At 38.0% G+C, this 144,179-nt stretch overlaps 1 protein-coding gene across 1 annotated transcript; it reads left to right on the forward strand.

The window, feature by feature from the left end:
* The first annotated feature begins 6,505 nt into the window (after positions 1–6,505).
* tshz2 (teashirt zinc finger homeobox 2) lies at positions 6,506–77,780 on the forward strand. Its single transcript, XM_066702753.1, has 2 exons — positions 6,506–7,323; positions 73,907–77,780. Exons 1-2 carry the CDS (start codon positions 7,284–7,286, stop codon positions 76,963–76,965), a joined length of 3,099 nt encoding a protein of 1,032 aa, XP_066558850.1. The 5' UTR covers positions 6,506–7,283; the 3' UTR covers positions 76,966–77,780.
* The last annotated feature ends 66,399 nt before the right edge of the window (positions 77,781–144,179 follow it).

Raw genomic sequence — 144,179 nt, forward strand, 5'->3', positions numbered from 1 at the left:
GGTTCATTGGACATAAACAAAGTGATGCTAGTTTACCTGAGCAACTGTCTCAGTGAGAAGAATTAGGTGACCTGCAGTACTATAGTTTTAGTTCCTATATTGAACCTATGCCTTTAAAATTCTATATGATCCAGAGCATATTTTACTTTTATTTATTCACATTTTCAGTTTAGTTAAATTAATCTGATGATCTAACTGCATTCAGGGGACCTTTTTTGGTACTGTGCATTTATAAGGAAGAAGCAGAAAACTCTATGGCAACCTCTTGATCTTTTTTTTCTTTTTAATTTTGTACTGGATTGCTGGAATTGTTAATAAAACAAGATTTGATTGAAGGATTTATGTGGGATTATTTTACACTCATTCTGCTAGAATTACACTCATACAGCTCTGGAAAAAATGTATCAATTAACATTGATTTCTGAACATGGAGTGGTCTCTTATTTTTTTCCAGAGCTGTATATATAAATGTTTTATGCCATTTTAACATGCGATTAAATATGCAATTAATCAGAAAAAAATTGAGATCAATCACGAAAAAAATATATATATATTGTTTGGCAGCCCTAATAATAATAATCACTAAAGTAGAATAAAGGTGCATTCAGTGAATTCTTTTGTCCAAAATGATGCAAATTTTCTCCAGCAGCAGCATGGATTCTGCAGTGGGCACTTAAGTTCCAGTTAAGCAACAAATACAAATGTTACTGTGTAACAACCGCTTGAAAAATCCTTTGAGATTTTAAAATTATTATAATTATTATTATTACATGGGTAATAATTGGGTCTTGGACCAAGACCAAACCAGAAATTAAGCCAGTTTACAATTTGAAAATGAATGCATGGACTTTAAACCTACATGCTCAAAAAAACAACCCAAATGTGAATCTTGACAAAAGAAGCACAAAAGTGTGTAACGCTACATTTTTTGGAATGCATTCCAGATTCATGATCACCTGTATTACATTTGCATACTTCCTTAGAACCCATACTCCTTTTCCACCATGGCAAACCCACAGCTCTGACATATATCACACTCCCCTAATCAAAACAGTAAGCTATTAAAATTCTCCAGTTTAGCAATTAACCCAAGAGTCATCTTTTACACTGAGCATAACTTTACCTTATGTGAGTTCCAATAGTCCAAATTTGTTTGGCCAGACAAAGTTTGTCCATTCTAATCCTAAATCTGAGTTATTATTTAACTTACATTCCTAGGAGAAGTCCTGCAAGAATTTATGACCTAACAATGACAATCTTGGTCTCCAACTGAGGGCAATCTGTACAGTGAAATTTCCTTTGGGCCAGTTACAAATCACACCTATTCCCTTTCTCTGTTAATGCACGCCTGGATGCTGTGTGGGGGGCATGTGAATACTGTTTTACTGTGTGGGTATCAGTATGTGGGTGTGTATGTTTGCATGTGAATAGTGCTTCTGACAAACTCATCCCACCCCAGGTATTGTAAGAAAACATTAACAAAATCTCCCTCCTCCAGATATAACATCACACAAGAAGTTTCTAAATGGAGGTGAAAAACAATAAGGCAAGACAAAAGCATTCTTTGTCAGCCGAGCCTCCACGATAAAGGTGTTCGAGTCATAACAATATGAACAGTGGAATCCCCTGCCGCTCACAGACCCGCAATCTGGACCATGTGCATTTGGTTACGTGTTTGGGAGTGTGCGTGCATATGTCAATTCTCCAGTGGAACTGTGGTCGGCAAATGCTTCACTTTGAAATCAAGCATGCATAATGAAGTCATTGCATAATTTGGCTTTAGCAATATTGTGCTTCCAAAGAAATAGGTCATATAGTCGTTGTTCTAAAAGGTTGGTTTCATGGTCACTTCTGAGCTGGGGAGAAAAAAAATCATGTCTTATCTTCAAACTTTATTTTGCCCCGCTGTCTTCATGATGCCATGATGTCTGCCTTTACTGTTGTATCTCAATAGTGATGTGTTAAAAACAGGACCCTGTGGCACTTTTATTACAGAAAGATAGCTAGCCTACTGTAACCATCAACTTTTAGGCAATTGTAGGAATGTTGGAGGCACCCAGCCTACAGAAAGAATTAACCTCCTGTTGTTCTGCATAGTGTTTGCTTTTGGATGGTCTAATGAACTGATTGGCTGGCACTGAGAATGCTGGGGATGTCAATTCCCATTTTGACGAACAATCAGCCAGATAGGTACCTGGGAGGGATGCCATCATTTAAGCTCAGACTCATTTACTAGGTTCTTCTGGGCTTGTGGAGTGTTTGAATGTATTGCCTAACAGCTGGAGTATGTGTTTATGGCTGTTGCTTAATTCTGGAAATCCACAGGTGTTGTTTGTTTTGTGGTGCCATATCCCTTAGTTACTTTTTCTGTCAGGTTCCTTAATAACAGAGACTGTAGAATTGCATGTTTTGCTGTTTAATCAAGCACTATGTCTTCGTGCCTTCTTGGACTTTTCTGACAGGTGCATCCCATCACAGTAATAAAACACCTAACATTACAAATGCCATTTTTATATCATTGCAACTGGGCTACAAAGTAATTAAAAAAATAAAAGAAAAAAGAAACAAATGTGGCTCTAGGCAAAAGCCCTGCTAATTTCTCAAAGAAGCCAGGCACAGCATTACAATAAATTCCATGTTAGCACTTATTTTTCTAATCAAGCACTTTGTGACAAATAAGCACACAACTTCTCTGGATGACTGCAAATACAGAATCATTTACTACCAGTGGGTCAAAGCTTAAGGTTTTTGAAGGGGAGCTTCTGGTATATTGCAGAAGTCTTTGAATCTGAATCAGAAGACTACATGTGTCTAATATCCTGAGTAGGAAACGCAAATCCTACATTTGATACTAATGACTTTCTGTGTTGTTTCATCAAATGGGTACTCCAATATTACTGCTATAACTGCAAGTCTTTAAAATTGTAAATTTAAAAATAAATAAATAAAAATATTTTATTGGTTGAACCCTATATATTGCTTTAGACAAAGGAATCAAATAAATTAATACATATTATACATTTTAAAACGTGCAAGGTATTACTGTTCAACTTTGAAGGTATGATGTTTCCAATATCTTTAAAATACCATTGATGAAAATAGAAATCCATTGTCTTCTACTAAAGGATGTTGTCATCTCTGAGTGCAGGGAAACACAATGACACACGCACAAATCAAGACTCCCTCCTTTCTCAGATAACAGGCTTTAAGTAATCTGTCTGGTAATTACTGTTAAAAATCAATCAAATCCTAAAAGAACATTTAGGAAATTTAGATAACAAAAACAATGGCTTATAGTACCTCACAATGTTTTACATAATAAGTTCAAATAATTGAAAAAACATATTTTCATATATACATTTGTACTTAAAACAAGAACAATGTTGATTCTCATATTTACGAATGACCTTCATTAAACAATAAATACTTTGGCCTTGGCCTTAAGAGCAGCTTATTTTCTTTAACCCAAAGGTCAATATTTTGCCACTATGAGCTTCTGCTTTAAACAATATTTGTGTACTGTTATGTGCTGAATATTATGCCACTGAAGCCCCAAATCACTTGCTGCCTTCTAACATCTAATTTCAGCTTTGAATCAAAAATGGTTTTATATTCCCCAGGCCTTAGTTTGTTCACCAGGGGTTCTGCATTTTAATTAGCCTGAATACAAAACAGATTTGTAACAAGTCTGTGTAACTAATAGTTGATCCCTGAAGATACAAACAGGTATATTGTCATGAAGCCATGTTGAAAATGGTTCAGTTTTAAATGTGACAAGTGAAGCAAGTGTAACCGAGACTCAGAAAATATTTACAGCAGGCGCTTCACACTATGTAACAGATTTCAGATTTATTTTTTCCCACACTGTCTGTCACTTTTTCTTTTCCATGCAATATCTCTGATGATATTGTGTCAATGTGAATTCATTTATTATCTAGATAGACATGGCTATGGATTTGGTGATGGTAGTTAACTAGCCTTCCAATATTCTCCCCTCAAGAGCCAATCTAACATGGTTGCAGGTTAAAAAATAGTTAACTCTCCATTTATTCATAAGGCTTTTCAAGGTTTCTTGTCACAGGCAGCTGAACTGGGTGTTTCTAGGGAAGTCAAAAGTGTTGGTTCAGAATGTGCCTGCAAAACCCTCACCACTCCTGTGAGCATCTTAAAAACCCTCTGTTAAATGAGTATATCCTCTGTGATTACTTCCTAAATAAATTTGAGTGTTGTGTGATTGATTTTCTTTATCATTTCCTATGATATCCGCATGTACTGTTAGAAATGAATGCATAAATCTGTGTTTCTTGCTACATTGCACAGTTAACAAGTGTATGACATATTGAGGCTCGTGGCTTTCTCCAAAACACCTCCCCAATGTCTGTACGACTGTGCACTGCATGTGAAGCTCACAGCAGAGAACAAAGGATGTTTGTGCCATTCTAGTGCAGGGTAACATACAAATGACCCCTCGCGCACACACACCCAACTGGAATTGTAGTTTGAGAATGTAAGTGCATGACCAATGGCCTGGTGTAAAGAATGCTAATCAAAGCAGATGTATGGAAAGCGATGCTATGTCAGGACGCTAAGATGGGAATAAGGACGTCTTAACACAAGATTCAAACTATAGAATTGAGAACCTCTGCATAGCACTAGGATAGGACACTGCTGCCATAGACATTGTGCATCACACAAGGCTTGGCCTGAAGCATATAGTCACCCATAGACATGGTATATGTAACAGGATAAGAAATGCTTTGTGAAGCTATGGCACGCTCTGTATATCATGGCTTTTTATCTCATGTAGTTAGATCACTGGTCACTGGCCAGATACAGTATTTCTTGTCCACAAGTTTTCAGATATTTGTGATCTGTTTCTTTTTCTTAATGTAGCATGCAATACAGTGATTAAATCATGTGGTTAATTTGTTATCATAAAGCATGATATGTCAGCCCTGTCCTCACCTCCATGCAGGATTCGCACGCACAATATAGGGCATATCTGGTGACATGTCGGACTTCAACGAGTGAGGCTAGACACAGAAAAAAAAAAAAAAACCTGAAACCTTTTATTTTCCTTACACACTGTACGCATTTATATAAACGCTTGGCCTCGTTCTTCGGTATAAAAAGAGGATGGACACACAAACACAGGGGCGCGCACACACACACACACACACACATTCCTATCAGATGTGGGTTAAGTCAGATTGGATTTCAACACCAACAGTCGGCTACAGCAAGCTGGCAAATGTAATGCAAAGGACCGAGCTTGTGTGGGGCCTGTCAGTGGGAGCGTGTTTTGTACACAGGGTGTTAAAAGCTGTCAGACAGGTATGACTGGGGTGGGTTCCGACCAGTGATTGATAACACAGGTTCAGCTGGAGTTCAGGAGAAGCTTAGGCGCGGTAAATGACTGACAGCCGCACGTCGCAAAAAGAAGAGGCGATATTAGATTATCGGGAAACGGGATGTAATTGGGAGGGCAACAGATCTGGGCGAAGGAGTTACACATGCTTTGGGTGGCGGGGGTGGGTTGGAGGCGTATTCTTTTTGTTTTCTGTTGGTTTTCCTACTTGTCCAATAGGTGGCTTACAAGGTCACCGTGCCATACGTCGCAAAATGCACTGTATTTATGACCAGAAGTAGAGGGAATCTTTCATACAGGATCGGTTTGTTTTTCAAAGACCGTCATCGTCATTTCTGAAGGAAGAACCGGACACACTTGGACATGAACATTTGATTTGCACAGTCCAGCTATAGCTGTTGCATGTGTGCATCCCGTTGCCAGTGGATAGTGCTTTATTCATGGCAGGCCTGCGCAGATCTCTGAATAATGTTCTCCAACACCATCACATGAGTTGCTCCCGAGAGAGTGCCAGCTCGAGTCATGAAAATGAAATATTACACATTTATTACATCAGAGGAGAGCATTGCACCATGCCTTAACTTATAAACTGCAAAGGAATCGTTCTGCTAAATTGATGGATAACTGTTCCTTTTATTCTGTTAGTTTGAAATCAGACCCTCTCGTTATCCTACCAAAAGGTGGAAAAAGCTCCTTACTCTCGGTATTTTTTTATCAACTACTTAAGTTGCAGTTGAAAGCTCAGAGATTATATTTAGGGGTACCCAGTAATTAATCTCTAAAGGTATAGGAAAACACACGTGTCGTTTTTGTGTATATACCAACATGTTAGTACATGCACAACACATCTTAAACTAGCAAGCTTGAGCACATTTTATAGGTGCACCACTTAACGCTTTGGTATTATTAAACTTTGTTTTTTCTTTGTGTTTAGACAGTAATAAGTATAATAACTGATGATAAACACGATATAGCTTAAAGGTTGCATGATTCCCAATGCATGCATACATTCACACACACACACATTTACAAGTTCAAGCTGAGGTCAAGGATAGGGATTCAAATGAAGAGGGGTCTGAATCCAACCGATAGGTGCAGCCCATCTTTAAAATGAGAGTCAATCTGACGTTTCAGACCAGCAATCGGTACTGAACAGACACCAACGGTGGGAGAGCTGCTACAGTGGCCACCTTATATTGTTCATATTATTACTATCAATCGCTATACACGGCCACATTTTCCAGCGTCAGCTTCTGGAGGACGCAGACTTTCTCCAGCGGTGGACTGCCTTTGTAACGCCGCCACGCTCCCCGAGTTAAACGCAACGAAACGCTTCCTATTTCCCTTCCAGACGGGCGAGAGCGCCCCGCATCCGCCAGCCTCCTCCAGCCTCGTCCTCCGGCCGGCCGCTGTCTCTTTAATAAGATCGCGGTTATCTAGTGTAACAAATGTCTCGCTGCCATCATCAAGTCCAGGCGAGGAGGGAGGAGTTTTTAATGTTCAGTTTGTTCTGGGGATCGATGTTTGCTGGCATCGCCTCACCCTGTCTGTGCGGTGTGTGAATGTTATAGTATTACAAGCACTCTGTCCTTTCTATGTATCGCACACACACACACTGAGACTGGCATCTGTCAGCAAGCGCTCTCAGCTCCGCTTAAACAAAACACAATCCGCCATAGATCTGGGGGACATTTCAAAACATATATAACATAACAAACCGCTTTGGTCTGTGATTTGTCACCCCCTCCCCTCTCCCTTTCACCATTTTCTCCAATCATCTCTGATACTGGATTTAAAGAAGAGATCAAGAGTGTGGTGGCGATCCAGAGAGGGGCTCTTTCCTGCTGTATGGACTATCTGAGACCGCAGACGGGTTTCACCTGGGCAGAGTCAGCGTGAACTGCGAAGTGCCAAGATGCCAAGGAGAAAACAGCAAGCCCCGAAACGAGCTGCGGGTAAGGACGGATCCTTTTCTTTTCATCACAATTATGTCTTTCGCTTTAATGCAGGCTCTTCTTCTCGGTGCTGTTGGGGGTTATTTGATGGCTGGTAACTTTGTTCTTTCCTGGAGGAAACAGTGTTGATTTCACGCACTCACAATGGGTCTCCAACGTTTCCAGTTAGGGTATATAATATAACTCCACTGTATTGACAATAATGAGGTGGACTGTGTGTGTGTGTGTGTGTGTGTGTGTAATGAACATAGGGCACTTTCGGCTTCAGGTAAACGGGGTCGGTTATTTATTGTAATATTGCTTTGTTTATATTGCAATCTCTGTTCTGTAATTAACACTACGCCAACCCTCGAATAACCCATAACTTTCCCCGTTTTTAATACTAAGGTTTTTTTCCGTTTTGTTACAAGCCGTTGCCTTTACGTTTTTATCATGTATTTGCGTTACTGCTTTATATAAGTGCAGCACTTAAATAGCAGGTATTAGATTGCATGCCCCCTGCTAGTTTGCTGCTTTACTTTGTTCATACATTCCTACTCGTAATTTACGATCAATGGATGCTAGTCAATTTAGACGTGCCCAAAGTTTACTATGGACGACAGGGCGGACTGTGTGTATCTTCCACCCCACAGCCTTTGAAATTCTTTGCCCAAATCTGTCAAAAAACTTTAAAGTCTTTTAAAACTGTTTAAAGACGTATCTTTTTAATTGAGCTTTCTCGTACTCCAGATAATTAGACTACAATAAGAGGCAAATCATGTTTTCTTAAATTTTTTCTGGTATTTATGTTGTTTTATTACTAGTATTTTCACCGCCTTCTTTATAGATATATTAGTGATTGATCTTTGGGAGCCTGTATACTGTTGTAGTGCACATATATTTTAACTTTTTGACTTGTACATTTGTTATTTGGATGGATAAACATATGTCTCGTACATATACCTGGTTTCTTAGTTGTGGAAGTTTACCTCTCTTTCCTTAACCTCAAGTAGTAGGTCTGGAGACTCAATTTTACTGTTCCTAAGATATTTGAGGGAAGCTATGAGATTTGATATACAACTGGTACACTTAGCCTATACTTGACAAACATTATCGGAAATAATAATAAACTTTGGAATGGAAGTCGAATCTGAAGGCTAGAGAACAAATCAATTTTAGATTACATTCAATTAATAGATAGTTTTAATTGTGGTTCCTGTAAATTTATTTATTTTTATTAAGCTATTTTACATACAAAATGTAAACAAGAATACGGACGTCATAAACACTATTCATTTACTTTTTTAAATGTATCAATTTTCTTTTTTTTTTTTGCATGAAACTGTGACGTGACTTTAAACAAGCCTCTATATTTTGATAATATATTAAACATGGGCGTTTTCCAAGCTGTATTTTTATAGTAAGATGTTCTGGACAGCTTTGGAAATACTGTCGTGATTTCTGATTTCAGAGAAGGTCTGGCATTGAGACATGAAAGTTCATTTTTCTTGCGGCGGAACCACCCACTAAACGCTGTTTTTCCGTTTGATTGCCAGCTTTTGATTTGACATTTGATTGATCACCTGTCACCTGGCGGGCTTTGATCTATTCATTCCTGATACATATCAATAAATCACTCACTATGGTAACCCTTGTGTGCCACTGACGTATTGCCTGCCCTCTGGTTTCCCTTAGCTCAGACATGTACAATTATTGTCTTGTTTTGGTTTTAATGTGGGTGTTTTTTCTTCATTTCCTCTTGAAAAAAAAAAGAGCGGGGGGGGGGGGGGTGTGTGTGTCGGGTGGTGGTGGTAGGATTAATGTTTCAAAAAGAAATCTGAGCCATTCAGTAAGGGATCGTCATCAAAGTCCGCCCCCCCCCCCCCCCCCGCTCTTTTTTTTTTTCTTTACCTAATTATGAACACATAATGACCCCTGGTATTGCAAGGCAAATTATAAAAATATGTTTCCAAGAGAAATATTTATAAACTTATCTATGCAAACGGATGTCTGTCACGCATTTAGATTAAGAATACCCTTGGATGTGGAGCGTAACTCTTGAATTTAATTTTGTAGAGATTTTAAACTAAAATGTTGAAAAACACTCTAAACATTAAACTTACACAAACAATTATCACTACAACAAAGGAAACGATAATTTTCATTTTCATAATGCGCGTGGGGGTTACATAATAATTCTGTTTGATACGGGTTCAAGGGAACCAGTAAATACATTATGATGAAGCTATACATTGCAAAATATAAGGGTAACTTTTTCAACTTTATGGACTGTTGACATCAGTGATATCTGTAGTTATTTTGTGCAGATGTGCAGCAGGATAAGTTAATAAGTATCACATACAGGTCAGGTTTATCATATCTAGTGCCCAGATATAGGCTAGGCAGGAAGGACTAAACAGACTTCCATCAAGTACTTAATGGATAGTGTATAATGCATTATGCATATATATTCACATATGTTAGAATAGAAGTTCATTAAAACAGGGTATGTATGTAGCTTGCACCAATGTTAATGTGAATTTATATACTTACTGTGTTTCTGTTAGACATATATGACAGCACAGATTGAAGCAGATTGATCTTTATAAAAATGTAAAGGGGAAAACTACTGATAGGCCATAGGCTATGTGGCTGATATTAAAAACTTTAAATATCATTGCTTGTTAATATTACACTCACATTTGTATGTATGATCCTTGGTGAATCAGGGCCTGTCTGATTCATTACCAATTGTATCTCATCTCTTTTCTCTTTTCTGTCAATATAATTTACAGTCAAATTCATTTTTGCTATCTCCAAATGTATGAACTTTTATACAGTTCTTGTGTGTCTATTTACATATAATACACACACATGCATACATATATATATATATACACACACACACACACACAACATAACATATATGTACAATTCAGTCTCTAGTTCCACATGTGCGAGTTTATTATGATTTGCAATATGCTAATGCTTTCAAAAACGTGTAGAAGTTTGGAAGTTATTCTCTTATTGCCTAGTAGTACAATTAGGCAGATACTTAAGTTTTTGGATAAGCTTCGTCTGCACAAACATACTGTGCCCAAAATCTGTGTTCTTTACTTTTTTTTGTCGGGGATATGAGGGGGGTATCAATACGATTACATGTAAAGATAACAGATAACCCCATTATGATTACGCTGTCATATCACTAAGCAGATTTATTTGCTCTAAGGCTAAAATCTGTTGTGAAATGATCGCTCTTTATTATTGTGTAGAATTGGTATTCCAGATGGTAGCCTAGGCGTCGTGTGTGCCAATAATTGCAGATCTCATTCCCCCTCAAGAATCGGAGACCCTGATCTAACCGTCCCCACATGCCTTTTCTCTCTCTCTCTCTCTCTCTCTCTCTCTCTCTCTCTCTCTCCTGCTTTTCTTTCACACTTCACTCGACGGATGCCTTCCCAAACAATACACACATAATTATTTGGAGAACTTTTGAGAAGATTCCTTAGCGATCCGTTTACACGCTTTCAACTGGCGTGCCTGTAATCTGGTAAATGTGTCAGCCCTATAGAGAAATAAGCCTTCCAGAAGAGTTTCTTCATTGTTGAGGTAATTGTCTCCTCTTTGACAGGCACATTCATCAGTGGCTTAATGGTCAATCAAAAGTTGGCAGGCAGAGTGTTTTCATTCTTTCCTATCCACTACATTAGGAATACTTAATCAAAATGTCTCCGGGTAATGGCTGTGAAGAGTTCATGACTGACTGATCCGTTGTCTGCGCCGATAGAAAATTAACAGCTCGGTGCTAGAAAGATGTGAGCCCGCAGATAAACAAATTGTGCATTAATATTTCATCTTCAAGACCTGGGATGTGCTATCAGTGGTGGAATATTCCTGGCTGCGTTGTCATTTCTCTTTTTTTATATTCGTGAAGGCTCTTTGCAGCTGTAACTCATTTCGCTTGATGACTTTACTGGGGTTACGGAGAGTGACGACAAATTGATTACCTGGCAGAGCAAGAATGGGGCGCAGAGACGCGGGCTGACAGTCATGTTATAATAATATGTTTAATGATGTGTGGAGGGGGAACAAGGAAAGAAAGGTATTAAAATAAGACCGTTGAAGATGCAAGAAAGAAGTTTTGGAGAGTCAGCGTTCTTAAAGTTGCAGTATCCCTTTTATTAACAGCCAGTGCTCCTGCTGCAAAGCTGGAGCAGGCGGCGCGATGGGGGTAATGATAGTGCATCTGCAACCCTCCAGTAATTATGCAACAGGGGCTGCAATTAATCTTTGTATGTTGGAGACAACCAGCATAAAAGGAAGGTCAGACACGTTCGATTCCTTATCATTGCACAGTTCGAGGTATTAGGAACAGAAAGGAGAAAATGAATACCAAATCCTAGAGCCCAATTTAATTTTGTTGCTCAAGAATAAATACACCTTAGAAACAAATAACAAGAAAATACCCCCCCCCCCCCCCCCCCCATCACAGACACCCTTACAAGACAGATGGATAGGTGGTATGCAGATTTTCATTGTGCAATGCATTTGCCTTCCAACCTAACTCAGCTGCACTTGTGGGATTTGGATAATCAAATTATGACTTTGTTTTCATGGATAGGAAGGAAAAGAGATCACCACCCTGGGTAAAATCTGAAGCATCTCCATTACGGCTCTGTCAGCTTAGCCATTAATACGAAGTTCACGAGGCTGCTGTACAATAAAGGGGCAATTTGGCTGCCACGTAGGGAAGAAATCGCAAGCAGATCTTCATTTATGAGAGAGGAACCCAACATTATTGTGCAAAGCAGGAAGTATTTCTCTAATCAGGTTTGGGATACTTCTGTGCTTCAAACCGTTAGCCCAATTTGCTGTTAACAAGATAAATTGAGGAACAGACAAAGGCAGTAAGTGTTGCAGTGCCAGTAAGTGACTGACAGCAGCTTCTGGGAATTGGCTAGCTGAAAGTCCTCCTAAGTGGTTTGTTCTGGAAACATCTTAGGATCAAGGCAGATGTTGTTTATCCAGTTCAGGTAAAAGGTAGTCCGATACAGTATTGTGAGTAACCGAGAAGCATTCACTATTACTGAGAGAAAATTGGTGGTAAACATATGCTTGGGAAATCAAATCTGTCTTTCCACACACCAAAAAAAAAAAAAGAAGTATAATCATGCAGGTCTTTGAAGCATTGTTTTAAGTTTAAGATGCATGTTCAGCACAGCACTGTCGTCCCCGGTCCCCCCCCCCCCCCCCCGCCCCATAGTGTTTTCATACTAAATATTTATCAGATTTATAATCTCAGCTCAAGGTAGTCATGACGGTCAGCCACACTCTTTTTTTTGTGTTATATTTTGGCAGGTTCCTTATGGCACTGATATTGCACAAAAATGTAAGAGAAGAACATGTTTTATTCAATATCATAATCATTTCTAGGATTATTTATTAATATTCAAGTTGGTAGATTTTCATATCAATAGATTTTCTTATATTAAAAAATGAGTGGCTGTTTTCTGCAATAAATATTTGTTTCTGACCACAATGTTAACATTTTAACCAGTTTCACCTAAGTTACAAGTGCTTCACTACACTAGATACCCCTCATAAAGGCCTAAGAAATGTCTTGCTTCTACTCAAAAAGAAAAAAAGAAATAAGTGTTAAATTTACAGTAGCTTTTCAATCCTCTTCTGCAATCCCCTTTTTCTGCATTTTTCTGAACTTAAAACAATGCCAGGCCACAGTCAGATGTGCATATCTACGGCAGGTTTGCCATAAATTTCCATTTTGATCTTTTAAATGCTGTGTGCAATTCAATCCATTTATATCTAACCTGAGACAACGACCCTCTTGCAAATTATAGGCACTGTACTCTGAACATTTTACAGCTGTGTTTTGGCTGTGACATCCTGTGAGAAGGAGGAAGCTATTTAAGCCTGACCCAGATTGACCCCAAGAAGGTTGAGTTCCTTTGTATACTCGGCCTTGCGCAGATTCAAATCATCATAAACGCAGTCAGTAATAATCTAGATTTAAAAAGGATCTTGTTGCATATTTTACATTCTTAATTTCACTAGAATTTAAAAAAAACTCTTCTTATAAATGAACATAAGTAAAAGATAGTGTGGCGTAAGCATTTCTAGGTTTTGTGTCAGGGTTTGTTTTGTTTTTTTAACTTTTGTTTTTGTTTGCCATTGTGTGTCACAGTTAACACGGTTATACTTGAAAACATTGCTTTCATGGCAAGTAAAGCCGAAAGAAAAAAAAGAAACAAACAAAAAACCCTCCATTATCTGTGAAGATTCTACATTTCCTCTTTGGGCATTATTTTTGTTGTTGTTGGTTTGTTTCGTTTTTTCTTCATTTACCCGGGGACGTCCGTGACAGTTTCTGTACTCTTATAACAGTTAACGCAGCACACGTCACACATCACAATGGTTATATTCTCCAACGCACTCAGTGTTTCTTCTAGGGTTGTACAGGAGGCAGAGGTGGTAAATGGTTTCAAAATCTTTGTTTGTCTGAAAAGCTGACAGGTGTGGCGTGCTGTCTGGGTGATGAGAGCAGAGCGTTTTGTGCCCCCGAGCAACAGCGAAATTCCCAGCTCTCATCCATAAGGGGTGTGAGAGTTATCTGTGCCTACTGCTTCACCCTGCCTTCTCTCTCAGGACTGTGTTTCTAGGTGAACAACTGTTTATTTTTTCTAGTGTGCTGGATGATCTTGTTCCCTGGGTGAAGAAAAAAACTGCTTGCAGCCACTGGTGAATAATGTAGGTCTATAACAGTGACACCTGGCCTCAGTCCTGGAGCTTAAGGTTATTTAATTTAATCAATCTTGTGACTTTTTGGTGCAAATTACAAGGGTTTTAGTCATTGAAGATTTGAGGTTGACTATAAAAACCAAAGCGAGGCAAGAGCTTCAGAGTTTAAGGCTTTTGTGATGACCAGTCATGTCTTATTTGTTTTTGACATATTTAAGCAAGCGGTTGTGGATATAACCGAACGTGCGACTGTTCCACCAGCCTAGATAAGACCAGGTAGGGCTCGCCCCCAGTGGAAAGTACATAGAAGGTATTTTCATCTGGTTCCTGTCAGCCTCTACAGATATAAATGGTGATATGAAACACCTTTTTAGCTTTTTTATGTGGGGTTTGATTACTTAGCTCATTTTCATCTCCATGACTGATTGATTTAATTATGTTTCTTTGTACAACCCAATAGTGTGTAAAAGTACATTTTCCAATTGTGTGAGATAAGATTTTACCTGTGTTAGAATCTCTCTTGTTTTGTTTTTTCAAATAGGAAAAGGCATTTGTACACAATGCACATGGTACAGCATGAACGCAGCACACACCCCAGCTACAGGTTCACAGGCATTCAATTCATTTGTAGATTTCTTCTCAATAGCCAGCCCTTCTAGATTGACCATATGGCTCCAACTTGGGCAAAACAATCTGAGTGGCTTCAAGTTACGACTTGCTTCCAGACCAGTTTCAAAGGCGCTCAATGAATCAGGAGAGCAGTCGTTCACCTTTTGACATTCAAGCAGAGCATCAAAAAAATTACCACAGGCTTAAATTACAGATCACACCCTCATATTGACCCAGATTCACGTAGTAAGTTCCTTGTTGGTGTGAATACAAAATAATCCTGACTGTTTTGCGAAAATAGAGGTGTGGTAGAGTAAGACAGATGTATTTCCCTTTATATGCCTTCATCCGTCAGTATCTTCTTTTAAAGGCAGATTCCTCTCTTCAAAAGGAGATTTATCAATAAGGCATCACTTGGACATCAGAATGTGACATACTGAGTGAATATGAATGCCCTGGGAATGTCACCGTTAATTGAGCATTCATTCTGCCTTTCGGTTTTACTTTGGGTTTTCTGTTTTGTTCCCTGAAGATTAAAAAAAAAAAAAACTAGTTTCCCCTTACTCACATCATGTGCAGGTTTATTCCCCCCAAGTTCCATCTTTTGACAAGATCGCTGATGGAAAGATCTGGAAATGTAGGCTGAGCAACTAGTTTGATTAAAGGTACTCCTTGACAATCATGTGAGGTTCAATTCCCTGTGTAACTCTTGTTCATACAGATTGATTTGTAAAAAACAATTGTCTGTTTTGACCAACCTCAAGTTCTGTTTTTTCACACACACACAAACACACACACAATAAAACTAGCTTGATGGGCTAGCAAACTTAAGACCCACCAAGCAAATGTTTGTATTAAGTCATTTGACCTTATTTGTTCATGTGGGAAGCTTGTAGAGACTCTGATAGTGTCAAGTGGCTTAAGGATAATTAGACAACCTGTCTCAAAGATATCTATCTCATAGTGTAAACCCAGCTCAAGTGTGTTCGGTGGCAGTCTGGCACAGGATGGCTGCCACAATCAAAACCAAAGCTATTAAAACATCACGGCCTGATCTGTTCTGCAGGGCTGTACAGAGCTGGAGAAATGGTCAAACGTCAAGTAGATAGACTGTAATTGTGGTGTATTGTATTAGTTTATTCATAGCTGCATCAAATATATATTATATAGTATCTGAAATTATAAAGAAGTGTATGTATTCCCTTTTTACACATTCAAAGCCCAAATTTCACTAAGGTCCTTGCACAGACTTACAGTATGATATGTGCAATGTATAATGTAAGTAGCGAAGCTTTAAATACTACAGCGGAGGTGGACAACCTGGAAGAACAGCCTACCTGATTGGCTTTCAGTCGGAAATAAATTGGATAGGATTATGATTTATTACATAAATTAAGACCCTGCAATTAAAGCCAAGGAATGGAGTGGGAGAGCCAAGACTTGCTTGTACTAATAGTGTGATCTGTAATAGTTACAAACATAAACTGTTCATTTTTTACCAATATCTTACGAAGCCAAAGTAGGGCATACAGGGTTTGTGTTACATTTAAAATTCAATTAAAATGAAATACAACCTAGGTGGAAAGTACAACTATGAAGAACTAACAGTAGGGCCTATATATTTTGCATTCTAGTGCTAGGTTTAAGCCATTATTTGTTTGCTCCGATGCAGTGCAGGTTTCTAAATCAGTCTTTCAAGGTAGGATACAATCACAATGTGCCAGAAAGAACCTCCATAGTCAATACAGTGATGGAGAACTGGTTTTGTTTTACAGAAAACTAAAAAGTCACTATCAGTGAAGTACGCCCTACATAATCCCAGAAATCCACCCTTCTTCTTTTTGTCTCTGTATCCCTCTCCACCCACAATGCTTCTTTTGAAAAGGTTCATTTACTTAAATAAAAAAATCCAGCTTTTTTTTTTGCTAAGCATCTATCCACTTACTTATGTATGTGTCTATCCATCCAACTTACTATCTGTCAAGTTAAATTCAAATTTACACCCCCCCCCCCCGCCAATCTACCAACATAGTAGTATTAAACATTTACTGTTGATTATTTGTATTTTTATTGCAAAATCTAAGATTCAGTCTTCAGTATTAATTATTTCAATATTATGCACACAGGGTATACAGAATTAAACCTCACGAAGGAGCAGTCTAAGGCACCGTTCAATTTACTGGCTGCCTGCAAGAAAAATGTAATGTGGAGTGTGAAATTAAACCTTTTTATTTCTTCATCATCTATTTTTTTATGTTACAGGCAAAGCCTCTGCAGCAGTGATTTAATTTAGGCCTATGAATTATTTTTGGGAGAAAGAAACAGGCTTTATAAGGGAAAATAAGACACAAAGCATATGGAAATAACATGCTTTTTGTTCAAATATAAAGTATGCATGAAGGAATTTCCTTTGTACCAAGCTTTGGAGCCTTTTTTTTTCTAAAATGCATTTGTCTCTATCATATTTTGCAACGCGTTAATGTAATCCAGTTTTGTTGGCATCTTTTTGCCAATGTTATTATGCTTTAAAAAGTTTGTCAGGAAAGTCTAGTTTATTTATGTATCTATTTTATGTATTTTTTCAGTCCTTGTTAGTTGTGGATGATGTGTTGATTAAATATATATATATATATATATATATATGGGTGTGTGTAATACAAAGCATCTCTGGGGCTAATGTCCGAAGAGCGCCAAGTTCTGAACCTTATGCTTCTGTGTCTCCATTTAACATTAAAGCTGATGGCTTTTTGACAGCTTTATAGCTGACAAGTTCCATGACTAGTCATGCAGTGCAATTACGTATGAGCTAATTTGATGAATCAACTTGATGTTCTGCAGTCCCAGTTGGCCTCACCAGCGTATGCGCTCAATTTTCTCCTGGAGGTCAGAAATAAGCTTTGAAATTTTGCTAATCCCATCACATATGAAGAGTGTGTCTCATGGAATAATGTTTGGACATGCACCCTTGACTAAATCCAGAAATAGAACCGCGGAGGGAAAAAAAAAGGAAAAGAAAAACAAGAGCTCTGACAAGTGCTCTCAATCACTGACAAAATGGGCTGTGAACTGAAGGATGTGTTCTCCAGACCTTCTTGGTTATCGTGCACCCCCCCTTGCTTAGGCTTAACTTGCAAACTAAATACCACATTGCCAGTTTAAAGCCTCTCTCAGCAGAGAGAGATCCCTTCAACAGACACTGGAAAAAGGAGGACATTTTTTAATTGGCAAGTCATATGTTTTATGTTTTTGTCTTGAGGCAGAGCGATATCTGTACATAATCATGTGAATGCTTTTGTATTCTGTCTTTCAGATGCCAGTTCAAGACACACTATCATATAGTTAACTAAACTATTCTGTTCCAGATACATGGCTTTATGCCAAAAATAGAATATTTAACTGTGTGATGAACAGGCTTTACTTGTTTTGGGTCCCATTGGAGCTGCCTTGTTATTTGAATGTAACTAACTAACATATACAAGATTAATTGTTCATAATCAGCTTTAGTATTTCATAGAGGTTATAGATCTGTTTTTTGATACTTTTATTAAACAACGTGAAAGAAAGGTAGGTCCTTTTGTAATCCCAATCGTGACCTTGCACCTTGTTAAAGACTTCTAGTGCTTTTTCTTTTCTGCTCTAGTTTTGTTAAAACCATAGTAATAATTGAAAATATAAACACAATAGACGTTCCTATTATTAATTTAATTTTGCTCTTTCCTTTTGTAGCATACCACGAATATCTGACAGTATGTGCAGCACAGTTTGTTTGAAAATAACAGCTTAATTGAAACTCATTAACAGCCGTGACAGCTCAGGTGCCTTCAATTAATTTAAAAAAGCAGACTAATCGTGGGGTACTACTTGCATCTTGATTAAGGCTACCTAGCCGAGAAGTGCTGATGAATCACGTTGGTTGGGCATCCGATGTACAGTGTGCTTCTTTATTGATCAGGTCCTTACAATTATGATGGCATCAACACATGAAAGATCTGCCATTTCACCAGCAAAGCATCCCTTAACTTTGCATCCCATCACCAAAAACATTTCCTTAACAAATGCCTACCCTTGCCGTTCTTAAAATAACTAAAAGGAATACATGTTCAAACTTCTCACATCATTCTGCAGACTATTACTTTTTTTGGTAGTTTTGATTTGATGCAAAGTGAAAAATCTCAACTTATACCACATCAAATAGATATTTAATAAATAATAGATTGATACAATGCACCGATGAATACATGTGAACAGGCCATTGATTTTAATGTGCAGTCCTCATCATGAAAGACGAAACATAAACAGCTTCATTCTGCAATCTGTGATGTACTTCTTTGCATTTGAAAGTGCCTTTTAGGGTGCTAAACACAATTTCCAATAATGAAAGTGACGTTGAAAGTCATAGAAAAAAATATTGAATGTTCACAGTCTACTGTTTATAGGCAAAATATGGAATATATCAGAGACCCATGTGTAATATAACTATACCAGCTATAGGAGGGAAGGGATTTGAAACACAACCATGCCTGAAATGTTGAAAAGGAAAAGAAAGATTCACAATATTCTGACTACAATTGACTGTACACATTCCAGACCAGCACTGAAGTAAAACATGTCAACAAAATTAAATAAGTCAGATAGTCAGACTGGTATGTTTCTGTACAGTGTTTACATCCTTGAAACACAGGTATCTATTCAACACTTGGGTGCCAATTAGTGTACAGGAAGGCCAAAGTGCCATGGGCCAATAGACAGCAGATACTATAGAGTTTTTGACTTTCCAAAAGATCATGTATTGACTATGCCTAAATTTAAGTGTTGCTCAGATTAAAACATTAACACGTTATATGAATATATAGATATATATGTTTATATAAAAATAATAATAATCAGCAGCAGTCTTTATCAATCCGCTGCTGGAGGAAGGCCTCCCCAAGATGTTTCCACTTAATGTACAGCACACTTTTCCCAGGTGATGCCAGCATGTCTTCATATTTAATCTTCCCATCTTTTGTGTGGCCTTCAATCAATGGGTCAGACACATTGCAAGAAGAACAACTCAAAGATGGACAAAGGAAGCCAGTGAATGGATACCAATAGATGAAAAAAGACCTAGAAGATGTCATAAACTTTGCAGGGGTGACATGGAAAAGAAAATCTGTTGATTGAAGAAAGCGGAAACATCTTGGGGAGCGATATGGAGTGATGATGATGTTATTATACCTATCTACACTCACCTAAAGGATTATTAGGAACACCATACTAATACTGTGTTTGACCCCCTTTCGCCTTCAGAACTGCCTTAATTCTACGTGGCATTGATTCAACAAGGTGCTGAAAGCATTCTTTAGAAATGTTGGCCCATATTGATAGGATAGCATCTTGCAGTTGATGGAGATTTGTGGGATGCACATCCAGGACACGAAGCTCCCGTTCCACCACATCCCAAAGATGCTCTATTGGGTTGAGATCTGGTGACTGTGGGGGCCAGTTTAGTACAGTGAACTCATTGTCATATTCAAGAAACCAATTTGAAATGATTCGACCTTTGTGACATGGTGCATTATCCTGCTGGAAGTAGCCATCAGAGGATGGGTACATGGTGGTCATAAAGGGATGGACATGGTCAGAAACAATGCTCAGGTAGGCCGTGGCATTTAAACGATGCCCAATTGGCACTAAGGGGCCTAAAGTGTGCCAAGAAAACATCCCCCACACCATTACACCACCACCACCAGCCTGCACAGTGGTAACAAGGCATGATGGATCCATGTTCTCATTCTGTTTACGCCAAATTCTGACTCTACCATCTGAATGTCTCAACAGAAATAGAGACTCATCAGACCAGGCAACATTTTTCCAGTCTTCAACTGTCCAATTTTGGTGAGCTTGTGCAAATTGTAGCCTCTTTTTCCTATTTGTAGTGGAGATGAGTGGTACCCGGTGGGGTCTTCTGCTGTTGTAGCCCATCCACCTCAAGGTTGTACGTGTTGTGGCTTCACAAATGCTTTGCTGCATACCTCGGTTGTAACGAGTGGTTATTTCAGTCAAAGTTGCTCTTCTATCAGCTTGAATCAGTCAGCCCATTCTCCTCTGACCTCTAGCATCAACAAGGCATTTTCGCCCACAGGACTGCCGCATACTGGATGTTTTTCCCTTTTCACACCATTCTTTGTAAACCCTAGAAATGGTTGTGTGTGAAAAACCCAGTAACTGAGCAGATTGTGAAATACTCAGACCGGCCCGTCTGGCACCAACAACCATGCCACGCTCAAAATTGCTTAAATCACCTTTCTTTCCCATTCAGACATTCAGTTTGGAGTTCAGGAGATTGTCTTGACCAGGACCACACCCCTAAATGCATTGAAGCAACTGCCATGTGATTGGTTGGTTAGATAATTGCATTCATGAGAAATTGAACAAGTGTTCCTAATAATCCTTTAGGTGAGTGTATATCTATCTATATATATCTATATCTGTATATATAGATATATACACCGATCAGCCATAACATTATGACCACTGACAGGTGAAGTGAATAACACTGATAATCTCATTATCATGGCACCTATCAGTGGGTGGGATATATTAGGCAGCAAGTGAACATTTTGTCCTCAGAGTTGATGTGTTAGAAGCAGGGAAAATGGGCAATAAGGATCTGAGCGACTCTGACAAGGGCCAAATTGTGATGGCTAGACGACTGGGTCAGAGCATCTCCAAAACTGCAGCTCTTGTGGGGTGTTCCCGGTCTGCGGTGGTCAATACCTATCAAAAGTGGTCCAAGGAAGAAAAAGCGGAGAACCGGCGACAGGGTCATGGGCGACCAAGGCTCATTGATGCACGTGGGGAGCGAAGGCTGGCCCGTGTGGTCCGATCCAACAGACGAGCTACTGTAGCTCAAATTGCTGAAAAAGTGAATGCTGGTTCTGATAGAAAGGTGTCAGAACACACAGTGCATCGTGGTTTGTTGCGTATGGGGCTGCATAGCCACAGACCAGTCAGGGTGCCCATGCTGACCCTTGTCCACTGCCAAAAATGCCTACAATGGGCACGTGAGCATCAGAACTGGACCACGGAGCAATGGAGGAAGGTGGCCTGGTCTGATGAATCACGAGTTCAAGGTGTTGAATTGGCCTCCAAAATCCCCAGATCTCAATCCAATCGAGCATCTGTGGGATGTGCTGGACAAACAAGTCCGATCCATGGAGGCCCCACCTCGCAATTTACAGGACTTAAAGGATCTGCTGCTAACATCTTGGTGTCAGATACCACAGCACAGAGGTCTAGTGGAGTCCATGCCTCGACGGGTCAGCGCTGTTTTGGCGGCAAATGGGGGACCTACACGATATTAGGCAGGTGGTCGTAATGTTATGGCTGATGCGTGTATATATATATGTACACACATACACACGTATATAATACACACAAATACATATATATATATATATATATATATATATATATATGTTTGTACACACACACTCACATTACTGATACTCCAGGCTGATTTTTAAAGTGAATGGGTGCATAATGTAGATAGCATGTGCATTGTGCTTTTTACATATTAAATGTGTTTCATTTCTGGAGCAGAATTTGACATTGGCTTTGTAATAGCTGCTAAGTATTGCCTAAGAGACCTGATTTATTTAACAAGTGGAAGGCAGCTGTGAGACTGAGAATTCCTTGTTATTATTCTTTAAATCAGTGTTAATGATTTTTTCGTCATTGATTTTTATGGATGAACATTCAAGGTAAATATTTAGCATGGCTTCTGAAAAGCCTCTGAAAGTGAAGAAAAGGAAGTAACTTATATTGCCCGCTCAATAGCTTAACGATTGTAATTGACTGACATTTTAATTTGGTTGTTTTGGGATCACACATTTAATTACTAGAAGAAGGTAACTGAACTCATAGCACATTAAGACATATTGATATTGCAAAGTTGTTGTTTTGTTTGTTTAATGTGAAATATTGTTTTTTACAATATGAATGCAGTAATTCCAGGAAGCAGCACTATTGTGCCGCAATTCCCATTATTTAATATCCCACATAGCTTTATCTTGTCATCTGTAGCAAAGTGAAAATGTCCAGATCCTTAAAATTACAGGATCTAGATCATGCTTAGCCACCATAAGTATGAATGTCTGTTGAGTTGAAAAGGTGGTTGGCTACGTAAATGTATAAAAACCAGTCAGAAAAGTCAAGTAGCAAATCAAAAGTTATGAAAAACTGCTTGAAACTATTTTCCATGTTTCCATGTATGGATGTGTTGACTGTGTGAATAAGGTGTGGTGTGTCTGTCTGAAATCCTGAAGGAGTGGTCACACTGGACAAAACCAAAATCAGGTTTACACCATTTCTGCAATGTCAGAAAAACAGGCCATGTCTTTTGAAGTAAAGAGGTTTCTACTTTGTCATATTAGTTCAATTTTGTTATCATGCTCAGCTTATGGATATGTAGAGTAAGTTGTATCTAGTGTAAATAATCACACCATAGAATTGGGATAATGGTTGAATGGGATGGGTGCTAATCCTCTTTGTGCAGGTGACATCAGTATGAATTTAATCTACATGAGAAGACTCCTGCTTTGATGAATGACAGGATTTCGAAGCTAGATCTTTTTATTTGCTCCTCTCTCTCTCTGTCTTGCTTGTTTCTTGTTTAAGCAGCTATGATCATTAGACAACCTTAAAGAGAAGCTTGGAGTCTTGGAGGCTGTAAATATTGTTGCTTTAACATAAAAACTTTGTCTCCAATGTTTAGTGAGCCTTTGATTATTAAGCTTCTTAGTAGAAGTAATGTAATTGATAGTTACATTGAAGAGACCTGGTGAACTTTTACCTTGAAAACCACTAATACATATTCCTATTTTCGTGCACAATGTAGCCTAAGGGTAAATACTGTGTTTGAATGGTCAAACAAGTTGAAAAAACTGTAGGAGAATGCATTTATATTTATTTTTGTTTTGCCATTTCTCATTTCTTAGATTATTTAGGGGCAATTTATTATTTTACCTTTTCATGAAATGCTAAGGATACACTGTGTTCTGTTACAAAGTAAAGGGGGAAAAAACAATAATTTGACAGTTGACAATCTACAACAGTATACCAAAGTTATTGGTTAGTATAATCCTAGAGACAACAAAGAAAACAAAACTAGCCTGTTTGTAATTTCAAAACCATTTTCCTGTATTGTGTTTTACTGTCAACGGGGGCGCACTCCACCATTTTGAAAACAAAACAAAAAGAGGATCCATTTCCCAAAAAGATGGATTTACTGCTTTTGATGCCGACGGGATGTGATTTATTACACACAGAAGGGGCTTTTGTACAGGAAGACTCATACTTAATTGTGGCCCAACCGTATCTGGTTGAACCATAATGCAATGCCAAGCCTTCCTGTAAGAATTGACTCGACTTATGAAGGATTCCTGTAATTTACATGTGGGTGTAGTATTATGTCACTGGCTGGATATGAGTGTAAATGTTTTATGACTGACAGGACGTATTAAATTACTGGCATTCTGACACATATAGAAAGAATTAGACAGGCCATTGTTTGGAGACTCTTAAACAGCCTGGGCTTGAGTGGGTGGGGGATTTCATCGTTATTAAACTGCTGTATGAAGATTTTCCACTTGATAAAAGGCACACATGCTTAATTCCTCAATCGTGTTGTTCACTTGATTTACCAGAGTTTACAGTGAGCCACTTTGTAGTCAAGAGATTATGTTGTAGTGAAGGAGTATGCAATGTTATACTATATGCCAGACTTCTGTAAAAACACATTACCGCCACTTTGTGTGAAATACTTTTTTTTCTACCTTCTTCCAAGTTAATCATTGGAATTTAGTACATCAGCTTGCCTTCTAATCTATAAAGGAATCATTAGGCTGTTAAATAATTTCTAAGAGGTATACACAGCACAAGAGGAACAGTAATCGGTTTGGGAGACTTAACTTTTGTGTAGGTTTTAAAAAAATAGCTTTATGATGTATTTTAATGCACTGAGATATTCAAAAATAAATACATACATTATAAAAATCTGGTTGGAATGTCAGAAGTGTGTAAAGCATTATAAGCAGTTTTGCATTTTTGTGTGGGAGATGCATGATTAACCCTTCCCTGCACAGATAAACCAGGAATTTCACAGGATACAATTTAAACCGCATCCCTTCTCTTCCTTTCCTACGTCAACAAGAAGCCATCAACCAAGAAACAACAGTGGGATAGACGGTTTATCAGTTGGGCCGAACATCTGTTTTCCTGTCCGTCTTGCAAGACTTTATATCATGACCTTGAACTTCCTTTCTCAATCTTGAACAGTACCTTTGAAGGGGGGGGGGGGCATTAGCAAGTGGGACTGCCATAGAGGGGTTTCAAGCAGGGGGGGCGCATGAGAACTTCCTTAAGTGGCTGTGTTTGATCTGGGATAAAGCAGCTTCCATCGCAGATCCCCCTCGCTTCGCCGCATAAACAGGCATTAACACGACTGAGCTGAGGAGATGACACGGGGACTGTGTGGGATAACAGCACTAATGCCTCACGTTCCCTGGCCACTGGGACTAATTAGGAGCGAAAGCTTCTTGTCGCAGAACAGAGTCATATCAATCCCATCCCTAATTTGTCTCCAGGAGATGTATGTGGAATGAATGAAGGACCAAAGTAGCCTTCAAACTCAAATGACTCTTTCTGTCTGCTTTTATCTGCAACTTTCTTCCTGCTCATCTAATACCTTTTAAATACATGTTCACGCAGCATTACTTATGTTAATATGGTTTGGGGTTTATTGATGGTGCTCCACTGAAAACAGCCAATAAAAATGTTTGTTAGGAAATTGCTGGCATTAATACAATGTTTTCCTTTTCCCCTCTGTATTTACATTTGTTACTCTTTAAAATATTAGTTCACCTTTCATTCAATTAAGTCATTAAGAGCTTAGACAAAATAGAAACCAAAAGACCCTCTCCCTGTCTCCCTCTCTCTTTCTCTCCCCAGCTCTAGGAGTGAGTATCACTGCTTTAGGGTATTCAAAGTCTAATAAGGATGTGCGGTGCTGCATTCCAGAGCCGCTGTGTGTAAAGTGAAGCAAGTGATGTTCCTGAAATTGATAGCACTTGGCAACAGCACTCACCTCTTCAACAGAGAGTCACTTCCCTCCACTGGCTGTGACAAACTTGACTGTCCAGGGGCCCCTGACGACAAAGGGATCTGCTTCGCTTGTATTCTCTCCCGAAAGGAAATCACTGTAGGGGGGAGGGGAAGAACATGGTAATTAGTGCTATACTGCCTGAAGCCACACCGCCAACAAAGTGGTAACCTGCCATCTAATTCCCAAGCAGCAAGGGCTGTTGAATCATCCCGAAGCTATTCTTAGTCTGGAAGATCAAGATCGAGTGCCATTATATTAAGATTGCCAAACTTATTCAAGCTCATTCCAGCCCTTGATTGTTGTGTAAGGTGTTCTGCCCAGCACCAACATATTAAAATGAGCAGTCTTGTCACAAAGAGCAAAACAGTGACAAAAATCAAATGACACAGCACGAGTGGAAGCAGACATCACATTAGTGTCTCATAGCTCTGTGCTTCAAGTACGAATGGAAAGGGTTTTGGCAATGTCCTTCTTTAAAGGCTTTGTGGTGTATTGAGGTCTGAGTATCAGGAAATTTAAAAGGAAGTCCGATACATGTTAAGTGCATCTTCAAAGGAGTTTTCATCTTGGTGGTCGTGTCCATCTGTGTCCCTTCTCTCTATTTCCCTTAGGCTGATTTTGATTATTAGTATCTCTAAGTAAATGCATACCTATTCAGCCCAGCAAACAGATATTTATGCCAAAAAGAACAAAAGGATAAATCTCTGAGCCGAATATCTTTAAAGCAGAACTGCCTTGTGAATAATATATTTCCTAGTGAAGATTCACATGATTTAATCTGCTAAAACATGCAGAAGTTCACCTGGCATGCAGTCTATAATTAATCAGGTATAACAGAGTTACATGTACAGCTATGATTTATTTTGAATCAGTTTCCATTTATTCTTTGTGAGGTTTGTGTTGCGAGTGACCCAAAAATAAACAGGTTTTTAATTGCAAAACAAAGCACACACTTTCAATATTTATTTTCTTGAATCTTCAAGCTTCAAAAGAAAGCAACTAAGTACATAAATACATCATTCAATACATAGTTAAATCAGTTAAAACAGCTACTGAAACGTAGAAAGTAGGCAGATATAGGTAATGGGACATAAAAAATTATTTTAAAGTAAATTACAATATTTACATTTAACAATTACACATACTTTTGTTATCAGCTGTTTTGGGTTGGGGGGGTGCTCTATCATGCATGGGAGTGAAGCTCAAAGGCGTCCAGCAGAAGCAAAAGTATTTCGTTTTTGTTGTGTTTTTATAAATGTGTATGTTTAAATGTGATGCAGCCCTTTCTTCATATTTAGTAGAAAAGTAGACTTGCCCATTGTTCACTCACTGATCACAAGGCAGTCACCATGGGGCTCTAACACCATATCACTGAAAGTAGTGATAATGAATCACAGAAATGATGCTTTTCACATTCAGAACCACAACTTAATTAAAAAAAAAGGTCAGGAAACATATAAGTATGTGAATACCAATACTTTTTTGCAGAAATTAATTAATTAAGTAAGTAAGTAAGTAAGTAAGTAAGTAAGTAAGTAAGTAAAGCATGTATCCTACCACAGGGTTACTATTTAACATTTCATTGAATTGATGTGTGTGTGTATGTCTTTTGTCTGAATATAATAACTTCAATATGGCTGGGATGGGAACATTTCTACTGTAGAACTGTGAATAAGTCTTTAATGTGCATAATATAAGAAAGCTGAATCAATTTTACCAGTCACAAAATAAGAAGATTCTACTAATAACAGAAACCAAAGGGGTGGGACATTTTTGTGAGCTCTTACCAAATGTACGAGGTAGTCATCAAAACATAAAAGCAAAATCATCTAACGTTTTGCATTTCAGCTCTAATTTAGGAGTCAGGTTTGCTCAGAGGATTCAGAGGGTTTTTAAAGCCCTACTACATTCCTTTAACAGTGATATCCTTGAGGGTACCAAAGTGGGATGGGGGTACTAATATGACATCTCTCTCTGCAGAGCTGACTGACTTGAATGCTTTCTCTCAGTGTGGTGCCTTCTTCAATTCTGGTTAAATTTGATGCATATGGGTATCCCTCAGAATGTGTTTTTTTTTCTTCTTCTTTTTCTGTAAAGCCTTCTAGTCTAAAAAAATGATGGTATAAGAGTTGTGGTATTTTGTAGATATCACCTTTAATCTTTATGGAATAATAATAATAATCATACTGTATTATATTATTTATTTTGTTATACCACCTTCTGACACCTTTGTGTGAAAAGTACTTGATAAAGTTATTATTAATAATTATAATAAAAATAATAATAATAAGAAATATGTTTAACTTTGGAATACACAGTTTACAGTTACTTTTGAATGTTACAAAGGCATCAGCTAACAAAAACAACAACTACAATAATAATAATTATAATAATAATAATAATAATAATAATTGCCATTTTTAGGTTTGTTATCTGTAAAGTAGGCTGTTTTAGGATAATTGAGAAACGTGATAGCAGGTGGAGGAGAATAAAGTACCAACCTTCAGGTTTTGCAATCAGCGCCAGGACACAGAAAACAAAAGATATATAGATTGTTAAACAGGAAAAGACTATAAAAATACATCACAAATGAATATATTCATGGGGTATGCTGTTTGACTCTTGATCCAAGAGCAAATGGAACTCAATAGCTTTACTGTTAAACTTGCAAATCAAGTGACACAGAATGGTTTTACTTTTTCTTTTTTTTTTCGTTCCAATGTTAAATGAAACAACTATTAATCTCCCATGGGGAAGAAAAAAACACCAACAGGGTGAATTTGTGATTTAAGAAAGGCAGTGTTTATATTTGTCACTGGTTGAGTCATTAAGTAGGCCCCAGTGTCTTATTAAGACCAAGGTAAATTGAGCACAGTGTTCTAAGTGAGGTCTAATGAGTGCGTTATGTATTCTTAACATAAGTTATCTTGACTTGTACTCCAATACTCCGCAGTCAAACAATGTGTTTGTCTTTTTAATTGCTAGGGTATTGTTAAAGACCAGTTCACTGTAACACTATGGTCCTTTGTTAAGTCCGTCTCTTGTTGTTGGCCTAATCTCTCAGAATCTCTCAGAATCCTAAATGCACTTCACTTTCTCAGTTTATCAGAATTTGTAGTATTGAGCCTGGGCCTATGAGCTATTAAAAACACAAGTCATTCTTTGTAGATAAAAAATAAATACCTAAATGAATGATTCTGCAGTTATTGATTAGTTGGTCTCCTTTGTGTTGTTGAACAAAACAGGAAAACAGGCAATTATTCAAGAATTGGTAATCGTAGCAGTAGGATTTCAGTTACAACATCTAGCCTATTTTCCAGAAGCAAAGGAGTTACCTTCACAAAGCATTCACCTTTTGAAGTTCAGTGGTTTGCAGACTCTAACACCTGTTAATTATGTTAACAGTCTGACAGTGGAAGGGGGAGTATTACCCGTTGACTTTCAATTAATTAGCTACTGATTTGTTTCTAATAAATCATATTGTGTCAGTCCTAAAACTACCAATGCCTTGCTTCACTTTATTTAGACAAATCAAGAGAGAAACTTGCCTATTGAGATTTTAGGATGCACTCTGCTACATTAGGACAAAAGGGAGATTATTAAATCCAGAACATTTTTCTGAATATATTGCATTTTCAACAGCTTTTTTGATGCGGGTTGTTAGTGATCAGGAGGTGCAAATCCAATTATGGAATGTTAACTGATCACGCGTGTTAGAAATTAAACAGGTTACAATAAACATCTTTAGAGAAACAGTGTAAAAGGTTATTCATTTACAATGGTAATTTATGTACATTTGAAACAAGCATTGCAAAAAAGCAAGTTTTAATGAAAGTATAATAATAATAATAATAATAATAATAATAATAACAATATGAAATAAGTATAATATATGTATAGGTAAAATGAAAAATAGACACCCACAATTGTTTGTCATGTAAGATTCTTATCCATACATCACCAAAATACAACGCTATTACAGAGGCTTGATTGTTCTTCTGTATACTCAACCCACTCCATACATTCAGGGCACAAACAAAAATACATTATTAGTAGTAGTAAATAAAGAATGAATATGAAATACAAATTGAAAAGTCATAATTGCATACGTTTGCACCCTTTGGTGTGGCAAACCTCAATTAATTCAGGTACACAAAATTACCTTAACAACAAACACAATTAGTTGAATGGCCTCTGTCTGTGTGCCAATAATAGTGGTTCTCATGATATCAGAAATAAAACACCTGTCTCTGTGAGGTTCCTTTGTCAGGTTGTGAATTTCAAGCAAAGACTCAACCATGAAGACTAAGGAGCTCTGAAAGCAAGTCAGGGATAAAATCATTGAAAAGCACAGGTCAGGAGAAGGGTACAGAAAGTATTGAAGTCTCTGTATATCCCTGTGAGCACAGTGTACTCAATCATCAAGAAATGGAAGGTGCAATGTACCACCCAGACACTGCCTAGATCAGGCCATCCTTCCAAACTGGTGAGGGATGCCACTGTGAGGCCAAGAACAACTTTAAAGGGCTACAAAGTTCAGGAGAAAATGTGCATCTGTGAACAATATCCAGAACACTTCACAAAACTAGCCTGTAGGCAGGGTGGCAAGAACAAATCCATTACTAATAATAAACCATCTCAAAGCCCTGAGTGGAGCCATGGAGTTTGCAACAAAGTACCTGAAATCCTTCAAAAATATCTCAAAAGTTGATGTGTACAGATGAGAAATGAAATATAAATACGTATATTTTGATACACGAAACTGACTAGTTCAGATCTATTTACTAGCCTATCAGTAGCCTCCCAGCAGTTTAATGGAAAGGTTTGCACAACTCGGTTCATTTGTTTCATTCTGGCTTTCATGAATCATTGCTTCCCTTCTCCCCGGCCTGATCCATCAGTAAGATTCATGGCATTGTCAGAAGGCTGCCAGAGCGCATGTGACAACGGCAACACCTGGAGATTGTCTTGGCACTGCCTCCACACCCAATGCCGACCCCCCTCCCTCTTACTGTGCCCCCATCTTTAATCTGACACAGGCTGGGTTTAGGTAGTGTCCAGAGACATCCTTCACTACTCCCTTACTACTTTTCACTGTGACTGTTTTTTGTTGTTTTATGTTGTAAGTGGTGTGTTCATGCTCCCTGGCTCGTACCATTACTAGCCTGGACGTTGATCGGGGGCACTTGGGTATAACAAAGGGTAGTCACACCTCATATCTACCACAAAGGGACAACCTTAAAAATCAGAGAGGGGAAAAAAAAAACATTTTCGGGTAGGCTGATACTATTATTTATTTTTCAAGTAGTTATTTCACTGTTGGAATTGCAAAATTACTATACTGACACTTAACCTTAACAGTAAAGTAAAAATAATAATATTTAAAAAAGAAAAAAAAAATATGAATGATATCAAAAAGAACAAGAAAAGAGACATGAGTTCAATTAAACTTGTCAGAACATCTACAAATGTACACAGACCAACTCACTATATTAGTAATTTTCTAAGAACAAATCTATCATTTTTCAGTGGCGCACAACTTACAGGAACAGAAGACATTGACCAGCATGTGCGATAGCCATGCTTGGGTGGCACTGTAGTCGACTTGCTACTGGTGGCGTTCTGATTTTATAACTACAACTGCATATATATATATATATATATATATATATATATATATATATATATATATATATATACAATCAACCTTACTTCACATTTAAAATAAAGGAATTAATCTCTGACAATACTGAATTATGCCAAAAATGAGAAGAAAATCTTGGTGGTTTATTAACAAAAAGCTAAAAACAAAGTTAAGTTTATTTAATACATAATGAAAAGTCTTTACATCAAATATTCAATACATTTTTTATGATTGCAGCAAGTGTTTCAGATTCTTCAATAATTCAAATGTTTGTTACTGGGACGGAATGCATTTAGTGGAGGATTTTTATGTTTCCAGTTCCTTTTCGTAGACTGGTTGTCTGTTTTTTTACATGGCAGGAAGTTTCTATTTCCATACGCACTTTAAGCTTTTAAGTATCAATTAGTCCTCCGTTTCATCAAATGTGTTCTCCAGATTTCCACAAAGAAGTGGGTTTTTAATTTTGTCTTTTTTCCTCTCATTAGATTTTTTTTTCTTTTTTTGGCACTATTAAAAAGAACTGCAAGAGAGTACCACAGAGTTAGCGATACTATAATAATGATAACTGTGATTAAATTTTTGAGTGCTGGAAATGTGTTATCTCTCTCTCTTCCTTTCTCTCTTTCTCTCTCTCTCTCTCTCTCTCTCTCTCTCTCTCTCTCTCTCTCTGCCGGAGAAGGAGAAATTGGAAGGTAATAAAAATAATTACCTCGGTGGAATGTCTCACTTTACTCAATAATTACCGATTTGCTTTATATACTTTGATGATATCGTTAAGACCTTACTATGTCCAAACATCAGATATGGTACAATTCCCTCTTGTTTGAGGTGGCCCACCTCTCTGCACCCACATTTGGATCTCTTATCCAGGTGTGGCTGGGATATATTGGCAGCTATAAACACAGTCGACTTCGAGCACTGTCATCATAATCAGTGTGGTTTTCACAGCATGTAGGGCTTTACGATTCAATTTTACTCAGACAGATAATGCTAGATTTTCTCACAGTCATCTACACTGTGGGTATGCTATTTCCAAACACCACACAAAAAATTGTGTTCCCGCCCAAAATCCATGTTGAGTTATATTAAGAAAAGTGAAGGAATACAATCGAATGTACATATCATTGTTTGAATATTAAGCATTTCCTCACAATAAAATGGCTTTAAACATGTAGTGTTCCCTCTAACAACTATTATTATTATTATTATTATTATTATTATTATTATTATTATTATTATTATTATTATTATTATTAATTAAACTCTTTATTTATGTATAAACTTTGGCTTATAAAGGATTGGTACCTCTACCACAGTTTCAATCAGATTCCTTTGTTTGATTCAATTAATTTTGCAGGCATTACAAGTTCTGTAAACACTGGTTCGGTGAAACTCTCTGTAAAACAAAAGCTCAGAAATATGCCAAAACAAACCCCTATTACAAGATTCTGTTATGGTTTCTGCTTAAATGTTAAATGACTTCCACTTCAATGATAAGAGTTGGAAATTGCAGAAACCTTTTAGTTCAGATTGGGTTTCATGGCTACTCTTGTAAAAACACATTAATGACAGAACCAGGATAAAGAACATCCACTAATTTGGGGGTACCTCTCGCCTCATCAGTGGGTCGGGTGAATTGAAACATTTGAATCACTGTTTAAAAACTGAAAAAAGTTCTACAATCAAGAGTATTGTAAAGGAATAGCAACAAATATTTTTCTCTGCAGATCTTGAACTTGTTTACCCTGCTTAAATCTCAGCCTGGGAGATCCCTGTCTTGATTTATTGAAGTTCCCCACAAAAAAATGAGATTTGTGGATAAGGTGATGCATTTGGTTATCCATTTAGTTCTTCATTTTCAGTACAGCAGCTGATTTAATAAGAGCCAAAATAGAATACATTTAACCCTGTATTGTAAAACAGTCTCCCTCATCACACAGAATACATCACATGACAAAAGCTAAAATAAGAACTGCAATGGGAGGTGACAAGCATCTTTATGCAGCAGAGGTGAGATTGTGGTAACAAACATGGTAACGGACAGGATAATCTGATTTTACTGTGTGGCTGTTATTCCTGGAAAAACATTACAGAGATGGTTATGGTTAGGATCACGGTTAGGTCAAGGTTATCTTGTTCCAGCAACAAGTTCCACACAGCAAAATCAGATTGTGAGGAGTCTTCATTTGGGGTTCACATGAACAGAACAAATTGCAACACTTTGGTCTAATCAGATACAGAAACACCTTTTCAGATCCTCCAGATTCACAGCTTCCACCCTTAAAGTACTAAACACAGTTCAAACTGAAAAGTGAATTAAGAAATCGATAAATTACACCCTGGCGAGGGTCTGCTGTGTTGTGTTTGCTGTGTGTCTCCTTGCTGTAGCGTGTGCTGCTGGAACAGCAGAGCAGTGTGGTGGCAGCTGATGAGGCCCGACAGGCATGCGATGTGTGAGGTGTGTGGCCTTTGAGTAATTGACCCGTTTTGATAAACGTTTCTGAATGACACTGGCATAATTCTCCCTAAAAGTTTGAACTGTCATGAGGATGAGCTAACTGTCTCGGGCAAATATATGGGTGCAATTTTCAAAATAGGTTTACAGCAGCGTGAGAGAAAAGTGTGAGATAGCGATATTACAGACTTTATTACCGGGATAGTGTAGCTCTCGTCTGATCTAACACCTTTCAGTCAGAGTGTGTGCCTCTAGACAGGCTTGTTCTGTATTGAGTCTAGATCTAGAAAATTAGCATTATTAAAATGTTCTGCAATTCGCTACACATTCATAATAGCCATGCAAGTATGGCTCCTTATATGTAATCAAGAATAAAAAAACATTTGTACACACTTTTAGGTTTAGGTTGTTTTTGATTCTCCTGTGAAATCTTGGTTGCTCCCAAATTAAATATAACTGTTTTTACACATCTTAAAATTACTTTTAGAAAGTGCTATTTTATACCATGCACAGCCCCTCAAAGAGATCAAATATCTCTGCTGCAGTGAGATGCTGAAATACATATATGAGTTTGTGTTACAATCTAGATTATTCAGAAACTGGTTCAATATAAAATACAAACAAGATTAAAGATCAGGAGTAAAATATCTGTTTTTGAGCTAAGTAACCTGCAGAATAAAGTATTCATCCTGTATATATTGAAGAAAAGATTTCCGAGGGCACATCTGATCGATATTTGTTGATTTAAATGTTTTTTTTATTATTATTGTTTTCCCCTTCCCGTTTCAACTCTCAAAGCAAAAGCCAAAAATATTGTAAATGTTCAGCTTTTTATATATTATTGCTTTGAAATGTTTCAATAAAATCTTTTATAATAAAAAAAGAATGAATAAATACCAAACCAGAATACATGCCCACTGTATAAAACTTCAATACACTGTTCCTGTATATTGCATCCCTTTTAATTGCTAAATTGATTTAGTCCAGGACTGAACAAAAGAGAGACTGTGCATTGAAATTCAGTACTGATGCCACAAAACCTGCCCACTCCCCTTCTTGGCTCCACATGAATACTGCCCTTTAATAGTCGGCTGGTGGTAACTGAAAAAGTTACTTATTTCAGGGGCTGAGGAGTGATGGCATTCGTGACTGGCACCAATCAATCACTCCTTCTATGAGGGAGGCTAATATAGGAGCCTGCGGTTTATTAAGAGGGTAGCAGGGAAAAGATTACTTTTAAGTCAACGCTTCCAAGAACAGCACAGACGACAGGATACGGCACCGTGATTTCAGCAAGCCAGAAAGCAATCAAGGTGTTTACTCAACAGTGTGTGTGATTGTGTGACTTGGGTGTGAATGTTTCCCCTTTCTGTTCACAGCGCTTCAGAAAGAAGGTTATTGATATGTAAGAGTAGTGAAGTCAGATTTCGCCTACTGACCCCTTACCCTGTGAAACGCTGCACCAGCAAGCTGTACCTTTAGGAAAAGAGTTGGACTGTATGAGAAGGTCTTGTCGTGAGGCCAGTTCAGCTGTGGCAAAACACCAAGCCCAAAATCGAGCTTGAACTATCAGTTTGTGTCTAAATATGAAGAGCTTTATGCTATGCACAACACAGACGCTGAAATCAATTCAAGAGGAGCACTTACCAAAACAAATCTGTACTAATTTAATAATTAATTTACAAGACATTTACAAGATATTGAGAACAAAAATAACAGTAAAAGTCATTATCACAATGAAATGCACATAGGAAGATCTGTTTTGCCAATTGTATACCTGCCTCTTATTAAAATATGTTGTAGATAAATATGAAGGAATGATTAGGAACAATGACTTAACAATTTGAACCTATATGCCCATTCATAGTTTACTGTATTTTAATTAAACACATCTAATGATGGCTTCTGTTATCTACAGATTATCTAAGCCTTATAAACATGTAAACAACAAGACGCTTAATTTGCTTTGCAAAGCTGTTCTGTTTCAAACAGACTTTCAATGAAAGTCATTTAGAGCTGCAAATGGCTTAGATGAAAGCTGAGGTCAGTTTGGCTGCTGTTACTGAAAATGTACCAATCCAAAGCCTAACAGTAGCCCCCCCCCCCCATTACTGGCAGCCTGGTTCTCTGTGGTAATGGAATCACGACAGTAGACACATGTACCATGGCACATGGCTTTGAACCGACTCGGCTGCCATAATGCACTTGTGCAACACTTCTCCTGACTCCAGCTCATGGTTTTCTGATGCGTTCCAGTGGGTTTCTGTGACGTGTCTGGTGAGATTTGTTGGTGGATTTGGTCAAATACAGCACAATGCTTCTGCAAAAAGCTTACCACAAGAATATTTTGTGAATAGCAAAACCTTGTGCATGCATGCACACACGAACACACACGCACACACACACATGCACACGCACACGCACGCACACACATGCACACACGGGTATACACACACACACATGCACACACACACACAACAACACACTCTCTAAAGAGGAAGGGGGATTCCTTTAATATGATTATAATGGGTAGAAATATATGTTTCAATATGATAATAGTTACAGTTTCAGGGCTACAAGTAGTTTTAATATTAGTATTAGTGTTAGTAATATTCAAGGAATTCTATCATCATGAGGGCTACTTTCAATACCAGAACACACACCCACACAGAACCACACACACATTTTCTTTCACAATTATAAAGATTTGCATAGGTTTTAAAAATAGAAGTAAAGATATAGATCAGGATTGTTCTCTTACAGTAACATATGCAATTACAGTTACCACTAATTGAAAAATAAGCTCATTAGTCACATCTAGAAATCAATTGCTCATCAGTGAGGGTCTTGGACAATTTTATATTTCACACTTTATCTGTCATATTAGACCTTCGTAATTACCTTTAGTTTCACATAAACTGTCTTACACAAAGATATGAATCAAATAAGATGCAAACCCCACATTTCCTAGATATTTTCCAAAGCAAATTACTGACTTTCCATCCTTGCTGTGTCTTGGCGTGTGTTCTGTTGTGTAACAGGGGACTGCTGGCTGTCTGAAAAGACAGCGTGAAAACATATGGCACCGTAGCTTCTTGCCACTTGGTGCCAATAACCCCTTCCACAACCCCCACCAACAGCACACAGTACTCCGCCCTTGCCAAAAATGCCCAATGCTTAGCTGATTCAAAGATGGTTGCTCTGCTTGAGATACCAAGTGAGATCATATTGAAATCCCAACTGGAAAGCCAGCAGACTGAATTCCTCTTGCAGCTGCACTGTGAATGTGTGCAGAACAAGAACCAGAAGAAGGTGAAAGGGTGAGAGAGAGAGAAAGAGAGAGAGTGTTGAGAAGGTTGTAGATTTAGATTTGGTTACTTTACCTTAGATCTGATCTTACTCATGGATCTAGTGGTCTCAGAATTGGAGCAAAAGTCAATATATAGATAATCTAAAACAAATAGCAAATAAATTTGCATATATACAGTATACACACTGATATACTGATATGAAACGACGTCATCAGATTTAGTTATGAATTTAAATGCCACAGAATCAAGGTGCCGAGCAGAAGGCTTCATGAACCTCATCAAAAGTGTGAATGCCTTCTCCAATCCGGCCTCCCGTTCTGACTCTTTGCATAGATGTACTTGGACAGTGCCGTGCAATTGGCTAACAAAATGTGAAATCTTCCAGTCTGAAGTTGAGTGGCTGCACGGTTTCAAGCTCCCTGTGACGAGTACAATGCGTGAAATCAAGTTAGAAAGGAATGGCCTTCATGTACAGATGATATATATTCACATATAAAATATTACGCTGGAAGCAGAAAGAACCAATTAAGTTGAGGGCTTTATTGAACAGGGACAGATAGACTTCACCTACTGATGCACAGAGGCCTAAGCCTGCTTGATCACAAGGTCCTGTTCTCATGTTAAGCATATATCTGTTTTATGGAGAAATGCAAATGACGCCGCGCATGTTGTCAAGAGGTTAATGAATGAGGGAATTAATTAATTAATGAAAGTAAGTCTGGCTTGCCTTTGAGACGGCAATTGTTCTGCTACACAAACTCACAATGGCTCTCTAAAGTGTGGTTTATCAGACAAATCCTTTAATTTAGCTATATAAAGCGTATGCATTATGCAGGAGAAAAAAAATGAAGTCTGGCAAAGAGTTCATATAGAAAGACAACAGAGCATTTAAAGGAAGGAAAAGTTGGAAGAAGAATGAGTAACAAGGGACCAAAAAATGCAAATCAGATGCGTTTTTGCGCCGTTTTTAATGGCAATGAAACATTACTGGTGCTATTACAAATACCTTTTATTCTGCTTTTTAATACCTTCACCTGCCTGACTAAAGGAACCCCTGGTGGTAGAAGGATCGGCTCTGTTTAAGAGCGACAATTTGAAGCCATTTCCAATTCATTTTTTATTCTGCTATGAGCTCTCGCATGCATTATGCAATTATTATTTCCTTACAAAGATCGAAAAAGATACTGCTTTCATGTACATTTATCAGACTCCTGTGGGTCTAGTTACTAACAATCAAGTCATAAAATACCTACAAATTGCTGAGATGTACTTAATTTCTGATGATATCTGACATGGGCCAATTGCTGAAGGAACCCTTAAAAAGGGCCGCACCCTTTTGCAGCTTGTTCTAAATGCGCGCAGAGGCGTCTTGTCGAGACGGTACAATTAGCCTTAAATCAGCCCTTGTTGAAAAGCGTCTGTAGTAAGGTGGGACCTGTAATGTCTGTGAAGTCTTTTAGAAACACGCAAGTCAATGACTGGATGTAAAGTTGGCGTGGTTACAATACCTGAATTGACACCTCAATTTAACTTGCAACGCAGTGACCAATGCCAAGCAAACGATAAAACGAGAATCCAAATGCAGGAATTACTGTAAGGGTATAATGCACTTATTATATGAATAAACAAGGGCAGGCTAAGTTTAAAATCAGAGAGAGATCTTTCACTCAGTAATGTTAACAAAATCAGGTGTCTGTCACAATGTAAGTGACTGGTCTTGACTGGAATTCTAATGCTGGTATAAAATTTAAAAGGAGTCTAGCTTAATTTGGCTTTGTTGACAACTTGTATTTCAGAGATACTGTAGGAACAGGTTAAACCTTTGAGCAGCAAAAACGTCATGTTTGATTTTTTTATTCATTTAAAATGTATACATAGTAATAATAAAAAAGCTGAAATAAACAAGCTGTAGTAAACATGATCATTTTCTGAACTGAAATGAAGGTATAAATGCATTGCAGAACAGGAGCACAGAAAATAATAATCTTAAATTCATTTTAGAAACATGGATCCGCATTTTTCCATACAATTCCCAATTCTGAGTTACTGCGCTACCATTCCTGCAGTGGTGAAACAATATTCCTCCCTAGACTGCCTCACACAGAAAATAATAAGAAAAAAAATCTATTACATTTTCAGGTACTTAACTAGGATTTTCTTCCCTTTAAATTGCCAGAGATTACACTCAACAAATTAACATTGACATAGCAGATTTGTTATGTATAATATGTAATTTACCAACCTTGACTTGGAGGGGTGTTATACATGCTAACTTGCAATTTGAATGCAAAGTAGAATGTAGTTTAATATTGCAAACATTGTGCTTGTGTAAAACCAACACAAATAATACAATAATATGCTTGTATGTGTGTGTATGTATATATATTACTCTGTAACAGAGTTCAGTTGAATTCTTAACAAAACCTGATTTAAATATAATCAACACTTCCTCTAAACAGTCCTTGGAATACTCAATTCTTCTATAACATTTTCTATACAGATATATAGCAATGGACATGTTTCTGGGCAATTCTATACATATTCTATACATTTATTTATTTATTTATTTTCATTCAGTACATGCACAAAATAGATGATAGATGATCTTGTATTCTGGCATTAGGCACCCCCCAATTTGAGGGGGCCCTGTGAGGCAAGAAAATATATTTACAATATTATTATAGAGTGAACTCATTGCTCCCAGGGTTCAGCAAAAGAACAACCTGTTGTGTCACGTGGCTGCGCTGCTTTATACAAAAAACTGAGCACTGAGTCTGAGAGTCTGTAAGTTAAAAAAATAATATTTGAGAAGGGGGTTATGTTGTTTTGGTAAACTGAATAGCTTATGTAATTGTTTTTAATTATTACTGCCAATATTTAGCTCCCCGAGCAGGGCCGGTTCTCTCGCTGCCTGAGTCCTGTATTTTAAATATAGCGAGGAGCGAGGAGAGGACGCTGATGATGTACCATCATTTTAAAAGTAATCAAGGAGTACACCAAATAATAAAAGAAACGCAACCGTACCGTATAATTCAGACTGCACATTATTATCAGTTCAGTTATCAGGTCAGTTCAGTCCAAAGTCGTATCAACTAAGGTTGATTCTGCAAAAAAAAAAATTGCAGCTCTTGCATATATTGTTTTGTGGTATAATTTTGATCATTAGTTTATTTTTATCTGAAACATATAGCCTATAGGTACACACTCGGTGTTTAAACAAATTTGATTATTTTATGTCATGTTATCATTGGTATCCTGGCGTAAATAGTACAAATTATTACTTAAATTGATTGTTCAAAAATACCGAAGTCTATTTGCTAGTATTCCGATTTTCAGACTTTTCACCAAATATCCTGATTTCTAAAAATGCTAGCTCAACCTACAACTATACACTACATCCACATCTGCACAGATTTAATGCTTTAATTTGACGCGGATTTCTGTCAGCCCCGTCACATCCCTAGTGTAAAGATAAACCCTTGGAAGTTTGTGTAGATGTGTGCAAAGGGAATTGCTCTGTCCTAAAGTGGGAATGGGCCTAGCAGTATCTCACTGAAACCACAGCAACATAATCAAGTGTAAAACCTAACTCTCATTAAAACCTACATCCTCCCCTATAGGGGCCTCTCTGATACTGGTGACGAATAGATGCTGCTCTCTGTATGATTGACTGTCTTCAGCCACGGCTCCAGTGCATCCCTGTTCTCACAGCCGTTCTCAGAGGCCCGTGGCACAGATGTAGCCTGAGGGTTACCCGTCCCGCACGTCTGAACTTTCATGACAGGGCTGCAACCCAACACACAGGCTGTTCCCCGTCTACTCTGGGGTAACCCTCGCTGGCATTAAAACTGAGCACAAGCAAAAAAGACAACCAACAGGTCTTGGTTGCAGCAAGGAAAAACTATGCATTAGGGACAAAACAGGCGACTGAGGGGCAAAGAAGTGATGCAGTTGTTAGTGGTAATGCTGAAAAGCGACGTCAGTGTAATTCTGCTATTTCTGCTAATAAATATGATGTTCTGTTGCAAGTAGTTATACATCTTAACCCAGTGCTGATAGAAATAAATGCCATCTCTATGTAACTCAATTAATATCTGATGATTGTACCAAATCCTCTTCACCATTTCTGAATGCTCATTTGTAAATGTCTAAAATAAAGTGTCCTAAATCTCTCATTCACATGGATATACTCAGAACAGTAGACATAATTGTGTCTGTTTCCATCTTAAAATGGCACATATGTTGTGTTTGGATTCTTTTAGTTTTGTTTGCAGTTTTCTGTTTAATTCACCACTGTAGAAAACCCAACACACACACACACATATACATCCACGGGTGTGTGCGCACACCCTTGAAATAATCTAGATACAGTAATTAGCCTCAGTTGTTTTATTATAATTGGGGGCAAGGGGAGATTGTACACAAAGCATTGTTTTTATATTAATTATTACTAATTGCTTTTAAGTTCCTTGGGCAAACATTTTCCTTAACTGCTTTCTCATATATATTTTTTATTTTCATTTGATTGTCTTTTATCGGTTCTTGTAGTTCATGAGCCGCCAGCTGTTTATACTGTTAGAGAGTGTAAGTCATATGATCATATTTTGGTAAATGGACAAACAAAGTCATAGTTATTCCTCAGTTATTACACAAGTACTAAATATTATAGTGATTAAATGAGAAGTTTAGGCTCGTGGTAATCAAGTTATCTCTGACGAGACATAGCTTTGAAGCTCCATGTTTAACAATACAGACCTGTGCTCACCAAAGCTGAATCAAATGTTTATCTTAACAGAAAGAGCAGTGGATACTTCAACCACTGGACACATTGCGTTTTACATGCAATACAAAATAAACACATGGAAAGGAAATTATTAAAGCATCATAAAGTATCCTCCTCTAAAATGGTCATCAGTCAGTCTGATGACAGGATAAAGCTACTAGCAGGCATAGGAAGTATTGCTAAATTCAGAAATGAAAATTATTGCAGCTTTACCCTTACCTTAAAAGGAAGTCAAATAATGCTATGTCATCCCAACCGTCTATGGTCAATTTTCAGAAAATTGGGCCAACACATACAGAATACAACAACAACATCAACAACAAGATAATTCTGTCAAACTTTTAATGTAACATTACCGTAGAAAAAATGGCTACGTTTGTACATTTTCAGATTCATCAAAGCCATCACACCTCCGATACACATCCTGCAGAAATAAAGGGAGAGGAATGGCAAGGGCTTTGTCGTTTTAAATTGAACTTTTATTACCACAAACCTGACTCATCAGAAGTTTGGAGGAAGAGAAATTGGAATCTGTGTCAAAATATACATTTACAGCAATTGTACAATTGTGCAATTGTGATCTAACAATTTGGAGTAAGAAATTTGGGAGTAGTGGAAAACTCTACCCTGTAGTGCAAAATCTAAGAATCAATCCTCTGGAGCATCACAGGAAGAATTGGTCAAGAACTCCACCAAGAGCATCCTTGAAATCAAGTTGTCAAAGCCTGCCTGCCTTCCCTGCTATCGAACCTTTACATAGCTGAACCCCAATAAACCACACAGGTAGTAAATTCCACATATGTTTCAAATAATTAAGCAAATGGCATTTACACAGACCTAGTTGTGTATTGGCCCTGAGCTGTAGGAACAGGTAGCATTTTATTCTATTTACACACTTCGTGCCTCAAGCCAAAACTCCAGTATTAGATCGTCTTTCTCTCCCTCCTATAATTTCAAACTTTCATTACTCCAACCTTTCTCTGTTCTGTCCTTCCTCAACTGCATATCCTGCTTTTACCCTTTTAGGCAAACAAGCCACACTCACAAATTAAAGTCCTAAGCAATCAAAAATAATCACTAATAAAAACATTCTCTCCGAGGATAAATAATGTAAAGTTAATTTATCTGCTGCGCCTTTTTATGGTTTGATTGTAAAATGATCAACATCTTTCTTTTAACTTCATTTACAGAGAGGGGGATGATAACTTTGAAAAAGCTTTAATTTTGGGGTTTAATTTTTGGGTCAGTGCATTCTCCATTCCCATCTTATAGCCAAGTCATGACAGTGTCCAGGTCAGTTCTATTTGGCAAGAAAGGAAAGAAGAAAAAAAAGGATATTTCCTGTTCTTGTGAATCATATATCAGCAGAATTCCCCTCTGTGCTGTTTGGCAATGACAGAATGACGGGTGTCATTTATCATGCGGACTCAAAGAGGTTGTGGGAAAAGGGATTGGAATTCTTTTGGAGGTGTGTAGAAGCCCCTGAGCACCAAATCATTAAACGGGGGTTTTCCGAAGGGGATAGGAGTAACTATTATTGCACTTGCTTACATTGTATTCTGTTACTGGAGTTATTTAACTTAAGATGGCAACTGACAAATGCTTAGGAGTGATGCGAAGCAAGTTCTACTATTCAGCCTTAAAGATGCATTAAGTTCTAAAGGTTATTTATTCCTTTTCATTTTTTTTAATTTCCTGAAAAAATTTAACCAAAGGAGTTTGACATACAGACTTGCCCTCCCACCCCCTTTCTTCCTCTCTAACTCACTCCAGAATTACCAATAAATATAAGCAGAATATATATTACTTAACATCTGCAGGACTGATTCAACTATTCATTGTCTTATTGTGGTGATGAGGGAGGCAGGGGGCGTATACAAAATTACTTACCACAGCGGTTTCGTAAAGGTTAACGATTTATTTTTTTGTTGTCGTTTTTTTTTTTTGTTCCTTTTTATTCGTAGGTCTTATCGGGGCAGTTTTAGGAGACTCCTCCAGCCTGCTTCAGGAAGTGGGGAGCTATTCATAAAGTGTTACCGTGGGGAGCATGATTAAATCTGAAATAGGATTGCGTATTGTGGTGACTGTAGTTCACCTGCATCAGTGTTAGATCTCATAACGGTAACAGCATGAGACCTTTATGTTAACAAAATATTCAATCAGTCTGGAGAGTTTGGAGATGCAGTTTAATACTCTTTAAAAACTGTATCAAAAGAAAGCAAGGCAAAAGAGTCAGTGTACTATATTTATCAACAGAAAAAAAGGTCAGGTAAAATGGCTTGGTCTACAATCTCTTACCAAATGGTAACTGCATTGCCAGAACACACTAGCTAGCCTTTTTTTTTAACAATCATCAAAATACATAATGACTGAAAACAACCTAGTTTATCATCCACCACATCTCAATCCTGGGTTAATTACTGTGCACTCCCGAACCCCCAGCCCCTAGACTGTTTTTTCCTTCACCAAAGACATCAAAAACAAACCCAGATAGTGTTGAGATACATGCCATGACATGCTGTGTGTTATGTCTGAGGCTTGGATGACTAAATGGTTTCTGGGAGAGATTAAGCGTCTCTTGTGTGTCCCACAGCTCCTCCAATGATCCCATCTAATCTTGGGGGAAGATCGTTTGCTCAGAGAGCTCCGAGAAAGGACGAGGTTAGATGTCTCTCATTCAAGCACAGGCTAGGCCAAGTTGTGGTCTGTAGCCATTACTGTAATGTTTTTTTTCATCATTAAGTGTCAAAACCAGGCCAGAGGGATTTTTATTTTCTTTTCAGTACTTTTAGCTGCTGATCATTAGCTAAGCATACATGGGTGACGTAGATGTTTCATTGCTTAGACATTCTTAGCTTGGACCAAGAGTGTGGGTAATTATATACTGAAAAATGACAAATTTCCTTCAACACCAGAGAAGCTTCAGCATATGTCATACTCAGAAATGTTTCTAATGCTCTCTACTCTCAATCCATAATCTTTGTTTAAGAAATCAATTTGAAAAGTTTGTTTTCTATATTAAAAAGGTCATGTTTATAATGTGCTTCCTGCAGTCTTGTTTGGGGAGATTTAGCATATGTTCAGACTTTTCCTGTGTATATCATCTGTATATTATTTGGGTTTTGGGAAGGATTGTTGAGGGTCTAGTCATGTAGCTAGTCCTGGAAAAGGGGTTGTTACCAGACCCCGTCTCTGTGTCACTGAACCTTGTGTTCCGTTTGGATGTGAAATCAAATTGAGGTCCCCGTTGTAAAAGACTTGGAGGCAGCAGTTTTTTCATGCCCTCATCTCTGTAAAACAACTGGAAACAAACAAACAAACAAACAAACAAACAAACAAACAAAGCAATCTGTGAGTTAACACACATCAGAGAAAAAAAAGTGAACAAATGTACAACAGGGATAAGACTAATCAGGAGAACATGCAGCGTGCATGAGTTAAGATGTGCATTTCACCTTTAATCTCTGTAACATTACGCTTGCAGCCAGAGACTTCATAAATGAATACAGGTGTCTGTAAATTTTATAATGGGGAGCCACACTTAGTTTGCAGCAATAATGAATCTGGTAAGTGTGTGACTAATGTAACAGCACCCCCCCTCCTTAAAATTAGCACTTTGGTTGACATCATTGTTTTATTATCTAATCCGTGTGTTTTTAATTGCAATTATGGTCTCCTTATGAGTCCCCAGAGAGGGTATGATTGCAATTAAAAACATAATTTAAATGTTAATTAATTATATTCGTTTTTACTAAACTGGGAATATTGAATTTATTGTATTCATCTGCTGAGCCCCCATTCTAACCGTCAGAAGATTGCTTTAATTTAGTGGCGCGGTTTCGTCAAGTGCCGTTCCCGTAATGCTTTGAGATTTGATGATCTTTAGGGTATGAACTCCTCAGATTTCATTAGCTGCATTCATAATTAGGGGATGTTGTGACACTATGGTTTTATTTTATGTGCAAGACCGGCATGATTGGACCTAAAGGTTTAGTTCAAGGACGAACTGGCAAATTGGATAGCTTATGTTTTGGGAGTTTACTCCTCATTTTGCATACACACACACACACACGCCCCCTAATGTATTACATTCAAATCCTACTAAACACACACCTGAAATATACAAAAAATATAATTCAAGATATCATTGTTGATGGTGCTTGTTAATATATTATTTATTAAATAGTAACAATTAAATAATAATGAGATAGCTTGAGTGCCTACTTTATTTTGTATTGTTTTCTATGTTCAGTATTAGGCTAATTTTAGAACAACAAGGGATATTATCATTAATGTTACATACATATGCATGTATTTCCACATTTCAGTGAGAAATTACTTCCAGCATTTCAGAAAGTCCAGTCTTTGAGAGCTATTCAGACCTGGCTGGACATGTGTACATTTGATTGATTTCCACTGAGGCATGTTACACTGACATTTTGTTGAGATATCAATATCAGTATACTAATCAATATCAGCATTCAGGTACACACTCACGTCTTCCACACCGCTGGCTGGTGGCCTGTTTGACTCCCACAGTAGGGCACGGGTCTCTCTCTCTCTCTCTCTCTCTCTCTCTCTCTCTCTCTCTCTCTCTCTCTCTCTCTCTCTCTCTCTCTCTCCCTCTCTCTCAGTCTGAAAATTGGAAATGCTATTGTGGCGTGTTCCTTTTGTAAAGCAACATCAACAGACCTGACATTATCATTGTTGGTCCCAAACTGCAGAACACATGGTACACAGGTATGTGGATTTGGAGTCAGAGCACACATTAGCACACAGGAGGAGGTACGTTGTTCAGCTGTTGTTGTTTTTTTTGCAGTGCTAAGTGTTGAAACTTTTGAGTGGAAATCTATGCCCATAAAAGTGGAGTTAATTGGCAGCTGCATTCCTAAAATGGTTATGCTGCAGTTAGAAAACCCATAAGGTGCATTGTGACATACCCCAGTTTTAGGGTTCTAGCTACATTACATTTTGTGTATTGAATACTTATCAACATTAATAATGCCACATGCAACTCAATGTAGAATATTAAGATTCTGAGATAAAAAATGACCTCTGCTGTTAGCACCCAATAAAATGATACTTTGCAAATCATACTGCACACAAAACATTCCCACAAAATGAAATGAATCAATCATGTAACTGCTTGGGGGGTTAGATTACCATTTCTAAAAAGAAAGACCACCTTTTTTGTTTTTTTCCCCAAGGCTGCAGTGCGAGGACACAAAATTAGTTTACAGTTACCGAAAGAAAACTTAAAACCGAGAAAAGCAACCACTGAATCTGCGAATTTCTATTTCTGCGATAGAACCACGTAAAACATTTTTCGGTACGTTTTGAATTACAAGAAATGTCAATAATCTGAATGGAACAGGATATTGTACAGAAAACCAAACACTTTTCCAAACAAAAAAAAACAGCAAAAGAAAAAAAAGAAAAAACAGTTGAAGCCGATAGTTACTAAAATCCCCTTGTGATTAAAAAGTAACAACAACAAAAACAGGTTAAATTGATCAAAAAATGATGAAAGAAAAGAGGACGTTACAATCAAACCCACATTGTTTTCCAGCTTAGATCCAATATTCCTTCCCCAGCCTAGTTAAGATTGGCGGCCTGTTTTATGAAGAACTTTGTGATGGTTTTCTGCTATACACCTTTATCAAAGAGGAGTGCTTATTACATTTTGTTCTCTCATTTTACTTTATTGTATTGTCCTCTTGGAAGATGGGATTGTAGATTATTATTTTATTAAGCAGGGTTTTATAAGAAACAACAACCCAAATACGTGTTGTTTGCAGTGATTGATGACTCAACCTTTCTTTGCTGAGGCAGTCTCTTTGTTCCAATTGTAATCTTCCACCATATGGCTTTCCTCAATGCACTTAAATGCATGTGGTGTGGCATAAGTGAAATTAATGAGTTTGTATCCCTTTTTTGTGTGTGTGTTTTAAGAGGGAACCTAGGATGGAATGGGAAAGCGGGTCAGGCCACTGTCTAATCCAAACAACTCAAACATGAGAAGGCACACGGCTGTAATTGAAAGCTCGACCCATTCGGGGAAGGTATACTATAATTTTTGTCAAAATTCCAGCCGCCTGTGTTTATCTGCACTGTGGGAGGATGACAATTACTTAAAGACATATTTTTGAAAAACAGGCTGTTCTTTGTATGGCCTGTGTACTCTGAGGTCTGCTTCAAGCTTTCTCAGAGATAACCACTGAAATATATATTCCCCTTTTGATATTGGTTAAAAAGTGCAAAAGCACTCTAACACCATTTAGGTCAGATCAAACTACTCCTGCATGTGACATTGGTAATACTTTTGTCAATTAATGTGCCTTTATTTATATTTTTATTTGAGTCTTTATTATATATAAAATTACAGAGAAAGAGGGTCTTTCTGTCCTGACGGTTCTGTTTATATCAGGTGTTACGGTTTCTGCAATTTTCATGATTGCAGATGTTTAAAGGAGCCTTATTCTATTTTCTTGTATGATTTTTACCCATTTTTTCATACCAACTGATGGAAAGACAAACTCCTCTTATTTTCACTAATGAAAGAAAATGTAGAAATTATGTTACTTAATAAAATCAAAGAAAAATACAGTTATTAAGAAGTGTTCAAGTCAGTTAGATGCAGGAGATATCAAAACTGTCTTTTATCTACTTTGCCATTAAGTAACACATTGACAATAACGGGGTTAAAAAAAAACAGGGAAGAATTTGGAGGTTATAATGGGTTTGAAAATGTGCATTGGTACCGAATGGATGTTTCACAGCTGAAGCAACTGAAACAATAAATGCAAACTCTCAAAAGTTTCTCTGCGAGAAGGCCTGCTAATGTAGAAGCAGGGGTGGAAAGCCATTACAGACCTCAATGGGAAAACTAGCTCAAACTGGGCTACAGGGCTCTACATCAGATTACAGGGTTTTAAGAACACACACAAAGAGTCTTGGCAGTTGTCTCATCTGTATTAAGTGCATCCTCTGAAAACACACGGCCTTAAAATCAGACAATATATTACTGTTCGTAATCTGCCATATTAACCAACCTGGGGAATAATTTTCAAATAGCAAAGCCCAACACATGACAACTCATAAGATTTTGATTTAGGATGCTGACTGCCGCATTTCACCAAGAGACTTGACAAACTTAACAGTCCAGGCCTCTGCAATGTACAAAGGCCTCTGAAAGCCTGTGTCGTGCAGTTCAAAACAGGCAATGGAAACCTCCAACAGGAACTTGTATGGCTCTCAAGGTAGGTTGAGAAGTAGAAGAGACATGGAGGTCTCTCTGCCAGTGTTTATTTTATTTCACTTTTTAGTTTTTTCTCTAAAAAGTCATTTTCAGATTCGGTAGAAAACCGCTGCTGGGCACTTTTGCACCAATTGTAATGCTCCCTGTCGATACCTCTCAAGATGGATAGTACTTCAGTGCACTTATTGATTCGGCTCGGCCACAGATATAAGTATCATTTGTCATTTCTTGAATTATTTGGAGTCCTAGTTAAAAGCTGGAGCCAGGGAGATGGTCGTGCCTTGGGAAAGCAGGTTGTCTGGGCTTTGATAAATGACTGCACGGGCTTTGGTTTTACTGCGAGCGGAGGGCCTTTAGCTGCTATTTGCTTTCACCACGGTCCAAGAAAAACAATGCGACGGGTCCAAGGACTGAGCAGGATCATCCTGTCATGTGCGACCCGCTGCGAGCAGGGTGGTCTGAGAGGAGCAGCTGTACAGAGTGGGCTTTCTCACATCCTGCACAGCTCCTGCACTCAGACTGCACCTACTGCATAGTCGCTGGACGCGAGGCGACCTCTCATGTGTGGGATTTGAGAAGGCAGATACTAAAAATGGGATTGCTTTCCACTCCAAGCCGAGATAACTGCACTTTTGAAGATTTAACTTTAAATAAACAACAACAGGAAAAAAATCACACACAGAAACAAAAAACAGAAAGACGATCCCAGTACTTAAACAGATTCTTTAATTATTTAGTGTCTTTGACAACTTGCAAACATGCAAACATGCATACAAACCGTGCAGAATTAACACCAAAGAAACAAAAAGTTCAGAGAGTAAACTAGGATGACAACATGCAAATAATAAACCTTTTATTTTTCCTACTATAGGGTACAATGCAGTTACTTTAAAAAGATAAAAATATATCTTAATTGCCCAGTGCTAATTAAAAGACCTCTTCTGTATTCTTTGTAAAAACGTTACTCTTAAAAACTATGTTTCAGATGTAAGCAAATGGGGAATATTAATGTGGAAATATACCTCACATAAACCAGAAGATCAATAGAAGATTATCTGTTGGGAGTTGTCATGGAAGTTGCATGGGTCCATCATTGTATTTAAATATATTGCCTGCTGTTTAACTAGGGACTGTAGAGCTTAGTTTCCTTTGACCTGATTACACTCACCATGTTCCAAAACACTGTGGCTTGAAATAAGTTATACTGAGTGCCAAACACTTTCACTAGAATATTTACAAAATGTACTCGTGATGTTTCCATGATATAAACTAATTTAACTAAGTTGCATGAAGAAAATGGCCACCTCAATAAAAGTAAACAAAATCCTTGTTTAGTGTGCTGCGTGGATTGTGCAAGCTTCATTTTGAATGATTTATACACGAGCAGACAAACCTGTTTGAAGTCACAGATTGTAAGCTGTGAAGAAATGACAGACCTCAAGAGTTCTCTTAACAAACATTCATCTTCAGACAGACTTGGTGTCATATTTATTATTAATTCAAAATTGGGGCTCTCATAACAGATATGGGATACAACAAGGAATGAGATATCAGTAATTTTAATTCTTTGGTTTTAATTGTGGCGCCTTAAACTTTTCTAGATTATAGTGCATTTATACCTTTAACAAAAAGTTTTACATCTGCATTCTTAGGTTCAAAGTCCAGTAAAGTTGTTGAAAAGCAGTTAAATATGTTTAGAAAGGAGAAAGAGCAGGACTGTTGCAAAGAAGAACAGCTGCTCAAAAGAAAGGAACAACACTTTGGTATCTGATACTTTTTTAAGGTTTCATTTTCTTGTATTTCAGTAAGATTGAAGCCTAAAATAATTCTTCCCTGTGAATAAATTAACACCTTTTAAGGCCCCACAGAGCATTCAACCCTTGTGGCTTAGTGTTTCCCTATTTCCTTAATCATGTTACTGTCTTTTGGGCTATAAGCCAATTGGAAATGTTCATTACTGTATGGATCATCTTTTAAGACCATTTAAGATCACAGTGCCCTGAAGCAAGGAAGCACTGACTGCTTGAAGATAAAGAGACTCAACAGAGGTTATTGACCTTTCTAGTTTATATAATTGAAGTGCAGTACAAAACTGGAAGTGAGACATTAAACACAGTGAAAACTTTAGCACGGGTGGGCGTATCTGTGCTTTGACTGTTTCAGTTTTCTTTCAGTGATATGTATTGCACCTTTGATTTAAAAAAAGGAAATTGTTATATATTTCTGAGATAAAGAAATTAAGTATTAGACAAATTAGACTTTTAATATTGAATATTATTATTAGTAGTAGTAGTATAACTAAAGCCTCCATTTTATCACACAAACTAGTGATATATAACTAGATCTGCCATTTACTGTTTCACATATCCACTGTCAGTACCATTGTTTAGACATTTTAGAGTGCTGCACTGACTAGTATTTTTATGGCATCTGTAAACCCAGGTAAAACCCAGCAAACATTCAGAAATCCCACCAGGAACCCTGATGTCCTGCATTAAGTGCTGTGAAGACCACAGACTGCACCACAACACATCTGCCATAAAACACTGAGCACAAAATGGAACAGATACAAATATCTTTCACTGGCAGCTTAAAATGTTATTAAACTACCCACGATGCTTTTTTAAAGGATCCCAGTTAGAGAACTTGAGGGTAGTTTGTCCCCCACTACCACAACACTTTGTGAAAGGTTAAGGTTAAAGGGGGGTATTTTCTAAGATTCATTGTTTTAAAGTGATATATATCTGTAAAAATAATCTTCATTAGATGTCTTCATGTCTTACACTAAAAACAAATGGAGAAATAGAACAAAACAGAAAAGGACTTTTTACACACATGTAGCGTGGAACAAAACACACAAGACACCTGCATAGTTTGACCAAGGAGCCCTCACTTTAGTCTAATGAAAACTGCAGCCAAAAGTATGACAGAAGCTTTTTAATGTTTATTTGATAAGCAGCTGGGCATTACACCCTGATTTCGTCATGTGTTTGCCCAGCAGTCTGCCAATGCCTCCGGTTTGTTAACCTGCACCAGTCATTAAAAGTTCATGTTTCAGACATCTCTGGAATATCTTCTGCTTGGCAGAACAGCGGCTTTACCTGGCCGTCTTCCTCATCTAAAACAAATGGAGCCGACACACTCTGCTCAACGCTAACTGAAAACACTCTGCTGAGTAATATTAATTGAATACTGCTGATGTCTGACAAATGCGTGTAAACCTCTCTTGTATTTCTTCCTTCCTTCCTTCCTCCCTCCCTCTCTCTCTCACACATTTACTCTTCACATCTTTAATCAAGTTGCTGGGTAGCAGCATGATCACAATAATAACCCTAATCCTATTTAAAAAAAAAAAAAATGAAATTATGACTACCATTCTACTGGAGGGTCTAATGCTAAGTGAATCTTGGTTCACCTGAAATCTTCTGCCATCACAAATAAAACTTCACCCTTATTCAAAATCAGCCTGCAGGATAAAGTAACCAGATAAGGTTGTTCGTGTGAACTACATTTTGTGCTCGTTTTTTTTTTAATTTTTTATTTGTGCATTTATTTTCAGCGGCATCATCCTGTTCTCATGAAGCACGGATCTGACAATTCCGCAGCAGAATCAGAATCATTACTCCTTCTCTTTCCTGTTCCTGCACCGATACCATGCCGTTTCTGGCTGAGCCGTTATGAGGACTACTGCCTGAATTGATATTTTCCCCATTTCCCTGCTAATGACTTTCCTGGAAATATAACAAATAGTGCCGCATGTACGACACACAAGACAGATGTTTGGGATTACTCTCACCTCATTGCTTTATTATGCACACTTAAAGGAGCTCTGCGTTCGAGCAGCTGATGTCTGTGCTCATGCTCCATTTACAAAGAGCTGTCCTTATTTAAATACTGCTTTGTTTTTAAAGGCTGCCTTCAATGCCTGGCGTGCCATCTCTTATATTTCATGCCACATTTGCAGGCTTCATGGTTCAAACAGAGGCCTAGTTTTTGGTACGATGTTATGAAACGTCTAAATGAGCACACCAACATGATTCTATGAACAGAAACAATACTTTATGTTTAGCGCACAGTGGCAGTTGTTGGTTTATCCAAATGCCATAAGGATTACGGTCAATTAATGTGATTTGACCCTTGCATGTGTAAACTAAAAGTAGGCTTCTATTTACTAAGGATATCTTGCCACCCTCCAGAAATACAAACATTGAATGCATGGAAATATTTGTTTCTTGTGAAACTAGGGAAAGAAGTGGTAAGATTTTGATAATTTAGCAGTTTTGAAAATGTAAAAATAAAAAAGGTCAGATACAGTCACTGCTCTGTATTGTCTGCAACCCCAATCGGTGAGGTTTAATCTGAGGTAACTCATTTTGTGAACAGGACGTATTTATGTATTTATTTTTAAAGAAAGACAATAGCAACTTCAAAGCAAGCTGCAAACCTTTATGATTGTAGAAAAGTTGGAACAGTCTCTAGTTTGTAACTCACTGCTGTAGAATGGTAGACTGTGATGGTTTCATACCCTCTGGAAACATGCATCTTCAGTGTTTTTCTGTCAGCTTCCTTCTTTTTTACTCATTGGACTTTCAGAAGTGTCCAGTAGACAAAAGCTTTGACACGCTCAGTGTAGGGTTTAGGGTTTTGATAACTCCCTAAAATGTTCTGGCAGTCCTCCATTAGGTAGGCCTAGATAAGTGCTTATGAGAGGCTGTGAAAAGCAACATATTCTATGGTAAGTGTGTGTAAATGTGTAAATGTGGAAGGCCTATAACAATCTGTAGAAGACACTGGGAATGTCTTGAGACACTGAGGCTTGTTTACATTCTTCGAAGTTTGCTTAGCTTCCAGGAGCTGAAATTTGAAGGATGGTGCTTTCATTATATATAATCCCCCGAGGTATTACGTGTGTTTAAAAATAACATTAAAACAAATAAATTAAAAACAAGCCATTAAAGGCTTTATCAAGTTTGATGAAAGAGGACAGTTTTCTATTTGGTGGGGGGGGGGAATTAAGTTAAGAGTTTGCAAGCCTTCCTAAATCTACCTCCCTCTGTAATGCTATGAATCTTTAAATACAGGTGTGGAGGTTTAAACACAGTATCACTGGGGTATAACAAGCTGTATGTCTTGCCTATATGATAAATCTAGATCTGGCATCATCTGTGTTGAGCTTGCATCTAATCTGCCCCTTTAAGGTGCACTTATAAAAAAAATAAAAAGTTGTGGGCACAGGTTGGGATGCTGCCTCTTTAATTACCATTGATATATCCGTGGCGGGGAGCAGTAAGCGAGAGGAGCCACTGCTCACTTTTTAATTAAGGCTCTGTAGTGTAACTCGTCAATGTACATTATTGGAAGAATGAATGTCAATGCCATTGCTTTTTCTTCCTCTCCTTTATCTCTGTCAATGATTCAAAGACATGATTTATGGTTTGTCTCCGTCTTTCAGGATCATCCATCAAGCGCCCGTTTCACTGCTGAGCCGTGCGTTGTAAATCATCCTGAAAGCCTGTCACTCATTTTCATTAACTGTTCAGCTCCTGGGCCTGGCCTGCCTCCTCAGACCTCTTTTGTGGCAGCTCTCTGTGCCATGTAGGCCACGCTGCACCCCTCCGCTCAACACCCTGGCTGTGTTTAATTACAGCACCCTTTCTTCTGGAATAAGAGTCTGCAGGCCAGACTCTCAATAGGTGCTTTTCTGTTCTCTGTAGACGGCTCTGCAGCATCATACATGTCCTGTCTTAAGTTTTTAGAGCTCACGTTTTCTTAAAGAAAGGGAATCTAGGGGAAAAATTATGTGGGGGCTCTTTTTCCTGTGACAAATTTGAGCTGATCTTTCAGGTTAAAGTTTTATAGAGAGGCATAGATCGGCAGATAGAGATGGATAGATTTTAAAATACACTATCAATCAAATTGAATAATCATATTAACATCTTGTACATTTTACACAAATCCACACAACCCAAACCAAACAAAAAAAACAGCCCTGCCAGCCCCCATCTTCCGCACAACAATAACACCAGCTAAACCTCAGAATACAAAAAACAGTTTCAGATTGATACATAGATAGATAGATGGAAGGACACACAAAGAAAATGTTTCAGATATCTGATAATTATAATTCGTAACTTTAAGACCATAAAATACAAAGCTAATGGCTACCAAAAATGCCATCTGCTATTTTTTATTTGGCGGTACAGAAACTGAGGCATGTTGCAATCACATATTGCCTCCTGCTGCTTTACATTTATGGGAGGACAACTGCAAAATAGACGCAAAGTAATAATGTGCAAAGTCATGATGATGTGTAAAAAGAGTACGAGTGCCATGTTCTCTGCACTTTCTCTCATCAGATTGCGTGGCATGGGAAGTGACTGCCTTTGAGTGCGTCAAACCGACTGGAGGGAATTGATAGCTAGAAGAAAAGCTTTCTTTGTTCATCAGTGAAATTGATAAATAAAAAACAACATTCTTGACAAAGAACAGGGATGTTTTGCATTATGTACAGTGGATAGGAAAATGAAAAACATTTTTTTATAGTTTGTTTTATATATATATATAGTTATTTACTCCTCCATAGAAGTTCACAATATCTGGGGCTGTATACATTAGACAAACATCTCTATTCTAACAGAAGACAAGGTAGGTATTCAAATATACTCCTCCAGTATAAGCTATTCTTCTCAAAAACATGTTTTTAATCATCTCAATATGATCATTACTCTATATATAATTAAAGAAAAAAAACACTTCAAATTCGAAAGGATAATACATTTTGTTCACACGGTGATAGGGAAGTTGTGGAGACTATTTAACAAAGACCAGGCAGGACAGAATTAAAATGAGTTAACATCATGCACAGTATTCATAGAAAAACTGCAAAATCATACTGTTTGTTGTTGTTCTATCCACACTCATGTACCACTAAAATCCTATTTATATTCAGGTTAGTTCAGCATAACACCTGACACCCTCACTTCTGTAATAAACTCATATTTTGCACTTGGGGTCATGTCCCCTTAAACAATGATAGTCAGATATTAGCCCCAGGACATGAATCCAGTTTGTGAGAAGCTACGGAATCTAAGAGATAGCTTCTCCAGAATCAGTGCAAATAAACTATACAACACAACTTAAACCACCCCTTTAGAATCTAACAGTACTTACAAAGGTGCATCTTTAGTCCACTGCATACATTCATATCTGAAAAAGGCCCAGCCAGTTTACGCTAGAATCAGCCAGTGCTGCGTGCTGAGCTAAAACAGATTTATTGGAGTAGACTTTGTCGATTCTTCCTGTTACTTCAAGAACTTGTGTTTGGAAACGGTTTGTTCCTGCAGTCACTGGAAGTTTTTTTTTATTATTTATTATTGTATTGTATTGTATTTTAATGAATATCTGATATTGACTATGAAAAACAAAATATCCACAAACCGTAGAAAGTCTCTATTGGGGAGGGAGTTTCACTCGTTCAGTGCCAACACATATCACAATTTGGGCACCAATTGTTTTCAAAACTGGCTGTCAAACTGACAATACACACTATGCGGATCTATAAGAAGTTTAAGCCTTCCAGAAACAGCGGGTTCTAATCATTTTTTTAGGAGACGTTTGACAACAGCACCCGACAAATTTGCCATTAAAATTAAATTGAATGGGGGAGCTGAGCGTTTCAGACATTTTTCTTCTTTCTTTCTTCTAGCGCTGTAGGTTGGCAGGACTGCTTTCTCTTTATGCTGCCATGAAACAGCCTTTGGTCCCACGGAATCTGACAGTAGCACACTTCTCCTGCAAATTTACTGTGTAGCCTCATTGTATTTAATGAAGGGAAAAAGTGGCAATCTACTATTAATGAACTCGGAATATAAAAAAATGCCTCCTTTGCTGAAAACTGTGCACAAAACTGCTTGTATAAGGAAAGTGGAGGCTGGAGGAGATCCAGAAAATAATCAAAGATCTATAGAGAGAGAGAGACAGTGAGATGCAGATTGTTTTAATAGAACACACAGTCCCCTTCTATTAGATTCATCAGGCGCTGACCTTGATAAAAGTCTATTGTGACAGATGTGACTGAAAATGTGGTGAAAGAGCCATAAAGCATGGGAATGAATGGGTAAATCATGGTACAAGTACAGCACAGTACAACTATATGTATTTTAAGAGTTCTGTGAGTAAATCTCTACATTCAGTACATTGATCTTAAACCAGAAGTTCAATTTTACTGTAATTTCCTATCCACTCCATTGCTGGACGTTTTTCAGTTTGGTTCCTTTATTTCTTAATTAAATTAATCAATTGTCGGTTCAATTAATCTGTGGTTAGTACAAAGACTTGCAATGGGAGTTAATCTCATACAAATACATACATTAAGTTTAGGTTTATGAGCACTTTTTAACAAGCTGTTTTCATTGTTTTATATTGTTTCTTCACAGGATTGAATTGAATAAAGTCTGTTTATAGGGGAATTGGCCGGTCCCCATCCCCCGGCTTTATTTTGGACTTATTTTGCTTATCATCTCCTTTATTCATCCCTGGTCAGGTCTCAGGTTGTGGCATTAAATTCTGCTCATATCAGGAGTTTAATGCAGAAAAATATGTCACTGGTTTTGTTGTTTTTTTCATCGTCATATTACTGTAAGTGTTTGTTTCCAGGAAGCGTTGAAGCCCTTAACTTGACATCCAAACAAGAGTCATACATTCTGCAAGAACTTTAGAAACACGACTGGTAGTTAGCAAACAAACAAGCAGAGGGGTTTTGTTAAGGATGGAGATTTAGACTTTGACAGCATGTCACGTCATCTGCATTAGCCACTGAAGTCTGACAGACATCTGGTGCAAAACTAGAGCATTGTTGTAGCGCAATTCCAGATTCAGGCACTGGCCTTATTTATTTATTAGTCTATTTATTGTGATGCCTGCCAAATGTGCTTTTGTGGGGTTTTAAGCCCAAAGTGTTTCCGTTGGATTTAAATTGGGAATTCCAGCTGGACCAAAACAGACCAAGTATTAAAATAAGGAGCAATTTCCCAGGAAAATGTCTGCCTCCATTTTTTTTGGTCTGAAATGTCTCAACCGCTACACAAGTACAGAGGATTTATTTTGAAAGAAGGTAAAATTGCAGAGCCAGGCTTGTTTTTAATGGTTCATTCTGCACGTTGTTAAAATAAGGAAATAAACAGCTGTAGTAAACTCAACTGCAAGCCCCGTAATGCTGCATGAACTTGTCTTGGAGAAGTGCGAACAAAGCCGCTATCTGTAGAAGCAGTGGTCCTTTAGCTCTAGCCCCGGTTTCCCTTGCCACGCTAACATTCCTGAGTGACATTCAATCAGGGAAATTTGAACTGAAGCAAGATGTTCTTTTATTAGTATGCCTCGTTTGCTTGACTGGTCAGCTCCAATATGTAATGCAGGGTGAGTGGCATACAGTAAGATGATGGGTTCTCCTCTGATAAGGTTGAATGTGGGGTAAACTGCTATTCTGCAGAAACTAACTATCAGACCTTATCATGCTGCACTGGAGAGCCATGTCACCAGCCTTGCAAAAACAAAGATGAATTGACACGGACTTTAGCAGGAAGCACGTTCAGAGGATTTTCGCATAGTGCGGGTTTGTGGGTTATATACGTACAGGGTCGGTCAATACCCATTAAATAAGTACAGTAATTTCAAATAAATCAAACCAAATCTAGGGAGCTCTACTGCAGCACCAGAAAAGAACATTTCACTAAAATATCTAGAGAAACCTAGGAGTTTTTCCACAGAAATTCAGAGGAGACAAGCAGCCATGTCTCTATGGTCAAACAAAAAGGTTTCTCAACCACCCTTGGGTATTATTTTTAATTTTGTATTACTTAAGTTTGTGCCCAGGTATTGTTGGGAAAGGTACCATTTCCACTACCACTGTCTCTGCGCAGTTTAGAGACAGAATAATGTAACCTAAAGTGACACTTTGTATTGTGACAGTTAACAGATACACTGGGTCACTTTCATAGTACTTGCGTCACAATTTCTGCAAATAGAGCTGCTACTTTTAGCTATGTATAAACTATCACACTTGTGCTGAAAAACTTTAGGTTGATATTGCAACTATTTTATGTGTTTTTTATTTTTCCAACTTGAAAAACAGTTCAGGCAATATTGCCATCTGAGAAAAATGAATTTTTGAACGTAATCTATGGATTTTATGACAAAGTTATGGATACAACATGTAGTCAAGTATGTAAGACTATAGAGGAACATTCAAATTGTAGTGTGTACCTGCAATAAACTACATTTCTCACTGCAATAAACTACATTTCTCATCTCTGACAGTTAAGACTGTACTCATTACAGCACACACACACACACACACACACACACACACACACACACACACACACACACACACACACACACACATGTTGAATGTTTTCCTGCTGGGGAATTGCAAGCCCCAGGCAAAATTTTGTTTTGTTCAGTTTGCAATGAAACACTTGACCATTTTCACAGGGAGTGCTTGCATGGAGACATTACACAAGAAAGAGGGAAGGGCTAAGATGTGATCTGAAATCCATGTTTCTATTAGATGAGAGCAGACTCTGTTCTCAACAGATCTGATAATCCTGCAGTGCGTTTTGTGTACTGTTTGCCGACACATTTGTTGAAAGCTAGGGGTGAAAGGTTTGGTGCAGAATCCTTCGAATACTTCGCCAGGCAATCCACATTTTGTGAAGATCCCACACTGGGAAGTTTGTCCCTTTTCAATATTATTTAATTCATCCCCATGGCAATTATCATTTTTTTCCATCTTGGATTTACTACTGTAGTGTATTTTGTAAACAGTATACAGTAGTTAATCTTTACTATGTACAAAGTTATATATTCTACTATTATGTATTTATATTTATCTTATACAATATCTTCACAATTTCTGGAAAACAAACTGACCACATGTCACTACTCCAGGCCTATACGTGATCGTCTGATCCTGTACGTTTGTGAAATCAGTTTTTCACAATACACACTGCTGGCTGCAAGTACAACTTGCCTGGGTACATAGCGTTTGAGTTTTCTGTGACTTTACATCCTTCATAGACAACCTTGTCCCAGTTCAATTTGCATCACATTGAAATAGAAACATCTGATAATCACATTCCTTTTTTAACAATGATGACTCAGCAGATTTCCTTCAGCAATCCTTCAGGCATTAACAGAAGCCCCAGATTTTTGATACTCTTATTGTTTTATGTTGTTCCAACCAAAAGTATCTTTCCCCAAAACCTACTATATACAAGGTAATGTATAGTATATGATATATATAGTATGTTATTAAAAGATTAGTTATTCCTATCATTTTTCAGAGATTGTAAAACAGACGATTTTGTCAATCCCTTTAAACAATAAACACATAATAAAATACAACAAAAGACTATCTTTCAGTTTCAAGTTATAAAGTATTCAGTCTGATATTCCCAAGGGGCAAAATAAGACCTTGGTTGCACAGACATTTTTAAAACCTCATTTGGGTCTTTTAATAAACCAACTTTCAAATGCTTTAAAATATGCTCAGCATCCACTATACTCTGCACCTCCTGCAAAATATAAATATAAAGTTACTTCAATCAGATTTTTTTTTTTAAATCAATATACAACTAAATTCTTATCCTTCTTAGAGGAAGCTGAACAATTAAAAAAACGGAAGCTAAAGGCTCAAAAAGCTCAACAATATTTTGGTAACATAGCCTGCTCTAATTCCATCAGTGAGTAAGAAATTATACTCCTCTCTGCAATACACATCTTTAATTTGCCAGAATTGGTAATGAATGAGTGGGAGGTGGGGGTTGACAGTAGAAATAATTTTGAAGTGGGTGCATGGCACAAAAACTGAAATGAAAAGAAGTTTCATACCAAGTAATATAATTCTGAGAATCTTAATTCTGCTCCGAGAGGTTGGTTAAATATTCTAGTTCCTGTAGGATGTCTGTTGAAGTGCAAATGTTTGCAGGCATACCTTACACTGAGTGATCAGAGTGCAAGGTAAAACTGCAGAATGAAGACGTTGATAATGCTAGTAATTGTATATATGGTGCACATTTCTTTTCTTTTCTTTTTTTTAAGAGCTTTGTATTTGCAGCACTGTAATTGAATATTGTTAAAATGTGCAAGGAGACCCCCAAGGGATGCCCCTGCAGGAAATCTAAAGCCAGGCTACACACGAGACCAGGCAGCGTGTAAGCGAAGGTCTCGAAACAACATTTTCAAAGTGATGACTTAGGAGCTTGAGTACAGATTGCAAGCCTTTCTTGCTGTTCAGTTCCTATTAGGTTTTTGCATGAGTGATGTGTCTCAGAGCAGAAGCTTCTAGCAGGCATCAAAAAAAGAGCAGCATTGTTCCGTGACATCATGAAATCTACTACTGGCGCTTGGCAAAGCACAGCGCTGGGGAAAACGAGAGGAGCGAGATTCACAACAACATAAATCATTAAAGGTTTGGGGGGACGTTGAGTGCCTGATTTTTAAGTTAATAGATCCAAATTAGATGGTGTAGAGACCAGTGCTGGAAAATGGCAATAGAAAATATCCTGAAGCCCAGAAGCATTGTCGGCCCATATTTGCTTTAACACAAGCTGCTGTAATAGTTTAAGTATGATAAAACACAGTATTTGTGGAGGGGGGTGTTATAAATTATCTGCCAATATTAGTCTATTTAATTGGATGTGTAGACTGCTTTATCGTCTACATTATTGGTTACACCAATGTTGTCCTCTTAAACAAAACAAAATATTTTAGACTCTGGCAGGTAATTCATGCTGTCCAAAATACAACACTTTAAAGTGATTTCATACAGGATTTGTTATTAGAATCAGATTTATTCAGTTCATCACCTCCATCTTTCCTCTTCTAATAGGAGAGTGATGATTAAATAACTGTTGACCAGGAGACAAAAATGTCCGTCTTACACTATCAAAATGCTACAAGCAGAACATTGTGTATACATGCAAGAATTAGTACACGGCTGCAGTGTTTTCCATGTTAGCACCTATGAACTAATAACTATAAGTTTCTTAAATAAGTTTTAAGATTATGCCACACATTTTCAACCTCAATACCTACATGTATTTCACAGACTTCAATTCAGATTCTGTACTATATGCCCACATACATAACCGTGCACAACAACAACTGCAATTCTTGCATCGGACACGGGTTACGATCTCACACTGATGTTATCAGTGTGAACCCTGGCACTCCATAGAACTGATTTCTGTTTTTCTAATTTCTCAGAAACAGCTTGTCCGATTTCCAGAAAACGACTTGGGTTTACCAGATATGTGCATCATGTATGACGATAATGTGAACATGGACAATACGTGTGCATTGTGTTAATCAAAGGGAGTTCATTAAGCAGCCTGTTTGTTGCAATTCCTCACTGTGTCTGTGACCACATCTGAATAGTACGATGGCCGTGTGGAACAAGTGGGCAAGCCAACGCTCAATTAGATACAAAAAAGTAACTGAGAACTGTTTTATCCCATTTGTCATGGATACCAATTGAATTTGTTTTTTATTTTGAAATATTCCAGTAGGTTTTCTTACTCGTAACTTACGCAACCTCTATTCACACTTGTATTTATCTTTCGGTGCATATTGGGCCCTTTTTGTTCTTTTTCCCATGGCGACATGTTTCTGTGATTCAATAAAGGATTAATCATAGGTTAGAGGTCTGTGTGAAGAACTGAAGCCAAATTGATGTAATCTTCTGTTATCAAATACTTGAAAGCAGATAAATGGCTTGCAGTATAGAATATGTTAAGGATGGAGCTGAAGTGGTGTAGCTTGACACCTTGTTTGAGATTAAACGACCTCACCTTTGGTGTTGGAGCACATCTAGTGATGAGAGTGTGGAAGGATGTGTTTCTTAAAGATGGCTGAGCTGCTGTCGTGAACTGTTATTCTGTATTTAAGATTATAGTCAGTTTTGTGGATAGATTAATACACTTTGAAGAAAATTCAAAGATACAGAACTGTGGCGTTCAATATATATTTAGTCTCTGCACTGATAAATGGATGTAGAGATAGTGAGACAGATACAGTAATTAGGTAAATTATGAGTGTCTGCATGCAAAGTATGTATACCACTGGTTTTAACAGTTTCAGTATACCACACAACACAGGGGAAATGTTTTATATGAGTTCACAGCAGACTTGGAACATTTTATAAACATTTTATAAGGGCCTAAAGAAAAGGGCCTATTGATGTCATAAAATATTGCCTTTGAAATCAGATGTGTACATGCCTGTAGTAATGACAAAGCCTGAGGAAGTACCCTCCCTTATACCATCACTGCCCTGTACATTTTGTTTACTAATTTTTAGGCAAATACAGAGATTCTAACTTCCAGCTGCAGAGAACTGTAATAACAATTTTATTGCATCCTTCCATCATTCATGGCAATTGATACCAGGTGATGCTAAATTCGGTTTGCTCCAGTGTGTCTTTTTTACCAGTGGGAGAATGAGCAGTCACTGTGTAATTCACTGTAACATTTAAGGGGTTATATTATTTGCTTTATGGGCAGATGAATGTGCCTCAGTTACTACTAGAGATTGAGTTCTGAAGGAATAGTTTGGTGTTTATTTCTGTAGAATTGCATCTCAGTCCATTAAGAAGAGCCAGTCCCAAGTCACCAAAAGTATTTTTGTTTTAAGTCCTACAAGCACTAGCACATCAATTGAAAAGTTAATGACAGTTTAGTCTCTGCTTTTGTTATCGAAACCCATTATCAATAGACCGGATAAAAGGGAGGTGAAGAACACACTAGGCAACTTCTAAAGGCAAATGGCTGGCTTGTGATGTCAACGGAGTATGTGATCGGGGAGGCCTTGAACTTAAAACCCCCCCTGATTAAAAAAAAAAAAAGGTAAGGGGCACTGAGATATTCAAGGAGTTGTTTTGTCTACATTGCAGAGACTGTGACTTGACAATGAGGCACTGCATTAACGAGTGTTGAAGCAAAATGCAATTCCTGCTTGAAAATACTGCCTGACTACACTTCTCATCTCCCGATTACTTTGTATTTATGTGTAAAAGCGAAATCAAGCTCAATCTAGGGGAATATTTGATTAAAATCTAGAATATTTCACATGTGAGTATAAAGGGAAGGCATTTTCTGCATGAATTGGTCCTGTTTAGTGAAGTAAGTAATGTGCTTTTAGTAACATCCCCTTTCATGCATAAAACTGACAGCAGCCCCGGAATTGCTAAATGTTATATTAGGCATAGATGTGAAATTTAAATGAATCTCAAAATGAATCCTTTAAAAAAAACACAAAAACAAATGCTGATTAAATATTGTGTACTGTTCCTACCCACCCACACTGACTGACACAGAGGTCATTTGACCCATGGAGTGTAGGTTTATTTCTGGCTTTAAAAGGAAAAAGAAAAGACAAAAAGGAAAGAAATGGGTGACGTGACCAAATAAACAGCTGGGGGGCGGGGGGGTGACAACTCTCCAGACTTATAATTGAACCTCTTCAGAAGTGTGTATAATTTCTGTTTGAAGTACAACAAGCCAATTAAAGACTTCGGAAAAAAAAAAAGACTGGAGAACAAAATTAGATCTCTGTAGACTATTAAGGCCTCTGAATGTGGAACAAGGGTTGAGATTCCCTAATGTCCATTAGCCTGTGGCAAATGCGGCATTAATTGGACTATTACGGCTTATTTTTAGCTGCAGACAGCATCCCCAACTTCAGGATCCCTTTCTCCTTAACTTGACAGGAAACTACAAAGGGAAGTGTTTACAAAGCTTTTAGATGCCTGGGGCTCATTATTGGCGCGCAGTATTTAAAGTATCTAATTAAGCATTTAAAGTCGAGATCTCAGTGGAGTCTCTTCTGGATTTCTGACGATACCTTCAGCCTGATCTCTTTAATAGCTCGCATCTCAATTCCAAAGCCATTGCGAATATGCAACCTCGAGTGCCACGTGGTTTGCTGCGCTGATCATGTGGTTGTGGCACCGGGATCGATTTAGAAAACCTACACGATTTCAAGCACTATGGTCTTTTTCTCTTGTATTGCAGAAACAGACTGTACAGAAAAGCACCTATTGTGTAGCCCATTATATGTCTGTGGGCACATTTATTAAAGTGTTGCAGCAGTTTAACTTGTATTTTGTCTTGTTTCCCCTTGTAAAGTAAAGATTATGTAAATAAAATCAAGCGCCTCGAAGGAGAAAATGCAGAACTCAGAGGGGGTGGGGGAGATTAAATGTTAACCGAGCTCTGGATTTGAGTCTGTTTGTGCACAGTTTCACAGCTAAAAATCCTGATGTACTGAGCCTTAAATATTTCTGCATAGTGTTGAACGGTTGGCTTTTACCTTAGCAAGGAGGCCGTACTTGCTCCCGCAGTTGTTTTCATTGGCTATTGACCACATGTTTCCAATAAAAAAGCCAAACAGCATTAAAATGTTGATATTCAAGATATCGATCTGAGCAAAACTAAAAAGGCTTCTCAATTCAATATTAAATCAACATTACATCATTACAGAAGCATACACATGCCAGTTTTTGCCAGGCAGTTTAATTTCCAAGGCAGTTTTGCCTCTGACACAGTTCCCATAGCAGAATCACAGAGAGGAATACAGTGATCAGAAGAGCCCCACTGGCAGGGTGTTGCACAGACAGGAAGCTGTAGGTAGCTGCAGTGGTCATCCATCACAGATCTCGGGGAGGGACTGATTCAATACAGCACTGTATGGCTCTCCAGAAACGCTTTGAGGACACAATCAGCCAATAATACAGGGACTGGCTTACTGTCAGCAAGAGCATCCTGTGATTGGGCCATTTATAGCGTCCTGAAACCTACCACCTAAAAGCTTAGCAGCCACCCACTGCTAGAAGTAGTAGTGTTAAGTAAAACAAGTATGCCTGAATTAGATTTAGGTTCAATTCCAGTTGTGTGATTCTGAAACTGTTTTTGGCAGTTTTTAATATCAGTACAAGCCCAAACAAACAGTAAAAAGGGGAAAAAGCATGCTGTCTGGCTGCTTTCTGAATTCGTGTCCTAATAAGCTTCTGTCAGGTGACACGGATGCAACATGCATCTTAAACAAGGTATAAATCCGGAAGATGAAAATGTCACGGAGCAGGTTCATTTTGTGAAGAGGTTTTGATTGCCATGTGCATGTAATTGATTGTTCCAAGGACAGGAGGAAATCTAGAAATGTCATAACAGTCCTGGTTAGCCTGATTCCATTGCCAGGCAATCAATGGGAAGCAAAAAAGATATTGATTTGTGCACTTGAGAACTGTAGCTTGAGACAACAAGAGAGCGAGAGAAGAGTGGCACAGACCTGTCACTGGCACCTATGAATTTTCCCATCTCTGAGACAGATAGAGTTACCTCTTGGATATGCAGAGGCAAGAGAAAATGCAGCTGCTCTCGAACTAACCCCAGGCACCTCTATTTTACATGTCAAATCGATAGCAGGGAAAAAAATGGCAACAAAAAAGAAAACAGAAAAATCTGACTCTTTCTAATATTCACATTGTTGACCTCTCTAACAGCTGGTCGTTACTACTTTTTAAGCTCGAGAGATTAGTTTCCGCTGGAATGAAAATGCAGTCTTCACAGTGTATAAAATGGTACGATTTGAAACTACACGACTAATGACGAAATAACACGATGTAAATAGTCACACCAACAGCTCTTAAATGTATAGGTGATCAAAACAAAGAAGCACAGTGCGACTTCAGCAGGTTTTCTCCAGAGTTTGCATGCAGGCATGTTTTGGAACTGCAGATACAGTTAAAGTTAAAGTTATTTTTAAAGGTATTCATGTCTTTTCCTTTTTATTTCACAACAATACAGAATTTGAATTTCTCTCTCTCTCTTCCCCGCCCCCACCCCCAACAATTGTGCCTGACTGCCCCAAGGGTATCTGTCAACTGACACTTTTACACCCCGCAGAAACTCATCTGAGCATTGTCTTTCTTGAAGATGATTTGAGCCCAGTGGCAATATGACTTTAATTACCTGAAAATACCATAGCAAGGTTTTCAAATTTTGAGACATTCATTAACAGTATATTAATGTGGCAAGGTCTAGGCGCATGCAGGGTATATAATTTGCCCCCCTGCCTGTAGAGGTTTACTATCCTTCTATCTATTCCAGTGAAGGATATACAGCATACAGTATCAGCTAAATGGTGTTTAGAGGAGGTTTTGAAACACTGTTTTGGAGACATGTGATTAAGCAGTTAACCAGTTGCAAATTTACAGACAAAATTAATACTTCTACTACTACTAATCATAATAGTACTGAAACACAGCTACCAAGCATACAAACTTGACTGTAGTGCTACATGCAATCCCTCCAGTGCAGATGTGTGTGCTATTTTGGGGGGTTTCTATGACAGCATGGCAGATGGATACTGGTAGGCCACAGTTGTCTGAATCTACACACCGACCTTTGTATTAGGAGAGAGCAGCTACACCTCCTAAAAGGTGTTTTTTTTGCTACCCTGCTCACGTCCTAACTTTCCATCATTGGGTCAAAGGAATGCCGAATGAAGTGCCAAGTGCAAGGTAGCTGCACTATTGGTTTTGTGATGTACGGAAACTGCCAATTCACATTTTATTAGATCCACATACAGCCTGCGGATACAACTGATTTTCAGTCTCTCTGTTTTGGGCGGCACATACTGGCCCAACTCCCTAGAGGTCAAAGGTGACACTGCTTATTAAAGCGAAGGAAAGGTAGTGATGGTTTCAGCTGGTTGTATCAGGTATGCACGATGTGTGACACGATAAGGTAAAAACCAAAGCCAGTGACAGGATATCAGTTGTAGTATATAAGGTACAAATTGTATTCCCTGTCTTTTTTTTTAATCTCTAAAAACCAGCATATATTTAAGATGCAAAGAAAGTGAAAACTGGAAGCAAGTTAATCAAATACCTCCATGGCAACCATTGCACGATTTATAGGTGTTTTTCTGTTTTTTAAAGAGAATATATTGCATGCATATATATTGGGGCTTTGTGAATTTTCCCCCACTGAGATTATCAAAAGGAGCTAAACTGAGTAATGCATTTGTAAACATGCATTATTGAATATTTGTATGTTCTGAACAGAAAACATAAGATGTGGAAAACAAAATTGGGCCACAAAACATTGTATATTTCTTTATAGAACAAATAATTTAAGAAAGAATTTAGAAAGCATGCTCAGAAAAGCTCGGGATCACTTTGATAAAAACCTGATTTGTAAAAAATTTCCTTGTCATCTACATTTCCCTATTTTTATGTGAAATTCTAGTCCAGATGTGCCAAGAATCAGAGAATCAGAGACTGTTGTAACAGATTAATGTTATAAACACTTCAAGTCGCTGATTTATGATAGACACCCTAGGTTTTCTGACCTTTGCATATCCCTGTCTAAAGATATAAATTTGTAGTGACACAGATTGGAGGCTTTACAAGCTTTTATGACATGCTAAATCTCTGTTTTGGCGTGCCATCCTCCCATTTTGTAAGCCTAGTTAGGTTGAAAGCTGTATGTACCGGACTTTAATAACAAACACAACATTTATTTGTTCAGAAAACCCTGCAGTGTATATTGTGTAACCGGAGGAGGAAGAAGCCGGATTAAAACACACACACACACACACACACACACACACACACACACACACACACTCACAGACACGTGTAACCATTTAAAAAAACCTTTCATCAAGTATCTTGCATCGAACTGCAATTTTTCATTTTTTAGGCTTGATATTTATACAGAAATATGAAGTACATCGGACCACACAAACAGATAACTATTTTTAGCCCACGGACGTCCTCAGCTAAAAATAAAACTGCCACAATACCAATTACCTTTAAATAGTCTAAAGACTTGAGAGTTAGCGCGCCTCAATTTCGGCATTTAAGTTATGGCCATGCCAGCTCAATACTGTATTAAGTTTCCCATTTCACTTTGTATTAAAATTGATCTTGCTGTGCTGCATTTAGCATAAGGTTTCTTCCCTTATTAAGATGTCTCCAAATACATGCATTTGCCTCGTGCTGCACCAAAAGGGCTATATTGTGTGAGCGTGTCATTGTATTTGCATTGTGTTGTAATGCATTGTACTGTATGTTCATCTGCATGTAAGTAGAGTGCCTTACAGGCAGGCTTAAAGTGCCTTCTTCAATTACTGCCACATGCATCTGGTCTTGTACTCAAGATTCATGCTGCTTGGCATAAAATCAAAGCTGGCAAACACAAGTTCTCCATTACAAATACTTTGAGAAGTGTAACTAGTCATGTGGGTATTTGGCATGATCTCTGCCTAGAGGTTAATTGAAGGCTTTGATTTGATTAATTCAGGATACAAGATCCCAGAAGCCAAAGGGCTAAAAGGAGCATTGCTTGCAATTTTTTTATGTAACTTTAAAATAAAAAGGGATGGAAATGTATTTTTAAGTATTTTGAATTTGAATTTTTCAAAGCCAGACAAATTGAAGCAGAAATACCAGTAAAACAGGGCTGACTCAGTTTCAGTCATTTTACTGGGATAATAAGCACCTTCCAAAGCCTTGATGTATAAATGTGCAGTCTATTTTGGACATTTATAGTCTTAAAGGGTAAGGTACTGCGAACACAGCTCTTTTCCAAGTCATACAAACCATTCTGTTTTCCACAACATAAAGTACAAAAACAAAACCTTTCAGTCCCACTTATGAGATTTGTAATTTGACTGTCCTTGCCTTTTTAAGTGGAGTGAATTCCTTTCTCATACTTAAAATAAGTGAAATAAGAGGCAAAGTTTAGGTTTTTTAAGCAAATCTCTTCTTCTTTTCTCCCAAACTACAACTAAGGTCACAGAGATACAGAGGCTACGCCAGTGAAGCTTTTATGCTCAACTCTATTGCCTTTCAGACCCAACTACCCTCTACATTACCTCCTCAGGTGTAAGCAATCACCATCAGTTTCCCTTACCTTGCCCAAAGCAACATGGCTGCCTGAGGCGATTTGTGACAGGTTGAGGGACATTGAAGGCCGTTTCCTGTGACCTTAACTATATCTGCAGCTTGTCAAAACCAAAAATCCCACAATTAATGGAGTAATATATTTTGCGGCTAAAATAAAACATTTAATTGAGGTATAAATATTTATCTGTAATCCGACGTGGCTTGTTTTCCTATCACTGGCTGTTGTTTTAAGTTATCTGTCGTTTACATCCTCAAAAAATATACAGATGATAAAGAAGTAGATGACTGTTATAGTTAGGTCAAAATGATGACTCACTCTTACTAAACAATGAAGCAGGACACAGACAACATCTATCTAATTAACTTTGGGACACCATTTTTAGTTTGGTTAACTAGTTAAATATAATATGTGAGACATATTAACAATAAAGTTAAATAAGCATTTGATAACACAAATTTATAAAGTAACAAAGGTTTTAAATATCATTCTTCTACAACAAGGCTGATATAGATAATTTATTCTTTGAATATATAGGTTCTATACTAACCTTTGAGATTGTTGCATTTGGCTTTTTTCCCACCTCCTTCGAGTTATTTTGACGCAAGGATGCTTGTCACATTATTGTTGGTTTGTGTTCAACGGAAGTCCGTTAAATATTAATGAATGCCAATCCCAATTAATTAATCAAAAGACGTGCCGGCCCGTGTTTGCGCAAGGTAAAGCTTTATTAATACGATCCAATCTATCACCTTGTTACCACAAAGGCTGAAGTCAGCAATTATCGTAAAAATGTAAATGTGACATATGGGTGGACATACATAAGTGTGTACAAGCACCTCCCCCCCCTGAGATATATACCCCTATGGGGGGTTATTATTCATTAGTCTGTCCATGGGAGCAATTTTTACATGGGATTTTCCTTTCATGAATGTATTAAAAATACTGTATTCTCGTATATTATGTAATGTTGTGTTTGTTTTTTACACAAGTGAAGGACTAGGAGACAAAAAGAATAGGATAGCGGTGGGGGTGGGGTACTTTAAATGCACCAGTTTGGTCCAGGTATCTGACAATTTCAAAGTCAATGTTTACAACCTGTCTGGTACGACACAAGCCATCAGATGCACCTTGATGGTGAACTTGTTGCCTCCAGTAACGCACTTCAGCACTGAAGCGCTTCCAAAGACAATAAAACAGCTGGACCTCTGTAGGAGCGAAGCCAGGCGAAAGATGACAATCAATAAAACATGACATGTAGCCAGCAATGCTCTGCAAGTGAAAACCTTATCTGGAGGATGCTGTCTTTCTATATGTATATGCGTCATCAAGTGAGCCCTACTTAGCCCTAATCAGGTTAAAACATTGTCGAATAGCTCTGCTGCACACATGGCAAAATATACGTTCACGTTTTTCTTTTTCAGTTTTTTTCCCCCTGAAACTCTAACGCAGTAATTTGTAATTTGAAGAAAACCTCTCTGTTGTTTTGGTGGAACAAGGTTACCATGCACGCCGCTGCTCTCTGCGCTGCTGCCTCTTATATCCAAGGCAACATGCTCCCTGTGTTTGTTTTAAAACGATGAACCCATTGCTTCTTATTCCATTAGCTGCCAGCCGTTCAGCTCTCGAGTTTCTCCTAAGGTGCTTGTGAAATATTGATAAAATTCTTATTTTGAAGCATTCAAGGCTGTATTTAAGACATCCCACACTGAACAAAGTATGGCTACTGTCTCCACTCTACCCTCTCTTTGGAAAGCAATTCAATAAGTAAATACAATCTATATTAACTAGAATAAATTAATTTCCCAGACACAGCCAGCTGTAATATTTTTATCCATGTATATGTCTATGAATTATGTCTCTGCCTTATACCATTTCTGGTATCTGGTATCTGGTATCTGGTATCTGGTAGCATGAGATCTGAACCCAGTGAAGAAAATGTCCTAACGTGTTTTCTGTGATGTTAGAAAGCCTAAGGAGGACAAATTAGGAGCAAAGGACAAGGAAAGGTCTGACTAAAAGAATATATTTTCCAACTGTTTTACATTATACTAGGTATAAAGTGTTATAATGCTAGTGTTCTAATGCAAGTCAAATCACTTCTAAAGTAAAATATTTTGAGCACAGTAAGAAAACTATTTGCACCAAACCTGTCACGATAATGGGAAGATGATACCTAGATTGTCAATCAAATAATACATTCTTGAATAACTAATTGATTGGTGTAGTACAGTTTCTCTCCTGTGGACTCCCAGGATAAACAGGTGAATCATGAAGAGATAATGCTGTTTATGGCTTTGTCAAGAACAGTATAGCATCATCAATGATTACCTGTAATCGCTTCAAATTGTAGATGATTAACCTCTTTGATCATGAGCTTGGAAAATCTATCAACATTTACCCATTATTGTTAACAATTGCAATTATCAGCTGTACGTAAACATGTCAGAAGTTCAGAAGAGTCCAGACTGAAACAGAAAGGTTCATTCATCTAATTTGATCCAGACTGGAAGTAGATTAAATTAAATAGTGTTAAGAATGATCCAAGTTTTAAATACACTTTTCTGCATTTTGCTGGAAGAACTCAGTTTGGTTACCATCTAAAGTGACACCCTTTTCTTTTTAAACTTTGAGGACCTATAATTTGATCCTGTGAAACAGTAAACTGATCATACTTTATATCTTTTTTTTAAACACAATATATGGATACTCCCCAAACTAACTAACTTAAACACACTGTTTTGTGTCCTCAGCTGAAATATACACTGCTATTTTGTTGTGTGAAATATAAGAAAACAGCCTTTTGGTCACTGGAAGGCTACGAAGATGTTTGTTATCTTAATATTAAGAGATGATCGAAGACACAGATATTATTTATAATATTTATTTTACTGTGCAGGTAAATATGCCATGAATTTTTGAAACTGTCATCTTTAAATGTCTCTAAATTACCTCTGATTTTCTGCTAGTGTCAGGCTGTTTGTAGGGAGCCAGATTTACAATAGGTTTATGTTGTTTATTAATAATGCACCATCAGAAGACTTCAGCTTTTTCAGGGCTGCAGCAGAGACAGTGAATGTATCTGCAGCTGTGATCCAGTTTTTTTGTATTTTATTTTGATTATTGTCGGGATGCCAACATTGAAAATGTACTACTAAATATATTGTCAAACTTACTTTTAAACGTCTTTCTTTTGGTTCAGAAGTACATGCACTTCAGTGTGGGTCATTTGCAATTGTACTTAGCATAACATGAGCAGAATACGTTTGTCTTTCTCACTCCATTTCTAAAACCATGTCTAGATGAAGGAGGGGACTTTTGGCTCAGTGAGTGTCCTGCCGTGAATCAAATGGATTGCAGGATTCTGTCTCATTTACAAGGAGAAGCATTAAGCAAATCGATCTATCGGATGCCTTATGGGCAACCAAGTATGATAGGATTAGCACTGCAGCACAGTGATTTGTTTTAGATTTCAAGAAATTAGGAGATATCTATACATAAAAATATAATTATAAATCTGTACATATCTATTAAAATTTGAATAATTTATATAGACTGTTGCAGAAATTGGTTTGAAATTTCATAACAAATTTAACAGAAGCTTAGAACTGGAAATTGCAAATAAAGTGTTTGGTTTCTTTTCAGCTAATTGATGTTTTCTCCTGTCTTTCAGTGTACGTGCCTGAGGATGACATCAGTCTCAAAGAGCCGACAGCAGGGGAGGAAGAGGAGAATGAAGGTGCGCCAGAGGAAGAGTGCCATGACAAAACCAGCCCAGAGGAGCCAGAGGACAAGGAGGCTGATAATAAAAGCAGCTACAGCTACCAAAACTCTCCAGTCAGCGGCCTCTCCAACCAGGAGGCTGAATTAGAGTCCCGCCTCAGCGATGCCAGTGACAGGCTCTCTGACTTCAAAAGCGTCTCCCCTTCAGAGAGCCAGAAGGACGAAGACAGCCGAAGCTCCAAACTCAAGGATGAGATGCAAAACAGCTTGGAGAAAATGAGAGCCGCTTATGCCAACTTCCTCTCTGATTCCTATTGGACGGGAATTGGTCTGGATCTGAAAGTGGGCAACAACCCTGGCAAGGGCAGTTGCGACAGCACCAATGGAAGCACCAAGAGCGACTTTGACTGGCACCAGGACGCCCTCTCCAAAACTCTCCAGCAAACTCTCTCACCGAAACCTGTTTCCAAGCCCAACCTCTTCAGTTCCGTCCACCTGTACAGGCAAAACAGCAAACCACTGGGGACTGTGTTCACGGGGGCCAGTCGCTTCCGGTGCAGGGAATGCAGTGCGGCCTACGACACTCTCGTGGAACTGACGGTGCACATGAACAAGAGTGGTCATTACCAAGATGACAACCACAGCCGACACAGCAACGCCTCCACTTCCTGCTCCAAGAGCAGGAAAAGGAACTTGCATGATATGGAAGGGAAGGAAGATGCCCAAAAAGTCCTCAAATGCATGTTCTGTGGCCATTCATTCGACTCCCTCCAAGACTTAAGCGTCCACATGATAAAAACTAAGCATTACCAAAAAGTGCCTTTGAAAGAACCCATTCCTGTTATTGCCTCCAAAATAGTCCCTCCAGCAAAGAAGCGGGCTTATGAAGTCCCCAGACCATGCTCCCCAGATTCCACCACCGGCATTCCTGGCTACACTGATTCTCAAAGGGCATCTGGCTTTCAGAATTCCCATAACAATCGCTATGGATATCAGAATGGTGCTAGCTACACCTGGCAGTTTGAGACATGCAAGTCTCAAATTCTCAAGTGCATGGAGTGTGGGAGTTCACACGACACTCTTCAGCAGCTGACCACTCACATGATGGTTACAGGTCACTTTATCAAAGTCACGACATCTGCGTCCAAAAAGGGGAAGCAGTTAGCCCTTGACCCCTTAGCAGTGGAAAAGATGCAGTCATTAACAGAGCCCCCAGCAAGTGAAACTCAGAGTGATGCTGAAGTTTCTAAAGCATCTACAAACAGTGATGCATTAGGAGAGATAGAGTTCCAGAAGGAAAAAGGAGAAGAGTCAACAACAAAGAACAAGGCCACAGAAAAGGACCAGAAAGAAAGCAAACAAGGCACTGAGGATCAAAAGCCAAGTAATGGATCCTTTAAATACCCTTACCTCAGAGAAGAAGACCTTGAACAAGTGTCTGAGGGAGGAGGTGATATACTGAAGTCTTTAGCCAACACAGTGGCCTCCGCTATCAACAAAGCGCAAACTGGTACACCCAGCTGGAGTGCCTATCCCAGCATTCATGCTGCATACCAGCTTTCTGGAGTGATCAAAAACTCCACTCTTCCAGCATCTCAGCCTATTCAGCTGAAGCAGACATTTAACAACAGGCTGAGACCAATCGCCCCTAAAGGGAAGTTTTATCAGTCAGCTGGAGGTATAGAGTCATATTCAGGTCACGTCCACAACATGGACATCAAAAAAGAAAAGAGTAGCCCATCAGATGTCAAGGAAGCTCAAAACGCAAAAGATGACCAAGGTGGACCTGGGGAGAGTGATGGCCAGAATGATTCCTCTCCTTCTTCAAAGCTAGATCTGGACAACAGGAAAGATGCCAGTGATGTGGTCAAGGTGAACGTAACAGATTTCTCAGAAAGAAATAAGAAATCGCCAAGCCCTCCTACCAGCAACGGATGCAACAATACATCAGCTCTTGTCAACGACTCTCCTGAGGTACTCAGTGTCAACCCTCTAAGCGCTCTGCAGTCTGTTTTGAATAATCATTTGGGAAAAGCCAATAAGCCCTCTCACCCAAGACCAGAGGCCACTCTTACAGCAAGTTCTCAAGCCATGTTCTCGAAACTGAGCAGAACCTTGGAGAAACCAGCCTTGGCACTTGTTCCATCCAGAGCCAGCAGTCTTAACAACTCCTTTCTGTTCGAGAATAGCGACCAGCCCATTGACCTGACTAAGTCAAAGAGTAACAAACCAACAGGCTCCTCCCGAGCACAGTCCTGCTCTTCAGTGCCACAGAAACACGCCCTGTCTGACATCGCCGACATGGTCAAGGTTCTTCCAAAAGCCACAACGCCAAAACCCTCAATGCCTTCAAGAATGCCTTCTATAAAACTTGAAACAGACGTGAGACGATTCGAGGATGTGTCAGCAGAGGTGTACTCGGTGCACAAGAGAAAGGGCAGGCAGTCCAACTGGAACCCACAGCATCTCCTCATCTTGCAGGCTCAGTTCGCCTCCAGTCTCTTTCAGACCTCTGAAGGCAAGTACTTGCTGTCAGATCTCGGTCCTCAGGAACGCATGCATATCTCCAAGTTCACAGGACTATCCATGACCACCATTAGCCACTGGCTGGCAAATGTCAAATATCAGCTCCGCAAAACAGGTGGGACCAAATTCTTGAAGAACATGGACACTGGCCATCCAATCTTCTACTGCAACGACTGTGCATCTCAGTTCAGGACACCAGCTGCATTCATCCACCATTTGGAATCCCATCTAGGCTTCCAGATTAAGGACATGAACAGGCTGCCCGTGGAGCAGCAGGCAAAAGTAGAACCAGAACTATCAAAGGCCACAGGGGTGAGGCCGACAGAAGCGCCCCCCATGGAGGAAGATGCAGACTCCAAGTTCAAATGTAAACTGTGCAGTCGGACATTTGCTAGTAACCACGCAGTTAAACTTCACTTAAGTAAAACTCACAGCAAATCACCTGAGAATCATTCACAATATGTTGAAATGGATAGAGAATAGCATTCTCACTAAGTTAAAAAAGTAAACGTTTCTACTACCTGTTTTTCTTTTCTTTACTGTAATTGCTATTATTGCTTTACTATTTCTCAACACAGGTCGGATTTTCCTATCATGTTTCAAGTAGCATTACTTAACACAAGACCACCCCTTTTTTAGAAATTTCTAATAAAAGCCTGATACATATCCACTGGCTGGACTTTCATAAATAAACATTGGTTCAGGGACATGCTACCCAATTTATTATTTTTCTATTTTTTTCTTTCTTTATTGCACCCTTTTTAAACGCATCACCATATATGAAACGTATTACTGCTTGAAACATAATTGCTGATGTTTGCATGCAATAGCATTGGCTACGACTACTATTTATTTGTATGATATGCCAGGTTTTAATTTTATTACTTTTAAGGAAAAAAAAAGGAAAAGATTAATGCATTTATTGTAATTTAAACCCAGTGACCAGACACCTGCATAAATAATCAGATGTTCTAACAGGTAAACTGAGAAACCTGCTGGTACATTTTGAGTTTACGGAAATGTACAGTATATTGCTCTGTAAAATGTTGTGTTGCAATGATAGAACATTAAAATAAAAAAGCACTTTAATTAATGTTTCATCACCAGTTTAGACTTAGATGCTGTACATGATCAAACTGTTTTAGACAGGCTGGAAATAAAGGCGTCCATGATTAATGTAAATACTGTAGAACGAAACTATAGTGTGAGTTTCATGTTTAAAAGAACATACTGAAACAAATGAGACCTGCACCTTTTGTACCGATACAAATAAAGCGTTAACATTTTCTAACAACCTACATTTCTTCTAAACATGTCAATGAGTCATGAAGTATTTCACTAAGAGTACTCTTGTTGGTCTTATAACTTTTACTTTACAAAAACACTGTAACATGGATAAACAGTCCATGTACCATTCAAATTGAGTGGTTTGTGACTTGTATGACATGCCCAGGATTTCCACCAAAAAAAATTATATATATATATATATATATATATATTATAATTATATTATAATATTATAATTATAATCAAAAGTGTACAAGAGTGGATAAGAGAAGAAGATATACATTTGCTCACCTGATATAATATAACTTGCTCAAGAGGATTAGAAAGGAACAAATCCCATAAAACTTATCACAGAATCTATACTAATGTGCCCAGGAGCAAATAAAACTTCCCACCAGCTTGCAAGTCTCTGAGCAGTTGCCCATAGCAGATGGAAAGGTACAGTTCGGTCTAAATCTAAAGAGCAACAAAAAGAAACTGGCTTAAACTGGGGAGATCTTCTCATCAGCTCCCTGATTCAACTAAGCAAGTTTAGAACCTCAAAGGTTTTGTAAAATTAGAAAGTTAATTAAAAGTTTTGCATGGCTCAAGATCCATCATAAAAAAATTATGTATTTATAAATAAAAGTATCAATCTATTAAATCCTAATGTTAAATAAAAATAGGTTGAGGATTATTTTAAAAAGGGTCCTAGCTAGAGATAGCTATTAAAGTAGGTGCATTCAAAAACATGTCTCTCAATATGTTATCGTCAAATCTCTGTGTTATGACAGATTTTGTTTAAAAGAACCAAAAAAAAAGCTACAACCTAGGAACAATCAGTCATTCATTTTTCACTTTTTCTGTGTACATTTTTGCAGTTATCCTTTGTGGCTTCAAACAAAACATTCAATTGGCCTTGAATGAACATGGTTATAATCTTTTACATCAAAGAATGTTGACTGATTTCTGTTAATAATAATAATAGTAAACTGAAAGAAATAAAGAAATAAATACACAAATAAAGAGATACGCTTATACAAGGTCAGCCGAATATCTTTGAGTGGCCTCAAAAAAGCAAAAGAACACTATTTGAGAAATGAAAACGTACATTTCCTTTCAGTTGTTTTATCAATCACAGAGAGAATCGGAAATAAAACCACAGATAAATAGGGACATGTTCTGTTTCCAACTAAATCCTGCACATGCTGCAGCAACCACCATTTTGAAAGTAAATTGCATTACCCTTTCCCCCCAAGGAACTCTGGGATCTTTAAGAATAAGGACAGTCCAGTTTTCCTTGTCCACTTCCTTCAACAATACAGATTCCATATTCATTTGTTTGTATGGGGAAAGAAACTATACCGTTACAGGACGGCTACAACAGATAAACATGCATTTAATTATTTTCTTTCTTTCAAAGCTATTAAAAAATAATTGCCTTCTAAATTCATAAACATTTAATGCTATTTCATCTTTTTTTCTCCTGCAATCAAGTCCTCAATTACCACTACCCATCACATCTCTGTTTTATAACAGGAAACTGACATTTGATGGTAAATGGAAAAAAGCAGACTCGCACCATGGAGATTTGAATATTCTGACACCGACTTGCCCTCTATTGTTGAAAATGAGCAGGCAATCATGATTGTTCATCAGATGGCTCCTAATGCAGTTAAAGTATTCAGCTATAATTTCTCCTTGCATTTATAATTACTGTCATAGACCGCACACCTCAGTGAGCAGATTAAAGCTATAAATTATTTAGGCCTTGCTTTAGCTAAGAGAACTTGATTTGTCTGGCAAGCCGTTATGTTTTAGGGTATCAACTACTTCATAGCAAGAATGCTGTACGATTCGAGAAGCAGTGAAACGATGCAGCAAAATCAATCCTAGAATTCAGTCATTTGTACTTGTAATTAATAGAAGAAAATCCACAGTACTGAACAGCCTTCACAAAAAAAACAAAAAAAAAAAACGCTTTCTACATTACTTGGCAATCTGCATATCAGTCTTTCTTTCACAAGAATAAAAAATAGATTTATGTTTGTAAGGATGGTGATTTATTATAATTATGATTGTAACTGTTTATTATTTTGTTCTTCATGAACGCTGCATATTGTATCTGCAGTAGGAGAATCATTTTCTTCAGTCTTATTCAGCAAGGGATCAATTCCTGATTTGGTTGCAGTCTTTCACATTCAATTTGAATACTGAATTTCCAAACAAAAGTATTTTAGTATTCATTAAAAAAAAAACTAAAAACTAAAAGATTCCAGAAAACATGGTTAAGACAAAGATTTCATATAATTATTCAGACAGACACCAAATAAAATGCACACCTCTGTGTAGAAGATACAAGAACAATATGGTGTTCAGGTTTCAGCACAAACAATACGAGTAGCATGGAAAAGGGATTCAGAATTTATTGTTTGTCTGGTGGATGGAAACAAAGGCCATCAGAAGAACTGAAGAAGAGGTACAAGATTATAGTTAGGATGGCCATTTAACTGCATTGTCAGCAGTGGGATTTGAAAGTTGCCATTACATTTAAAGAGATTAACCTGTATGTTAAATTACTGTGCTCAGCAAACTAGTTATCCTGATCAGCTTTTCACTGTCCCTTCTGTCGAGTAAATGGCTGATTAATATTTCTGATTTGATTAGGTGAAAACATGCATTTTATCATTGACATGGGATTTGTTATTAATTAGTTTTAAAAATGACAACCACAGCAAAAAAAACAAGAAAAATTAATAACTATTAATACAAATATACTATGAGCCTTTGTTTCATTTACAACTGATGAATGCTCATACATGTGCTCACTTTTTATTTAGATCTGCAGTATCAATTTAACTATACAGGGTGATGGATTGCAACGCGGTTAAAATATTTTAGTGTCTTCCAAACTTTTTCAGATGAAATTTTTTTTTTTTACCCAGTCTTCTTTCAGCAGACATTTGTGTATTCTATTGTTTTATGATTTACGCTTACTCGTCTTCACTTACTCCCAGAATTTCAGCAGGCACGATCACTTCATTTAAGAAAAGTGACACAAAAAGACAACATAAATATAGTGAACTTTTCAAGACTTTGCATCCCAAGAAAATGTGGTCTGTCTTTTTCTTCAAACTCTGTTTATCAGCTTGTCAGAACACTGCTTGAAAATTGTCATTCTTCTGCCTAATTATATTCCAATCCTTTAAAATGCTTGTGAATAACCAGACACAGATGGAACATGAAGCAAAAGTAAATGCAGAAATATACTCTCTAGATGTGCAGAGCGGTCAAACTTGAAATTCCAGTGTGTGTGAGAGAAGTGCAAACTTAAATACATTTGGAAAAGGTTACATAATTTTGTGTAAGAACTGAAGAAGGCACAGAGAAACACACACACTCACAGACAAAATATTTTTTAACCATCACTAAAACAATTAGAATCTGGCAACATGTCGAAAATGTAATAATGAAAATATAATAATAATAATAATAATAATAATAATAATAATAATAATAATAATAATAATAATAATAATAATAATAATAATAGCAAATACATTATTAGAGGTTTATACCAATGGGTTTCGGCTTTTCCTTTACCAAGGTAATCACAATTAGTGTGTATGAGCTAAAATTATGTGTACACCATAACATGATAAAATACCTCACACAGTTTAACAAACTAAATCAAAATGGTTTAATGTCACTTACAACAGATAATTGGCTGGGAATCTGATTAGTTACATTGACTTGACACAGAACAACTTTCAATTTGACAATCATTAACTTTGTAAAGGGTTCAACTAAAGTAAGAACCCTTAATTAGACTTTCAGTTGCATATCTGACACATACAGTGTAATAATCAAGTGACCGATTACAGAAATATAGACTGTTGATTTAATGCAGAGTTAGAAGTGTATAATCAGGCATTACGACTCACATATTAAGATATAGAAATATAGAAATATACTGTCAGTCCCCTTTATTGGAATCTATTGGTTTTGCCCTGAAATGGGCTGGGAGCTGTTTTCCATACTGTGGATAACTTGATTGCCCTTAGAGGTCAAACAAAATAATGAACTCCACTGATGCATCAATGCAAATCATGTCTATACAAGACCAACAAACATGTACCCTGATGACAGTGTCTACCCACGTCTCCTGCCAAAATGATCATTATAATTAGCAAATCAGCTCATCCACAATGGGCATTCTGAGACACTCCACCACTAACTCCTTACCAAAGCATTAATGGAATTAATCCAGACATCTCTCAAACACTAGCATTTGAATGTACGTTTTATTGGCATGCATGTTTATTAGCCCAATATCCAGCCCCACAACTATTGTAAGGTAGTTTAGAAGCTTTAACCTTGAAGAGGATTCAAACACCTCAGCTCAGGTTAGCATGTTTTTAAATCCCTCGCTATGTTTGTGCATGAAAAAACACATACAAAATCGAGCACAAATTGATTGATTTATAAATAAATGAATGATTTAAAAATATGAAAAAGCCCATCTCAGAAGCCTTGCTGGGAAGGTGGTGTAGGTAGCACTTATCTGTTTACAGCACAAGCCTTGATCTGCAGCATTGACTCACAAGTGACTGATATTTCTGATATAAAACCCTGCAGGCAAATATACACTGTCAATGAAGACAAAAACCAGCAAAGAAGCATCAGAGTACAGCACGCTTAACTAAAATGAATTCTCTCTCTCTCGTTCCCTTTGCTGCTGATCGAAAAAACAGGGCAGATCATAAATATCAAAAATATTAAATGTACATACTTTTCCATGGAAGAAGGGGGTTTGTAGCAGAAATATGCACCACTTGATATGCAGTCCAGTGAGGTCAGAGAGGTAAGAGGTTTCAGGCTTACAATTTCATATCCAGAAATCATTTGAAATTGCACTAATAAGAAAACATATTTTAAAACATTGCAGATTAGATACTGATATGCAAGCTACATTAGTAATGTTTTTTTTCCACTTTATGATGACCATAATACTTCCAATGAATATGAAATCCTTTAAAAAATTACATTTAATTACATTTATAAAAACTAAACAAAAACACTGCCCGTGCAGTAAATTTTTAGCTGAACTTGATTTAATGCTACCATGGTTACTTCGGATGTCAAAGGATGAGACATACTTACACTCATACTGGATATTTCAACAAAGGGTCACTTCATGTTTCAGGAAGTTAAATCAACTGTGGTTGGGCAAACACATACCAACAGCAAACAGTTACCCAAAATACAGACATCAAGAAACGAATTACAGTTTAATAAGGGCACAGCAAATCTCTATCATGAATCCAACAACAGGATTCAATGTCTGCCATGACACATTTCAAGGATTTGGTATGTGCCTAGTACACTTAATTTGCTTAATAACACATCATGCAAAGCACTGGACATCAGACGCTGTCACTCTGGGGAAATGCGAACATGTTGGGATAAATGGATATTCAGCATCTCAGAAAGAAGAAGTCTGTCCATTTTGGTGATGTGGAGAGTAATTGGTGTGACAGAGGCAGGCCATTCTCAAAGATCTGAGGCATGTGGATTTGGTGGGAGCCAAAGCTGATCCAAGAGTTGTGTATGCGATTCTTAGACTGCAGTTCAGTGTCAGATGCTGAGAGGAAAGCCGCGGTCCACGGTCTGAGTGCAGGAGCAGAATACTGTCTGTACTGCAGAGCAAAACGGGCACAGTGACCAATGCAGTTTTGTGGAAGGGTAATATGACTTTTGTAGCAACAACTCATGGAAGACTAACTGATGAAGCAGAAAAGCCATTGTATATCATGTTTTATACCCTCCCAGTTTTGAATTGGCTCACCAGAGTCCTGTACCACTGCAGGAGGGATGTAGGCAGCTAGCACATCCCCGAAACACAGAAACAAGCCATCTGCTTCTCTTCACACTGCTAGGACAATGTGCAAACAGCAGAATGGTTGCTTGAACAAGCTGAGGAAACCCCAACTGCCCAACCACAGTAGCACTCAACCAACTGTGTTGAGCCCTAAGGCCACCACAGTCTACATTCTACCAGAAGCTTTTGTGTTTGTGACCCAATAACAATACGTAAGGTTTTCATTCTTTTGGTGGGCCAGGGAATCGCATCCCTCTTCAGTTTATTATTCTTCCTCCTCCTGACATCCTTAACATTTTGATTATTGATGCCAAACTATTTTCAGCTAAACATTTCACACTGTTGTTTTTGCTCATGCTCGTGTGATCCTATCATTGTTATGAATGCACATTTCGCATGATTTAAAATAATGAGGGGAATACCGGAGTAATTAGGCAGCTGAAAAAATGTCATTATTAGATTTGCAATCAAACCGTGAAGAGCAGCTGCAGTGTGTTCTTTTTATTGAACAATTAAAACAAGGTAAAACACTGCACACCTCCATTATGTCCGTTAGCTTATATAGAAGTAAATATCCTAATCATTTTTCATATCGTGCAGTATCCTGGATGATGTTGATTCACTGAGCATGATTCAGTTTCATTCCAAAGGACTGCATTTTGAACACAATATATTTAGGTTAGTGGTCTTTGAGAAAGAGAAACTAACAAAAACAGGTTATGCTCTTGGTTTAGACTTAGGCTTAAGTTGATCAACAGTTCAAAGTCCAGTAAAACCTTCATATCTAAAGAACCCATCAGAGCTAGATATAGGGAAAGCAGTGCCAGCTCTTTGTGGAGCGATTCAGTAATAATAATCATAATAATAATAATAATAATAATAAATAATAATAATAATAATAATAATAATAATAATAATAATAATAATAATAATAAACCTTCATGTTCTAATCACTATTTTGATCTGCTCCAAAAGTCATTAAAAAGCCCTGCATCTCTAGTCAGCATTGTGTTGGTGTTTACATCCGGTTCGCATCAAACAAAAGCAGCTAAACAGATGCTGTGAGAGACAGCCTGTGGTTACAGCTATTGAAAGCAACAGGAAATAAGTCAACTATGTAGGTATCCTTTCCTTGACCTCAATGTAGTTTTTGTGCTCACACAAGCTTGGGTAAAAAGGAAACCACACATCTCGGAGAAGCTGAAAGCCGAGATAAGGGGAAAATGCTACACCTGTTCACTGACTGCAACTGCAGTGCCTCATATCTGCAAGGTTAATTGTGAAAATTAAGGGCATTTAACATGATCTTCTATGCCAGATATTAATTCTAGTCAGAACAATAAAAAAGGGATGAGCGCTGCAGATCATGGCAGAAAGCTCCTGAAAGAAAGAACAATCACAGTTTTATCTTTTGTCCTTTCTTTTGTCATTGCTGCTTTTCCATTTTACAGGCTGGAACAAAGAATAGCTAAGGCGATATTTTATCTTCCTTTACCGTAGGGGTGTGTATCAGGTATTACCCAACTATGTTTCTTTATTTAAAGTGCTTTTAAAGTGAACGAGAAGAGCTATGAACAAAGATTTCGGCATTTCCCACGGGGTATTTAGTACCTGTTCGGTTCATGGCTTCGATATCTCATTCATGATTGTACTGTGGCTTTTTGATGTAAATTCAATCATGTAATGACAACACAAATTGCGCATTGTCCTTTTTTTTTTACTCCTAAGTTGGCATCTGCTTCTCTGCACCTGAAAGATGCAATGAAAGTGAAATTCTGAGACAAGCCTCTCTCATTAATGCCAGAAATGGATTGGACCCAAGGCCATGCACTCCATGTGTGGGGGAGTCCAAAACGGCATTTCTTACTTACTGCCAGTCCCTGCCAATATGGCCCATGGACCGGAGCTGGCAGCAATTAAATGTGGTTGGTTGCTATCCTGGAGACTTCACACTTCCACTGTCTTTTGGGGGGATAATGTACTGAAGAGAATGACCACATGTTGTGCTAAGGAAACCTTTAGAGATCACACAGAGCATAAATGATGACTGGATGTGCAAAGTTAGCAATGAAAGGTGTGGTGAAGACAAACCAGGTGTCTATTCTAAAAGCCATTATTCCAGCTATATGGATGGATCTGCATTCACAAAGGATAATATGGCACGATAATTAACCACAAGCTAACAATCAGACAAGTAAGCACACAGAGAAGGGTAAAGTCTTTTATCTGTTGTGTAATGACAATGTGTTAATTAATATACCTTAATGAACATAACTAGCTACCTATATGTGTTTCTGTTTCTTCTCTAACTAGCTGTTAATGGCATTTATTTAATATATTTCTTCTTGCATATTGTTAATCTAAAAAAAATGTAAATAATAATATATCAGTAAAGAATGTGGTTGAAATGTGATTTGTCTGAAGCTTCATTTTATTCATTTCAGGTGTTTCCATAATAAAACAGTTAATCTAATTTATAAAATGTCCGCCCTAATTACAGCCTTTACTCTAGCAAGCATTGAGCTGACACACTTTGGGCACTGTGCATGATTAAAATGTGCCCAGTCTGCTTTCTCTGAATAATTTCACAGTTCATCCACGACACTCAAGGTAACATACTTCTTCTCTTGAGACAATGAGAGTAACGCAGTTAAGACGCATACTGCCGATCGCTGGAAAATATTGTTACGAAATGCCTTAAATATTAATAGACGAAGTGCGATTTAGATTTTCAGCAGTTTTCGGAGCTCTCGAAAGGATTCAAACGGTTCAGTTTGTTTAGAGAGAGAGAGAGAGAGAGAGAGAGAGAGAGAGAGAGAGAAAACCTTCAGTAGCGTCAAGCAGAAACACTCCCGTTTTAACCGTCCCGTATTTGTTTAAGAAATTATTTCTGCATTACCACGCAACCGATCAACAGTAACAGCCTGTCTATACCATTATATACATTATGTCTGTCTGTAAAATTGTTTTGAAACATTTAAACCATTTTAGGCTTCATAAATGTCATAATTCTCATTATTCATAGTCTGATGGATTCAAAACATCAGAACAGCTTACATTCCGCACACAGGCCTAGCTCGGAGTTTCTTTTTAAAATGTACTAATAGCTTAGTAGCAAAATCAAATTATGCACATAAGTATGCTTGCATAGCAGAGGCGGCAGTAAAAACCGAAGTTAGCAACATTGATGCCAGCTCGCATTTGCAAATCCACTGTCAATCTGTCATTAAACATGTTATCAAATAATGATAAGTGTACGCTTCTTGCTTGCATTGGCGTGCTTATTTCTGATGTTGATGTGCAGTAATGGGGTAAATGTGCATTAAAATTTCCCTGCTTGAATGCACACAAAACATTTTCTATCTGTCTTACTTTGTTTCCCCCTGTGGCCCCTGCAAAGTGTTTCTGCGTTATCAAGTTTCTGAAAACTAGAAGAAGAAGAAGAAAACTCATTACTTTTAATAAACAGACCTCGGTAGTTTTTTTAAATTGCTTTGTGTGCATATTAATTTTATAGTACCTGTGAAACCCAGACAAGAAATGTGCTTGTTCTTTGAAATGGTATTTTACAAAATGTAGCTTTACTGAAAACATATTTAGCTCATTTGAATATCTTATTTAGAGTCTTGACTACAAATAGCCATTCACCACTTTTGATATCATTTTTTTCTTTTTCAAAATTAATTAATGGAATTAATGTGATAAGTGAAAATTGATACATTTAATTTAAAAAAGCTATTTTAAGGGAGAAATGTGCTTTTAAAGTAATTAAATCATTGTTTCCATAAATTACTTTTAGTGAAAGTCAGCAACAGGATTTTTTGGTGGTGTTTATTTTTTTAATGAAATTCTCATGGTTAATTAAGTCTAATTTGAATAATTTATTACTGAAAAATTTAACCTGCTGCATTAACTTCTTAGATAAATAAAAACATAACATCTGCAGGACAACAAAATAAATTGGAAATGTTTTCAGTCAGACATTTCCTATTTAATCAAACTACAGTGTATTCCAGTAGGATCTGCAAACTCTGACTTCAGACTTATACTTCCAACAACCTCCTATTCATAATTATTCTGTGAATCCACTGTAAATTATAACCTTTTCAAGTCTTCTTAATAACATGTAATGTGATTTGCTTACTCTGTAAAGACACCTCTGATAACTGGCCTAGACCACAGCAAGAGTGGAATTCATTTTCAGTACCATCATTAAAACTTCATTTCACCAAGCTCAAGGGAGAGAGGGAAAAAAAAAAGCTTAGCAGAAGATGTCTCTCTGTATTTATAAAGCAACAAACAGAACAGAAGTGAGATGATTCCTGAACATGCAGCTTACAAGAAAGTTAAAACAATGATAGATTTTTTTTTTAATGCATTAAAGGCTAAAGAATTCGGCTACGTATTATCCAAATGGATGCCTTTCCACAGTTCGTATGTTTTTTTATGGAAGAACACAATGCTGCAGATGCCCCCTGGGTTAACTCTGTCACCCATACATAATGTGTCAGTGGCACAATGAGACACAATCTGTACATCATCTTGCAACACAAAACTGTTTATGATTTGTAGGAGTTAAAGAGGATTAATAAAAGAAGAATGCTCCCAACAGCTCGAATGTATACATCGTCAGTATCAACTGAGGGGCATTCAATGTTCCCCAATAATTAAAACTTATTACTTTTAGTGTTTTTCTCCTATGAACATGCTGAGGATGAGTGGAGCTAGCAAACAGCACAGGGTTACATCCCTGCATTGCACGTTGAAAAATATGAAAACAGTTTTAGTATGGAATTTCACAAATGACTCCAGCTTCCTGCCTGCAAGTCAGAAACTTTTTTTTCCTGGTTGCAGTGCTGAACAGCTATAAAATGATCCTATCCTATAAAATACCCAGACACAATGAATGACATCCTGCCAATTTTACCAACAGTCATGAAATCCAAATGCATGATCAACAACTGACCGAAATGTGTAGTTCAGCACATTTGAGATTTGAGATTGTTAGAGTGCTTGTGAATTTAAAGCTGTTCAGATATTACAGTAAGAAGAGGGAGGCTTGTCCCATTACTTTTGATAACTAAAATATGAATACTAATGCACACAATTTATACCATATTGATACACATGAACAATTGTATTTCAATCTGTCAGTACAAGTCTATCAGTGCTGTGTTTATTTCCTCTATTAATGTATCTTCATTTACCATTCAAGAACACTGAATATAAAGTGTGTATGTACATATACATATATACACACACTATTTTTGGGGTTTGTTTTTAGAGTATTGAACATAATATTTTCTAGCAGTCTTGTAATTTAATTGAAGGGCAAAGAAGTACATTACTGCCTTCTTGTTCTTCCTCTCCATGATCTCAGCTTGTAATGGCTGGCTTTAAATATTCATTCGTTTCATTGCCTTTCTCAGTGCGAGGTTAGCGCGACAGACACCTTGATTTAACTGCGACTGGGAGCCTTTCTCTGTAAAAGGATTTTGAAAGGGTTCGGCCATCTGTCAGTCATTCCACGTCATCCGTATCGAGAGTAGGCTTTATAGAGCCTGTTGTAGTCAGCTTGTGGGTATAACAAAAACCAAGGAAGAACATAGATTTAGCATTCGCAGCAAGAGTCAACAAAGAATCTCAGAGGTCTTTCAATAATTGCTTTAATGCAATATGCAAAAGTTTCCAAGCTTACTCTCAGAAGCATGATGACATTAGAGTAATACTTGATTGCTAACAGTTCATCAGCGTATCCCTCAAAGATGTTACGCTTGCTGCCCCAAGCTACGCACTGCTTTAAATCTAACCTGACATCTTCCAAACAAGAATGCTACAAATCACACATCTTTATTTGCCCGAATATACAGACCAGGCCTTCTGCAAACATCAGCACAATCAGGACGCAGGCTTTAATTCCACTAGACTGTGTTTGAGCATCAGCAACATATCTGCCTGGGCAAAACAAACATACAAGTCTCATACATGAGAGAGGGTGACACCAATTATGATTAGTTTAGTCTAATATAGCCGTTATAATGTCCATATAGAAGGAGCAGGGAAAGGGCAACACATTAGTGAAGAGGATTCAGAGGCCAACAGATAAATAGAAAACTGAAATGTCGTAAATGCAGATTTATCTTCAGCCGCATGTGAAATATATATTTGGAAAAATCTGCACAGTGGTAATAAAAATGCAATCAAGCATAATCATGATAAGCAGGTATTAATGCTGTACTGCAGCTATCATTGCCTTTTGTGTTATTACTCATTTGTTTCCTTTCAAATCCATAAAGTCAAGTAATTGAAATGCATTTTTGTTTCAAAGAATAGTCAGCATACAGAATACATTAGTAAAGTCATATATGACAGTCCAGTGGGATGGTTCAAATACTTAGCAGATGAAGGCTTTGCATCACCTGATGTCTGGGAGGAAGACAATCACAAGTCAAAATGGCTCCCCTGGTTCAATATTTTGACTCCAGAAGGTTGCATTGGGCTGGTTCTTAAACAGTCTAGACTAAAGTATTTAATTACTACCTTTTTTTATTTGTATGACTATCAGTAAACATGTACTGGGTGTAAATATACCGATTTACAGATTTACATTCAAATACATTTATATTAGCCATCTTGTAAAAACGGCACAAAATAAAAAGACACTTCCAAATATATAGTGTTTAAATGCAGACTTCCCCAAAATCTAAGGAGTATCTAAGTTATGACCCTTTTCCTGCCATTGCAGACAGATGATGTGGGAATGTCTCCTGCCAATGCAGTAACTTTCTTTGCCCCCACTCCGCAAGGTGTTTCCTGCCAAAAAAATTAGCTACTGTAAAAGTTGGAATGTGGACTGTTTTTATGGCACTGATTGCTTGGCAATTATTTTTTTTATAGTTAAATGGAGGCAAAGTGTAATGGTTTGTTATTTTTAACAGTGTTTACATAACTTGGAAAAAGCAGCTTTCTTCTGTGCAAAGAACATAAGATACTTGAAAGTTAAGCACCCTATGTATATTAATCCAACATGTCCATCTCACCTAGTATAAAGAGGAACTATTGGACTCCAGGTACACATGTTGTTCATGTCTTTTTTAAAGAGGAATCTGTTGTCTGTTCTCTTCAGGACGAAAAATATATATCAGCACTCCACAGAGTAGAGAAAATAAACCTGTTATATATACACACACACATATACTTGCATACAGCACGGTAAATGGTTGGTTTGTCCCATTTGTTAAGGCTTTACACTATACTTTTCAAGCTATTATCATTCGCATTACATTGGCAACATGCAAAATAAACCAGTATTACTCCAAAAAATGTTTGCTTCAATTAAGTTCTATAAAGACTAGTATATGTCTCTATATTGATATACTGCCAAATACCAATCGGTAATTATGAATGTTTTTTTAATGCAACACTTTCACATTACTGTGCTCTGTCAATCTGTCCGACTGTCCGACTGTGTGTCTTTGTATGTTTGGGGGGTGCAGTCAGCAGAGCCCCCTCCTCTCCTGTCAGTTGGTGCCCTATAGCAGGCTGCCGGTTGTTGGTGTTTGCTCATTTTTAATCTGTCTCCCTGTCAGCTCAGCCTGCTCCCCGTTGCCTGTCACTCATTGTGACATGAATCAGCAATGACTACAGCAGATTTCAGCCATTTCCCTCATTCTGTAAACAGAGGCAGAGTTCAGATACCTAAAGCAAAGAACAGCCTGGCCTGTCCCTGAGAGCCTTGTCCTCCATAATGGGCTAACAAAAAGTCTGAATGGCTGTGACAGGTTTTTTTTTCTTGTTGTCATTGCCAGACATACACAATGTGTGTGTGTGTGTGTGTATGGGTATGTATTTGTATATATATTTCCTTGGTAGAAGTTAGGCCCATGTCTCAGGTAGCTCAGACAGTCCCTGCTTGTGTCACACTCAGCATCCCTAAAGTTAACCTGGCAGAGGGAGCAAACAAAGAAACACTTTTGCTCTGGGCGATTATTACTGCTCCCGTCTTTAGTCTTCCTGCCAAATGTTTTTTTTTAAAGACAACGGTTTATTTTGGAGCTGATCTCAAATGTGCAGACTGATCGTGTGTACTGCCTGGATGCAGTCTCGAGTGAGCAAGTGTCATGATTTGTAATGAAATGTTACAGGCCAGGAGTGGAGGCTGGGAGTGTTTTGGTACTATTGATAAAGCCCCACAATATACATAGCCTATATATACAGTACTGTGCAAAAGTTTTAGGCTGGTGTGAAAAACTGCTGTAATGTAAGAATGCTTTCAAAAATAGACATGTTAACAGATTATTATTATTATTATTATTATTATTATTATTATTATTATTATTATTATTATTATTATTATTATTATTAATTTCTTAGCAGATGCCCTTATCCAGGGAGACTTACAAAATATAAGCGCAATACAAAGTGCAAAAATACAGTGCAGTACAAGGCATAACATTACAAATTCCAATTCACAAAATACAGTGCATATATTTTTCAATTAACAAAATGCAAAGTTAATATGCAAATCAATATTTGGTGTGACCACCCTGAAAGAACTCAGCAGGTAGGTTGGCCCAGACATGCTTCTCTCTCTTCAAGTAATCCCAGACAGACTCGATGTTGAGATCAGGGCTCTGTGGGGGCCATACCATCACTTCCAGGACTCCTTGTTCTTCTTTACGCTGAAGATAGTTCTTAATGACTTTCGCTGTATGTTTGGGGTTGTTGTCATGCTGCAGAATAAATTTGAGGCCAATCAGATGCCTCCCTGATGGTATTGCATGATGGATAAGTATCTGCCTGTACTTCTCAGTATTCAGGAGACCATTAATTCTGACCAAATCCCCAACTCCATTTGTATAAATGCAGCCCCAAACTTGCAAGGAACCTCCACCATGCTTCACTGTTCCCTGCAGACATTCATTTGTGTACCACTCTCCAGTCCTTCGGTGAACAAACTGCTTGCTACTACAGCCAAATATTCAAATTTTGAATCATCAGTCCAGAGCACCTGCTGCCATTTTTCTGTGCCCCAGTTCCTGTGTTTTCATGCATAGTTGAGTTGCTTGGCCTTGTTTCCACGTCGGAGGTATGGCTCTTTGGCCGCAAGTCTTTCATGATGGCCACTTCTGACCATACTTCTCCGGACAGTAAATGTGTGTACCAGGGTCCCACTGTTTTCTGCAAATTCTGAGCTGATGGCACTACTGGACATTTTCCAATTGCGAAGGGAAGTAAGCAATGATGTGTCTTTCATCTGTTGCAGTAAGTTTCCTTGGCAGACCACTGAGTCTATGGTCCTCAGCATTGCTGATGCAGTATAACTACCTTGTGTCTTGTTGCTGTGCTCAGTCTTGCCATGGTGTATGACTTTTAACAGTAAACTGTCTTCAGCAACCTCACCTTGTTAGCTGAGTTTGGCTGTTCCTCACCCAGTTTTATTCCTCCTACACAGCTGTTTCTGTTTCAGTTAATGATTATGTTTCAACTTACATATTGAATTGATGATCATTAGCACCTGTTTGGTATAATTGTTTAATCATACACCTGACTATACAGTGCATCCGAAAAGTATTCACAGCGCTTCACTTTTTCCACATTTTGTTATGGTACAGCCTTATTCCAAAATGGATTAAATTCATTATTTTCCTCAAAATTCTACAAACAATACCCCATAATGACGTGAAAGAAGTTTGTTTGCAATCTTTGCAAATGTATTAAAAATAAAAAACAAAAAAAGCACAAGTACATAAGTATTCACAGCCTTTGCCATGACACTCAAAATTGAGCTCAGGTGCATCCTGTTTCCACTGATCATCCTTGAGGTGTTTCTACAACTTGATTGGAGTCCACCTGTGGTAATTTCAGTTGATTGGACATGATTTGGAAAGGCACACACCTGTCTATACAAGGTCCCACAGTTAACAGTGCATGTCAGAGCACAAACCAAGCCATGAAGTCCAAGGAATTGTCTGTAGACCTCCGGACAGGATTGTATCGAGGCACAGATCTGGGGTACAGAAACATTTCTGCAGCATTGAAGGTCCCAATGAGCACAGTGGCCTCCATCATCCGTAAATGGAAGAAGTTTGGAACCACCAGGACTCTTCCTAGAGCTGGCCGCCCGGCCAAACTGAGCGATCGGGGGAGAAGGGCCTTAGTCAGGGAGGTGACCAAGAACCCGATGGTCACTCTGACAGAGCTCCAGCGTGTCTCTGTGGAGAGAGGAGAACCTTCCAGAAGAACAACCACCTCTGCAGCACTCCACCAATCAGGCCTGTATGGTAGAGTTGCCAGACGGAAGCCACTCCTCAGTAAAAGGCACATGACAGTCCGTCTGGAGTTTGCCAAAAGGCACCTGAAGGACTCAGACCATGAGAAACAAAATTCTCTGGTCTGATGAAACAAAGATTGAACTCATGTCTGGAGGAAACCAGGCACCGCTCATCACCTGGTCAATACCATCCCTACAGTGAAGCATGGTGGTGGCAGCATCATGCTGTGGGGATGTTTTTCAGCGGCAGGAACTGGGAGACTAGTCAGGATCGAGGGAAAGATGAATGCAGCAATGTTCAGAGACATCCTTGATGAAAACCTGCTCCAGAGCGCTCTGGACCTCAGACTGGGGTGAAGGTTCATCTTCCAACAGGACAATGACCCTAAGCACACAGCCAAGATAACAAAGGAGTGGCTACAGGACAACTCTGTGAATGTCCTTGAGTGGCCCAGCCAGAGCCCAGACTTGAACCCGATTGAACATCTCTGGAGAGATCTGAAAATGGTTGTGCACCAATGCTCCCCATCCAACCTGATGGAGCTTGAGAGGTCCTGCAAAGAAGAATGGGAGAAACTACCCAAAAATAGGTGTGCTAAGCTTGTAGCATCATTCTCAAAAAGACTTGAGGCTGTAATTGGTGCCAACAGTACTTCAACAAAGTACTGAGCAAAGGCTGTGAATACTTTGTGCTTTTTGGTTTTTTATTTTTAATACATTTGCAAACATTTCAAACAAACTTCTTTCACATTGTCATTATTGGTTATTGTTTGTAGAATTTTGAGGAAAATAATGAATTTAATCCATTTTGGAATAAGGCTGTAACATAACAAAATGTGGAAAAAGTGAAGCGCTGTGAATACTTTCCGGATGCACTGTATGCCTACAAAATCCCTGACTTTGTGCAAGTGTACCTAGAAGAATTGATGCTGTTTTGAAGGCAAAGGGTGGTCACACCAAATATAGATTTGCTGTAGATTTTTCTTATGTTCACTCAATTTGCATTTAGTTAATTGATAAATATAATCTATTGTCTATTTTTGAAAGCATTCTTACTTTACTTTACTTGTTTCACACCTGCCTAAAACCTTTGAACAGTACTGTACACTCACCTAAAGGATTATTAGGAACACCTGTTCAATTTCTCATTAATGCAATTATCTAACCAACCAATCACATGGCAGTTGCTTCAATGCATTTAGGGGTGTGGTCCTGGTCAAGACAATCTCCTGAACTCCAAACTGAATGTCTGAATGGGAAAGAAAGGTGATTTAAGCAATTTAGAGCGTGGCATGGTTGTTGGTGCCAGACGGGCCGGTCTGAGTATTTCACAATCTGCTCAGTTACTGGGATTTTCACGCACAACCATTTCTAGGGTTTACAAAGAATGGTGTGAAAAGGGAAAAACATCCAGTATGCGGCAGTCCTGTGGGCGAAAATGCTTTTTTGATGCTAGAGGTCAGAGGAGAATGGGCCGACTGATTCAAGCTGATAGGAGAGCAACTTTGACTGAAATAACCACTCGTTACAACCGAGGTATGCAGCAAAGCATTTGTGAAGCCACAACACGTACAACCTTGAGGCGGATGGGCTACAACAGCAGAAGACCTCACCGGGTACCACTCATCTCCACTACAAATAGGAAAAAGAGGCTACAATTTGCACAAGCTCACCAAAATTGGACAGTTGAAGACTGGAAAAATGTTGCCTGGTCTGATGAGTCTCGATTTCTGTTGAGACATTCAGATGGTAGAGTCAGAATTTGGCGTAAACAGAATGAGAACATGGATCCATCATGCCTTGTTACCACTGTGCAGGCTGGTGGTGGTGGTGTAATGGTGTGGGGGATGTTTTCTTGGCACACTTTAGGCCCCTTAGTGCCAATTGGGCATCGTTTAAATGCCACGGCCTACCTGAGCATTGTTTCTGACCATGTCCATCCCTTTATGACCACCATGTACCCATCCTCTGATGGCTACTTCCAGCAGGATAATGCACCATGTCACAAAGGTCGAATCATTTCAAATTGATTTCTTGAACATGACAATGAGTTCACTGTACTAAACTGGCCCCCACAGTCACCAGATCTCAACCCAATAGAGCATCTTTGGGATGTGGTGGAACGGGAGCTTCGTGCCCTGGATGTGCATCCCACAAATCTCCATCAACTGCAAGATGCTATCCTATCAATATGGGCCAACATTTCTAAAGAATGCTTTCAGCACCTTGTTGAATCAATGCCACGTAGAATTAAGGCAGTTCTGAAGGTGAAAGGAGGTCAAACACAGTATTAGTATGGTGTTCCTAATAATCCTTTAGGTGAGTGTATATTGTATATTGTATTGCTATTGTATATAATTGAAATTGTAGGGCATGCTTTGTTATTTTAAGGGAATGGTTAAGCAGCCTGACTCAATAGGTAAGGATTCAAATCTCAAAGCTCTAGACCCGTATCGGTGGATCAACAACCTGCAGTTGACCCTCTGACCCTTTTCTACAGGAATCTACACCAATACCATTAGACAGTGTTTGGGCTTGGACAGATAATCATGCTTCAGAAGAAATTCTAATTGCCCAAGAACTGGCCTAATGAAATTCAGCTCAGAAAAATCCAGCTACATTTCCATTTTTGCAAACAACACTAGGCCTTTCCTATAGTGTCACTAATGAGTAGTGTTTGGCCAATTTCACGCTAGTCATCAGGCCTTACTTTACCTACTACGGGAGTTTAAGATCCTTAACTACAGTAAAAGACGCTGTTCAGGTTCAGGAGTATGGTGATGCTTACCTACCACTGGAGGCTCTGAAAGGCATTTTTGAAAGTGAACCTCTGGAATGGAAGGAGTGTTCATAAAGTCGATAACTAAGCTTCTTAGATAAATAACCAGACCCTATTAATTTTTACGATGTGCTGTCTGCTAATTCACTGCAGTACGCGCCATTTTTAATAAGCAAGATGCTGTGTGCCCCCTAATCATCTTCATAACCAGGGATTACCATACGCAAATGTCAAGCCAGATGTCCTACCCACAGTCCGCAAAGGAAATCTTGCAGCCTTTGTATAAACTGCTCTCTATAACACAAATATCTACAATGGGCTACATAGTCTCTTACAGCAATTGCTTATGTTGTAAATCGCCCTGGATAAGGGCGTCTGCCAAGAAATAATAATAATAATAATAATAATAATAATAATAATAATAATAACTGCGAACCTCACAGGAATCAACAACCTAAGAGCGCTTTTTTAAGTAGTATACAAATACAATTATATATAGTTCAATTTCAAAACATAGATCACATTTACAAACAGAAGAAAATGCACAATCCTGCAGGTTTTATAGGTCTCTTTATTTCAACCACTGAATTGATTATTAAGCATACAAATTTAATCAATGAAGTATTTAACTCTCTGGACATGATATGAAATATCAATAGGCACAATATTATCAAAGTAGTTGGACAAGTCTACCTTTGCCCCAAAGGTCGTGTGCTACAGGGAGGTTTTCATTTCTGTTTGTTTAGTTTTTGTTAAAGCCACCATGGCCACCCACTATAAACTGTGATGTTCTGTATTGCGTAGTGTAGTGTTATTAACATTTAACTCATTTTATTGCCAGCTCACAGTCTTGACCTCAATCCCATACAACACCTTTGGGATTAACTGAAACAGCTAGTCCAGAATAGGGTTGGAAAGATAAACTCCTCTCAATGCATGACGGGCCTACACCCAGTTTACCACATTGTAAAAGCTGTCTTTTGGCATCACTGTGCTCTGCCAATACATTGAGTACTGAATACTGCAACTTGGGATGGGATCTAGGGGTTAAATTTCTTTATTGGTTTTCAGAAAAATGGAGAACACACAGCTACTGTATGTTACATTTTTAAAGTGCCTTTTGGCTGTTCCACATATCATCAGATATCTGAGAGACAGGCTCACTTCAACCTCCAGTCTGGCACAGAATTGCTGGCATACACGAGTCAGAGTGGAACAATGTTTTATTGTAACATCCCTGTATTGCTGCATTAACAAAATTAAACATGCAAGTCTTGCACAAGTGCCACTTACAATTTCAACTTGTGAAGAACTTTTGGTGTTGCATTAAATATTATTCAGATTATATCAAGGCAAGTGTCTTATACTGGCTTTATGTATGTTTCTTTCAAAGGACAAATCACTTACAAAAATTGCTTAATGAATTCAGGACTGTTTCGGAACCAAGAATTGTTTTATCATTCAAACCATTTTCGGTTTCGGAGATCTCTTTTGTTTGGCACAGTTGATCTCTGCCTACATTTTCAACAGCAACTAAAAACAAAACTTCTTCAACGACACATTAGCTTTCTTTGTTTTTCAGCCCACAGTTTTCTCACAGATTGACGCAGCAAGCCAAACGTCTCCTCCTCAGTGTAGAGAGTTTCCATCAGTAACCACTGTACACTCATTCTTCAGATTTTACCTTGCAAGATTAAAGAGACTCGTAAGCAAGTTGTCTCCGGGGGAAAGATTGTCACAAGCTTAAAACTATCAGGTAGATTCAGAATACCAACCACAGCTCCGGGACTAAATTGCAGTTCAGGTATGAATTGCATCTGTAGAAATGAGAGAACAGTTTCAACTTTTACATTGTACAGTCCATTGTGTATCATGTAAATATCAACTTTGAAAACATTAAAATGTAAGAGGTTGTAGGGATTGTGACAAAAAGCTTTTTTTTTGGCATTGTTAACTTTTGTCATAAGTGTTTCTTACAGTGAGCAACAAACCCTGTACTTTAGCTCACACCAGATGTTCTTGTTTGGAAAATAAATATGTCGCTAACATCAACAAATAGCTTGTAAATTGTATTTCAACACCAGTGTGACTTTAAAAATAGAAGTGTTTGTGTTTCAAAAGTGCTAAATGACCCACATTTTAATTCACATGATTGTATATATAATACCACATTAAAAAGTACTTTTGTCTATTGTGTTACTACCATATAAACTGTAAACAATGTATTTCACAGAGAAATTTTACAATAAAGTTACGATTTTCACTCTGAACAAACTACCAATTTCAAAATTGGGCTGCGGTTATATAAATAAATACAATTGTGATTAAAAATGTATAGAAAAGTATAGAAATAAAGCAATGAAAAAGGATGTTGGTTAGCCAGCTGATGAAAGAATTCACAGGAATCCGCCATCCTTCTTAGAAACAGACATCTCGTGGCAGTTTCGTCTTTAGATTGAAGCACATAAAAACAATCCCAGAAGGACGAAGGAAGCAAAACAGGGCTGCCTTCATTTAGCCAGTCTCTTGTAAGCCCAGACACACACACACACAAGTCAGCAGTGTTAGGCTAAAAAAGCACAGAGTGAGGAATCAATGCAGTATTTTATCATCTATCTCTATCTTATTGCTTAAAAAAGAAAGATTATATGCCATAGAATGACCTAGGGCAGTGTGTAGTGGAGATCTATCATTGTAGCGAGTCACTGGCCTTTCGCTTGTAAATCATGTATCACATGGCCAGCAAGTTCATTCTCAGGCCACAGAATACATTTAGGACTTGGACTTGGGTTTCCATCTCTCATTTGATTGAGTGCTTCCTGCAAAAAGGGACATGTAAGTAGATTATTGTGTAAAGTGTACCTTTTCGCTGTCTGTTGAGGTTTAGTTGTAAATCCCCCTAAAAGGTTCAAACAAGGGGACTGGATGTTATCTTAGCATAATAGTTTAAATACAATCACTGTTTATAACGCACGAGAAGTGACTGTCTGTCTTCTTGTTTATTCACAGGCAGAATCTCTGACTTGCAGTTCGCCGCTTACAACACTGACAGATAAGAAGAGAAGAAAAAGCTTCAGCCCATTTCCATCGAAAGCACTTACCTTGCATTTCGTTTTGGTTATTATTTATTTTAATCGCCCCCAAAGCAGTTAATTTATGTATCTGTGTCTGTGATTTTCCTCTCCCCTGTATCTAGTTTGTTGTAATGGTGCATGTTTATCAGTGCAAATTGCATGTTAACATTGTGCATTATCTGGCATCTAAATAACTTGCACTGACCCATATGAGGGCACTTATTCAAATACCTTGTAAATTACGGCTGCAGACATAAATTGGGTAGCCGCCAGTGGATCTCAAACCAAACTCTTCTTTCCCAGACAGGCAGGCACTGCTACTCCTCTTATCTGCCTTCATTTAGCTCATCTCCAAAACAGTGTCACTCTCCTACAGCAGAACCGGAGGCCTAGTACAACAGGAGGAATGTGCTTCAGAAACGCCTTGAAGAAACGTTGGTGTCGCAGCAAAAGTGTATCTCATAGCGAAAGAGAATCTTATAGGGAGTAGAACTGCACTGATACATGTTGTGTACTGTGGTCTTCACAACAGAATATTAAAAGAGCATTTGAGATCAGTGCACCAGAGCAGTGTGTGGTCTCCTTCACTTCTTCTCTTATGAATCGTGCTCACTGCGCACACCACAAATAAGAGTCAGGGGAAAACGCTGTGGGGAAGGTTTTCAGAGCTGCACAAGGTGGATCACTGTGGTCAATGTTGGTTATCATAGGTCTGGGGTACCTGGTTTTACAGTAGGCCCTCTGATCACACTTCACACTGGTTACTCCCCTAGTGTGTCTTTATTTATAGTGGTACAAATAGTTTTCATGGCATGGAAGAGTAAAATAACTAAAATACTAGATGTAGATATGTCAGTAAAGTGGGCAGGAAGCATGGCCAGTCAGTGCCAGTCCCAGTTCAGGTATCTACACAACACACTGGAACATGTGAAGATGCCCAAACCAACAGCGACTCTATGCTGTGGAGGCTGGCAGTCCCTGGACTGCAGAACCACAGCAGGATGGCCTGGTTTTGAAAGAAAGCAGAAAGAGCCTGGATTCGGACCTGAATTAATCAATGCCAACTGATTAAATGAAAGGGCAACTAAGTGGTAAAAGACTAGGAGAGGTGCAGGGTAATTTGTCAAAATAACCTAATTCTTGAGAAGTCTCTAGAGTTTTTGTATTTAAGTAGCAATATCCATTAGGTGTCACCAGTTGTAAATGTTTATTAAGCTACTTAAAGCAATTATGCTGTGTACGGTATATCAGATATGAGATCCATCATTATATATATATATATATACACACACACACGTTGTAGAGAGAAATAATTTGTTTTGTTTTATTTGCACAATTGAATGATGTGTTAGAAATTAAGTTAGACAATTGTGAAGGGAAGTGTCGTCATTATAGAAGTTAACTTTCCACTTTTCAGATGAAGGTATATCTGCTTATATTAGGAAAAGAAAAAAAACCTGAGAACATTATTTATGCTTCAGACTTCCTTATGGGCTGATATTTCATCATGTCTAAATAAGGAACTACATTGTGCTATAACAGGATACATTTCTTTCATCACTCATCCTCATAACTAGATCCAGTCCAGTCTTTGGCGATTTTGTTTTCTGGCATTTTTTAAATATGCTCTTCTTTTCCACCTCCATTCTATTTTATTTCATAAAGATATTTCAGTTTTTCAGATGTTTTTCTCTTAGTTCCATTTCTCAGAAAACTCAAACCACGATTTATTTTCCCAAAGGCCTTTCATTTTGTGAGGGACTGTATTTTTGGTAAATGCAAATCTTTTGCATGTTATCTGCATTTGCACGTATTTACACCTGATAGGGCTCAGATATTACCAAGAAATGATTCTTACTGTGTTTTTTTATTATTATTATTATTATTATTATTATTATTATTATTATTATTATTATTATTATTATTGTTATTATTATGTGACTAAGAGGCTAGTGTTTCTGAATCTGATAACTGAAAAACCTAGGGGAAATATAGAGACAGGACGACCTGCTGAAGTACCAACAGAAACCAAATCTTCAAAAACAGAATGAAATGCAGGCTGATTACTATGCCTACAATTTTGTAGTGATGGAAGTTAAGCATCTTCATGCTTGTACAGTATGTTATGCATGTGAAATACCTTTGAAATTAATCTTGTATTCCATTTATACCTCATCTTCTGTTGCCTTTTACCCTCAGTCACAAATCTATCTATTCTGTCTTACACTGAAATTGTGTTTTAAAGTCCTTTGGGCACCGCATGTGAAGGTGAACATTGTAGAGTATGATTATCAGTGAATGAGACACAAGATGAGCTGATAAAACGAAAAATAATTTTGCCATAAGGAAGCATTAAAGAAATCAATACGCAAACAAATTCCCCCCCTCCCAAAGTCCAATCTTCTCCATCTCAGAACTACAAGTTCTGAAATAGTACATAAACAAAATGTCTACCTCAGCACTGCCAGTTGAAAAGGGAAAAATACAAGACAAGGAAAAACATTAAGCAATGGGTTTACTGGCTATATATACAGGTAGGCCCAGAGACAGGGAATTTCAATTCTTGAGGCAAGTTTTTTATTACACTTAAAGCAAACTTTAGACTTGAATTACCATTTTAATATAGTATATATTATAAATATATTGCAACAATTGTAAATTGCCCTGTATAAAGAAGGATGCCAGAAAACAGAATTGTCTAGATTTGTTACTGTCACTAAACCTCAGTTTTGTTTGTAAAGACATTAAAATACATAACCAAATATGTGGAAATATTTATAATACTATTCTATTACAAAAGGAAAGGTCTCCAGAGATGTTAAATGAAATCATACCATACTCAAGAGGGCAGAATTAACAAAGCAATCCTCCCAAAATAATAATGAAAAAGAGCAGTAATATAAGAAACAACATTCACATTTTTCTACACCACTGCTTTATGGATATGACTCCCAGCATTTCACAATGGGAACCATCAGCAAACATGAAAATATGATCTTATCCATTTAACACTAAGAGGATATCATTTTAATTATACATGGTGTATACACATGCAGAAAAACTATCAAGTGGCTTCTGGCATTCCAAGGTTTATAATTCCCAAACTGTAACATGTATGTTTGTGGAATGTACATACATGTACATAATCCATGTCTATATATAACAGTTTCTAGTTTCTAGTACTTTCTTGGAAAGTACCCATAGATATGCATCTTTTTGGAAAATCTGTGTGAAACTACCAGTATTCTAATTTTTCTGCAACAAGTTGACACCCAACAGCATTTACATAGAGAAGGAAAAAAATTGTCACAAGTGAAATAGTGCTGATAACAACTCATAACGTAATAACTCTACAATAACGTAATAATTTGCAGTTTATAATATAATAATACTGATAACGTAATACATTTACAGATAACATAATACAATTTCCCTACTGATAATGTAATCACTTTTTTACCGATAACATAATAACTTATTGCGTTATTGGCATTTATTACTATCCAAATTATTTAAATTGTTTGTTAGATATAACGTAATAATTATACCTATAATGTAATATCACTCTAAAATGAGCACACAACTGCCATCCATTTACATTTTGTTTGTTATTATCTAGTGTGCTACATGTGAAAATAAATGATTATTATGAAAGAAGTGGTTGGTCATTACTTTAAATATAATTATATGCTACTTGTTGTAATCCTTCAGCAATTATCGTTGTTTGCCTTTGATTAATTATCAATATGTGTAAATAATTTAAATCTGTCTTAATGATTATGATGATACTGGCAGGAAGGAAACTTCCATGATTGAGTCCATCTTGTAAAATCCACTGTTTAAAACACTTTTAATGTTACCACAAATTATGATAGACCAGTGGACTTTGACACTGTTGTCTCTATCATAAAGGCAGGAGGTTTGGTCCTGGTCAACTATTTCCTGTGCCTCCCATGACTGTGTGCTTGTCTAGATCACCTTGATTCCCCTATACAGTAGTATTGTAAGGTGATACAACATGCAGTAAGAAGTAGTGATTAATTGTAACAGATAATATGGTCATTTTGCTCTAAGGGTTGAATGCTCAGAGAGGAGTCCTATATAGTTTACTTTCTTGGCAGGCAAAACAACTGTACATAATGAAATAGTACAGAAAGACATAACTTTGTTGATTGATATTATGTGTAATGTTATTTAGGCCTAAATAGAAAAGTATTTTTTTCTTATCCAATATACATTTTCAAATGAATGCATGAATTATTGATAGATTAAAGCAGTAATTACTAATATTAAATGTTGTGTAATTATCAAATTGTTTTTATTGTTTCTATCAAAAGAAGAAATATATTTAAAAAAAACTCAAAAGACTACATGCCAATTCTCTGTAGAATCCAAAATAAACCATATTGAAAGCAAGTATTGCTTGTACTAACACAACCCCCCAAAAAAGTTACGAATAAATATATCTTAAACATTAAGAATTATAATGTTTTAAAACCTGCCACACCGTTGGTCAATTTCCATAAAGAAAAAAACTAATATATTGTTTAGATCTGACAAAATACCAAAAAAGTATTTCATCCTATAAATGCCTGTGGATGACCAAATTGTCATTCAGCTACAGAAATATACACTGAAGTTAAAGGTCATCAGCCAAATTAGTAAAAAATACCCTTTACAACTTGTTTAACAATTAAACTATGTAACAGAATGAATACAAAAGTATTTGTTGATTAAGTCTATTCACAAGCATAGAACTGGAGACTATGGCATGCACCATATCAAAAGTTGTAAATAGAGTAATGTGAATTCACTAAATATACTGTATATGTTTTTAGCATTTATTTGTTTTTCTCTTCTTCTTTCAAAATAATTAACAGAAAATATTTGTTACTGTTCTCCACTTAAATGTATGTTGGCAATTTCTTACTGGAATTCATAAAATGAATGTAATATAGACAAACAATAGTTGTTAAAAAAAATAATTGACTATTGTATAAAAGTTGATAGTGTAAGCCAAACTTGGTTTTATATGGTAATGAAATATTCCCAGACTCAACCTTCAAATTACACATTGATTAGCCAATGACATGCCAGATACTGCTCAGGCATTTTAGATACTGCCCTTCTCATTATCATGTTAGAGAGAGATTAGGAAATGCTGACATGTGGAAATGAAAATAAATAAATACATTGTGTAGACGCACTCTCACTTATTAGGTATTGAGACAGGACTATTTATTGTATTAAAACATTTCATTTTATTATGTACACCGATCAGCCATAACATTATGACCACTGACAGGTGAAGTGAATAACAGTGATAATCTCGTTATCATGGCACCTATCAGTGGGTGGGATATATTAGGCAGCAAGTGAACATTTTGTTCTCAAAGTTGATGTGTTAGAAGCAGGAAAAATGGGCAAGCATAAGGATCTGAGCGACTTGACAAGGGCCAAATTGTGGCTGGGTCAGAGCATCTCCAAAACTGCAGCTCTTGAGGAGTGTTCCCGGTCTGCAGTGGTCAATACCTAGGAAGGAAAAAGCGGTGAACCAGCGACAGGGTCATGGGTGGCCAAGGCTCATTGATGTACGTGGGGAGTGAAGGCTGGCCTGTGTGGTCCGATCCAACAGACTACTGTAGCTCAAATTGCTGAAAAAGTTAATGCTGGTTGTGATAGAAAGGTGTCAGAACACACAGTGCATCGCAGTTTGTTGCGTATGGGGCTGCGTAGCTGCAGACCAGACAGGGTGCCCATGCTGACCCCTGTCCACTGCCGAAAGTGCCTACAATGATGCATGTGAGCATCAGAACTGGACCACGGAACAATGGAAGAAGGTGGCCTGGTCTGATGAATCACGAGTTCAAGGTGTTGAATTGGCCTCCAAAATCCCCAGATCTCAATCCAATCGAGCATCTGTGGGATGTGCTGGACAAACAAATCCGATCCATGGAGACCCCACCTTGCAACTTACAGGACTTAAAGGATCTGCTGCTAACGTCTTGGTGCCAGATACCACAGCACACCTTCAGAGGTCTAGTGGAGTCCATGCCACGACGGGTCAGGGCTGTTTTGGTGGCAAATGGGGGACCTACACAATATTAGGCAGGTGGTCATAATGTGATGGCTGATCGGTGTATACAGTACATGTATAACTAACTAATATGTAAATGGTTGGCAGTTTTCATCAAAGGCAAAGAATAATTGCCTTATTGCAAAGCATTGCTTCGGGTAATACAAAATTATATTTAAAATAATGACCAAACACCTTTTTTATACTGTATTCATTATACTGTAGTACATTAGATAATAATACAAAAATGTAAATGGATTGCAGTTGTGTGCTCATTGTGTTACCCCCACCCCCCCCCCCCCCCCCGCCCCCCAAAATAAGTAACTATAGCCCAGTTAGTTTAGAAATAAGGGGACTGGTCTTGAAGAACTACAAGTCTTCAGGTCTTCATTCCAACCTAGTATTCAATTACTTACTTGAACCAGCTATTGGTTGATCATATGCCACTGACTAAATATGACTAGACCTCCTGAAGGGATAAGGGCTCTCCAGCACCTGGGTTTGCAGTCCACAGTCAACTCTCTCTATCTCTCTGCAAGATGCTGAGATGGCAAATATTTTTGGGGCAAAATAAATAAATAAATAAATAAATAAATAAATAAATAAATAAATAAAACACATCACTGCATTTCTCCTGTGTATTTGAAAATTTCTGTTTACTCAGAAGCAAAATACATTACGTGGTTTGCAGCAAGTCCAAAAACATCAGACGTGTGTTGATGAGTTGTGTACCAAGAAGAAAATGACCAAAATAAACAAAGATTTGATGAAAATAGTGCGGTCAAAAATAAATGTTTCTTTTCTGAAATGTATTTTGTGAGATATATATATAAATAAATTAGAAATGTGGGAGCAGTTGAGTGCGCAGTCATGGTTTTTGTTTACTTTGCCAGAAATTAGTCCCATGGGAGAGCAGTTCCCACTACAAACTACTGAGCAATTTAGCACATACAGTAGCAGCTCCTGTTTAAATGCAGGATAGGAATCAAGGTGATCAGGTCAGGGCTGAAGTGTGGTGGCAGTGAAAGACAGTCATCAGAAAGACTGCTGGGACTGTTCTAAAGGCCATTAATAAAAATGGACAAACACAATCATACGATCACACACACACACCCACACCAAAACAAAAGACATCTCATGATGCAGACATTACACATTTCTGGGAAAAGGCACAACAGAATATGAATATGCCCTTTATCCTTAAATGGAACTGATTTTATAAACCTATGACTAAGGCGTAATTGTTTTAGCTTACACAGTTTAACTGAATGTTTGAAAGCATGCACATTACCAGATGTCAAAATAAATATTGAGTTATGCTGTTTAAACACATATATAAGCTTTACTTTATCTTTAAAACTTTTACATGGGCTGATTCATAACCTCAAATGCTAAACCCTAATTTAAGATGTATAATGCATTTAACTCTTGATCTTTCATTTTAAGAAAGAAGAAAAAGTACTATTCTTCAACAAATATTATTATTATTACTAATATTATTATAGTGATATACACCCAGATTAAAAGTTTGATCTTTACTGTATCTGAGTCTAAGTCTCTATAAATGATCTATAGTTCTGTTCCCCAAGATCTTGTATTTGTTTCTATTGAATAAATTGAGAAACAGGTTGTCCTTGTTGCCTTTCTAACCAGCTACAGTGAAACCCTCTGTTGGTGCAGAAGAATTCCCTAACTGGCACATTTAAAAAAAAAAAAAAAAAAAAAACAAAGAAGAGAAAGGGAAAAAAAAATCCCGTGCATTTGAAAGCCTAAAGGCTTAAACTAATACAAAAAGTCCAATCAGACTAGCAATCCCTGATGTTAATGAAGGTGTCACACATTGTACAAAGAAAGTTGTGCCTGGCAATCTTCCATTTTTCGGATGCCTACACCAGTGACATTTCATCTCACATTCAAAGAGCGCCTACCCTTAATGAAATGCATAATTAACATATTCTAATTGTGCTGAGCGCAGTGATGATTTTGACAGAGCTCACTTTCCATGTCTAATTCAATGCTAATTTAATCTGTTCTTTTCCCGCCGACATGACCTTTCCTGATTGAGTTTCACCGAGAAGAATTTTTTGATGGATTGATTTATCAAGCCCTCTGAATGCAACAAAAGCGCCCGTTTTCTGACAGAAATAAAAGAGGGGGGGGGGAAGCAAGAAGAAGCAGGGAGAATCGAGCTGAAATAAAATTAAAACTACATTTTTAAAAGAATCAAGTCAAACAAAACCATAAGAATATAAGTCGATAGAAATACTTTTTCTCCCTTCTCCTCGTTTCAGTATATTTTTCTATGGTAACCCGCAACAGCATCCACACTTTCTTTCCCAGCATTCCCTGACTCTGACAAGCCTCTTCAGAACTGTCATTTGCCTTCACTCACTGAATTTGACTAAGCCCTTTCAGCTGGCTTACCTTGAAGGCTGGGATCAATAGGTACACTACAAAGATTAGCCGAATTTAAAAGCTTCCCTTCGAGATAAGAGGATCCCTGCTTTATTCATAAAGGCAGCATTAATCTCTACATGCACTGGCGCTCCATACTGTAGATCTGCAGCTGGCTGTGTTGTTCTTTACCTGGTCTCCTGCAAGAGGAACTTGATGGGAAGGTTTGAGGTGCACCTCTTTCTGTTTCGAGTTGTTAAGAAAACCCATCAAGATCCCTCAGTGAGAAACTGCATGGCAGTCATTAGTGTTTCACTTAAACGATAAACGATTTATAACGATACACTCACAAGGTATTTGTGCACTTTTACCACAACATTCCCTGACATTTTACATGTCTCATATGAAGATTGCCCAGTATACATGTTTATTCTTATTAACATTCACTATGGAAATGGTGGGATTACCATGCCTTGGTGTGATGACGCACAGTCAGACTTTAGGACAGTCAAGCAAATGCATGGTCAAGGTGGAATGTTGAAGGACAGTCGAGTAAAGGTTTTTAAGGAACCAATATACCAACAGAGCAATCCCTTAGACTGGTCTGAACCCGTGTTCATCATGTTATGTCACGTGTCACATTTGGAGTGGCAGAGGGGCCCCTCATATGCCAATGTAAAAATCTACATGTTGTATATATTTATTATTTGTATTAAAAAGTTGATATGATTTCCAAAATTCCAGTAAGTAAGTAGAATGTATTGTTTTTAAAGATTGGTGATTGGTAGGGCAATGTATGCAGCCCATGAGAAAACAGTTTCTTAAGTGGTCCTCCACAACACTTTAGGGCTTCACAACCTCCCCACATGCCCAGAACAGCAAACATACCCCACAATGAAATGAAAGTTGCATTGTGAAATATAACAAAATCCTTAATTTAAATCAGCTGTGATTATGCAAGTCCTAACCCTTGCAAATTGCAGAAACTAAATACACCTTTTCATAATGACTTCACTGATATATAGATATAGTCATATTTGTCACAACTGGGTGATCAGAAATGTTCCAAGCGCATTCTGGATAGGGGGGAGGGGGCTGCCAAATACAAATCTGCAGTCTGTGATACTTCCCACTGGGTGGAAGAAAAAAGGCCAAGAATCAGACCTGAATGAAGACTGAACTCATCTCACATCCTAGTGGGTGGCCAGTCAGAGCTCTGGGCTGAAGTGCAGTGTCATACTGTAGGCCACTGCGCAATGACAGCGAATAAGAAAAACAACTCATTTTGACACGCAACAAAAGACACCTTGAAAGTGACTTTTAAGGAACTAAATCCAGAGAGATTGCTTTGGTGCAGAGTAAGTGGACAATTAAAAAAGTACTGAGATCACCTTTCTGACTGACGGTCAAGGAATCAGCAACCAGACAGGAAATTACATTTTGTGTTTGACTAGGTCGTATTATTTTCAAATTGGCTAATAAATTAATAAAAGAGAAATATGCTATTTTTCCTGATTAAAATAATTAGCATGGTTCTTTCCCAAATATATGAATATTACATTGAATTTAGCTTAAATCAAAATGGTGCACATTTGAAATAGTGAAAAAAAAAATCAATTTGAGGCCCACACTGGGGCACTTCTGGGAATCACTTAACATTGATTTCTGAACTTGGAGTGGTCTCTTAATTTTTTCCAGAGCTGTAAATGAAAAAAGAGTGAAACTGTTTCTAATTTTAAATGTGTGTATTATTTATACCCAGAGTTCTGAACTGCTAAAAACAACAATAGCATAGGGAACAGGGAAGTCAATGTAAATACTGAAGACAATGAAAAAGACTTCAACATTTTATTTTAAGAACCACTTCTCAGCTTGCTTATTATGGAAATATAAATTACACTTGTTACTTAAACTGCTAAAACAACATGTGGGAAGAGTAACTGCTACTTTCTTTTTAATTCTCTAACTGACACCCACTGAAGAATATGTCATGGGTAGAAAAATGGTACAGATTTCATTTGCTGATACCAGAGAAAAAAGCATTCAAGAATGTATTTCCCTACAGCAAATTTACTAGACCCTTGAGCAAAGTGTCTGGGACACCTGGTCGGTTAGACTGACGATGTGGTCTTCAATTGATTGGTCTTTTGGCTTCAAATACAGATTCTTCATTGGACAATCAATTAGTAAACTAAGCACTCAAGGACAATAACGGAGTTTCAACTGTTTTCGGTTCAGAGTCTGCACATGTTGAATGTTTAATAACTTATTAAAATGATTAAAATCACCTTGTTTTCATATTTTATTTCAATGTTGCTTGTATGGAGTATTATGAGATTTCTTCCAATGATATGTGTCAGGCCTCCAATGATTAAACCACAATAATATATATATATATATATACACTCACCTAAATGATTATTAGGAACACCTGTTCAATTTCTCATTAATGCAATTATCTAACCAACCAATCACATGGCAGTTGCTTCAATGCATTTAGGGGTGTGGTCCTGGTCAAGACAATCTCCTGAACTCCAAACTGAATGTCTGAATGGGAAAGAAAGGTGATTTAAACAATTTTGAGCGTGGCATGGTTGTTGGTGCCAGACGGGCCGGTTTGAGTATTTCACAATCTGCTCAGTTACTGGGATTTTCACGCACAACCATTTCTAGGGTTTACAAAGAATGGTGTGAAAAGGGAAAAACATCCAGTATGCGGCAGTCCTGTGGGCGAAAATGCCTTGTTGATGCTAGAGGTCAGAGGAGAATGGGCCGACTGATTCAAGCTGATAGAAGAGCAACTTTGACTGAAATAACCACTCGTTACAACCGAGGTATGCAGCAAAGCATTTGTGAAGCCACAACACGTACAACCTTGAGGCGGATGGGCTACAACAGCAGAAGACCCCACCGGGTACCACTCATCTCCACTACAAATAGGAAAAAGAGGCTACAATTTGCACAAGCTCACCAAAATTGGACAGTTGAAGACTGGAAAAATGTTGCCTGGTCTGATGAGTCTCGATTTCTGTTGAGACATTCAGATGGTAGAGTCAGAATTTGGCGTAAACAGAATGAGAACATGGATCCATCATGCCTTGTTACCACTGTGCAGGCTGGTGGTGGTGGTGTAATGGTGTGGGGGATGTTTTCTTGGCACACTTTAGGCCCCTTAGTGCCAATTGGGCATCGTTTAAATGCCACGGCCTACCTGAGCATTGTTTCTGACCATGTCCATCCCTTTATGACCACCATGTACCCATCCTCTGATGGTTACTTCCAGCAGGATAATGCACCATGTCACAAAGGTCGAATCATTTCAAATTGGTTTCTTGAACATGACAATGAGTTCACTGTACTAAACTGGCCCCCACAGTCACCAGATCTCAACCCAATAGAGCATCTTTGGGATGTGGTGGAACGGGAGCTTCGTGCCCTGGATGTGCATCCCACAAATCTCCATCAACTGCAAGATGCTATCCTATCAATATGGGCCAACATTTCTAAAGAATGCTTTCAGCACCTTGTTGAATCAATGCCACGTAGAATTAAGGCAGTTCTGAAGGCGAAAGGGGGTCAAACACAGTATTAGTATGGTGTTCCTAATAATCCTTTAGGTGAGTGTATATATATATATATGTGTATATATATAGTTACTGGTTCTTACTGCAGCTTAACTTTATTTATTTTTAATTGGGGGTAAAAAGGCCATTCTCTGACCAATAATGACATTGAATTATCAGGAACCAACATCCTGGAGAGTCTCGGTGTGTAGTGTTGCACAGTTTCAAGACACACAAAGTATATTAGACTTGACAGGTGCAGCAATGCAAAGATCAGGACATTAAAAAAAGTCCAGGGAGCTAATGAAAGGAAGCCGAGTGACACCCCAGCCTCAGAGAATAGAACGTATGGTGAAAATGGATAATACGATCCAAAATATCTTTGATTGCACATTCTGTTTCTGTTCTGTTTTGGGGGAAGGGGTTTGCTCAGGGGTTAAATATTCGACTGTCAGGCTACGTTCCAGGATATAGAGCGAGAAGAAAGAGAAGCAGCCAGGGGAGAGGTAGGGAAAAAAAACACAAATCAACTCAGTCCAATTAAGGGGTGAGGCTAAATAAACTGAAAATTTGAACATTTTTTAAATCCCATGAAACAGAGAGCTTGTCCATGACTCTCCTTGCGCTCACTACACCACCCCCCCCACACACACTGTCAAAAAAAAGAAGAAGAAGGAAAAAAAGGAGAAGAAAGAAGTAGCTGTCAGTCATCAGGAAGGACGGGGGGGGGATTATGTGAAACGTAGAACAGTAATTGAACACCATCGGGGCCCGCCCTCATTTGCATTTTTCCCCTCCGCTTTGATTGGCAGCTGTACATGAAATGCCACATCAGTTGAAAGTATGTTGCGAGCTGGCACTAACAATCCCGTGGCTCCAGGGAGACCTGCCATATTGTAATTTGGTTATCAGGCATGAAGGAAATAATTCTAAGTGCCAGAAAATGTGAGGCAGAATAAATGCTTCATTGCTGCAGGTTGCCTAGGGTGACAGTTCTTATTTAATGTACAAGAACGTCCTGTTGCCTGCAGGATTTTGGGATGTGGGGGCGAGGGGGGGGCAGCAGTAGTTGGAGGTGGTTGCTCAAAGTCTTTTTTTTTTTTTACTCCCCTTAGAGAGGTGGGAAATACAGCAGAGCCCCATTCTCAGAAACATACATGAAAAAAAATCCCCCAAATAAATTAATGAGCCTCACTGCATATGTTCATTGACTGAGGATTTACTCCTTTCAAACCCAGGCAACACCTTGGCACACTGCGCCATGCGCGGGAACCATTCTAGTTCAGATTCAGTACGAGAGCGCTGCACACTGTTTAAATGGATTCCAGAAGAAGAAGAAGGAAAAAAAAAACCATGACATTTGCGAGCGTGACTGGACAACACACGGTGTGCCCTGTGATTGAATTTAAGGAGCTGTTCTGGTGGTGGTGTCTTTAGTCTCTTCCATTTTATTTATTTTGATCGGCTGTTTTCACGGGGAGCCCTCCTGAGATAGAGCTGTCTCATTGTCAAGAGAGTCCCTGGTGACAGAAGCCGCAGGCAAATGAAAATAAGAAAACTGAGCAGATATGTGATATGAAGTAGTGCAGTACTAAGGAATTAGATAAAAATAGGGACATATCAGTGACTAGGATTCATAAGCTTGTGGCAGTTGGCTGCTCCAGTTTTTTTTGTTTTTTTTTCTTCTGCAGAATTACACACAGATAATGTACTGGTCAGCTGGGGGATTCACAGAAAGTGAAAGGAAAGCGGGGTGGGAGGGGTGGGCTACTGTTGTTTTACCTCAATGAAAGACTGTGATCACTAACTTTCATTCCACTTTCATTTAATGACTTTTCATCTAGTGTCGTAAAACATTTGGGAATAGAACAGCAGCTTTGATCGTGGGCCAGGACCCAGTTGGTTTTAAAAAATGACAGGACGCGCTTGTATTGCAACACACGTCACATTAGATATAGATAAAGTGTTTTTGCGGTTTATTTTAAGTCAAAAGCCACCTGTTACAATACCAAGAGCCAGTGGTTTCACGGCTGAAGTTTCTTTTTTTTTTCAAATATTAATATCAATAACTATACTTGTATCCTCCCCAAAAAAGAATCAATACATTGACATTTGAGAGATTGAGGGAACAAAAAGGGAAAGAAAAAAGATACCCTGCAGTTAAAATGGATTGTCCCAGATTTGCACATTTGCTCGTCTTTACTAAATTTCTCTAAATCATTTCCATAAAGCACAGTAAAGCATGGCCTATCAGAGAATACAGGGGAGATATTCAGATGGCAGTGCTTGAAATGCTAAAATGCAGAGTTTTGCAAACAATGGTGCGTGTACTTAGCCATTATTTGGGTGTCAGCTTGCCTGTCTGTTTTGAGAGGTTGGTTTGGCCATCGTTCATGTCACTTTGAGACAAATCATTAGATAGCCTGTCAATTTCAATTATGCGATCTGTACACTATAAATATTCCTTGTCAGTTTTCGTCCTTTCCCTCTTTGCAACCTCCACCTTACATGGCTCAGTAGCTCCTGGGGAAATCCTGCTGGTCCTTCAGCACAAGGCTACATATGGGGCAGGAGTGTCCTCTCCATGGCATGCTCTGGAAAAACAAACTGGTGGGTTGTGGAGAGGACGAACAGCTTTTAGTTTCCACTGGAGGGGATTATATTTGACCTGAAATCCGACTCCCAAGTGGCTCAGCTGGACCCTATATTCCTGGGTTTGCTGTGATGAAATCTGGATGTATGTAGCCGACTGTGACTGGGATTCCCCAAGATGCAGAGCACAACTGACCTGAGCATTATTGGGGGGCATATTTGGGGTCAAATCCCTTTGTTCAGTTCTAATTTCACCTCAATGCAATTTGGTCAGCACCAGTTCCATTTCCACACATACATATTCAGTTCTAACGCTATTAAATACAATCCCACAAAGTTCAAACTCCAATCGTTGAAATGTTAGCAGTTGTGTAGATCTAGAATATCATAACATGTAATTATATATGATGTGTACATCTTTCCTGTTTTTGTGTGTGTGTTATTATTTGTTTTGTTATTTTGGGTCCTATATTCTTAACATACATCAGTAGTATTGTATACATCTATTCTAGATCTATGTTAAACACATACTAGAAAAATAAATATTGTCTGCAGAAGTATACTGCTATAATACTTCATATTTGAAAACAAATTTAAAAGTAAATGATATAGTAATAACCAAATTATGTTTCAAATATTAAATATATATAAAGCGAGGGAAAATGTCAGAGATAACAAAGACAGTTCAAGCCTTCTCTTGAACTGTGAAAAGAACAAAAGAGGTAGTTATGCCTGTGTGGTGTACTTTGGCCTATAAGGCAGTTTTGTTATAAGACATTTTGTTGTTTCTGTGTCATAGGTTATTGACCCTTAATCCCTGGGGAACTATTTTGAAACTGAAAATTACATTTGAATGATTTTCAGATTTCACTTGCCTGATTCAGAGCAGGTTTTCTGTTTTTAAAGAGTTGCATCAATGTATTTCCTTTAGCACAGTGCTGCTGATGATGATGATAATAATAGTGTACTGCCTGTAAGGATGTTTTTAAACAACTAAATAAAATATAGATGTATGATTTATTTATTGGATATATTGTAAATTGTCTTGAATTATATTAAATACTTTCTATCTTTATACTTTATTTATGTGGAGATGCTGATTTGTTTTGCACAGCAATTTTGAGATGCTTTATACAAAGCATTTTTTTTAAACACTTAAATTCGTAAAATTATTCCATTTTAATGGCAATAGATACAACATATTTTTTTTCTTTACTAATGTGTATTTTTCAACAAATAGTTGAAATAGTTATTCAGAATAAAAAGTATATTTTGTTACATAATGTAAAGGTTTCAATTATGGCATTCATTAATTAAGGTATGGCTACAATGAGTATACAATTATTTAAATTGTTAAAAGCTTCTATAATGCTGTATCATCATAATGTGATATACTGTAACAACCTGGATAATGGCATCTGCTAAGAAATATAATATTAATAATCTCAATTTATTCAAATAAGCAAAAATATAATTGATAGAATATTCAACTATTTTTATAGTCCAAAAGTGCAGCACTACAGTGATAGATTTACGGTGAACATCATGCGGAAACAGGCTTGACCAGCAATACCAAGACAATTAAACATTTAAACAAATATTACAGGACTTCTTTGTGTAAATTCCTTATGCACTTATCCAATTCAGCAAAATTAGCATTGAAGATGAAAGTTGAAGATTCAGCGCAACTGATTAGTACACAAATGGGTAGAATTGAAATGGAATAAGTTAATTGCATTCGTGTTAAAATGTCAATTCCAATTCTGTAACTCCAATATTCTTCAACTCCAATTCCAAATGCAATTCCAGAATTGAACTGAAATTGACCAATCAGTTCCAATTTATTTTTGGAATTGACCCCAGCTCAGGGGGACAGTGGGATGGGTGGACAGCCAGGCAGCATTTCTATATTGACTCCTGTGACTGGCCTGGTGCCTTTTAGATTGCAGTTGCCGTTTTCCACTGGCACAACCGACCCAACCCTGAACCAAGCCGGAACCAAGTCGAGCTCCGCTGCTGCAGGTCAGGTGTTTTGCCACTGCTCTACCCAAGTTGAAGTAAATGATGTCACATGCTCTGGATATCGAGAGTCATGTGTTCTGGTAATTTTTATAATGTTTTGCTGTGTTTTTGGTAAAAACATAGCTGTGATTCAAGTAGATTAACGATTAGTTATTTTTCCACATTGGGGGGCAAAAAATAAAATAAAAATCAAACAAACAAACAGAATTAATCTAGACCAGTCGCCCCCACAGAAAGGCACAGAAAAAAACAACAGACACTGTAATTCATAGGCAGATGAATTGATGGGTCTATGGACACTGACATCTTTTATCAACTATGATTTTCTGAAGGCAGTCAGAAAGATGCAGTCGTAGGAAGATGATGTTGTGATATTTGATAAACAGCCCTGCAAAACTGCCAGTTCAGGGCATCATTAGCAGCACCTTGTGCACTGACATGAGCAATACTGGTTTGCTAAAGCGCCGTGTTGATGCCCTGGGTGACTGCTCTTGTGTGGTTTGCCTGTTCTGGATGATCCCTAGCTCTGGCTGATGGCAACAACACTCCATTAACAGCTCCCTAAACCTCTCTTTCAGTTCTACCTGGCAGGTGCTATTGCTCTGTGCTGACACACAAACAAAAAAGCGCTTAGGAATGTAGCCATTTGATTTCCCAAAGAGTTGTACTGGCTTGCACTGCCTGCCACAGGATTTGCAAGAATTTGAAGGGTGTTATATTTAAGCAATGGACTCCGTCGATGCAGGCTCTAACATTTGATAGATAACCGCGACTGGAGTGTCCCGAGCTGAAGGCAAGGACGCTAACAAAAGTCAAGGTCATCTATGAAATGCTAGAGCCTGCATCGAGAGGGCTCTATTGCTATTAGAAAATGAGGTATGTGTTTATTTTTTAATGTAATAAACTTAAAAACCTATATTTAGGTTGATATTCTGATATTTTGTCCAGTAACCTTCCGCTGAGAAAAATAGATCCCCACATAATTCAAATGAAAAAAAAGACATGCACGACTAGAAAATTATTTGTATTTGACAAAGGTATATCCTTATTCATTTGAACTAATACCGTGAAGTTAGTTTTTCTAATGGTTGATCTGGACATTGCCAGAGAAAGTAACATTACAGTTACTGAACAGTCCCTGTAGTATTCCGTCGGGAGGCTGGGAGGCTGGGATGCTGGAGGCGGGGCATCATTCAAGCTGGCAGGGAGTGGATTGGCTGGAGCTGAAACAGTGCTGCAGTTTGACTGGCTGGGTTTGAGGCAGAGTGACTTTTGGATCCTGCTGAAGTTAAAAGCTGATATATGCCCGTATTGATTTATTTGAATTGAGTTTGTTTAATTATTTTGAATTTACAGTTGGGCATTTCACAGTTCCAGATCTGGAAGCTGAATGGCTGTTTGCACACAATCATTTTCTAATAGAACTAAATCTATGCACTATGTTATGCACATCCAGTTATAGGTATTTCTTGTCCCTAAGCACCATTAACTGAAGGTGAATTAAACATTTATTCATAACTGATGACTATGTGACCATGTAGTCCTGCAGAGGAGTGGAAGGTCTGTACATTGCCTCCACTAGTATATTCTGCATGTGGTCAGTTTCTCATCCAGAAGACCTTTTTTTTTCTTGAGCCTCTGCCCCTCAAAATGTCTGTGCACGGCCCTAGCAACTGTACAATGTGGTTACCAGTACAGCAGGTATACATACATAGGAGATTTATGTATACTGTGCAAATGTGTCAATTTCCCCTTGTCCCTTTGTTTAGTTTTTTGCCCTCTTCTACTTCATAGAACATTTCAAAAACTTCCACTGTGGTCTGTAGGGCCTCTTTAGAGTGTCTCTTATAAAGATTTCTACAGCAGGTAAAGGCATTTATTCAAAGCACTGTGTATGAACACTTATTTAAAAATAAAATTAACATTTCTCATAGTGGAAAATCCCCACAACTACTTCAAAGGTGTACGGAAGAAGAAACCACACAGTTTATTTGTGAGTGAATTTTTTAGTCCCCCTATTACACTGAAAGACCTCAGAGATCACAAACCACTTTGGTAAATTCACTATTCTGCCTTCAGGTCTAGTAGTTCAGTCATATTGCTGTAATTTGTACTGTAGGAGATTTTTTACTACTAGGGTATATAATGAGGTTACCAAAGCTGAACAACAGAATCTGATGAATAGGATGTTTCAATGCTACTGAGCCAGCTTTTCATGTCCAGAATTTAATGTCTGTTCTGCTTTATTTGTATATTACCTTAACCTCATCTATCCTAGGAAAGTCTGTCCTTTGTATTATTTTTGGTTCTGTTTTACAATAGTAAAAAAGCTAAATAATTCCAGTGTGTGGTCCTTTGACCTGGCCCAATATGTAACATCTCATGAGTCACATAATTGCCAAGTAAGAATGTCTGCCATTAGCTTAGACAATCTATGAGTTAATAACTGCTGGATATCCTTGACATTTTTTAACCATTATGAAATATAACTATAGTACAGTATTTTGCAGAAAGAGCTAGATATACAGTGTGTGTGTGTGTGTATATATATATATATATATATATATATATATACACTCACCTAAAGGATTATTAGGAACACCTGTTCAATTTCTCATTAATGCAATTATCTAACCAACCAATCACATGGCAGTTGCTTCAATGCATTTAGGGGTGTGGTCCTGGTCAAGACAATCTCCTGAACTCCAAACTGAATGTCTGAATGGGAAAGAAAGGTGATTTAAGCAATTTTGAGCGTGGCATGGTTGTTGGTGCCAGACGGGCCGGTCTGAGTATTTCACAATCTGCTCAGTTACTGGGATTTTCATGCACAACCATTTCTAGGGTTTACAAAGAATGGTGTGAAAAGGGAAAAACATCCAGTATGCGGCAGTCCTGTGGGCGAAAATGCCTTGTTGATGCTAGAGGTCAGAGGAGAATGGGCCGACTGATTCAAGCTGATAGAAGAGCAACTTTGACTGAAATAACCACTCGTTACAACCGAGGTATGCAGCAAAGCATTTTTGAAGCCACAACACGTACAACCTTGAGGCGGATGGGCTACAACAGCAGAAGACCCCACCGGGTACCACTCATCTCCACTACAAATAGGAAAAAGAGGCTACAATTTGCACAAGCTCACCAAAATTGGACAGTTGAAGACTGGAAAAATGTTGCCTGGTCTGATGAGTCTCGATTTCTGTTGAGACATTCAGATGGTAGAGTCAGAATTTGGCGTAAACAGAATGAGAACATGGATCCATCATGCCTTGTTACCACTGTGCAGGCTGGTGGTGGTGGTGTAATGGTGTGGGGGATGTTTTCTTGGCACACTTTAGGCCCCTTAGTGCCAATTGGGCATCGTTTAAATGCCACGGCCTACCTGAGCATTTTTTCTGACCATGTCCATCCCTTTATGACCACCATGTACCCATCCTCTGATGGCTACTTCCGGCAGGATAATGCACCATGTCACAAAGGTCGAATCATTTCAAATTGGTTTCTTGAACATGACAATGAGTTCACTGTACTAAACTGGCCCCCACAGTCACCAGATCTCAACCCAATAGAGCATCTTTGGGATGTGGTGGAACGGGAGCTTCGTGCCCTGGATGTGCATCCCACAAATCTCCATCAACTGCAAGATGCTATCCTATCAATATGGGCCAACATTTCTAAAGAATGCTTTCAGCACCTTGTTGAATCAATGCCACATAGAATTAAGGCAGTTCTGAAGGCGAAAGGGGGTCAAACACAGTATTAGTATGGTGTTCCTAATAATCCTTTAGGTGAGTGTATATACATACACCAATCAGCCATAACATTATGACCACTGACAGGTGAAGTGAATAACACTGATAATCTCGTTATCATGGCACCTGTCAGTGGGTGGGATATATTAGGCAGCAAGTGAACATTTTGTCCTCAAAGGTGATGTGTTAGAAGCAGGAAAAATGGGCAAGCGTAAGGATCTGAGCGACTTGACAAGGGCCAAATTGTGATGGCTAGACGACTGGGTCAGAGCATCTCCAAAACTGCAGCTCTTGTGGGGTGTTCCAGGTCTGCAGTGGTCAATACCTATCAAAAGTGGTCCAAGGAAGGAAAAGCAGTGAACTGGCGACAGGGTCATGGGCGGCCAAGGCTCAATGATGCACGTGGGGAGCGAAGGCTGGCCCGTGTGGTCCGATCCAACAGACGAGCTACTGTAGCTCAAATTGCTGAAAAAGTTAATGGTGGTTCTGATAGAAAGATGTCAGAATGCACAGTGCATCACAGTTTGTTGTGTATGGGGCTGCATAGCCACAGACCAGTCAGGTGCCCATGCTGACCCCTGTCCACTGCCGAAAGCGCCTACAATGGGCATGTGAGCATCAGAACTGGACCACGGAGCAATGGAAGAAGGTGGCCTGGTCTGATGAATCACGAGTTCAAGGTGTTGACTTGGCCTCTAAATTACCCAGATCTCAATCCAATCGAGCATCTGTGGGATGTGCTGGCCAAACAAGTCCGATCCATGGAGGCCCCACCTCGCAACTTACAGGATTTAAAGGATCTGCTGCTAACGTCTTCGTGCCAGATACCACAGAACTACAATACATTCAGAGGTCTAGTGGAGTCCATGCCATGCCACATGCCATGTTTTGATGGAAAAAGGGGGAACTACACAATATTATGTAGGTGGTGATAATGTTATGGCTGATCGGTGTATATACAAATGGGCATACTTATGCCTCATTATTAAGGGCACTTTCAAGTTGATTCTTTATTCCGTCTTCCTTATTTTTCAAAAATTACTTATTTCTTGTTACTGTTTTCAGATTTTGGATTTGTGGTTTTCGAAAAAATAAGTAATGGTTAACCATTCCTATTTCTTATTTTAGATTTTTTGAAAAGTAAGTAATGACTACTGTTTTTTATATCCCCCCCTGTTTTTCAAGAAATAAGTATACAAGACCATTCATTCTATTTTCCTTATTTACATATTGCATATTTTTTTATTTTCAATAAAATAAGTAATGGTTACTTATAAATAAATATTTTTGCAGAACTATCATCAACCAGGGGAAAGACAATTCATGGGGGGGGCACTTGGCTGGAAGGGCAAGAGCTTGAGTTTGGGAAACCCCATTCATGGTTCACTCCTGGTCAAAGCACAACCAATGAGATACACATTATCAGATATACCACAGAAGTTCCTTCCCCTGCAACAGTAGCTTGCTTCCACAGCGCTGCAGCCCTGCTCCCTTGCTTAAATTCAGGGTTTCCATGGCCAGGCTGTTGCTTCCTCTGCCAAGTGTGTTAAAATAACACCATTACTTCAATCACTACATTTTCCGCTGACTTCTATAGGGGGTTGCCTCAACTACTGAAGTAAATAGTATGTACAGTCAGGGAAAAAAGTATTTGATCCCCTGCTGATTTTGTATTTTTGCCCACTGACAAAGAAATTATCAGTCTATAATTTTAATGGTAGGTGTATTTTAACAGTGAGAGACAGAATAACAACAAATAAATCCAGGCAAACGCATTTCAAAAAAGTTATAAATTGATTTGCATGTTAATGAGGGAAATAAGTATTTAACCCCTTCGACTTAGTACTTGGTGGCAAAACCCTTGTTGGCAATCACAGAGGTCAGACGTTTCTTGTAGTTGGCCACCAGGTTTGCACACATCTCAGGAGGGATTTTGTCCCACTCCTCTTTGCAGATCTTCTCCAAGTCATTAAGGTTTTGAGGCTGACGTTTGGCAACTCGAACCTTCAGCTCCCTCCACAGATTTTCAATGGGATTAAGGTCTGGAGACTGGCTAGGCCACTCCAGGACCTTAATGTGCTTCTTCTTGAGCCACTCCTTTGTTGTCTTGGCTGTGTGTTTTGGGTCATTGTCATGCTGGAATACCCATCCACGACCCATTTTCAATGCCCTGGCTGAGGGAAGGAGGTTCTCACCCAAGATTTGACGGTACATGGCCCCGTCCATCGTCCCTTTGATGCGGTGCAGTTGTCCTGTCCCCTTAGCAGAAAAACACCCCCAAAGCATAATGTTTCCACCTCCATGTTTGACGGTGGGGATGGTGTTCTTGGGGTCATTCCTCCTCCTCCAAACACGGCGAGTTGAGTTGATGTCAAAGAGTTCGATTTTGGTCTCATCTGACCACAACACTTTCACCCAGTTCTCCTCTGAATCATTCAGATGTTCATTGGCAAACTTCAGATGGGCCTGTACATGTACTTTCTTGAGCAGGGGGACCTTGCGGGCGCTGCAGGATTTCAGTCCTTCACGGCGTAGTGTGTTACCAATTGTTTTCTTGGTGACTATGGTCCCAGCTGCCTTGAGATCATTAACAAGATCCTCCAGTGTAGTTCTGGGCTGATTCCTCACCGTTCTCATGATCATTGAAACTCCACGAGGTGAGATCTTGCATGGAGCCCCAGACCGAGGGAGACCAACACTTATTTTGTGTTTCTTCCATTTGCGAATAATCGCACCAACTCTTGTCACCTTCTCACCAAGCTGCTTGGCGATGGTCTTGTAGCCCATTCCAGCCTTGTGTAGGTCCACAATCATGTCCCTGACAACCTTGGACAGTTCTTTGGTCTTGGCCATGGTGGAGGGTTTGGAATCTGATTGATTGATTGCTTCTGTGGACAGGTGTCTTTTATACAGGTAAAAAGCTGAGAATTGGAGCACTCCCTTTAAGAGAGTGCTCCTAATCTCAGCTCGTTACCTGTATAAAAGACACATGGGAGCCAGAAATCTTGCTGATTGATAGGGGATCAAATACTTATTTCCCTCATTGACATGCAAATCAATTTATAACTTTGTTGAAACGCGTTATTCTGGATTTTTTTGTTGTTATTCTGTCTCTCACTGTTAAAATACACCTACCATTAAAATTATAGACTGATCATTTCTTTGTCAGTGGGCCAATGTACAAAATCAGCAGGGGATCAAATACTTTTTCCCTCACTGTAATGAGATGTGCTTTGTGTTACATTTGTATTGATACATAAAAATAAGATCCTTAAATCGAGAAACAAAAATAAAGTATATGTAACCATAATTAATTGAAGAACTGTCACAACAGTGTCTCTCTCTGTCAGCCCATGAAGAAGCACCTCTTTGCCGTATAGCCTACCTTTACTTTATTTAGTGTTAGACTTCCTTGCACGAACCCATTTCAGCTCCTTAAGCCCTCCTATGTTGTCTATTACTTTTTATCGATGTATAAATAATAAGTTAGAGACGGAAACAACACTAAGGAATGAGTAACCATTACTTACAATAATAAAGAAAATCTAAGTAAAAAATATGTATCATTACTTATTTTTTGAAAACTGAGAAACTGGTAACCATAACTTACTTATTTAAAAACAGGGGAACATTTAAAATTAAGTAATCATTACTTATTTTTCAAAAAATCTGAAATATGGAATAAGTAAAACCATTACTTATTTAAAAAAAGAAAAACAAGGCATAAGGAATAGTAACCATGATTTTTTGAAAAGAAAGGAATAAGGAATCAGTTTATTAGTTGGGTCAGCTAAAGGAGATTGATTGACAAAGGTTTCCCACTTAAAAACAGAATTGTCCTTTTCACCCACCTTACCTTTAAGAAGGATTGTAAGGAGTTAGTGAGATACAATCAGCCCTAGTCTCTATTAGGCAACCACAAAATAAGATACTAACCTCCACATCATGTTACTTTACAGCCCTACATGAGTACACTGCTTCTTTTAACAACAATTAATTGTTTTGTATTCTGTTTGGTACAGTAGCTCCAACATCACCTGGGACTAAAGCACTTGAGTAAAACAACTCTATATCTGCCACCATTCCCATTCTAATATTCAAATTGAACATCCTTGTCTTGATCATCAGGGTAACTAATATTTTCTGGAACTCCTTTAGAAACTGGCAATTGCTTAGCCTCCTAAATCTAAATTAAAATCTAGCCTAAAAAATATAAGAAATCAGCTTTCCTGTATTAGTCCATTTAAAGTTTCAATAAAGCAACTCAGTTTTAATTAAACAGTGACCATTCCGAAAACCCCTTAAATATACCTAATCAAGGATAGATGTTTAGCGTTTCATTTTGTTGCATTTTTTTCAAACCTTCCACACTTGGTAACATTAACCATTAGAGTGAGTGTCCTATTTCTGTGGGGTCCCATCTGTAGTGTCCTACATCACTCTTGTTCAATTTGAACCCCATGTCTACATTTTTGCCTCCAAATAAGTCAAACCTAGCCCTCATTAACTCTTCCTAGTTCTAAAGAAGATCCAAATCCCTTTAAATTAAACCCTATCATTTTTTTATATTGGTCAATTTCCTCTTCCACCTTTAAGTGTCTTCATTTAGTTTGCAGCTACTGACATTCCTTAAAAAATAATAGATACAATTCAGTTTAATTTATATTTACATTGCAACTGAATGATTCCCTATCGCCTAATTTTAACTGTTATATTAATTAAGGTTTTTGTGTATCAGATTTCAGAGTGCACTATATTGCTTTATCTTCTAGACAAAAACAGCTTTCCACAGAGAAATAGTCAATTATTTACAAATAAGCAAACATAAAGAATACAGTTCGAATGTAGTTGGGCGTCACATGTGTAACTTTGTTGCTGCCTCTGCTCTGCACCACTCTGCAAAGTATGCCCTCAAACTAAACAGGTTTGTACTCCAGCAATTCATAAACGAAACCTTTTTCAAATCTCTAGTAAAAAACTTCAATAGGACCTTAATGCAATTCCTGACATGTCAATGCTTTATGAAGATAACCTCCTATCTTCATAAATGGGATGGGGAAATGGAAAAGCATAACATATCAGTGATTCAATACCTCAGAACAGATTGAAACTCTGGTGTTTACACAGGCTGAAATACGTATGCTTTGTCAGGGCTCACAGACCAGAGCTGGCCCAGAAAAATAATCTGAAAGTTGTGTTTGACGGATCTCAAATGTATTGGCCTGCTCCCAGGCTCCAGTGTTTTATTTTAAGAAATCCTTGTCTACTAAAGGTACTTCATATAAAATTGATAGCGAAAGACATTAAGAAGTAAGTAGTGTTTAGCAAAACAGAACACAGTGCGAGATGGATTGCTCCTCCCGAAGATGTGCACTGTTGCATTGTGACAACAGGAATAGCTTGATTCCTGCTCACCGACTCACTCTGGGGTGAACTGTTAAATCCTAAATTAAACAGACATTCAAAAAAGGTTACAATAAAGTGTAATCTCCGTGCAGGTCAAAAGACTTAAGCATGGAGGTTTCACCCCTCCCCCCCCCCCCCCCCCCCGGTTGACTATCATAGGACTATTCCTTTTTAGAAATTAACAGGAGAATGTGGGAAGAGAATTCACAAAGGCTTTCTTTTATTTATGAAAGCATTAGGATAATTTGAGTTTTTCATTTTTTGAAGAGGAGAAAGCATCGATGAATGTAGTTAATTATTAGAACACGAGTGGAGGTAGATGCTAAATGGAAAAAACATTCTGACGAAGATCTTGAATAGATCGAAACATTGATCTGTTTGTGCCTTAATGAAAAGTGTGCAGATATATTTATATATATTGTTTTTACCCGGCACCATATAAGATGGAATGTGCGCATGTTTTACTGTTTTCTTTAAATGGAAGTACTACCATTAGCAATTCATTGTTTTAATTGGATTGTCTTTCTTTTCTATATTGTGTTTGTTTTTTTATCTCAAAATAATTAATGAATCTCCTTTGGGAAAGTATTAAGTTGATAACCATGGTTTCTGAATTAATCCTTAAACAAACCCAGACACTTTTACTTTCTCATCAGATTTACTTAAATAAAAAATACAATTGTTAATGTATAATCGTTAATGTATAATAAATACATAAACAGTCATAGAGGGATGTGTTTATTTATTGTAAAGAAGTGATAGTGACCACAATATAAAAGGGGTTAACTGACTTCAAATATTTTTCTCCTATCCATCTAACCTCAAGATTAAATTAAGTTTCTCTATGGATTTGGTGTTAAATAAATATGTACAAATTATGCCTTCCACTGTTTGTTGGCGAGATTTTCCTCTAAAACTGGACACTGCTGCTTTCTTGTAAATCAATGTTGTGAAAAGCTTTTAAATGGTCACGCAGTGGACCTAGATTTAACCATTTCGATGTATTTCAATCTCATCTAATTTTCTGTGGCAACTGTTGGATTAGCTGTTATATTTCAATTAGTATTTAACCCTTCTATTATGTTGGGAATTTAAGTACATCCATTGTGTTCACGGTGGACACATGGTAACCCTACTAACCCATCAGTAAACAAACCCAGCACCAACTATGCCACCCCACATATTTATTAGAGTGGGAAGGGGAGCCTCACCGAGCATGGTGTCATCTGATCAGTGCAGGTGTATTACATCAATTACACAAAGCTCAAATAAAAAATTACTTAATTACAACCAATAAAACGATCATATAATAATACCATTAATAAACATAAATGACAAAAGACATAAGAAATAAATAACAGTGAAATTACAATAAACAATACCAGTTTTTAAAAGCTTCTGTCCCAGTCTGTGACACTCCCCACACACTAAACTGTTGTTGTCTCAACAGCAGGCCCACAGCGAAAAAAGTAGCCCAAATATCATCCTCGACAGTTCTTATAATCAACATCAAACCCTCCACCAGGGGCACTTTCAAACCCGATCATCTGTGGTGCACATACTGGGATCCTGTCTGACACAGAGTAACCCCTCTAACCCATCAGTAAACAAACCCAGCACCGACTACACCACCCCACGTATTTATTAGAGTGAGGAGGGGAACCTAACCATCACCCCCATGCTTGCAGGTTTGTATAAATCCCAGTAGGGTGTCAGGACATTTCATTACCCACAGCAAGTCAGGAAACCAGAACATATACATCAGACTCACAAAGAGTAGTCATTAAAATCACCATTATTAAGATTGGCCAAAACAAAACAATCAAAAAAGGTATTACGTATTTCAAGACAAAACAAAAATGAACATCCTAACCAAAAAGCTAACATGTTAAAAATGTGTGCTTTACCTCAAGAATTTTTTCTTGAGTACAGTCAAAATAGAAAACAAAGTCTTTGGTCCTTAAATGCACCCCAGACTTAGAGGGATACAACTCAACAATATTGGGTTAAAACAAAAGCGATCTGGCTGACCTCCTGATCACTCCTGCTGCTGTTACCCTTCCCATCATACCTCTAAGTTCCATCTTATTCTGTTCCATGCAAGGGACAGCGGGAGAACGCATAAGTGTCCAGCTGGATGCCCTCACAGGCATCTCCTATAGGGAACCTGTCCATCCTAGATCCCAGCTGCCAGGCTCCTCCCACTGTCATCTCCCCCTGCCATGTACAATCCCATGTACCAGCAATTGCACGATATGAAAGGTGGATGGTAGGGGGCACATAATCCATCGGCCCCAATCTTTCACCCACCTGGACCTGGGTGCAGATTCGGGCTTCTCCTTCCCATCTGTTCTCTGACCACTCCTGTACACTCCAGCTAACAGCAACAATCCAATGTATGCTTGCAAGTCAACATGGTCAAGTTCTTTCCACTTCCAAGTTGGTCATTTAGAGTATTATTTGTTCAATCGCTGATGGTATGACAGATCAAATGCCGACGTGTGTTATACTATAGCATATCTTGTAGATCCAGGAAATCATCGTGATGATGTTGGAATTCTACAGCCTACATTGACTTATGGGGATCATGTCCATGTTATGTTACAATCTTTGGACTTGAATGTCTCACCCACACTACAAGCAGTGGTTTGTTGAGAAGCATTTGATGTTCCTGCTCTTTCTTTTGCTGAATGAGAAACGGTGTCAGATTCATTGTCATCATTTTCAGAGCTGTCAGAGGACACTTCACAAAAATCTGGATCATCATCGCAATTGTCTTCAGCTTCAGAAACTTCCTCCTCAATTTTACTGTCACAGTCCAAGAGCTGTGATAAAACTTCCTTGACTCCAAATCTTTAAGAGCTCCGCATTTCTCTGGCTGTCTTAACTGTGAGGGGTTGACGTGCTGACAGTGAAAATGGAGCTCTGCTTTATATTTATTTGTGTTTTTGTTTACAGATAGTGCAGACAAAATAGTGAAAAACACATGACAAATGGAAAAAGTCATGAAATATTATAAAGAAAAATAAAAGTGAAGTAGCATTTAAGCAAAATGGAAAGTAGTGTAAGGTCAAATAGACCGGAAACACAATAGGAGGGTTTAAATGTGCTCTTCTATACTGGTTTACAGTATATCTACCTAATCTACCTACTTTTAACAGTCCTACAGTAAATGTCTGTCTCTCTCCCAGTTTAATGCCAGCTCTTTAGCCATCAGCATTGAATGGGCAGAATCTGGTAATCAATTGACCTTGGTACTAGTTTAAAAACATCCAATATGCTACATACATAACCTCACTATGCAGAAAAGCAAAAACAGTGAAGAAAGACAACTCCCATCAATATACAGAAACCTATAACTACTATAATTATCTTCTGATATCTAATTTACAGAGATACTTGTCTGTGCTTTACAAGAGTTTATTCTATTAACCAGTAAAGGTAAAGGGTCTCTTCATAGCAAGAAAAAAAGTCTGTGGGATTATACTTCTGCACAGATAGAGCACCTGCTTTGAAACCTATGGCATGTGCTTTCCATTTAACTGTGAGTGTTATCTTTCCATCTTCACAGTGAGCAAGGCCAACATCCCTGTTTTGACTTTCCTCTCTTGCTGCCATTGTCGGGTTTTCTGTGCAGTGATTTGAATTGCTTCTGAAGATGGTTGAGCCTCAGATTGCTTGGGAGCCTCTCAATACTGGGCTGAGGAAGCCATAATTTGCATGCATTAAAAAGGCTTTGCCACAACACTAGTTAGGGAGATGCCATGTGTTGTCTACTTCCGGTATTTCACTTAGTCTGCCTGTCACCAAAGTTGCAGCCACAAACACAAGCTTCCCTTTGGTTGATCTTTTTCCCTCTCAAAAGTGGTCCAAGGAAGCGGTGAACCAGCGACAGGGTCATGGGCAGCCAAGGCTCATTGATGCACGTGGGGAGCGAAGGCTGGCCCGTGTGGTCCAGTCCAACAGACGAGCTACTGTAGCTCAAATTGCTGAAAAAGATAATGCTGGTTCTGATAGAAAGGTGTCAGAACACACAGTGCATCACAGTTTGTTGCGTACACCACAGCACACCTTCAGAGGTCTAGTGGAGTCCATGCCTCGACGGGTCAGGGCTGTTTGGGCGGCAAAAGAAGGACCTCCACAATATTATGCAGGTGGTCATAATGTTATGGCTGATCGGTGTGTAGTCAAGATTCTCGGCACCCTATTTTAAAGTCCTCTTGTGTGAGTGGTACAAGCAACCATTTATCTCACTAGGGTAGTCTTATAAACTTCTTGTAGTATACCTGTTCTGTAGTTGCCTTTTTATTACCCCCCTCAGGATTACCACTGATGTCATGTAGTTCGGTCATGGCCAATAATTTGGGATATTATTGTACTTTGATGCATCAGCAAAATGGGGGGCCTCAGTCAAGATTAAAATAACAAAATTAATGTAAGTACATGCCATTTGCTGCTTTTACAGACATCGGTGAAAATTATGCTGAGTTTGACATATTTGCAATCTCCCAAATAATAATTTATCCCCAAAAAATGCAATAATATACTTACAGAAAACTGTACCTCAACAATTACAAACAATATGATGCTATTCTCTGCCTACATTTATGCCATTTATTTGGCAGATTATATAAACAGACAGATAAGAATGAAAATACAGTGATAGACTATTCCTACTGACTAAATCATGTGACTCATGTTACTTCAGCTTGACTGCATGATATATAAATTACATCAGCTATATATTCAGACATATATCATTAATGATAATGTGTGACTTAAAGTAGGCTCTGAAAATGTAAATATATGAACATTCACTTGACTATGGAGAGGAACAGCACAACCCTTTATGGAATGTGCTGGCCCTCAGGTTAAATAACATTACTACAGGTGTATTTCTTCAGGTCAATCACATGATTAGTAGGAAAAGTGCTGCTACAGCCAGAAAAGCCATATAATACACATCATAAAAATATAGCTGCGTAACGAATAGGACTCCATTGCAATCTCAGGCATTTTGGCTTTAACAACCTGCAGGCTTTTAGGCTTGCACTATATTACCAGAAGCAATAGGTCAAGAGGCTTGGGAGGCCCTTTCTGCATTAACTGATTGTACCCAAGGTCACATGCAATACTTTAAATGATGTGCTGAAATTCCTACATCCCATAGAACACCTATGGGATGATCTAGCACAGCGAATATGTAAGAGACATGAGGGGACCATCTTTTCTTGTAGTGCAAGATACAGAATAGTGGGGTGGGCAGTATATATCAAACAGCAAAAGGACTGCAGGAGACATTCAAGTCAGATCTCTTTGTATTGTGTCAGTAGTTCCAATACTTTTTGAGCGAATTACCTTATTTGCATATACACAGGTGTGACGTTAAAACCATCTTTAATGTATTACTTTTGCTATGTCAGCAGTACAATCTACAGCCTGCCGTTTATAAAACCTGGAAGGAATCAAAGTGCTATGCGATGGGAGACTTTTTATTTTGCAAAAACAATGCTGCTTAGTTGGTGATGTGGTTAAATAGAAACTTCAGGAAAATATATTTTAGTTTTCTCAAACTGAATTCCATTAATTTGCTTATGAGAAACAAATGTTTAATTTCTAATAAACAGACAGTTTAATAGTGATGCTTAAGCAGCTGGTAGAGCTGTCTATAAAACTAGGCATTAAACCCTGCGAAATGACAAAGACACAGGACACCATGGTGTGTGAATTTCTGTTCTTTTTTTATTTTATTTTGTGGACTTTTGAAACGGTATGCGAGCAGTTATGACAGAAAGGCATTTCACATTTAGCTCTCACTTCTAAGGCAATTGAGAAGAAAAAGGCAACCTTCACAACTTTGAAGCACACATAAAACTTAGATCAATTGTATTTTTTAAAGGTGCCAAGGCATGCCATCCTCAAACCCCTAAATCAACATTTCAAAGTCTTTATAGCGCTTTCTACTTTTACAGGATCATAGAACAGGGGAATCGGAAGGGCTCATTTACATGGTTTAGAAAAGCTGTGGCTATAGCAGATGGGAAACAATCAGATAGGTTATTGTGAGCCTTGTAAAGGGTAGCCTTTCTTCTGCATTGGGGAACAAAAATAAATACATTCCAAAAACAAACTTGCAAAAAAAAAAAAAGGACTTTAACATCAAAGAGAATCATAATTGACATGTTACATGCATGTAAATGGAGAAAGCTTAAACACGAAGAGGGAAATGCCGAGAGGCAGAAGTGTGGCTTTTCTGATTTTTCTTTTTTTCTTCTTCTTCTTTTCTGCAGTCAAAAGCACAAGAAAAAAGATCGAAACAGTAAGTTTGAGTGACTCCTTGAGAACGAGGGAGAGATCAGTGGGCCTGCCAGTTGATTAGTCCCTCTTGATTAGCATTTATAAGAGCCCTCGCGCTACATTATTTGCATTCCTATTTAGCTGCGATTTGGTGGGGGGCGCCCGTGATTAAACTTGTCACAGGGCCTGATTGACAGGGTCAGATCTTCACTTTCCATTCTTTTGAAATTAAAAAAACAAACGTGTCAGCTTCCCTTCGTGCGCCCGCCGTGCTCGCCGGCGCTCTCGCAGCCTTGTCATCACAGATAGGTCAGGAATGGTTTAATTTTAGGGATAGATTCTGCCTGTCAAGCGGGTGGGATGGCGTGTAGTTCAGCAGATGAGATGTGAAGGGTGTAAAACAATGGAAAGGAGAGAGAACAAAGCAAAAGCGCTGACTTTATTAGACAGATTTAATTACTCTGAATAGAGATTAAGACGGGCGATGCACCGAGCTGTGAAATTAACCCTTGATTACTGAAAAGCTGCCTTACCTAACAGAACTGAAAAACAACCAATGTATTATTATTATTATTATTATTATTATTATTATTATTATTATTATTATTATCGATAATATAAATTATCGATAATAATAATAATAATAATAATAATAATAATAATAATAATAATAATAATAATAATACGATTGGACAATGATTGCGTTTTTATTGGGAGGAATGTCAGATTTGCCTAATATTTCTGCCGAGTGGAGCAGATTAGTAAGCATGTGGGAAATGTTAACAGAAGTAGACATTGCTCCCATCAAAACGATCTACAGTTCAACAGTTCTGCTTAGATCAGTGACTAATCTTTCTAAGAATCCGTAATAAAAAAATAAAGAAAATGAATCACCTCGGGAGGTTTTTAAATCTCTTCAGCAAATGACTTCTTCAGCTGCCTTCCAGTTTTGGAAGACTTTTAAAAGTGCGGCAGGACTCCCATCCACTCCTCCCCACACTTCCACAAATATCCTGCTTTGCTATGTGGTGAACCTACTTGAAGGATAGTGCACACCTCTGAAAGTTCATTGCCATTTTTCTAATTTAAGGATCCTATTAATGTACACCAGATCTGTGCTATGATGTCAAATGAGCCTGGTGTGTTACATTTGTTTGTGCTTATTTTAACCACCACTTTGTTGTATTTTTCAAGCCTTGAATGTACCAAAAACCATAATCTGACTGGTGAGTTTGGAGAAGTAACTACGAATATGCCCTACAACAGACTTTCACTCAGCTGGTAGATCAGAGTTGAATCAACCCCACTAGCCCACCAGTCCATTTAGAAATTGACTATTAAGTAGCAACAATATCAAACAAATTCCTTCATAGTTTGGGGGCTTTCGTACCCCTGAAACGTATTTATTACGAAAGTCTGAGGATCACCATTCAACTTGACATTATTCAAATTCAAACTTCAAATAGACATGTTGGAACTCTATGTTCTTTGAAGTCTAAACTGAAAAGTTATCTTTGGTCACATGCCTCTGTGCAAAAGGATTGTTCATTGCTCATGAGTTGCTTCACAGAACTCTTGGCACTATTTGAGTTGAGAGAATTGTCTTATATATATATACTTTGAGGAAAAAAAGTATTTGATCCTCTGCTGATTTTGTACATTTGCCCACTGACAAAGAAATGATCAGTCTATAATTTTAATGGTAGGTGTATTTTAACAGTGAGAGACAGAATAACAACAAACAAATCCAGGCAAACGCATTTCAAAAAAGTTATAAATTGATTTGCATGTTAATGAGTGAAATAAGTATTTAACCCCTTCGACTTAGTACTTGGTGGCAAAACCCTTGTTGGCAATCACAGAGGTCAGACGTTTCTTGTAGTTGGCCACCAGGTTTGCACACATCTCAGGAGGGAGTTTGTCCCACTCCTCTTTGCAGATCCTCTCCAAGTCATTAAGGTTTCGAGGCTGACGTTTGGCAACTCGAACCTTCAGCTCCCTCCACAGATTTTCTATGGGATTAAGGTCTGGAGACTGACTAGGCCACTCCAGGACCTTAATGTGCTTCTTCTTGAGCCACTCCTTTGTTGCCTTGGCTATGTGTTTTGGGTCATTGTCATGCTGGAATACCCATCCACGACCCATTTTCAATGCCCTGGCTGAGGGAAGGAGGTTCTCACCCAAGATTTGACGGTACATGGCCCCGTCCATCGTCCCTTTGATGCGGTGCAGTTGTCCTGTCCCCTTAGCAGAAAAACACCCCCAAAGCATAATGTTTCCACATCCACGTTTGACTGTGCGGATGGTGTTCTTGGGGTCATTCCTCCTCCTCCAAACACAACGAGTTGAGTTGATGTCAAAGAGCTCGATTTTGGTCTCATCTGACCACAACACTTTCACCCAGTTCTCCTCTGAATCATTCAGATGTTCATTGGCAAACTTCAGATGGGCCTGTACATGTGCTTTCTTGAGCAGGGGGACCTTGCGGGCGCTGCAGGATTTCAGTCCTTCACGGCGTAGTGTGTTACCAATTGTTTTGTTGGTGACTATGGTCCCAGCTGCCTTGAGATCATTAACAAGATCCTCCAGTGTAGTTCTGGGGTGATTCCTCACCGTTCTCATGATCATTGAAACTCCACGAGGTGAGATCTTGCATGGAGCCCCAGACCGAGGGAGACTGACAGTTATTTTGTGTTTCTTCCATTTGCGAATAATCGCACCAACTCTTGTCACCTTCTCACCAAGCTGCTTGGCGATGGTCTTGTAGCCCATTCCAGCCTTGTGTAGGTCTACAATCTTGTCCTGACATCCTTGGACAGCTCTTTGGTCTTGGCCATGGTGGAGAGTTTGGAATCTGATTGATTGATTGATTGCACTGAAAGTGCTCCTAATCTCAGATCGTTACCTGTATAAAAGACACCTGGGAGCCAGAAATCTTGCTGATTGATAGGGGATCAAATACTTATTTCCCTCATTAACATGCAAATCAATTTATAACTTTTTTGAAATGCGCTTTTCTGGATTTTTTTTTTTTTGTTATTCTGTCTCTCACTGTTAAAATACACCTACCTTAAAATTATAGACTGATCATTTCTTTGTCAGTGGGCAAACATACAAAATCAGCAGGGGATCAAATACTTTATTCCGTCACTGTATATATATATATTTAACAATAACAAATATGACATGATAGAATTATACCAGTTTATTTAATGCACCATTTCCAGTTTCACACAATCAAAAATAAACATACATATCCAAAAGGGAGAAGCAGTATTGCTGTGTTAATTTGAATATTGTGTTCTAACATAGGTTTTGTTTCTCCCCCATGCTCAGTTCAAGCCTCATGTTCTGACCCAAGGTGGAGGTGTCAAAATTAGAAGTTAGTACTATATTGTTATTTGTACTACATTTGTGACGAAAACATACTCATATTTTATATGAAACATTTAATTCAGCAGGTCCCATTCCACTTGTTCAATATAACATTGATGAGGAATGGCAGCTCTGAGTGAAAGTGAAAAGAGCAGAGCAGTGCAATTTCATGTTATTCTAGTGGCTGATTGCTAAGAATGGAGCACCTCAGTGGATTCTAAACAACAGATAGTATGTTTGAAAACAGTAGTAGGAATAGGATGTGACATTGTGATATATACCAAATATTGCCTGTTACATCTATAATACCGCCATATTTTGTGGGCCATGTTGCACATCCATAGGCACTAAATACCAATAAAAGTGCATTGTAATCTCCTCACATTTTACCAGCACTTGTAAATGGTCCTAAAGCAAGATTTTCAAGCTGTTTCAGAACTGTGTGATCTACTAGACATGTGGCTCACCTAACACAGTGCAAGATTTGCGGTTGGACTGAAAGTATCACTTTGACGATTCGCAGATGATACTGTAGTTAACAGAGGACTAACAACTCATTCTGCGAGAAGAATGTCCATGATGCCGTCAGAACTGTCACAGTTTCAAAACATTTATGCATTCCAAAATCTACATGTCACTCAAGAGTCTGTGGTCAAGCTTCATTACGTCCCTCTTCCAAAATACTTACTGAAATGAGAGATGCTCAGTCCTGGAGCCCTGCACATTTTATGGAGTAACTCACGATGACCTCAAAGTGGAAAGAACACCAGCAGACCCAGTGCTCTCCAGAGTGAGGGAGTGAATGAGTGAGTATAGCCATTAGGGCTCATATTTGGAAAAACCTTACATTACGGTTAAAAAAAAAAATTGAAATGAAGCAGCTTTTCCCACACTAGTGTTTATGCTACTTGGTGTATTCTGAGATTTATAAACCACAGAAACCTAATTCTCTTAGAAAACATGTTAGAGGCCAATGAGTCATGGTTCTCATCATGGCTGTTTAATGAGAATTAGAGGAACGAGGCGGTGCAAGAGAGCGGGGCCCGTCATGTGGTCGGAGGATGACACATTGGAGTGAAAGGCAGAAGGTAGACAAATCCAGGTTGAACAAAAAAAAAATTATTTTAAATTATTGAAAACTAAAAATTATAAAAAGGAGCACTGTGATGGAGTAGGCCCATCCATTGGTTTAAAACCTGAACCAGCAGAATTAACATTAGAAATGTAAAAGGGATTACATTAAAGGTTGTATTTACCTGTTATGTGGGACGATAAGGCCAAGCCAAAATACAAGTAAATTTAGAGCAAAGTAGCCTTGTAACTTTTTACAAGGGTGTGAGAGCTACCATATGTGTTTGGGGATGCTGGGAGGTTACGAGGGCCATCTTGGTGAGGGGCAATATTGGGTTTCTTATTACCATAATGTCAGTAATAGAGGGCACCTGTTTTCCAGCAAGGAAAGGACTGGCTCATCTTAGTTTTGAAAGGGGTTGTAGAAAATAACCAAATTATTTTTATTGGTGATTTAACTAATTTTTTTTTTTTACTGATACTGACAGTAATACTGTATTTCTAATGTATTGATTGTGCCAATGAAATGGATTTAGAATTGTATTTTCTCTTTGTGTGTATACATTTATTTTTGTTACATTTTGTTGGTTTGTTCTAGGAGAGGGGTCATATAGAGCTAGGGTATATAACCAGATGGTGGAGGAGTTATTTGGTGGTGTGCTGGAGTGGAGATCTTGTGTTGAATGTATAGACAATGATGAACCTGAGTCTAGGTAGGTCACTGGTGTTAGTAATCCCGCTCTTGGGGTTTTCTTTTCTTTTCTTGTTTTTGGTTATTTTCTGAACTGAGTTTTGTTTAGAAACCTCTTGATTCTTTTTGTCAGTGACAACAAATACATTATATTTATATTTTATAAACCATATCTTTCTGTCTACAACTGTTCCTGTTTTTTAACACCTTACCCTTGATCCACAATAAGCACAATCTATTGCCCTCCAACTTTTTGAGTGATTGAAATAGGATTGTTAAAATCCATCGCAATATTAAGCGATTCACGCACCCATAGTTTATGCCAAAAGCAATCTAAGAGCATGGTTGGGAAGCTATTGGCTAATGTAGGTTTAACCCCCCTGTTAAAGCTGGGGTGTTTTCAATGGGTAGGGTGCTCCAATGGTGCATTGTTGACAGCTAGGTGAGAGTATCAGAAAGTTAAATGTTGGTGAATATTAATTATCAGGGCATCAGAATTTCTTCATACAAACATACTGTATCTTATGGTACACACGCCTCCAGTAGTTCTTCCAAAGATAACTGCCTTAATGTAGTAATAATAATGATGATGATAATAACAATTATTATTAGTAGTAGTAGGAAAACAACAAAGATAATACACCCTAATCTCCAACAATGACCACTGACTGACTTGCTCCACAATGTGCCATGATTATTCTCCATAATTTCAACAAGCAATAATGTCAGGGCAATTTTTTATCCACTTTAAGCAGCTCAATAAGACTTCACTCTCACTTCATAACACCACACATATTGTTTTTTTGTTAAAAAAAATTGGTATCACCATATGAAGCTTTGGATCTGGAGAACAGTTCACCTAATCCTTCAATTGGACAGAAACAATTTAGGCTGGGAAGTCATCTTCAGTGTGCAAACATGCCAGATAGAGTGATACCTGAAATCACATGACCAGCCCCTATAACCTTCACTTTCAGGCGCTCTTTGAAAAATGGTTGAGTGGCATCAAAGTGGCTAAACTGTGTGACATGACCATGGGTGTGTATAGTGTATACAGAAGCTGGCATACGAGATAGCATTTTCACACTACATTCATCACTGCACACAACAACACTGCAGCATATTTTCTTGCCACCCACCATTTATCATACAAGATATCAGGGAGAACTACTACTATCAGAAAGCAAAAGTGCATAAGGACCTGTACATATGCCATTTTAATGCTTGATTATTAAGGTTTTCAAATGGCAGTGACTACTAAGTGCAGTTTTGTAACCAGTTTAAACGACTCTCTATGGTCACTAGCTACAACATGGCTGGTTTCATAGGAATAGGCTGTTACTGTTAACAACATTGTTTTTGTTTTCATATGATCTTTGCCAATCTTGCATTTCCTCTCTTGTTTTTACATGCTCATTCCCCCTGATAAGTAAATATCCTAATAGAACAACTATTGTAGTAATAATAATAATAATAATAATAATAACAATAATGAATGTATGAATTCAGTAAAATGGTGGATGGGTAACTATCTGCAGCAAGTGAATGCCACCTAAGAGAAAAGACTTAGAAATACAGTGGGGGAAAAAAGTATTTGATCCCCTGCTGGTTTTGAACGTTTGCCCACTGACAAAGAAATGATCAGTCTATAATTTTAATGGTAGGTGTATTTTAACAGTGAGAGACAGAATAACAACAAAAAAATCCAGAAAAACGCATTTCAAAAAAGTTATAAATTGATTTGCATATTAATGAGGGAAATAAGTATTTGACCCCTTCGACTTAGTACTTGGTGGCAAAACCCTTGTTGGCAATCACAGAGGTCAGACGTTTCTTGTTGTTGGCCACCAGGTTTGCACACATCTCAGGAGGGATTTTGTCCCTCTCCTCTTTGCAGATCCTCTCCAAGTCATTAAGGTTTCGAGGCTGACGTTTGGCAACTCGAACCTTCAGCTCCCTCCACAGATTTTCTATGGGATTAAGGTCTGGAGACTGGCTAGGCCACTCCAGGACCTTAATGTGCTTCTTCTTGAGCCACTCCTTTGTTGCCTTGGCTGTGTGTTTTGGGTCATTGTCATGCTGGAATACCCATCCACGACCCATTTTCAGTGCCCTGGCTGAGGGAAGGAGGTTCTCACCCAAGATTTGACGGTACATGGCCCAGTCCATCGTCCCTTTGATGCAGTGCAGTTGTCCTGTCCCCTTAGCAGAAAAACACCCCCAAAGCATAATGTTTCCACCTCCATGTTTGACGGTGGGGATGGTGTTCTTGGGGTCATTCCTCCTCCTCCAAACACGGCGAGTTGAGTTGATGCCGAAGAGCTCGATTTTGGTCTCATCTGACCACAACACTTTCACCCAGTTCTCCTCTGAATCATTCAGATGTTGGCAAACTTCAGACGGGCCTGTACATGTGCTTTCTTGAGCAGGGGGACCTTGCGGGCGCTGCAGGATTTCAGTCCTTCACGGCGTAGTGTGTTACCAATTGTTTTCTTGTTGACTATGGTCCCAGCTGCCTTGAGATCATTAACAAGATCCTCCCGTGTAGTTCTGGGCTGATTCCTCACCGTTCTCATGATCATTGAAACTCCCCGAGGTGAGATCTTGCATGGAGCCCCAGACCGAGGGAGACTGACAGTTATTTTGTGTTTCTTCCATTTGCGAATAATCGCACCAGCTGTTGTCACCTTCTCACCAAGCTGCTTGGCGATGGTCTTGTAGCCCATTCCAGCCTTGTGTAGGTCTACAATCTTGTCCCTGACATCCTTGGACAGCTCTTTGGTCTTGGCCATGGTGGAGAGTTTGGAATGTGATTGATTGATTGCTTCTGTGGACAGGTGTCTTTTATACAGGTAACAAGCTGAGATTAGGAGCACTTCCTTTAAGAGAGTGCTCCTAATCTCAGCTCATTACCTGTATAAAAGACACCTGGGAGCCAGAAATCTTGCTGATTGATAGGGGATCAAATACTTATTTCCCTCATTAACATGCAAATCAATTTATAACTTTTTTGAAATGTGTTTTTCTGGATTTTTTTGTTGTTATTCTGTCTCTCCCTGCTAAAATACACCTACCATTAAAATTATAGACTGATCATTTCTTTGTCAGTGGGCAAACGTACAAAATCAGCAGGGGATCAAATACTTTTTTCCCCCACTGTAGATCTCTTAAACCTCAAGATCAAGTTCTCTGTTATGTTGTTCAATGCTGGAAATGTTGGAAACAGATTAGTCTGTAATTGCAAATAATTAAAAACTGGAGTTCAGAGAACAAAAAAGGACAAAAAAATATCAAGAACAACATGGGTTTTGAAATCAAACTGAAAAAAATATATATTTTGTTTAAGTCCCAGAGGTGTAGACTACAAAACTTCCTTAGTTCAATAAGCATCATTATTAGATTAAAATGTTCATAGAATGCTTCTCAGTTTTCAACAGCATACCATCCTGTCAGGACATCCCAGTGTCTGATCTCAATTAAGCCCACGGATTGTGATTCAATCTGTCAGAACCAAGGACCCTTTTCCTGGAAGGCCACTAAAACAGCCCCGCCCCAATAACCTCAGTATTCGTGAGCAGGAGAAAGAGTTGCAAAATGTCTGGCCAGTAATAAATATCTCCTCATGAAGAGACAATTTTCTCGACCTACAAAAGCTGGCTGATGATTGCTCGGTGACTAAGAGGGACAGCAGCTGTCCACTAATCCTGACCAGACGATGTGGTAACGTTCCAGCAGTGTTCGCAGGCTTGTTCTCTTCTTTTTTTTAATAAAGAAACAGAAATCAATAAGTACAGTATATATTTCAAACAACTTGCTTCTCAATTTGGTAATTTGTGCACTGCTAGCACCCCACCACAATCAAAACGACCCAAATAGTATATAAAAAGGCAGAATTTGGGATCTCCACCTACATATATAAAGCAATGCCTATTTCCCCCTAGTTTTGGCTGTACACTTGTTGTCGACAAACAAGGAAGATCGCTCTATTTCGGCAGAGCGCTCCAAGCTCAAATGTGATATAGCTTCATAAGTGTCTGAACAAGAGGGTTTGTGATCATGTAATTAGCTGTAATTAATGAACAGAAAGTGAGGACTCGTTTGCACTTTAAATTATCCCATTAGCTCTTGTCACCCTCTATATACACAAAACAGCATGAATTCAATTAGTTTTGTTTTTTTTTTCCGTTTTTTTTCTCTCTCTCTCCAAAAGCAATTATTTATGTTACCTGATGTTTCTCTAGCTGCCTTCCCTTTTAGAAGTCTGCTGTATTTGCATACTGGCTGGCCAATACATTACAGCCTGGATGTACCACCAGATCATGCTGCCCAGTAATTTCAATACAGGAAGAAGAGTCTGATTTTCTTCATCTGCTCTTCCATGTATAAAGAGGATATAAGTAATCAGTTGTAGAATTAGGAATTGTAAAACTACAGCTGTAATGCGAAACATCTTAACTGTCATTTTAATATTATTTATTGCATTCAGTAAAACTTCCCCTCATGTTATTTATGATTTGAAAGTTTTTTTTTTTTTTATGTCAGCCAATTAAATCACATTTTACATTGTATCTACGTAAAGAGCTTTCAATGCATTCTGGGGAAATTCGTTGCATGTGGGAACTAAACTTGAAATTGGTATTTAGTTGATCTATTTATATCTGTTTCCTCTCAGTCATTATGATGCTTTTCTCAGAATTAGGACTAACATCAGTTCCCTGTGAATTAAACAAAGTATAAATGCATTATAATTGCATATATGACCATGCAAAGCTAAGGTCATGAGCAAAACAAACAAAACTAACAAATGGCCTTCAGCCACATACTCGCCACCCACCCCTGAATGACTTTGGTTGTAATTACTTTGAGGAGAATATATGTAATACTGTAATTGCTTCATTATCACTCTTCTATCCATACACAACTAAATATGTGATTAATGATTAAGGGTATATTATAATATTCTGCATTTGAACACTCAAAGCTAGAGCCATTGCAATATATGTTATACCTAAGGCTAGTTTTGTCTCAAGATTTTAATACCCTACACTAAAAGAATTGTATTGTAAAACGTAACCTGTGGCAGTCTGTTACTGCATTTTATTTAGTAATGTTGTTTGGAATTAATAAGAATTATAGGCAAACTCAATGTATGCATTGTACCTAATGACATTATTCATTATTTTAGGTATTAAAAATAGACATGAATATATTAACACCCCATTGTTCTTATAAAAGGTATTGGCCATTATTATGCATAATTATATAGATTGTAGTAAAGCTGGCATTTTTATTTTACAAATGGTCTTTGCTATTAGGCAAATCTATGCTAAGTAGGAAGCACTTTTTGTAATGAGAAACTACAACCTTGACCCTCGCCCAAAGTTAAAATATAAAATGCTTCAAAGACCAAAACTATCTCAATTTTTCATTGCTGTGTTTCGTATAAATGTGCATTCACACAATTTTAGGGAACTTGGAGCAACTGCCAAACAATGGTTAACAAGTTGTCAATGTCAGATGTGGGGCTGCGCCCCAAATCTACCTTCACATTCTGCCTTAATTTATTCTGCATTATAAACCCATAGTGACTGTCTGACCAACTGTGTGTCTTGCTGTACAATGCTCTTTCACGTTTGTTTCTGTGTACTCTTAATTTTTAATCTTTACACTTTTTTATATTATTTATGTGGCACTTACATTTTTTACTTTTTATACTGGCCTAATTGTACTTGCTTGTATTGGAATTGTATTGGAATTTTGCATTGTAATTGAACGTATTTAAATGTTACTGTAATTGCTTAGTTTGCTGTAATTTCACTTAAATTACACTGTAAACACTAAGTTCCCCAAAGGGCATCTGCTAAGCAAAACATTTCAAAACTTCAACAAACTGCATGATCAATTACAATACTACACACTTGAATACTTTGCATGCACTACCACTAGGAACTCAAGTCATAGTGCTGGTAATCCCATCTGTAGTGGGAGTATGAACAGGTGGAAGGAATTTGGGTAACGCTTTAGATTACCTGGCCCAATTAATAATAGATATTTGTTTGATAATCTATTAATATTCATACTATATATACTATATATATATACTATATAAAATAACTATCAATAGAATGTTAATGTAATATCTATCTATACCAGAAATGTTGTCAGCTGGAAACAAACACAAGTTACAAAATCGCTCAGCCATCTAAATTGGAGATATCAAATCAAGTCAAGTTACAACAATTGGGGCAAACATAGATATCTCCACTTATTTTTTCCAAGTTGACAAAGCTTTGGTATATTACATTTACATTCTTTTGAACTTTAATTATCAATTAATTGAATAATAATAGATTTCCTATTGAATATCTATTAAATATTAAATTGGGCTACGCAATCTAAAGCATTATTTTTTGCACTTATGTTGTTTATTCGCCCTGGATAAGGGTGTCTGACAAGAAATAATAATAATAATATAATTACCGGAATGTGTCTGTAAATTAAAAAGCACTAATAGAGAAATAGTCCTCTTTGTGGTTTAAAACAGCAAAACCCTGGATTAAGATGACCAACAATTATGAGTTAATTTGTGGCAAATCAGTAATATTGTTTGTTTGTTGGTTGTTAGAGCTGTTTACCGGAAATCTGGCATATAACCAAGGTACACACTACTGTTTATATAAGAAGATAGCTTTATATTAAGTAATCCAGTGACTGGATTCGGCCCACTGTGATTCCACAGTACTGTTGGTATCAATGGCCAGATACATTATATATTTTATATATACTGTGTTACTGGATTGAGCTTTCCCTCCAACAGAAATAGATTACAAGGATCAGAGGGAAGATTTGGCATTCCAAAGTTATATATATATATATATATATATATAATATAATATAATATAATATAATATAATATAATATAATATAATATATATATATAATATAATATAAATAAATACCAATCCAGAAGAAACCACAAAGATCAAAAAGCAATGAAAAGTAGACTGGAACTAAACACCTTGTGAATTGCCGTCTCTTATTTTGTCCTTTGTCACAAAACACTAGTAGTAGAGCATGCACAGTATATGTAGGCCTGTGTGTATATGTATGTACATGTACATGCATGTGCCCTGTGAACAGCAATAGTGGTGCAATTGAGACTACACTACCACCACAGCCCTTTGT

The sequence above is a fragment of the Amia ocellicauda genome, chromosome 4, assembly GCF_036373705.1.
Source record: "Amia ocellicauda isolate fAmiCal2 chromosome 4, fAmiCal2.hap1, whole genome shotgun sequence".
Taxonomy (NCBI): domain Eukaryota; kingdom Metazoa; phylum Chordata; class Actinopteri; order Amiiformes; family Amiidae; genus Amia; species Amia ocellicauda.

Bases quoted from the DNA above. Each gene is read 5' to 3' on its own strand.
- tshz2 (XM_066702753.1), top strand. From the start codon at position 7,284: ATGCCAAGGAGAAAACAGCAAGCCCCGAAACGAGCTGCGG. The intron at 7,324-73,906 runs GTAAGGACGGAT...CCTGTCTTTCAG, and splicing joins AGCCCCGAAACGAGCTGCGG to TGTACGTGCCTGAGGATGAC.